This window comes from Aquarana catesbeiana, linkage group LG01 (genome assembly GCF_042186555.1).
Source record: "Aquarana catesbeiana isolate 2022-GZ linkage group LG01, ASM4218655v1, whole genome shotgun sequence".
Taxonomy (NCBI): domain Eukaryota; kingdom Metazoa; phylum Chordata; class Amphibia; order Anura; family Ranidae; genus Aquarana; species Aquarana catesbeiana.
In genome coordinates this window covers 722,002,505-722,136,678 of record NC_133324.1, presented here as the reverse complement: position 1 = coordinate 722,136,678, position 134,174 = coordinate 722,002,505, and the positions used below count along the sequence as shown (strand labels likewise).

Sequence of the window (134,174 nt, the reverse complement as noted above, 5' to 3'; positions counted from 1 at the left end):
GTCAGACAGTGAGTGCAACTCACATTCAGTTCACTCACTGACAGTGACACCGTCTCACTCAGTTCTCGTTCTTGAAGTCAAGTGCGTGGCGCGGCGTGGGCGTATAGGCCTAGGCTAGGCCGCCTGAGCACTGTCTGTGTCAGGCCAGACTCAGCAGCAGTCAGCAGTCCGGAGGTCAGGTCGTCAGTGTCACCTTGTTTGGCCCTGTTCTGGCCTGCAGACTGCAGCAGTGTTCGCGTTGCACGCTGGCTCAGCCTGGCTGGCGGGCGGCTGCCTTCGTTCTGAGTCCGGGCCGGGGGGTGGTGAGCGGCTGAGCGCGGCGGCTGGTCACGTGATGTCTCTGATGTTAGCGCGCGCTTTGTCTCCCGCCGGCCGCCGCTTTATGAAGGTAGGGACCGGCCGTGTGTGACGCGTCATCACGGTGCGTGCCGCTGCTGCCTATCATGACATCACACGCCCCGACTCCCGGCCACCGCTCATGCGCAGTGCGGCGCCGCACTTTCGGCCGCCGCTCATGCGCAGTGTGGCGCCGCACTTTCATGGGGGACTCGGGGCTAATAATGATAAAATAGATGGCCGAGACTCGGGGCTTTTCGGGGTCACATTCGGGGCTTCAGCCACGGCTAGCCACCCCCTCCCAACGCCCCTGGTTTCAGGACATATGAAAATTGGTACTTAGTGAGGGGAGACCAATCTAAATGAATGAGAAATTGGCTCGACCCAACTGGATGCGCTGCCAAGAAACAATTTATCAGTGCCATTGGGCACACTGAGACGTCTCCACATGCCGGTAGAATTACCCATTCCCCACGTCCCAATTGGTCGGTTTTAGATCGCTTCAAAAAAAGGCATACCCGACCTTGTTCGACTAGCACATGCTCCGACAGCATTCCAAAAGAACTCCTTTTGGACGCTGGAAGCAGGTCGGAAACCCGAAAGGCTGCAAAATAAGACAACACAAAAGCCACCTAAATAGTAAAGCCTCATAACTGGTAAAGCAAACCAAAGGCATGGCCTCGCAAAGATGCTTAAGAATATCCAAACAAATAGGCCGTCTACCATCCGGGGCAAAAGTTTTCCTCCTTTACCCTTTCAATGCCCGTTTCACTGTAAAAAAAAACTAGAGCAGGGCGGGAAACCTCTCATTCAGAAGAAAACGGATATCCCAGCTAAGGTCTTTGCCAGAAGCCGATAAAAAGGTTGCCTCTCCATCAAAAAGGCCAAAAAAGCCAGAACAGCCTGCTCCTTGGGAGCATCCCAAGCAAATCCAGTATTTTAAGCAAAATGTATCCACTTCCTCCAAGCGGCAGAGTAATCCGCCCATGTATGAGGAGCGACTAAGTGTCTAATAGCTTCAACAACTGGTGTTAAATCAGATCCCAAAGGTAAGCTGCGTCCCCTCCGCGTCTGCCCCAGGGAGCAATTGGTGAAAACGCTGCATCTGGAAATGGGAAAAAGAATTGGCTATGGTATTTAAAACCCCGGGCATGTACTTAGCCTTAATCCAGATATTTTAAACTTAAAAAAACAGATGACACAAAATCTTAACCACAAATAAAGAGCTGGAAGAAAGGGAATTGACAGCAAAGAGGACCCCTTTATTGTCGGTTTCCACCAGAATCCAGCCCTCCCCCCCCACACTGCTCTCTGCTCTCTCAACAAAGGCACGGACCAAGTCCTCCATTGGCATATAGTGTGGTACCTTGGAAGTGAGGGTAGCTCTCTTCTGGAGTCCTGGAGCTTTTTCTACTGTAGTCCTGGCCTATGCAAGAGGAAGGAGAGACCCTTTGCAGCCCTTTTATCACATCCCAAGGGACATCCAGAAACTTCCAGGAATTCCCATTGGACCCACCTTGATACTTAATTTACATATTTAAAGTGACAGTATGCCCACCATCATCTACATTACAAATCATATAGCTGACATGAATATTGCCACGAAACAGGGCTGGGTGGCCGCCGTCCCAAGAAAGTGGGCTCAGATGATGCACCCCCTTTGTACATTCCAGAGGGACTTTCCTTCCCTCCCTTTCTGTATGCAAATATCAAGGGCATATGAGGTACATTTTGAACTATGTATTCAACTATTGATGTTTACAGTTGGTCATAAAACCAATAACATCACATAACAGTTCATATTTTTATCTCTTGGATTTTGTGAAAGTAATTATAAGTGTAAAATTAAAGTAAAGCCCCACTGAACCTTTCTTCTGGGTATTTGTAGTTGCATACTGTGGAAAAGTTGTATTACAATAGAAAGTAACCTATTTTTGAGAAGGCGTTAATATGAATTGCTTCCAATAATTCTCAGTCTCTAATGTTCTGTGAAATGTCAAGGTGTTACACAAATGAATTAAATTACTAAATGCATGCAAAGCTCAGTGTTTTTGTATCTCCAACTTGCTTTCACCCATGGTTTTCATCAATCAGATTGTCAGAGGAATATTCCTTCCTACCACTCCAGCCGTGTCCTTGCGTGCATGCGCGGCGGAACAGCGTTACGGTGCACACGCATTTGCGGTCCGGCGCTACAGCGCACGCACATGCGCACACCCAACGTGACCCTTTGGCCGGCCTATAAAAGGCTCTCAAATGATCAGACAAATTGCTGGTTCGTCTCAGCTTCCTGTTTAAAACTTGATCCTGTCTCCTGTACCTGTGCCTGATTACCCGGTGTGACCCGGATTGCTACCTGACTCCTCTGCTCTTCTCCTGGACCTGACCTTGGCTTGTTTAAACGGATTTCCTCCTATCTCCTGTGTTTGACCCTCTGCCTGTTACTCGGATTGTCTCCTGTCTCCTTGCCTTGACCGCCTGCCTGTACCTGGACTTGCCCGTGTCTTCCAGACACCATTCTACAGCCTGCAGCTTAATTACTGATCCTGGTGTTTGACCCTCAGCCTGGTTCTGGACTTTCTGTTACTTGTCCCAGCTAGTACTCCTTCTTACCAGTCTCTGCACAGCGACTCTTCTCTACAAGGACCTTCATGCAAGTCTCCTACGGTCCATTGGGTAGCCTGTGCCTCTTTGTGCCATTCGCTCCCTGTACCACCTCCAGGGGGCAGACTGCGCTTAGTTGCAAGGGTGAACTGCTCTCGGCATCGGTAAGTACTTCCCTGACAGTACGAACCAGCCATTGTCAGAAGCCAACTCCCATCCATCCATCCTACTCGGCTCCTCCAGTCTCCACCACTCCTGAGGTCAAGCCTATGCAATTAGGACTGGTTCGTGCTCCTCTTACCCCGGAGGAAAGACTACATAGGCGTCAGGCCAACCTGTGCCTTTACTGCGGGGGTTCAGGACACTTCCTCCGTTCCTGCCCTGTGAGACCTAGTAAGTCCTACCCTCAATGTACCATAAACTATCAAGTCTCCGGTTTTTCACAGACTTATGTTACCCTTTTTGTCACCTTATAGCTACCGGAAAAGGAAACTCGCCTGCCGGCCATAGTTGATTCCGGAGCATGTAGTTGCTTCTTGGATGCTTCACTAGCTGCAACTTTACGTATCCCTCTGTTGACTAAAAATCAAAGCCTCCAGGCACACCTAGCCGATGGGTCTCTTCCCTGCTCTGAACTTATTACCCAGGAAACCACACCCATCCTTACCACCACGGACTCCGGTCATCAGGAGTTCCTATGCTTCGACATTATCTCTTCCCCTATGTTTCCTATCATCTTGGGGCTTCCCTGGCTGCAAGCTCATGAACCTCAAATTAATTGGAATAAAAAAGAAGTCTCCTTCTCGTCCCAATACTGTTCCCAACACTGCCTCCTTCCAACTCCAGCCTCTTGCTCAACCATAGCACCAGTATCTGACAATCTCCAACATGTACCTTGCGTCTACCTGGAATTTAAGGATGTTTTCGACAAACAACAGGCTCACCGCCTACAACCTCATCGCTCTTATGACTGCCCTATAGACCTTTTGCCCAGCTCTGAAATCCCTTTTGGCCGCATCTTTCCCTTGTCCGAGATGGAACTAAAGGTCCTCAAGTCATACATTGATGAAAATCTTGAGAAAGGTTTTATCCGTCCCTCCTCATCACCGGCTGGAGCCGGTATCTTCTTCGTAGAGAAAAAGGATGGCTCTCTCAGACCCTGCATTGATTATAGAGAACTAAATAAAATCACCATTAAAAACCAGTACCCGCTTCCTCTCATCCCGGAACTATTTCAACGTTTCCGATCCGCCCGAATCTTTTCCAAGTTAGACCTTCGCTGTGCCTACAATCTTATCCGAATTCGAGCGGGCAATGAATGGAAAATCGCCTTCAGATCCAGGTTTGGGCATTATGAGTACCTGGTAATGCCGTTTGGGCTCTGCAACGCCCCGGCCACTTTTCAACACCTAGTAAACGACATTTTCCGTGAATACCTTGATAACTTTCTAGTCGTTTACCTGGACAACATCCTCATTTTTTCTGCCACCGTGGAACTTCAATCAGGTACACGTCAAACAGGTCCTTTCAATCCTCAGGAGACACAAATTATATCTCAAAGTAGAAAAATGTGAATTTGAAAAGACAACTGTGCAGTTCTTGGGGTTCATTATCTCCACCAAAGGGGTCGCAATGGACCCACAGAAGGTCAAGGCAATTCAGGAGTGGCCAGCTCCTGTGGATAAAAGAGGGGTACAACGATTTTTAGGATTCTCAAATTTCTACTGGAGGTTTATCGCTGGCTTCTCAGCTATTGTAGCCCCAATCACCCAACTCACACGCCAACATAATCAATTTCAGTGGTCCTCAGAAGCCCAGGAAGCTTTCTTGAAATTAAAGGCACTATTCTCATCTGCACCAGTCTTACGACATCCAGATCCAGCCCTACCATTCATACTAGAAGTTGATGCTTCAGAAACAGCTACTGGGGCCATCCTCTCTCAAAGACAGGGTCCCAAGGCCCTCCTGCACCCCGTAGCTTTCGCATCCCGGAAATTAAGTTCACCTGAGAAGAATTATGACGTAGGCGATAGGGAGTTATTGACCATCAAGTTTGCCCTGGAGGAGTGGAGATACCTACTTGAAGGGGCATCTAACCCTGTCATGATCTTTACCGATCATAAAAATCTGGAATATCTTAGGACAGCAAAATGTCTAAAACCCAGGCAAGCCCGATGGGCCCTCTTCTTTTCCAGATTTAATTTTCATATTTCTTATAGACCTGGTTCTAAAAATGGAAAAGCAGATGCACTCTCCCGGATGTTCCACGAAACCTCTCAGGTAACTGAACCCAGTACCATCTTGTCTCCACAAAATTTCCTTCTGGTCACCCAAGCTGACCTAATAACCACCATTAAATCAGCATCCAGTCAATGTTCTGATCCTGACATGTCCTCCTTGGAGAAACACAATGACTTACTCTGGTCCCACGGAAAAATTTTTGTCCCGCTGGAATTAAGACTCCTAACTTTAAAGACCTTCCACGACCACAAGATGGCAGGCCACTTTGGGACACAAAAGACTATGGAATTGATTTCCGGTTCCTTTTGGTGGCCGGGCTGGAGACAAGACTGTAATAATTACGTTTCCTCCTGTATCCCATGCCAACGCAGTAAGGGTCCAAATACAAAATCTTGGGGTCTACTAAAACCTTTGTCCATTCCTGAACGACCATGGGCAGAAATCTCCATGGATTTTATCATGGACCTACCTCCCTCGGGGGGGTTCACTACCATCCTTGTTATCATTGATCGGCTTTCTAAGATGGCACATTTACTGCCCATGGTGGGTACTCCCTCTGCTTCTGCTACAGCTAACGTGTTCTTCAAGGAAATCATCAGACTTCATGGTGTACCTGTGAGCATCACCTCAGATAGAGGTGTCCAATTCACCTCCAAGTTTTGGAGAGAGCTATGTAAGTCCCTGGAAATAAAGATCTGTCTATCCTCTGCTTACCATCCCCAGAGCAATGGCCAGACGGAGAGAACGAACCAAACCCTGGAACAATATCTCTGCTGTTTCTGTTCTGATTCCCAAGATGATTGGTCCACTCTCCTGCCGTACTCTGAGTTTGCGTATAATAACTCCATTCATACCGCCACCACCCAAACACCTTTTTGGTCTAACTTTGGTTTCCATCCCTCTTTCCTTCCAGTTTCCATCCCGGAGTAGTCTGTCCCTGCTGTACAGGATCGGGTAGCTTCCATCCAGCTGAATTTTTGGAAGGTTCAAGAAGCTATGCAAAAAGCCCAGGAGGATTACCAAAAGCACTATAACAAGGGAAGGAAGGAGAATCCAGCCTTTAAGGTAGGCGAAGAAGTATAGTTATCAGCCATCAATCTCAGATTGCCAATTCCCTCACGGAAATTAGGGCCAAAGTTCATAGGTCCCTTCAAAATCAAGAGGGTAATCAATCCTCTGTAGACAGTTGCCACCACGAACCGTGGCTGAAGGCCATCCCATACGGACAATTTTTGCGCCTTAGACGCAATTGTTCAGATATAGCCACCTTCGATCAGCAGGCATCTATTTTAACAGGAAGATTCCTAGAGAAGGGATATGACCGTTCTTCCCTCTTACAGGCCGTGAAATCGGCAAGGGACAGGGATAGAGCCACTTTATTAACTGAAGTTCCCAGACCTAGGAATGAGGTTTTGGAGACTATACCGTTCATTACTACGTATTCAGTACAACATCGAGCTATCAAACAATTAATACAAAAACATTGGCATGTTCTTGGTAGTGATTTGACCCTTAAAGCCTTCTTACCACCAAGACCCAGAGTGATCTTTAAAGGAGCAGCCTCCTTGGGAAATAAGATAGCACCTACAGTCCAGGACCCTCCACGGGAAAATAGATCTTTCCTGCAAAATCTAACAGGGTTCTATAGATGTGGGAGATGTCAGGTGTGCTCCCTAAATGCCAACAGATCAAGACGTATCACGTCATTCATATCCACCAGTACTGGAGACTCACACGACATTGAACCATTCATTACTTGTAGTTCTGAAGGGGTAGTTTACCTCCTACAATGTCCGTGTGGTCTCCAGTATATAGGGAGGACTAAAAGGGCCCTACGGGTTCGTTTAAACGAACACATAGGAAACATTAGAAGAGGGTACGATAAACATCCTGTTTCCAGACACTACGATCAATGCCACGATAGGGACCCTTCCAAGACATTATTTGTGGGCATAGACAAATATAAACCCCATTGGCGGGGTAGCTCACTGATCAGGGAGATTTCAAAGTCAGAGATGTCTTGGATATATAAGGTCAAAAGTTATGTACCACATGGTATGAACGTAGATACTGATATTAATGCCTTCATTAATAATGCCTGACTTATGGGATGTCCTTTTATATGCCTTTTTTTCTATTTAATGTCTAGAATATTTTTTGTGGAGTTTTTTTGATTTGGATCCCCTCTCCGGACCACCGGATATGCCCTGTGACTAGGGTTTAGATCAAGACTGCAGTACCTGTAGAGTTTATAATTATTTAAAAAAAAAAATTTTTAACTTTATTTTTTAATTTAAATTCTTTTTCCATGTACCCACATAGGTATTTTATATCCACTTTTAAGTTACATGAGGATTTCAGGATGGCCACTAGGGGTCGCTTCATCAGGGACTCACATTTCTATGTCCCCTTATGACCATTTTTAGGTTGTGCCTATATGTGTCACCACTCAGGCCCCATAAATTTTAATTTTAAATTTTATATTTATTTTTAGTTTTTAAGTTGGGGAGTCGTTCTAATTGGACATATACTAATGTTGCTATACAAAATATTTTATGATTTATTCACGCCTTTTTAGGCTTATCTACTTGTATCCATCTATTCACGCTCACCCATATAGCCATCATAGCAATCTGACTATCTCATATATGAGAAGTCTGGGACTGAGGGTGTGTATCTTTATTATGGCCATTAGAGGTCGCTGTTTGTAAGTGGCTCATGTCCCCTCACAACACAATTTTAGTTCAGCTGGTGCGTGTCACCATTCACGCCCAGACTGCTATAATACATGTCATTCATATTTAGTAAACTCATTCACACAGATTTGCTATATCTTATATTTAATTTATAATAACATGTTCCCCCAGTTCCATCAACATTTAAGTGCCAACACCAAGGATCGCTGTGGGGGTTCTCTTTGGGAGAGTGACCTGACTGGCAGGGATCTGGTGATGCTGTTTGGGACGTTTTTTTGCATACAGGGTTGTTTTGGTTTTTGGCTTGTGCCATTCCCCGTTTTTTGCACATTGTGTCTCTTGTTGCTCAGCTCCCACTTGCGCTGTGTGTGGGGCTGCCCCTTTGCATGTTGTGTGTGGAGGCTAGCGTCGGGCTCTCGCGCGTGCGCGCGGGGATCTGACGTTCTTTCCCTTGAGCGGGCAGTACCTCTCCTCCGACGTGACATTGAATGGGTCCGCACATGCGCGGTAGCGCTGAGTTCAGGGACGCTTTAGGCTCCCTAGGAAGTTTAGTTTTCTTCCGCACATGCGCACTAGCAATTCATGCGCTCGAGGCTAATGCGGAAGTCTGGTGTGGGGGATTCCAAGGTGAGGCTTATTACTTATTATTTAAGGGAGGTGTTGCGATGAGCAGCTCGTGCCCCTGGAAGACGCAATTCTTTTGCGAAACGCAGCGTAGGGCTGAGCGGCATCATCGCGCCACCTCCCACTGTCGCTGTATTCTCAACAGGACGAGCTATCTGTGGTCATCCGGCCGGTGCCACAGTTCGTTTTTCCGATTGATGATGTTGATTGTTTTACCTACATGTGAGTGTTTTTGTTTTTTTCTACAATAAATTACCAATTGATTTTACACTATGGGAGCTCTCCCTTTTTTCTCTTCTATGATGACACCACTATGCTGAGGGTTGAGCCCCCTTCTTGTGGATCCATCCATTCCCACTCCAGCACCTGACGCCCTTTTCCAGCTTCCACTCCCATCTCTGCTCCATCTCCGTCCCTGGGAAGTCCGGATTACTAGGATCACATAAGCCCTTTTAGACCCTCTGTAACGGGGGGTCATGGGGTTCTGGTAAGCGGCCAGGCTCTTACTTTTGGTGGTGGTTCTACACATTTGAGGTTCCATGCGGTTGCAAGACCTGCGATTACCAACTCACCCTGTCTTGAGTTCTTTTTATGGACTATTTTTGATTCTTTCACATGGGTTTCTTTCCAGTGTATTTTGTTTGGACTTTATTTTTTTAAATTGTTTGCACTGATTGCGATATATTATTGCACTGATGATTTATGTTTTAATGATCATTTTTGTGATCTGTTTGCACTGATTGTGATGTATCACTACACAGATGGTTTATATATTCACTGATATTGTATTTAGTGCTCTTTGTGTGATGAATTTGGCCACACATACATCCATATAGCGCGAGTCATTCAATTTTCTCTTTTGTTCATTTATGTGTTTGTGTCACATTTAGACATCGTTGCTTTTTTATTATAATTTTAGACACTTTGAAGCGCAATTTTTCTATATATTTTTTCAATCAATCCTATGGCCTTTGAACTAGCCCTACCTAACTCTTACAAAGTGCATCCAGTTTTTCATGCATCTCTCTTGAAACCTGTTGTTCCCAGCTCTTTTCCTGACAGGGAAGAACCACCTCCTCCACCAGTCATGCTAGACGGAGAAAGTGAATTTGAGGTGGAGAAAATACTAAGTTGCAGGAAAAAAGGTAGACAGCTCCAGTACCTAATTAAATGGAAGGGGTACCCCCCTGAAGATAATTCCTGGGAACCATCCGGAAATCTACATGCCCCACGTTTGATCCAGGCCTTTCGTCACAGCTTCCTGTTTAAAACTTGATCCTGTCTCCTGTACCTGTGCCCGATTACCCGTTGTGACCCGGATTGCTTGGCTTGTTTAAACGGATTTCCTCCTATCTCCTGTGTTTGACCCTCTGCCTGTTACTCGGATTGTCTCCTATCTCCTTGCCTTGACCGCCTGCCTGTACCTGGACTTGCCCGTGTCTTCCAGACACCATCCTACAGCCTGCAGCTTAATTACTGATCCTGGTGTTTGACCCTCAACCTGGTTCTGGACTTTCTGTTATTTGTCCCAGCTAGTACTCCTTCTTACCAGTCTCTGCACAGCGACTCTTCTCTACAAGGACCTTCACGCAAATCTCCTTTGGTCCTTTGGGTAGCCTGTGCCTCTTTGTGCCATTCACTCCCTGTACCACCTCCAGGGGGCGGACTGCGCTTAGTTGCAAGGGTGAACCGCTCTCGGCATCTCGGCCTCGGTAAGTACTTCCCTGACACAGATGCATACAGTTTTTTTTTCAATGAAATATGTAGCATTAAATGACCAAACATCTCTACTTGGAAGATGGTTTTCTATAGTAGTTCCCATTTCTAAGAGCAATCCTTTAATTGTATTGCTTTTTCATACTTTGAATATAGTTCCACAGAATTGTATTTAAATGTGCAACAATTGAAAGCTGACCCTCGAGAACATCTTTTGTCAAAGTAACAAGAATTTATTTTTATTTTGGCAATCAAATTCATGGTAACACTTCAGAGATGCGTATTGCTGGTCCCAATGTAGCAAACACAGATGGTAGGCAAGCTGATATTATGATGTAAGTCAAACAATCGGAAAAAAAACACACAAATCCATTAATCAGAGGATTGTGCAGGAATAATCAAACTGTCAAAATATCTTTTACACAAGTTTGGTTACTTCTTTTGCACAAAAAAATTTGTAAAAGTGCAAAACTGCCAGTAAAATAAGCTCTCAGAGGACTACCGCAGACATTGTTAAAGCTTACGGGTTGGAAGAGATTTCAGCCCACAGAGATGCAGATAGTTTAAACGTTAAATGCAAGAAATTTAGTAGTCAATAAAAAGAAGCATCCCACAAGATTCAGTGTCAGGGCACCCTGTACTATCCTGAAACAGGTAGCAAAGAACCCTGATGTGACAGCTAATAATCTGCAGGTATGTTTTCTACTGCTTAACATCTGTGTTCATAAATGCACCAGAGTGCCCTGAGCTAGTGAAGCATGTTAAGCTGCTTTAGTAGTAGCTTTACACTGACAATTGTGAGTTAAAAGCTAAGTTTACCTTTCTGAACATGTTACACCTGTAACCTATATTTAGTGTGTAACATGTAACATGTTCAGTATGCATGCCCTCCGCCCACACGGCCGCATAATTCATTCACAGTTTCCTGTAAGAGAATAGACTACAAGTACCTTCAGCCATTGCATCTGACGGCTTGTAGTTCTCAATGAACTCTGAAGGTGCTGGTGAGCGCTCTTGTAGTGCATTGATCTTCCTGCTCTCAAGTAACTGCCTGCCCGTATAGGAGGTATGGGCATTCAGCTATTCTGGGAGTCTGCAGGAGCCTGGCATTGCACCCATTATCCATTGATTGTGGTACAATGCTCTGCAGGGTGGTTAGAAGAAGAATAATAAATACACATTTTTTTACCTGCATTCATTTTTTTTTTCAAAATGTGAACTTATTCTTTTAAGTAGAGGCTTGCCTGTCACCAGGAAGTCCAGACTTTCCAGAGAAATGCATAGAGGTCGGGTCACTGCTTGTTGTCTTGGATAGCAAATGACATCACATCCGGATGAGGTGGAATGCATGCTGGGGTCTGGAAGGTTACGGCATTGCTGTTGAACTATTCAGCCAATTCTGAGCACATTTATTGTGTATATGAGCTGGTCAAGCCGGTGCAGGTCTGAGCACTCTTGAATGTAAACGCAATTGACTGGGGATGGTTTTGAGTAATTGTTTTAATAAAAGGTATTGCATGATCATTCTGTCATTTATCTTTTGGTGATTGATGATAACCATTTGATGGGAGAATATACATATTGGAGGAGTATGTGGTTGTTGCAGAAAGAGGATTGACTACTACATCTGGTCCCACTGGTTTAAATACTAAGGCCGTATTGGTCCCTGTGACCATAGTGCTCTGGTGAGTGCATCTGCATTATCACAAGTGGTGAAGCACTGGTTTATTTTTTAAGACTATTTATACACAAGCACGGTGGATGGGAATAAGTGTTTATTTGGAGAAACACTGGACTTTATTGAAGAACTTTGTATTTTTTTCTACTTTCATTTCTGCATATTTAAAAAAAAAAAACAATTTGCACATTTTTTCACTGTTTCATGTAATATTTGCATTATTTAATATTTGCATTTTTTGCGCATTTGGCAACACTATATGCAATTTTGTCATGGGATTTTCTTGTATCCTAGTAAGGAATTCATTCAAGTGTTTAGTGTATAGAGCACACATACAGAATTCACTATACACATTTATTAGTTGAAGGGAATAGCGCCTTACTTTATTATTGATATTTTATTTTAGTGTATTTTACACTTAAAGGGGCAGCTGTTTCGCAATACACAAGTACGTTTTTATGGTTGGTGCGCTTATATGTTAACATTTCTTTGCTATACTATGTCATGAGCAGCCTCCTGAGTGGGAGAGTGATGATGATGACCATAAGAATTCCACCATAATTCTGGATTGGTTACTGTTTAGCCACTTTGTTTGGAATACAGCTGTCTTTGAACAATGCTGCCAAAGGGGACTGGAGCTCCTAACTACCCTGGGATTACATTCACTCCCACTTGGGAATAAGTGCACCAACATCAGCAGGGCTATACGGTATTTAGTATCCTATTGACCAGTGGTAGACAGGGTCTATGATTTAGTAGTTAGAATACACTTTTGTTGATACTGTCACTACTTCTGTGGTTACCGCTGAAATAGCCTCAGTCCTTTACTACAGACTGATGTTTTCTGTCTAGAGGGGAAAAAAAGACAAGAGTATGGGTCAAATGTAAACCTGTATTGGTACTACTGTTACTCCTTGCTTAACTAACCCTTCCTTTCCAAGACTGTCATTTGTTAATAAAGTCCATTTAAAAGGTAATACAGGTGTGTCAGTTTCCTCGTGTCCAGGTAAGTCAAGTCATTACAGGTGCAGGGCAGGACTGTATTCTGGCTACTCTAAGAGGACAATGGCTGCCTCATATCTTCAATTTACATCAACCCTTGCAATAAAAAATGAGAAGGTGTTGCTCTGGGTGTGACAAAGCAAATGCTGATAGGTGCTAAGCATTTTGTTCAGTGACAACAATGAAACAAATCTATAAATCATTCCCATCTATAGGTACACATGGACATCACATCCCAACAATAACAAATTATCCCACAAATTTCCACAGAATAGGATTTTTAAGGTGTCATCTCACCCTGTAAAAATACTTCATACAACTGCATGTATAAAAAGTATACAATTTTTATTATTTACATATTTTTATTATTTACAATCCCATAAAACTATCTAATAAAAGAATCACAATAATATTGTGTAGGTTGTACAATATAATATCAAATGTCTTCTGACCACCTGTTATCATTTGACCCTCAGGGTGATGGTAAACCTATGGAATTATTATACCACATATCTGTGGTAGTGCTAATGATTGTATTTTCCCAGTATTATGTTGTATGTTTAGTTTTAGGGCATGTTCTGGAACAGTTTTATTAGACTTGTAAATTAAAAAAAAATAATAATACTTTTATATATGCAGTTGTATGAAGTGTGAGATGACACCCTAAAAATCCAATTCTGTGGAAATTTGTAGGATAATGCTAAAAAAAGCAAAAAAAAAAAAAAAACTGCATGCCAACAAAGTCTTTCTTGGAGGTTGTGCAATACAGTAATATAGCAATTCTTGGACAATTGTATTATACTGCTGCCTTCAATAGGTTTAGAAACTGACAAACAAAAAATGTTAAGCTACCCCCACCTGGAAGATCCTACAGCTATACTAGCAGAAGACTGGGACTCTCTGCCCCACCAGCAGGACCCCTGCATTGAAAAATATCAGGAGATACAGGTATGTCAATGTTAAGAGTTTGACCAAAGAGATGCATTCCCTTAAACAGCAAGCAAATATACTCTTATAACATATCCTCTATGCTCAAGGCATGTAGCCAAAGTGCCTTACGCATACCAACAGGAATTACTGCCATGGGAGACACCAACTTAGACGCTTATATGAGGTGAGCACAGTTAAAATGTAAGGCATCATGTAACTGATAAAGGATTGTAAAACTGGAGGGTCATGATGTGTGTCAGAGAATTACCTTAAAGAAAAGATGGGATCGATTGAAACATGGTTTCACAAAATAAAAGTTCCAACCAGAAGAGGGTGAAAAATTGTTTCAGTTAATGCAAACTGAGATGTAAGACAGGATACCTTTTCGAACATCTATAAAGTCCCTAAAGGTTAAGACATTGGGGTCGATTTATTAAAACTAGAGAGTGCAAATTCTGGTGCCGTTGTGCATGGTAGCCAATCAGCTTTTAACTTCAGCTTGTTTAATTTTATACAAGAGAGAACAAGGAAGCGGGACTTTAAATGAAGTACGCGGAGGGTCAAGTGTTGTGTGGCGTTATAATTAACATATCTATAATATATGTAAAGGAGAAGGACATTTGTCTCATAATTCATATTCAATAGGAAATTAATATACTACACATAATAATTAAATACCCGCATGGAGTAAGATATTGAATGAAGAACTTTATTTCCTACAGCAGTACATAATTCATGAATAATCCCCAAAATGGATGGCACATGATACATATAGAAAAGCCCAAAATTGAACAGCACATGATTGAAATATAGTCGAATACATAATGCAGGAACAGAATCCACAATGACGTAGTAGTATGCAGTATACGATTTGAACACGACATCTGTTAGCTCAACGCGTTTCGTGACTTGATGTCACTCATCAGGAGAAAGCGTGTACATGTGCAAGATATCTCTCTAATGATATATTATGCATTTCTAGTTGGTCTAATATAGTCACAAGTGTGAAAAATATAAAAAGAAATAGGGGGTAATATGATATGATACTTATGGGGTATCCATGTGCAATTGATACATGGATACCCTGTAAGTATCATAACCTGTTCACTAAAGTGCAGAGCTGTGCACTGAAGTGAAGTACTAGACAGCCCATATAAGGGCCATTAGTGAAGGAAGTCCCTCTGAAAGGGAAAAAATATTTCAAGTGGAGGCTATGACAGCAACGGAAGTTCTCAGTCTTCACATAGGAAGTTCTCCATAAGAGGTTACAGGGAAGGTCTTGCTGCTTCACAAGCATTAGAGACCCTTCATCTGGTTTAGCAGATAGATCCTTTAGAGGCATACCAAAGTGAACTGTGCCTATTAGATTTGAAACAGCAGTGAAGATATAAGATCCAATAGCATACAGTCTCCACTGGAGTAGACTGTAAAGGCTCTAAATCAGATTCATAAATAATGATAGGGAACTCAGGCACTCTTATAGGTGAAGGGACAGAAGGTTAAGAGCCATGTTCTGCCGTGAAGGTACCTAGGAGGTCCACTGAATGCCTGCGAGCAAACAGTTCCAATAATCACACACAGACTGACAGAAAGTCCGAAGTAAAAATAAGAAGTCTGCTAGATCTAGCAAATTATAAAAGTGAGGTTATAGAAGCAAGAAAAGAGGACACAGCTATAGAATTAGGGGTCCCAGAATTTAAAGTGCTGGCATCAGTTCTCCGTGAGAAGTACATCATGAAACAGTAGTGGAAGATGTAGTGAGTTCACCCATTGCAGTGGGACTGTCCTTAGTGCGTCTTTTAAAAGAAGTGTTGTAAACTAGAAAGAGGAATCAGCACCACAGAAATACAGTGGGGCAAAAAAGTATTTAGTCAGCCACCAATTGTGCAAGTTCTCCCACTTAAAAAGATGAAAGAGGCCTGTAATTGTCATCATAGGTATACCTCAACTATGAGAGACGAAATGTGGAAACAAATCCAGACAATCACATTGTCTGATTTGGAAAGAATGTATTTGCAAATTATGGTGGAAAAAAAGTATTTTGTCAATATCAAAAGTTCTTGTCAATACTTTGTTATATATCCTTTGTTGGCAATGACAGAGGTCAAAGGTTTTCTGTAAGTCTTCACAAGTTTGTCACACACTGTTGCTGGTATGTTGGCCCATTCCTCCATGCAGATCTCCTCTAGAGCAGTGATGTTTTGGGGCTGTCGCTGGGCAACACGGACTTTCAACTCCCTCCAAAGGTTTTCTATGGGGTTGAGATCTGGAGACTGGTTAGGCCACTCCAAGACCTTGAAATGCTTCTTACGAAGCCACTCCTTCGTTGCCCGGGCGGTGTGTTTGGGATCATTGTCATGCTGAAAGACCAAGCCACGTTTCATCTTCAATGCCCTTGCTGATGGGAGGAGGTTTGCACTCAAAATCTCATGATACACGGCCCCATTCATTCTTTCATGTACACGGATCAGTCGTCCTGTTCCCTTTGCAGAGAAACAGCCCCAAAGCATGATGTTGCCACCCCCATGCTTCACAGTAGGTATGGTGTTCTTTGGTTGCAACTCAACATTCTCTCTCCTCCAAACACGATGAGTTGTGTTTCTACCAAACAGTTTTACTTTGGTTTCATCTGACCATATGACATTCTCCCAATCCTCTTCTGGATCATCCAAGTGCTCTCTAGTAAACCTCAGACGGGCCCGGACATGTACTGGCTTAAGCAGGGGGACACGTCTGGCACTGCAGGATCTGAGTCCCTGGCGGCGTAGTGTGTTACTGATGGTAGCCTTTGTTACGTTGGTCCCAGCTCTCTTCAGGTCATTCACTAAGTCCCCCGTGTAGTTCTGGGATTTTTGCTCACTGTTCTTGTAATCATTTTGACCCCATGGGGTGAGATCTTGCGTGGAGCCCCAGATCGAGGGAGATTATCAGTGGTCTTGTATGTCTTTTTTTTTTTTTTTTCTAATTATTGCTCCCACAGTTGATTTCTTCACACCAAGCTGCTTGCCTATTGCAGATTCAGTCTTCCTAGCCTGGTGCAGGTCTACAATTTTGTTTCTGGTGTCCTTCGACAGCTCTTTGGTCTTCACCATAGTGGAGTTTGGAGTGTGACTGTTTGAGGTTGTGGACAGGTGTCTTTTATACTGATAACAAGTTCAAACAGGTGCCATTAATACAGGTAATGAGTGGAGGACAGAGAAGCCTCTTAAAGAAGAAGATACAGGTCTGTGAGAGTCAGAAATCTTGCTTGTTTGTAGGTGACCAAATACTTATTTTTCACCATAATTTGCAAATACATTCTTTCAAAAATCAGACAATGTGATTGTCTAGACTTGTTTCCACATTTTGTCTCTCATAGTTGAGGTATACCTATGATGACAATTACAGGCCTCTCTCATCTTTTTTAAGTGGTCGAACTTGCACAATTGGTGGCTGACTAAATACTTTTTTGCCCCACTGTACCTGGACAATTGTGGATCCCAATTAAAAATGCTGCTGCTCAATCCTAGTAAAATACTAGTAGGTAGTGAGAATAAGTAAATTTGCAGTGCACATCTATGGAATAGCCAAAAGTGTATGGACAATTCCCACCAAATATGTATTTTTTCTGAAAAAGATAAACTTTATATGGTTCTAAAATACCCAGCCCCTCACTATAACACTCTACTCTGCCTATTATATGTGTGAAATCAGCCTAAATTGTGTAATTATTCATATGTAAAAACAAGTGCAAGTGTACATTCTCTATGTAATTATATGAATAAAGTGCTAGTGCTTATTTAATGAATTTGTGTCTGTATTAGCACAACATTCAATGTGTTAAAAGCAAAACTCTCTTAACTGTAAACAATAATGCATGTAATGATGATTAACTTCTGCAAAAATTTGTTGATGCGATTATAATAAACCAAAATTGTGTGAAAAATAAGGGTGGTGAAACCTCCTGACAATAAACACATGTGTACCTTATCTTAAGCTGTGCAAACATATATGTGTGCCATGATTATATGTGAAAAAATGTGATTAATTAATTAAAAAAAAACATTTTGTTGACAAAAAACAAAAATTGCATGCATGTGAAAAAAGTTCCAAACACTAAACTGAAGTACGGAATCCAACACTTCATAGACTCAGATGACTAATGTGCTCCTTGCATCAGAAAAGTTCTAAAGTGACTCGCCAACTGCTGTGGCTGGTAAAGTTATAAACCAGCAATTACACAGGATTAAATATTTAAATATTTGAACTGTTCTAATCTTCATGGACTCCAGCTTCTCAACCTGTTAATATCTCCTCCAAACCCTGTGGATGGTCTGATCCCAAGCCTGCAGTAGTGTGATGCTGTGTCTCTCTCCACTCTGCTGATTTCAATCTCTCCACCTGTCAGTTTTTCTCCCACATTGGACAATCGGCAATTAAGGGGAAGATATAGTGTAAGAATCTTGAGTCACAACAAAAAAAAACTACAGTAAAAAAATATATATCGAGAGTTTCCTACAACAGAACCTAGAAAAAAAGCATCAATCCTCCCAGGTCATGAACAACAAACCAATGACAGTTGTAGGTGGGGTTATATGGGGCTAGCTTAATGTTTTTTGTTTACAAGTGTCCAGACCAGTGGTGGCTGGTGCTGTATATTTTGGGGGGGCATCAAACAAGACATCCCGCCCCCCGGCCCCACACTTATCCATTCTAGGTCACGGGCAGCTTCGACTCCTTCTTGCGACTCCTTCTCCTCTGCATTTTGGGCTTCACCGTGGCTTCCTCCTCGGTGGCTTCCCTTCTCCTTCGCTCGGTGCGGCGGCCAATATGATCGCTTCTCCTCTCAGCTAATCGTGTCTCAGGACCCGCTTCCTGATTGGCCGGGAGGAGGATCGGGAAGACAATAGCGAATATTAATTTGCTATTGTCACACAACTGGGTGGGCTCAGGGCGCAGGGCTCTGCGTCCTGAGCCCACCCTTTTTTTAAGCCAATTAGAGCCTCTGGCTCTAATCATGTGCTTCTAAAAAAAAAACATAATTGGAATCCATGCGTCCGGCGCCCTGCATGTAGATTAGGGGCCAGGCGCATGGATTAGGGGGGCGGCGCCCCTAATAGATGGGCCGCCACTGATCCAGACCTCCTAGCGGCAGCTGTATACCCCAATTGTCCAAGAGATATTATATTCCTGTGTTCATAAATACATGATAAAGATATAAAAGTATCTGTGTTTATTTTATACAGTGTGTATTTGAAAAATAAATAAATACAAATATCATACATTTTTAGGTATTAAAATGCAGTGACTGTGTATGTAATTTTACATCATTGTATCAGAGCATGTTTGTTATGTCAGAACACCTTCCTATGTTAGAACATGTCATCTATCACTATTGAGTAGTTTTGAGTAGGTAGGGATTGTAAAATTTTGGGTTGCGAGCGTTCATTATCAAAGTCAGTCATACTCATTTGTGCCTGATATATGGATTGCATTTCCTGCTGACAATTGCCAGGATAAACTGCACTGCTAAATTGGTCTACTTCTATATCATGTGCTCCCAATTTCCTTGGTCAAGTCTTCATGACTGCTATTTTTTTGGACCTTAACAAGAGAATGGAAGTCAGCATAAGGGCAGGAGGGCTAGTGCACAATCTGCATGAAATAAGCAAACTGATAAAGGAATCCAAAGAAACACTTTGCCAGATCACTAGTGAATTGGTTTGCCTGCCTGAACAAATAAGTCATCTACAGGGAAGGATTGATCACTGCAAATCAGCTAAATTCACTAAAAACCACATCTGGTTAAGCTGGTTCTCTCATCACAAAGTCAGGAGTCTAGGACAGCCACCTTAAAGTGTTTGTTAGTCAGGTAACAGTTACAGAAAAAAAAATAACAGTCGGGGGTCCTAAGCTTTGCCCATTTCATCCAAAACAAAAATGTCTTACCTGGCATTCCACTTTTAACAATTGTGTTTTGGCATAGCTTCCATACACTTGGCAGGGGTGACAGGGTTGGCACTCCTGTTATTTCTACAAAGTATGGAACTTTGGAGTATGGTGGGAGTTTCCTCTAAGAGATTTACTTAATAGGACCTTTTCCTTTTATAGATCATGACTCGAGAGTGACTTTCAGTTTTTCCCAGGACTCTTTATGATCATTTACTCTTCTCAGACATACTTTACATGTAGTTTTCCACAATTATCCCACTTTTAATATCATATTTGTAGTATTATCATATTCATTTTTATATGTTATTATCACCTGTTGTCATTATGGGAATGAGACCAAGTCAGTACTGATGGGGACTTAATGGTTTGATTGGTTATCTATTTGTGAATTAATAGGGTGGGGGTGTTTACTGGTCCTTTTCACACTGTTGTAAGTATTTAAAAAATGTAATGGCTTCTTTGTTTCTTTTCCTCGGTCTGTGTTTGTATCACTCAAAAAGTCTTATCCCCAAAATGTTTTTAAGCAATAAAATATATGTATTAGTTTTTATAATATGCCCATCAAAATCTTAAAACAGTTCATTCTCAGACTTTCAGGACATAAGAATAGCTTGTTTCATCAGATTCGACAACAGATGGTACAACCTTCTATACCCTATCTGGAATGTAAGTTCTCATAGAGTTAGCATTTTTTGAGTAAGTGTTTCAAAGCCCTTTATAAACTCTTCCAAATCCTTTTCTTCATACTCTTCACAAGATTTGCAGCTATCTTTCTGTAAGACAATAATAATATTTCTTAAGTTAGAAATGTATGGAGTTAAAAGTGAAAATGAGACACAACTGGCTCTTTAATATAACTGAAACAAAAGGTAACCAGTGTAAATTATCAAGATTGTTTTAGAGAGTTAAATCACATTTTTTAAACATCTTTAGGATGATCCAACAGGGGTCAATTTTCAGAGGTGCAGCAGTGACAAGCACATGTGCAAAATTAGCCGAGTACTGGAGTTGTAGCTTACACAGGACTATGGATTCTCAACATGATGAATGACCCAGCATTCTAATATGGAGTGAGTCACATACTGTACCTCATACCTGGAGTTATCAAGTGTTTCCTTTTGCCTCCTGGTACTGAACAGGGCATTGGGAAAGCAAAGGAAATGCAAATTGTGGATGTGGGGAGATTAAAGCAAATCTGTGACATTGCCCTGAATGGAAAAAACAAAGGGTTCAAGAAAGCTAAACTCCAACCTATCAAATATAAATAATCACACGACTCCATAGTATTTTGCCTTTTCTGATAATATTTATACCCAAGGTGGAACTGTAGCCCACCAGTAACCCTTAAAGCCTGTCCAATTTAAAAATTTTAAAATGTGTTTTGCCAAAAAATATACAAACCGCAAATAAATCCTCATTGAGCTCCATACTCCCAGCAAGCAGCAGTGACTTCTTTCCCCTTTGAATAGAGTGAGCACCTTCTTTAGTTTAGGTAGATTTCTCTTTCAATCTTTGACCAGCTTATGCCCATACATGTGCACACAGCACGAGGGAAATGCAAATGGGAACAGATCAATGCAGCATCTCAAAGATGCCAAATAGTTGGGGTGCATGTCAGCCAGAAGGAACAACAAAATATAGTTTATAGTTAAAAGATTTGAACAGGAAGGCCACTGAGCAGTAAAATATCAGTATGCAAGTGGTTCATTTATGCAAAGATGTTCTTAAAACTTAATTTCCGCTTTAATGAGACATGCCAGTTTACTAATTTGGGGCAAAGTGATAATGTCTGCATAAAGGTTTCCCTCTCCGACCCAGTGATACTCACCTCTCCAGCAATCCCCCCCCAGATCATTCTTCCATTGTAGCTGCCACCATAAAACCCAGTGTCTGTTAAGCTAAACATAAACTATGTGACCAGCTGAAATCCGCTATGTGGGTGACCCCATTGGCCTTCTACTGCCTGACATTCTTCTATTAAAAAAATCAAAGGAGCTGTACAGAAATTTTTTTGTTTAACCACTTCAATACAAGGCACTTTCACCCCCTTCCTTCCCAGACCAATTTTCAGCTTTCAGCGTTGTCACACTTTGAATGACAATTACACGGTCATGTAACACTGTACATAAATGAAATTTTTATCACTTTTTTTCACACAAATAGAGCTTTTTTTGGTGGTATTTAATCACCGCTGTTTTTTTTTTTTAATGCTACAAATAAAAAGAGACCGAAAATCTTCCAAAAAAATGCATTTTTCTTAGTTTCTGTTATAAAATTTTGCAAATAAGTAATTTCTCTTGATAAATTTTGGCCAAAAATGATGCTGCTATATTTCCTTGGTAAATTGGGGGACAGACAGATTTTTTATTGGGACACTGAAATGTGTATAGGGACAGGGGTACTTGGTGTACTTTGTGGGGTGATCTGTAACAGCTCTCTGTGTAAAATCATCCCCACACAGAGAGCTGTCAGAGATCTGCAGATTCCCCCTCTCCCCCCCCCCCACCACTGAGCTCTCACTGAGCTCGGCGGGAAGACCTGTCACAGAGACACGTGTCTCTGTGTACATTCTGAAGGCTGTGATTGGATACAGCCATCAAGTGATCGGGAGGGCCAATCACAGCGTCCATATCCCGATCTCTGCCCACCTGGATCCTGTGATCAGAACGATCCGCAGCGCGCCTCGTGGCCGCGCTGCGAACACTCGTTCTGAGGGATGTTCCTGAACGTCCACTCAGAACGAGAAAGGACCACCCGGCCTGGGAAGTAGTTAATATCAGCAGAATCCAGCCTGTGGCAGCAGTCGGAATAAAATAGGCACAGCGGGAGATTTGACCATCCATGTTCTATAGATTGGATAAAGGAATTTTTTTTGTTCAACCCACCAGATAAACAAAATAAAATCTAACATTGTCCATGCAGCTCAATTAGCCCAGATCACACTTTATTATGCAGCTACCGAGAAGCCATCGTGGGTGGGCCTAGAGGCAGTGGATCTATACCCTCTGTCAGTTACTAATTTGCTTTAGCTGACTCGTTCTGACCGTGGGCTTATAGTTAACCCGATTACACATCATTCCCTTGTAGTGTGGGATAAACTGCACAGTTCCTTCAAATGAATGTCTCCTCAAATTCCCTTACTCTCCTTTTTTAACCGCCCAGCCATCTATCCAGTAGGGATGGGCAAACGGTTCGGCCCAAGCATAAGTTTGGGCCGAACTTTCGCTTTTCGGACGTTCGACGAACAGACGAAAAAACGGGCCGTTCAACCGTTTGTTCGCCCCCCCGAACCAACCACAATGCATTGCGGTGCTGAACAGTGCATTGCAAGCCCTGATTGGCAGAAGCAGTGAAAGCTTCAGCCAATCAGGGCACAGAGCACTGTCAGAGTCATGATTGGACAATGTCATCATGGCTTTATCCAATCATGGCTCATTCTCGCCCCACAGTATGAAAATATTCTTTCAATGGCAGGCATTTTCAGTGTGATTTTGGCATGGAGAGAGATAGAACAGGGCTGTGTTCAGTGCTATTAGTTAGTTAGTGTGCTATACTGTGCTATTTTGCTTCAATTGTCAGTGTAGAATATCAATTTAGTGTCAGTCTAGGGATAGTGTGAGTGTAGTGAGGAGGGCCATGATTCAGTGTGCAGCTAGAGTAGAGACAACTCAGATAGTTTCAGTGTAGTGTAGTGAGTAATCTTACATTAGTGTAGCTAGAGTAGGGACAGGGCAGATAGCGTCAGTGTAGTGACGGTCTATTTGATTATGGTACTGCCAGTTTAACGCCATTTACTTCTGTGTGCGTTACTGCCAGTTTTACACCATATAGTTTTGTGTGCGTTACTGCTAGTTTAACGCCATATTATTTTGTGTGTTAGTGCCAGTTAGGGATGAGCCGAACACCCCCCCGGTTCGGTTCACACCAGAACCTGCGAACGGACCAAAACTTTGCACGAACATTAGAACCCCATTGAAGTCTATGGGACTCAAACATTCAAAATCAAAAGTGCTAATTTTAAAGGCTAATTTGCATGGTATTGTCCTAAAAAGGGTTTGGGGACCCGGGTGCATGTATCAATGCAAAAAAAGTTTTAAAAACGTCCTTTTTTTCGGGAGCAGTGATTTTAATGATGCTTGAAAAAAAAGTGAAATATTCCTTTAAATATCGAACCCGTGGGGTGTCTATAGTATGCCTGTAAAGTGGCGCGTGTTTCCCGTGCTTAGAACAGTCCCTGTAAAAAATGACATTTTTAAAGGAATAACAGTCATTTAATGTAATGTCGGGTCCCGGTAATATGGATGAAAATCAGTGAGAAAAACGGCATGGGTACCCCCCCACCCCAGTCCATTACCAGGCCCTTTGGGTCTTGTATGGATATTAAGGGGAACACCGCACCCAAATTTAAAAAAAGGAAAGGCGTGGGGCCCCAGGCCCTCTGAACAGCAGTATACAGGCGGTGCAAACAAGACATGGACTGTAGGTTTGTTAAGTAGAATCTGTTTGTAATTTTGAACTGGTCCAGCCAAAAAATCTATTTTAAGTTTTTTGGAAAACATAGGGAAGGGTTATCACCCCTGTTACATTTGTATTGCTGTCTGTGCTCTTCTTCGGAAGATTTCACCTCACTTTCTGTCTCAATGACAAATGTTTTTTGAAAATTTCGTGTTTTTAGTGAAACAAGGATTGGTGATAAAGCATCAGTGGAAAGGAGCAATGTTTTTCCCATATTAACTCTTACAGGAGAGAATTTCCCTTCCTAGGGGTAGATTTCATCTCACTTCCTGTTGTCTCCTTCCGTTTGCAAGTAGGAGTCGTTTGTAAGTTGGATGTTTGAAAGTAGGGGCCTGACCTATATACTCTGCAGAAATTGGGGCCTTAGGTGTTGCCACAACACTGTAAGCCCTCACAGGGCCCTGCTGTGAAATATAAGATCAAGAATTGTAATTACATGCACCTGTTGAACAGGGTCAGAAAAATTGGGCCTTTGGTGATGGTGGTGGTGGTGCTGGTGCCACAACACTGTAAGTCCTCACAGTTACACTTGGAGGGCACTGGAATGGGCCCTGCTGTGAAATATTGGATCAAGAATTGTAATTACATGCCCCTGTTGAACAGGGTCAGAAAAATTGGGCCTTTGGTGATGGCGGTGGTGGTGCTGGTGCCACAACTGTAAGTCCTCACAGTTACTCTTGGTGGGCGCAGAAATGGGCCCTGCTGTGAAATATTAGATCAAGAATTGTAATTACATATCCCTGTTGAACAGGGGCAGAAAAATTGGGCCTTAGGCACTGGTGCCACAACACTGCAACCCCTCACAAATATTCTAGTTGGAGCGAAGGAAAAAGTCCTGCTGCAAAGTATTGCATCAAAAATTGTAATTACACGCCCCTGTTAAACAGGGGCTGAAAAATTGGGCCTTAGGCACTGGTGCTGGTGCCACAACACTGCAACTCCTCAAAGATACTCTAGTTGGAGCGCAGGAACGCGCCCTGCTGCAAAGAATTGCATCAAAAATTGTAATTACACACCCCTGTTAAACAGGGGCTGAAAAATTGGGCCTTAGGCACTGGTGCCACAACACTGCAACCCCTCACAGATACTCTAGTTGGAGCGCACAAATGAGCCCTGCTGCAAAGTATTGCATCAAAAATTGTAATCACACGCCCCTGTTAAACAGGGGCTGAAAAATTGGGCCTTAGGCACTGGTTACATCAGCATCAGGTGCTTGGTATCTGGTGGTGATCCAAGACTGATTCATTTTTATGAAGGTCAATCAATCGACCGAGTCGGTGGACAGGCGCACCCTGTGATCGGTTACAAAGCCTCCAGCAGCACTGAATGTGCGTTCCAAAAGAACACTGGATGTAGGACAGGCCAGTAGCTCAATTGCATACTGTGCAAGCTCTAGCCAGTGATCATCCACAAGACCCAATAACCCAGAGGATTTTCGGTGGGAAAGGTGTCCAAGTCAGATCTTGCCCCTAGGTATTCCTGCACCATGTAGAACAGACGCTAGCGTAGTTGCTGGAACCGATCATACCTTAGGGCTGCGGACTAAAAAATTGTCTGAACGCATCGGTCAGACAGCCACCTTCTCCCCCGCTCCTTCTTTGACTGACCGAAGCCTCAGCAACACGTTGTCCAGGAATAGGAGTTTGTAACCTCCCAGTCTCTGGGAACGCGTTGCACAGACCTTTCTGCAAGGCCTTCCAAAGATTTTTCATCCTCTGCTCCCTCTGCGACGGCAAGATAAGGTCCGCAACCTTACCCTTGTAACATGGATCAAGGAGGGATGCCAGCCAGTGACAATCCCTCTCCTTTATACCACGAATACGAGGATCCTTCCGCAGGCTTTGCAGGATCAGGGAGGTCATGCAGCGTAGGTTTGCTGAGGCATTCGGTCTGGAGTCCTCTGGGTCACTAAGGACGACATGATCCGCAGCCACCTCCTCCCAGCCACGTACAAGTCCATGGGTTTCTTCGGACTGTAAACGATCCTTTAAAGATTGCTGCTGATGCTGAGTGCCAGGCTCCACCTCCATGCTGACACAATCCTCCTCCTCCTTCTCCTCCTTGTCCTCTTCCTGTGTGATCGGCGGGCACGCAGGAACACTGTCTGGATAAAGGGGGCCTTGAGAGCTAAGGAAGTCCTCCTCTTCCTGCCTCTGTTCTGCCTCAAGTGCCCTGTCCATTATTCCACGCAGCGTGTGCTCCAACAGGTGGACAAGGGGGACAGTGTCACTGATGCATGCACTGTCACTGCTCACCATCCTCGTGGCCTCCTCAAATGGTGACAGGACAGTGCATGCATCCCTGATCATGGCCCACTGGCATGGGGAAAAAAAAAACAAGCTCCCCTGACCCTGTCCTGGTGCCATAGTCGCATAGGTACTCATTGATGGCCCTCTGCTGTGTGTGCACTGCAGCATGGCCAACGTTGAGTGCAGCCTGGTGGGCATGTCACAGATTAGGCGGTTCTTGGGCAGGTTAAATTCCTTTTGGAGGTCAGCCAGCACTGGCATTATACGACCGGCAGAAATGCACACAGACTTTCCTGGCCTGCCCTTAGGACATCCTGTAAGCCCGAGTACCTGCCCAAGAACCGCTGCACCACCAAGTTATGGACGTGAGCCAAACAGGGCACATGGGTCAGTTGTCACTGTCGGAGGGTGGAGAGGAGGTTGGTGCCATTGTGACAAACCACCATTCCTGGCTTAAGCTGGCGTGGCGTCAACCACCTCTGAACCTGCCCCTGCAGAGCTGAAAGAATCTCTGCCCCAGTGTGGCTCCTGTCCCCCAAGTACACCAGCTCAAGCACCGCATGGCATCTTTTGGCCTGCGTACTTGCGTAGCCCCTTGAACGCCTATGGAGCACCGCTGGTTCTGAGGACAAAGCACAGGAAGAGGCCATGGAGGAAGAAGAAGAGGAGGGGGTGGAGGAGAGAGGTGTGTCAGAATCACCAGTAGTAGCATTTTGGAGGCGTGATGGCGGAACAACCTCCAACACTACTGTCCTGTATCCTTCCTAGCTGCCAGCAGAGTCACCCAATGCGCCGTGAAACTTAAGTAAAATCCCTGTCCATGCCTGCTGGACCATGAGTCAGCAGTAATATGCACCTTACCGCCCTGTCCAGCGAGGCCAAGACATTGCCTTCTACATGCCGGTAGAGAGCCGGAATCGCCTTCCATGAGAAAAACTGGCGTTTGGGAACCTGCCACTGAGGAATCGCACATTCCACAAACTCATGGAAGGGGGCAGAGTCTACCAACTGAAAAGGTAGCAGTTGAAGTGCTAGCAATTTTGCCAACCTAGCATTCAACTGCTGGGCATGTGGATGGCTGGGAGCGAACTTCTTTCTGAGGTGCAGTAGCTGGGGCAGGGAAATTTGCCTGGTACAATCTGACGTCGGTGTACAGTTAGCAGATTGCCCGCAAGTACTTGGCTGTGACACACCTAAGTCTACACCTTCATTCCTCTCAGTGCAGTTCTCAGAGAGGACTGAAGGTATAGTGGGGTTGGAGATCCCAGCTAATGAGGAGCAAGGAGAGGTCCTCTTTGTTCTTTGGTGTGGGTCTTTTAGGTACGCTTGCCAACGAACTGCATGGCAGTTCAACATATGTCTGGTCAAGCATGTGGTGCCCAAGCGGGAGATGTTTTGGCCACGTGAGATACGCTTGAGACATATGTTGCAAATAGCAGCGGTGCAATCTGATGCACTTGTCTCAAAAAAGGCCCACACCAAAGAACTTTTGGAATAATGCCTAGAGACAGCAGCGCCCTGCACATGCGGAGCTCTGCGGTGTGATGCAGTCAGTGTGCTGCCCTTAAGCTAGCCCCTGGAGGGCATCCTGCCTCGTTGGTGATGTGCCTCCTCCTCTCTCCTATCAGGCACCCACGTGGAGTCAGTGACCTCATCATCCCCTCCCTCCTCATCACTGGAGCAAACCTGGCAGTATGCTGCAGCAGGGGGAACATGACTGCCAGATTGCTGTTCTTCTTGGGCACCCCCTCTGTCTGGGCTCGCGTTACTGCCTTCCTCTGGCCGAGTACCATCATCGGAGCCTTCAAAACGCTGGGCATCCTCCTGGAGCATGTACCCAACACTGTGGTCAAACAGTTCGGGGGACTCCTCAGGAGGACATGGTGGGGCTAGGAAGGAATCACTGATACCATTGAGCCTGGGTGAGAGAGGATGAGGAGGATGAGGACAGCTTGGTCATCCACTTGACCAAGTCTTCCGCATGTTGCGGCTCAACACGGCCACCTGCCAAAAAAAAGGCAAAGCATGTCCCACGGCCACGTGCTGATGAGGATGCACCTTGTCCACGACCAGTACTGTTGCCTCTAGACACAGAGCCTGCTTGCCCTCTTTTATTGGCTTGTGACTGTCTGCCTCTCCTTGTTGGCCTTCCAGACATACTGATGTCCTGCAGTGAGATGTAGCTGCACAAAACTGGGATGTATATATATACCGATTATACTGCAGCTAGCAGAATCAACTGCCTGCCTGTAGTATTATTAGTATGAGAACACCTGCACTTGTCTTCAGGTAGCTATACTGTAGGTGCAACTGTGAAGGGTACACAGTATACTAACTGGAAATACTTCAAGAGCCTGCCTGTGCTATTAATAGGATCAGAAGAAGCACACAAGCACCTGGCATCCGGTAGCTATACTCTAGGTGCAACTGTGCAGGGTTACACAGTACACTAACTGAAAATACTTCAAGAGCCTGCCTGTGCTATTAATAGAATCAGAAGTAGCACACAAGCACCTGGCTTCAGGTAGCTATACTGTAGGTGCAACTGTGCAAGGTTACACAGTACACTAACTGTAAATACTTCAAGAGCCTGCCTGTGCTATTAATAGGATCAGAAGAAGCACACAAGCACCTGGCTTCAGGTAGCTATACTGTAGGTGCAACTGTGCAGGGTTACACAGTACACTAACTGGAAATACTGCAAGAGCCTGCCTGTGCTATTAATAGGATCAGAAGAAGCACACAAGCACCTGGCTTCAGGTAGCTATACTGTAGGTGCAACTGTGCAGGGTACACAGTACACTGGCTGGAAATACTTCAAGAGCCTGCCTGTGTTATTAATAGGATCAGAAGAAGCACACAAGCACCTGGCTTCAGGTAGCTATACTGTAGGTGCAACTGTGCAGGGTACACAGTAGACTAACTGTAAATACTTCAAGAGCCTGCCTGTACTATTAACAGGATCAGAAGAAGCACACAAGCACTTGCCTTCAGGTAGTTATACTGTAGGTGCAACTGTGCAGGGTTACATAGTACACTAACTGTAAATACTTCAAGAGCCTGCCTGTGCTATTAATAGGATCAGAAGAAGCACGCGAGCACCTGGCATCCAGTAGCTATACTCTAGGTGCAACTGTGCAGGGTTACACAGTACACTAACTGTAAATACTTCAAAAGCCTGCCTATACTATTAATAGGATCAGAAGAAGCACACAAGCACCTGGCTTCAGGTAGCTATACTGTAGGTGCAACTGTGCAGGGTACACGGTACACTAACTGGAAATACTGCAAGAGCCTGCCTGTGCTATTAATAGGATCAGAAGAAGCACACAAGCACCTGGCTTCAGGTAGCTATACTGTAGGTGCAACTGTGCAGGATTACACAGTAAACTAACTGTAAATACTTCAAGAGCCTGCCTGTGCTATTAATAGGATCAGAAGAAGCACACAAGCACCTGGCTTCAGGTAGCTATACTGTAGGTGCAACTGTGCAGGGTTACACAGTACACTAACTGGAAATACTTCAAGAGCCTGCCTGTGTTATTAATAGGATCAGAAGAAGCACACAAGCACCTGGCTTCAGGTAGCTATACTGTAGGTGCAACTGTGCAGGGTGCACAGTACACTAACTGGAAATACTTCAAGAGCCTGCCTGTGCTATTAATAGGATCAGAAGAAGCACACAAGCACCTGGCTTCAGGTAGCTATACTGTAGGTGCAACTGTGTAGGCTACACAGTACACTAACTGGAAATACTTCAAGAGCCTGCCTGTGCTATTAATAGGATCAGAAGAAGCACACAAGCACTTGGCTTAAGGTAGCTATACTGTAGGTGCAACTGTGCAGGGTTACACAGTACACTAACTGGAAATATTGTAAAAACACCTGCCTGCCTGTCAGTATATTAGGAAGAGGAAGAGGAACGGATCTAGCTAAACTGAATACAGTGTATATATATATATATATATATATATATATATATATATTTATTTATACACACACACACACATACACACAACACCTGGGATGTATATATACACACAATACACTGTAAGTGCAGCTAACTGACTCGACCTGCCTACTCTATCTAACTTAAATCAAATGACACTGTCTCTCTGTCTATCTAACTCTCTTTGCCGCAACACACTACACCACTCGAATTTGGCGCGAACGGCCCATAACGTTCGTAATCCGCCGAACGACCGAACACACGATGTTCGAATCGAACATGCGTTCGACTCGAACACGAAGTTCATCCCTACTGCCAGTTTAACGTCATATAGTTTTGTGTGTTACTGCCAGTTTAACGCCATATAGTTCTGTGCATCACTGTACGTTTGGCACATTATATTGCAGTATATTATAGTGTATCCATGGAGTGTGTCTGTGTAGTGTGAGTACTCAAATTAAAGTGCACCAAACACCTCTTTACATTGATTAAAGATCATTTACGTACAGATTTTAACTTCTTCTTTACATTTGCTTATAAGCACCGCCCCTCCCTACCAATAATGTGTGGGAGGACAACAAGGAGAGGCAGACTTTCCCTTGGCACTGTAAGGGGGCCAGCACAAATGTGTCCACAGGCAAAGGTGGATCTGGTGGTCAGTCCTCAGGCAGGGCATCATTTCCACTGTTTAGTAAGTTTACCCGTGCTATCCAGCCACAGCATGGTGGACTGGTTTACTAAACCTTCCTCATCCTCCTCATCCTCCTCATCCTCCTCATCCTCTGTCACGCAAGCAGAGACAAGTGTGCAGTCCCCTGCAGTTGCAAGAGTGGATAAACCTGCCTCCTTGTCCACATCTATTCCTGCCATAGCCCCCAACATCAGCCATTGAGGAGTCAGCTGAGTTATTTGACCACAGTGTCAGCCACTTGTTCCTTGATGATGCCCAGCCATTACTGGATTCAGATGTTGGTTCTGCGGTTGAGGATGACAGGAACATGAGCCTAGAGAGAAGGAGGAACACTGGTAGACAAATTGGCATGCATGATCCCCAAGCCACAGCATTACAGTGGTAATGATGAAGATGGAGGAGATGGAAATGATGATGATGAGGTCACTGATGCGACTTGGGTGCCAGATAGATAGACCTTATGATGGATACAGGCCTTAAGACGTTTGCATCCGTGCAAGAACAAGCCCAAAACCCGTCTAGGAAATACTTTTGCTATTTCCAGATCGCTCACTTCTTTACGATATACACACGGCCACATTCTTCTCTTACCAGCCTATCCCTCTTCAAAAGACATATGCAATTCTGATCCGTATGTCCCGGGCATTATATCCCATCTATACACCCATCTTACGTCCCCACCAGCTAATTTTCCATTATACACGGCACAATGGTCTAGGGACCTTGAGATAGACTTGGAGGCGGAGGATTGGGATGATATCTGGGCGACCACTAAATCTTCCTCTCATAACATTTTAGCACTTGAAACAAATTATAATGTACTCATGCGTTGGTATATGATCCCGGTGAGGATTTCTACATTTTTTGCCTGGCTACCCTCTTGTGTGTTTCTGTGCTTGTGGGCAAAAGGGCATGCACACTCATACTTGGTGGACTTGTCCCATTGTGCAGAAATTCTGGACTGAGGATGGCCTTCACCTTGGTCAATATTTCTCTGGATCCTGACCCATCTCTCGCTTTGCTGAATCATAACACACTGGATTGTACTAGAGCTCAGTTCCGTCTTCTACTACAAGTTATAAAAGCAGCCAAGCAAACCATAGCGCAAGCTAGGAAGACCTCCACACTTTGTGCCCTTGAAACAAAAAACAGGGTCTGCCAAGCAATGAAATACAGTAAAATTGGAGCAACCTCATTTTTTTACATCTCCTCTCTATCATTTATCCTGAACCACTGGAATATGATTTTTTGATCATGAATATCTCATGTCTTTAACTCTTAGATTGCTTGTAACCATTCCAATGTTGGTTCTACTGAAGCCTATTCCATTATGTTTTGGAGGCTTCATGCCTTTTCTCCACCTTACATGATGTTTATTTATCATCATTTTGAACTGACACCTTCTTGATAACCTAATCTAATAACCTAATCTTTATGTATGCTTTGGGTTCTTATATTTGTGCATACTCTGTGATCGGTTCAACAACAATATCTAAAAAAATCTAACAGTATATTGCCAGCCATAGTGTCAGAGCCTAAACAATGACAGAGGGTGACCCCTTCTGTCATGTAATAGTGTTCAGGCCTAGTGATTGGCTGCTGCTTGGCCCGAATACATGCTTTAAACAAGTATCAGTGGTGTACATTAAAGTAGAACTAAAGGCAAAACTTTTTTTTCATTTTGGATGGAGTAGGGGAGGATTATATCCGTTTTTTTATTGGGTTTTTTTTGCCCATGCCTATGGAGACTACCCTTTATTTCTTGTCCCAAGCAGAAAATGAGGAAATCCATCCAAAATGAGGGAATATCTTGTCACCAGAACTAGTATTCCCATTGCAAAAAGTCCCCTCTATTTCGGTTTTGGTGGCAACCCACGTTTTGGGATATTATTTTACTTTTACTTTTGGTGATAACAGTAAATAGGACAAATAGAGAAGGTGAATCTCCCTAAAGGGAACACAAAGAGCAATAAAAACATGTAATGGAAAAGAAAGTAAACTGAAATACTATACCACTGCTAAAAGATTCATATACACTTTAACTACTTCCGGACCGCCCACCGCACATAAACTGCAGCAAGGCGGCAAGGCGGCCCGGCTGCGTGAAACAACGTGCCTGTACTTTATTTGCGCTCCCTGGTCTGGGGCGTGTGCCACTGGCAACCCACTTCCGCTGTGATTGGACACAGGAGGAGCCAATCCGCGGGGCCGGCGGCCATGATGGCCACCCACAATCGTATTCGGGAATGACAGATTCGCTGATCACCACCATTACTAGGAAAAAATGTAAAAAAATTCAAAAGTTCCTAAATCTACCCCATAGTTTGTAGACGCAATAACTTTTGCGCAAACCAATTAATGTACGCCAATTGGGATTTTTTTACCAAAAATATGTAGCAGAAAACAAACTGGCTGAAATTGATGAAGAAATTTGATTTTTTACATATTTTTAATGGATATGTTTTATAGCAGAAAGTAAAAAATATTGTTTTTTTTCTAAATTGTTGCTCTTTTTTTGTTTATAGCACAAAAAATAAAAACTGAAGAGGTGATCATATACCACCAAAAGAAAGCTCTATTTGTGGGGAAAAAAAACAGCACAGCAATTTTATTTGGGTACAACGGGTACAACGTCGTACAACCGTGCAATTGTCAGTTGAATTAACGCAGTGCCGTATCGCAAAAAATGGGCTGGTCATTAAGAGGATAAATCCTTTCGGGGCTGCAGGTTGCAGTTTGCATACCCCAGGTGCATTTTGTGTTTTTCAATACACATTTTTGATCCATTGAAGTCTACGGAACCAAAAACCAGGAAAAAGTCCCTGGCCCTTTCCACAAAATGCACAGACGTGAACTAGATCCAAAGGAAACCATGTTACATAGTTACATAGTTGGTGAGGTTGCAAAAAGACACAAGTCCAACCTATGTGTGTGCTTTATGTTAATATTACATTGTATATCCCTGCATGTTGTGGTCATTCAGGTGCCTATCTAATAGTTTTTTGAAATTATCTATGCTCCCCGCTAAACCCACTGCTTGTTACTGCTCTAACAGTAAAGAACCCTCTACTCAGTTTAAGGTTAAACTGCTTCTCTTCTAATTTTAATAAATGGCCACGTGTCTTTTTAAATTCCCTTGCGTGGAAATGTTTAATCCCTATTGTAGGGTCACCAGTATGGTATTTGTACATTGAAATCATATCCCCTATCAAGCGTCTCCTCTCCAGAGAGAATAAGTTCAGTGCTTGCAGTCTTTCCAGATAGCTGAGATCCTTCAGTCCCTTTATTAGCTTTGTTGCCCTTCTCTGGACCCTCTCCAGCTTCAGCACATCCCTCTTGAGGACTGGTGCCCAGAACTGGACAGGATACTCCAGGTGTGGCCGGACCAGAGTCTTGAAGAGTGGCAGAATTATTTTATCTCTGGAGTGAATCTCCTTTTTAATGCATGCCAATATTCTATTGGCTTTGCTTGCAACAGCTTGGCATTGCATGCCATTGCTGAGCCTGTCACTCACTAAGACCCCCAGGTCCTTTTCCATCCCAGGTTTCCCCAGAGGAACATTGCAGTCTTGATTACTGAATTCCCCATTTCCCTCGTGAAGACTAAGGAGAAGAATAAATTCAAAACCTTCCCCATCTCTCCATCTTTTGTAACCAGATTCCCTTCATCATTACTTGTGGGGCGAATATGCTAAATGGACTGTAGTGCAGTGGCAGCCGGTGAAACATTTTTTGGGGGGCAGCAAACAGTATGACAACCCCCCCCAGTCGGTCGGTAGCACTTACCCAATCACTGGCAGCTTTCCTTGCTCGAGCGGCGGCAGCCTCCCGTTCTGCTCTCCACGGGTCATCATGGAGGCGGTGGCTTTCGTTTCCTCCCTTCTCCTCGATGGCCAATCAGGAGTCTCCTCTTTTTGGCCAATCGGAAAACAGGTCTCACACCCGGACTGGCCGGATTGAGGATCAGTGTTTCAAAAGCGAATACTCATTCGCTGTTGTAACACACCTGGGTGGGATCGGAGCGCATTCTCTGCGACCTGAACCCGACCCCAGCCTCTGGCTCTAATCAGGTGCTTAAAAAAAAAAACTGACCACTGTAATTCATGTGCCCTGAAAGTGGCTGAACGCATGAATGGGGGTGGCCGCGGTGACCGTGGAAAGATTCACGCTATGCATGAATCTATCCATTGCATATAGGGGGTGGCGTGGAGAGAGGGGGCGGTGCCTGGGCACCCCTAATGGACGGATCCCCACTGCTGTAGTGTGTTTCTGCAAAACTGAAAAGGCACTAGAAAAATGCATAGGTGTAAACCAGGCCTTATTCCAATATAGGTCAGTGGGACAATCGCCCCTTCATCTCGGTCTTTCTGGTGTGAGTACAAGCACATGTCTTGTCAGCAGATTCAATTTACATTTTTGTTACATTACACTGCAAGCCAAGGAGACTGTGGAGATCCACTGGGGTGTGGAAGCCGCTTGCATCAACATATTACATACATTTTATTTATTTATTTTTTGCCTAGCTATTTATTGCTGCAATTTTTTACCCACATTCAAAGTGCATCAGTTGAAAACAAAGGTTGTCTTTGGCTCCAGCAGACCTTGTAATATGCAGTACATAAACAGTCTTTGCAATACATACCTCCAAAAAAGTAATATTCCCATTGGTTTCAATATGATCGATTTTTTGAGTTATCTCTTCGGCTGCATCCTCATCTCCTATTAGAGTAATTTCTTCTACAACTGTTTTAAGTTCCTGAACATAGCAATGCAGAATTGATTTTCTACATGTATCCTGTAAACGGTACAATATAAACCTTCAGTGTTAAAAAACAGATTCCTACACCAATAAATAGCACTAACACTAACACTGTGATAAAACACTAAAGCCATAAATACCATACTGTATTATTTACTTTTCAGTTTGATCAGTACTACAAATGTGTTTAACAATGTAAATAAATGAATACAAATAGCCTACTTCAAGTGCTCTATACATGAACCAAAAGTGTATTTTAAAGGAGTGTCTTGGTGAAAAAAATCCTTAAAATTAAACAATTACTGTTTAAGTCATAGTCTCTGGTTGGCTTTGAATTATAGGCTTGCAAGGGCTCATTCACACCATCAAAATGCAGCATGCAAAGGTTAGTGCACTGCAGTGCCTTTCAATTTCAAATAGCACCCTAAGCACCATCAAAACACACCTGTGCTGCAACACACAATGGTACACTACAATACATAATGTGTACTACTGCAGATTGCTGCAAAAATACAGCATTCCCTATCTTTTTGTGTGTTGAGTTACAGCCCATTGCATTCTGCAGCACATTTCAGTGCACGAAAATGCATGCACTGCAGCCCACTGGGATCAGGCCCTTAGGAATGACTATACAGAAAATAATGTTTGAGTAATGTCAATAACTGATTGATTAATTAGGCGGTATGTGGGGTTACTGAATGAGTGCCAAAAGTGCTTGATGTTGTTTACGGAGTTTATTTTATTAGGTTGAAATAAATCTGCAACTGATGATGATCCTTTTAATATGAGTGCCCACTTCTAAACAGTTTCCAAATCAGGAAGAAAAGGCATGGACCGCAATTTGTACTAAAAACAGGTAAGGATACCAAATTTGCTAAATGAAATCCAGGGACACCTACATTTAACCATGTCCACAAAACCACACCCTCATGTTTAGCCACGCCATCAACATCCCAACAATCCCTGAAACAATTGCTCAATGACTTTTGGGACTTAAGCCATACAATCTTTTGGGACACAAGCCATACAATCAAAAGTATAAGGCTGCTTTCACACTGGGGCGGCGGTTCTGTTAGCGGTAAATTGCCGCTAGTTTTAGTGGCGCTTTTCGGACACTAGCGGGGTGCTTTTAACCCCCGCTAGCAGCCGAATGGGTTACTAGCGCCCGTGTTGTGGCATTTACAAAATGCTTTTCAGGCGTTTCCGAAGCGCTTTTTAGGCACTTCAGAAGCGCTGCCAATTCATTCCAATGGGCAGGGGCGGTGTAGGAGCGTTGTATACAGCGCTCCTACATCTCCCCAAAGCTGGTGTTTGCAGGACTTTTTTTCCCATCCCGCAACCACACCGCCCCAGTGTGTAAGCACTCAGGCTTTCACACTGGGGGGATATGAGAGGCAGTTTTCAGGCGCTTTACAGGTGCTATAACAGTAGACAGGGCTTAATGGGCTACTGTTAATAAAGCCTAAACCTATGCTACTGTGGGTGAAGAGAGCATAAAGTATACGTGGTCTGGCTTAAAAAATGGATAGAGTGCAGGGATCAGAAGTAAGTAACACAGAGCATGCACAGGTCAGAAGAAAGTATTGCACAGAGTTCAGGAGTAAGTAATGCACAGAGTGCAGGGGTCAGGATTAAGTAATGCACAGAGTGCAGGGGTCAGGAATAAGTAATGTGCAGAGGTCAGGAATAAGTCATTTGCAATGTGCAGGGGTCAGGAATAAGCAATGCCCAGGATTCAGGGGTCAGAAATAAGTAACACACAGAATGCAGGTGTAAGATTTAAGTACCACAGAGACTTAGGAGTCAGTCAGGAGTAAGTAACACATATGGACTGCAGGGTAAAAAACGCAACTGCCATAGACTGTATTTAAAATAGATTATACTATTGGCTTAATGGTTGCACCCGGTTTCCTCCATGTCTTCCATGCACTGATCCATTGACTTCAATTGCTTTAATTGTAAATTATTAGAATATTATTGTTACTAAATGCTAATTATCAGTAGGTTCCAATCTTGCCCAGGAAACACTTATGCCGCGTACACACGGTCGGACTTTTCGGCTACAAAAGTCCGACAGCCCATCCGACAGACTTTCGATGGACTTTTGGCGGACTTTTGGCGGACTTGCGGCAGACTTTCTAACGAACGGACTTGCCTACATACGATCACACAAAAGTCCGACAGATTCGTACGTGATGACGTACTCCGGACTAAAATAAGGAAGTTGATAGCCAGTAGCCAATAGCTGCCCTAGCGTGGGTTTTTTCCGTCGGACTAGCATACAGACGAGCGGATTTCTGGGTCAGGCATAGTTACGACGTAAAGATTTGAAGCATGTTTCAAATCTAAAGTCCGTCAGATTTGCGGCTGGAAAAGTCCGCTGAAAGTCCGGGGAAGCCCACACATGATCGGCTTGTCAGCCGGCTTTAGTCCGTCTGCGTCCGTCAGACTTTTGTAGACGAAAAGTCCGACCGTGTGTACGCGGCATTACTGTATATAATTTACATAGACCTGTCAGATAAATTCACATGAAGCCGTAGGGCACATTTACATTACCAGATCACTTCAGTACTGTAAATAGAAGAGTACTTCTTTGTGTCATGTATATAAATCTACAGAAAAAAATTATATATTTGTACCTCCAAATTATATTACGATAACACGGTCTCTAGCAAACAGAAGATTTGTAAGTGCTTAAAGTGGATGTAAAATCTTACATATACCTAATAAAGTAAACGGCCTCAGGTGATACACAGAGAGGAACCAAATCCTCCTACATAATTTATACCTGTCAATCTCCAGACTTCTCTACATCCGTTCAAAGTGCACAAATTATACAGCTTGTCTGAGCTGTCAGGAAAAACGGGGCAAGAGCTGAAGTTACACTCTACAGAGCTCAGTGAGGATAGCTCTGATAGCTGATTGGAGGGAAGGGTGATGCTGATGGCAGAGGAACAAGACAGCAGACAGAAATGACACTTAGGGGTTGATTTACTAAAACTGGAGAGTGCAATATCTGGTGCAGCTCTGCATAGAAACCAATCAGCTATTAGGTTGTTTTGTCAAAGCTTCATTAAACAAGTTGAAGTTAGAAGCTGATTGGCTACCATGCACAGCTGCACCAGATTTTTCACTCTCCAGTTGTAGTAAATCAACTACTTAGTGTTCTTAAAGCGTTTGTAAAGGTGTTTTTTTTTTTTTTTTAAAAATAACAAACATGTTATACTTACCTTCACTGTGCAGCTCGTTCTGCACAGAGTGGCCCCGAACCTCGTCTTCTGGGGTCCCTCGGCGGCTGTTTCAGCTCCTCCCCGCAAGCATTCACCACCTTAATGCGAGCTCCCTCGCACGGTGGTGAGTGCTTGCGGGCGCGCTCCCGTGATACAGCCGGCGGCTATAGCCGCTCGCTGTATCACTCGGCCCCGCCCCCCGGCGCGCCGCGTCATCGGATGTGATTGACAGCAGCGCGAGCCAATGGCTGCGCTGCTTTCAATCCATCCACTGCAGCCAATCAGCGGCCAGGGTGAGCGGAGGAACAGATGTCGGGAACGCGAAGCTGACTTTCGAGGCGTCAGGTAAGTAAAACGGGGGGCCTGGGGGTGGCGGTTCTGTCAGAAGTTTTTTCACCTTAATGCATAGAATGCATTAAGGTGAAAAAATTTTTACCTTTACAACCCCTTTAACTGAGAGAAGTACACACTAAAGAGGGATATGCTTTGTTCATATTTCATGTCTAAACACTGTGCATTTTCTTCCCATATGTAAACAGGCCAATCTTTCTAATGTGTGCTGTGTTTCTTTCACAAAATAAGATTGGTTGTGTATCTTAAGACAACAATCTCCTTTCTGATGTGCATAGTTGAAATACATACTGTATGAAGAAGTAAGGAACAGAAAGAAATCTTGAAGCATTCTAGATCATCTCGGGCTTGCCTTCTCCCTGATTTCTTACCACATTCCTATTAGGATTATGCAGAAGACAAGGAGAGACAAGTAAGTTTCAGCACTACAAAGAAGTCTCAGAGCTTTGCCTATCAGAACGGCCCAGGATTTTGGTAAAGCAAGAGAAGTTCTAAAAGTTGCTGGAGGTATGAGCAGCTCTGGCTACCTACACTTCAGAATGCAATGTGACATTTTGTTTCTAACCAGTAGTGGAGTGCTGCCCAACAACAGAGGTACCCCTGCAAAAAACACCAGTGCCTTTGATGCCCAAAGAAAATGGTCAAATCAGTGACATAACAGAAGAGAGAGACAGAGGGTAATTTACTAAAGTGTGGAAAAAAAGTGAACAGAGGTGAACGAAAGCTGTGTTCACTTTACATAAATACTATCTGCAAGTATAACACTGTACAAGACTGGATGTGTAAATGTAAACTCAACCTCATTTCAACGCATGTCATACCTTATTTAATCAAGCCCACTGAGAGAGAAATATAGAATACCAAGGGTAAAAATAAAACACAGCCAGAAGTATTCAACATTCCATTAAAAAAAGGCATATCTAGCTGGTACATGAGAAAACTATTTTGGATAATCAACAGAAAACATGCAGAATTAGGCCTCGTGCACACTGGGCATTAAATTAAATGCCACATTTAGAGGCATATTGCTTTTTTTTCCCACCTCAGAGGCACATTCACAAATGCACAAATAGGGGTTTACAGGCGTTTAGAAACAGGGATGTTTAGAGCCCGATAAAAAACACTGCCAGTGCATTCAGGAGCAGCAGCGTTTTGACACAAAAGACACCTGGCGTGCCTAAAAGACGTGTAGATGTGTCTAAAAACGCTTAAGAGCTAGGTGCTCATTCATTTCAATGGCAAGAATAAATTAATATTTTGGCCAATGAAATCAATAAACACCCAAGCATTTGACATGCTGGAACACTGCTTTTCTCCTGTCAGGAGAAAGGTGTTTAGAAGTGCTGAGCAAAATGCCTAGTGTGCACGAGGCCTGAGGGTAAAAGCTGCGGTAGACATTAGTTTACTTACAGCACGGGATGCACTAGCAGTGTAAAGCTTTAATCCTTTATGCTGCAGTTGGAATAAAAATATACAAAATGCAAAATATAAATAATTTGAAAAAGTAAAAAACAAAAACACACAATGCAATAATACTGTGCATAATAAACAATATGCCTGAGAAATAAATTTCTAAACTAGTTAATAACAAACTACTTTGTATTTTTAGGAATATATATATATATATATATATATATATATGATAGAGAGAGAGAGAGAGAGAGAGTCTTAAAAATACAAAGATAGATAGATTACTTAACATACAACCCCAATTCCAAAAATGTTGAGACGCTGTGTAAAATCTACATGAAACAGAATGCAATGATTTGCAAATCTCATAAACCCATAATTTATTCACAATAAAATATAAAAAAACATATTAAATGTTTACACTATGCAAATGTACCATTTTAAGAAAAAAAATAAGGTCATTTTGAAATTGATTACAGCAACAGGTCTCAAAAAAGTTGGGATAGGGCCACGTTTACCATGGCGCAGCATCCCCTCTCCATTTCTGTACCATTAGTGGTAACCCCAAGCCACACTCGGGATTGCATTGCAGAATCCTGGTGCAGTATACTTACCTTGTCATCAGGATCCTGCGATACCCCCCCTGCTGTGTCTGCGGGCTGTGTCCTCTGCCCGATACTCTGTGTGCCAGGCCCCGTTCCCTGCGAGTGTCACGACGCATGGGGCGGAGCCCAGCAGCAAATTCAAAAAGTACACAAAACATAACACATGCAGTACACTGTAATCTTACAGATTACATTACTGTATCAAATCATTTCATATCCCTTTTGTCCTTAGTGCTTTTTCCAATGCCCTGCCTGCACTTTTATGTTATAGAAACTGTTCTTTCTGCCTGGAAACTTGAGATTGTCCATGGCAACCAAAAAGTGTCCCTTTACGTCAAAAGTGGTTTTAGACCAGCTAGAAAACAGCGATAGTACAGGTGATACTCAAAAAATTAGAAAATCGTGCAAAAGTTCATTTATTTCACTAATGCAACTTAAAAGGTAAACTAATATATGAGATAGACTCATTACATGCAAAACAAGATAGTTCAAGCTGTGATTTGTCATAATTGTGATGATTATGGCTTACAGCTCATGAAAACCCTAAATCTACAATCTCAGAAAATTAGAATATTACATGCAATCAATAAAACAAGGATTGTACATAGAACAATATTGGACCTCTGAAAAGTATAAGCATGCATATGTACTCAGTACTTGGTTTGGGTCCCTTTTGCAGCAATTACTGCCTCAATGCGGCGTAGGGGAGGGGCCAGGACGGAGCACGAAGCCTTTCACTCCACTGAGATGTGATGCACAGCTTATCCCTCCTGACAGGCAAACTTTGAGGCAAACTTTGGAGACTGTTATCAGATTGATGCACTCACGCACCTTGCAAATTTTTTCTTTTCCTTTATTCCTAACTGTGGAGTTGCTGCTGAAAACTGTGTATCTGGATTCCATCACTGAGCTGTGGGATGGCTCATAAGCGGGTTTAGACTCAGTCTCACAGCTGAGTCGCACGCTCTGAGGTGAGCGGCTGTCCCCGGGGGGGGGTCACTGGATGGCACTTGAGCATGGAATTCTGAGCACTAAGCACTAAGATTAATGCATGCACGTTGGATTTTTTATGAACTGTTTTTTATGGACTTTATGTGCATTTCATGAATTAGACTTTAATAACCACGTATCACATCTTGCATTTGATATTCACACTCATTGTGTGGCACTTGGCACTTTTGCACTTATCGCTGTGATATATTTATATATTTTTTACACGGTAAATTTCAGATTATATATATAATTTTTCATTCATTATATATACAGTTAGTAGTTTAGTCATCACTACTCTCATTCTAATGGTATACATCTAGTATATTATTTACACATTGCACCTTAAAATCACTTGTTTTTTTAATAAATATCTTTTGTGCCTTGCTGTGGCTGGATAAGCCGCTTATGCGGTATTTTCAGTATACCTCATATGCATTAATAATCTCCAGATTGATATTTTCACCTTAATGCAGCGTATCTTTTGTATACATTGTATTGCACGGCATATGAAACGTGTTCTGCACTGGCAGCTAGGTGATTTCCACATTTGAGGCAATAAACCACGGGGGCGTGGTCGACCACGCCCCCTAAAACGTCACAGTCCCAGCATGCCCAGGCACTGTGACATCATATGGGGGCGGGGTCTCCGCCTATATAAGTCACAACGGAGCCCTCAGAGACCAGTCCAGCCAGAGAGAGCACCGTGTCAACATCTGGGGAAGAGAAGCCCAGAAGCCCAGAAGCCCGGACCTCCGCTGGCAATAGAGCTACCTGAAGACAGCGGAGGGGCCGGCCGAAGAACCAACCAGACGCCGGGAGAAGAGGAACCGGAGGGACCCCCGAAGCCGGAGCAAGATCCCCCCCCGGAGCTGTTTAATAAAATATTTTAAAAACCTGTGTTGTGTTTTATTATTTACACTTTTTCCCTAGGTGAATGGGTAGGGGTACCATGTACCCCATACTCATTCACATAGGGTGGGGGGGGCCGGGATCTGGGGGCCCTCTTATTATAGGGGGCTCCCGGATTCCGATAAGCCCCCCGCCCGCAGACCCCGACAACCAACGGCCAGGGTTGTCGGGAAGAGGCCCTTGTCCTCATCAACATGGGGACAAGGTGCTTTGTGGTGGGGGGGCACCGCAAGGCGCCCCCTCCCCCAAAGCACCCCCCATGTTGAGGGCATGTGGCCTGGTATGGTTCAGGAGGGGAGGGGGGCGCTCGCTCGTCCCCACCCCTTTCCTGACCGGCCGGGCTGCGTGCTCGGATCGGGGTCTGGTATGGATTTTGGGGGGACCCCACGCCGGTTTTTCGGCGTAGGGGGTTCCCCTTAAAGTTCCATACCAGACCTAAGGGCCTGGGATGCCTTCGACGGGGCTCGCAAGGTTTCAATCTCGCCAAAAAAAGCGGCGAGATTGAATTCCTTTTCTAGTCCCGTCGTACCCGAGTCACGTTCAAAATGAACGGACTTGTCCGTGTGTGGGAAAGTCCGTTCATTCTGAAAGTCCGGCGGAAGTCCATCGGGAAGACCGGATTCCGGAAAGTCCGGCCGTGTGTAGGCAAGTCTGGCCGTTCAGAAAGTCCGGCGGTAGTCCGCCGGAAGTCTGGCGGCAAGCACGTCGGACCTAGCTTTCCAGAAAGTCCGACCGTGTGTACGCCCCATAAGAATTACAGGCCTGCAATATAAAACGCCAAATTTCTATGCAAAACAATGTACCGCATTGAGACGCAAAAATCTGACATAATAATAGTTTTAGAGTTTCTGGACTCCTGACAGACCCTTGCATCTTTCATCCAGTGCTACACTGGATGAAAGTCATGGGGAAAGCAAAAGTCATGGGGAATGCAAAATAATTGTCAAAGGATCTGCAGGAAAAGGTAGTTGAACTGTATAAAACAGGAAAGAGATATAAAAAGATATCCAAGGAATTGAGAATGCCAATCAGCAGTGTTCAAACTCTAATCAAGAAGTCGAAAATGAGGGGTTCTGTTGAAACCAAACCACGGTCAGGTAGATCAACTAAAATTTCAGCCACAACTGCCAGGAAAATTGTTCTGGATGCAAAGAAAACCCCACAAATAACTTCAGGTGAAATATAGGATTCTCTGAAAACATGTTGTGTGGCTTTTTCAAGATGCACAATAAGGAGTTGCCAGAAGAAAGCCATTACTACGCAAATGCCACAAAGTATCCCGCTTACAGTACTCCAAACAGCACAGAGACAAGCTTCAAACCTTCTGGCACGAAGTCTTTTGAAGTTATGAGACAAAAATTGAGCTTTTTGGCCACAACCATAAATGCTTCATTTGGAGAGGAGTCAACAAGGCCTATGATGAAAGGTACACCATTCCTACTGTGAAACACGGAGGTGGATTGCTGATGCTTTGGGAATGTGTGAGCTACAAAGGCACAGGGAATTTGCTCAAAATTGATGGCAAGATGAATGCAGTATGTTATCAAAAAATACTGGAGGAACATTTGCATTCATCAGCCAGGAAGCTGCGCATGGGACTTGCTTGGACATTCCAGCATGACAATGATCCAAAACACAAGGCCAAGTCGACCTGTCATTGGCTACAGCAGAATAAAGTTAAGGTTCTGGAGTGGCCATCTCAGTCTCCTGACCTCAATATCATTGTGCCACTCTGGGGAGATCTCAAACTTGCAGTTAATGCAAGACAGCCAAAGAATTTACAGGAACTGGAGGAAAGGGAAGCTTTACCAACTGAAAAGATAAAGCGCCTCATTCACAAATACCACAAAAGACTTCAAGCTGTCATTGATGTTAAAGGAGGCAATACATGGTATTAAGAACTGGGGTATGTAAACTTTTAATCAGGGTAATTTGGGTAGTTTCTGTTGCGATTATGATTTAAAAAGAGTAAACACAGTTGATTGATAATAAATGGCTTTTATCCAAACACTAACCATGAGTGGAAGAAATGTTTTTGTGTTATCATTCATATTCTCTGAAAAATGGCCAAAAAATCATAAATTCTGCCAAGGTATGTAAACTTATGAGCACAACTGTATCTTTCAGCACTGATGGTATCTTTCCAGATGTGCAAGCTCAAAATTCCATATGCACTAATACACCCCCATACCACCAGAGATACTGATCTAATCACTGATAACAAGCAGGAAAGTCCCTCTCTTTTTAGACGTGGCGCCCATGGTTGCCAAAAAGAAAATCAAATTTTGATCCGTCTTACCACAGAACAGTTTTCCAGGTGGTAATAGACTATTTTAATTGAGCTGTGGCCCAGAGAAGCCAGCAGCATTTCTGGATCATATTGCATCTGAACTGGATCAGTTCAAATATGGCTTATTTGCATGATAGAGCTTTAACTTACATTTTTTGGGTGGCACAGTGAATTTTATTCACAGGCAGCAATTTTTGGAAGTATTCCTGAGCCCATGCAGTGATGTCCATCACAGAATTATGTTTTTAATGCTGTGCTGGCTGAAGGCCTGAAGATGATAGGCATCTAATATTGCGTTTTAGCCTTGTCCCTTACGCACAGAGATTTCTTCAGATTTTCAGAATCTTTTGATGCTATTATGTACTGTATATGATGATATATTTAAAGTCTTTGCAATTTTACATTGAGATACTTTATTCTGACCTGTTGCCAATGAACCTAATGTGTTACAAAATATTTTTCCAGCTCTTCCTTGTTAGTACCACTTACTTTGCCAGCTTTTTGTTGCCCATTCCCAACTTTTTTAAGGCATGTTTCTGCCATGAATTTCAAAACAACCTTATTTTTTTCTTAAAAACATACATTTTCTCAATTTAAACATTTAATATATTTTCTGTTTTCTATTGTGAAAAAAATATGCATCTTGAGATTTGAAAATAATTACATTCTGTTTTTCATGTAGTTTTTAAACCACATCCCAACTATTTTGGAATTGAGGTTGTACTGTGCTATTTGGGGTTCCAGATCACTAGCAAGTTATGTCTTTTGTAAAAGAAAACAGTCTTTATTTCTCCAAGAAGGGCAAAAAAAACCTGCTTATTTTCAGCAGAAACAAACAAAACAGTCTATACACTCTTGTAACACGCAAATCTTTCACTCACCGCCAGCTTGCTGACTGCCCTATAGCAGTTTTACTGCTACAGGGCGGCAGCTGTGCACTGGATCACAAACATATACGTGATTTGGCATTTCCACCTGCAGGGGGTGCGCACGCTGCTTTTGCTGTGAATATTTACAGCAGAAGCCGATCTGCTGGTGCGGGACACTCGATGTCCGCCGCCACCCGCTGATCGTTGAGCAGAGACTTAGAATGGAGCTCTGCCTATGTAAACAAGGCAGAGTTCCACTCTGACAGGGGGAGAGGGATGGATTCTGCGTTCTTGCAAAGCAGGGTTTAAAATAAATCACTTCCCTTAGTAAAAGCAGCACACATAGTAAAACACAAACACTGGCTAGGCCCACATTTAACCCTTTGATCACCCTAGATGTTTAACCCCAGCCAGTGTCATTAGTACAGTGGCAGTGCATCTTTTTAGCACTGATCACTATATTAGTGGTTCCCGCAAAGTGTCAAAAGGGTCAGTTAGTGTCCGATTGACTGCCGCATTATCGCAGTCTCGCTATAAGTTGCTGATCGACGTCATTACTAGTATAAGTAAATAAATAAATAAAAATTCCAGTATATATCCTATAGTTTGTAGACGCTATAATGTTCATGCAAACCAATCAATATATGTTTATTGGAATTATTTTTACTAAAAACATATAGCAGCCTAAATTTATGAAGAAGTTAGATTTTTTCCATTTTTTTTTTTTGGATATGTTTTATAACAGAAAGTAAAAAATATTGGTTTCTTTGTTTCAAAATTGTCAGTGTTTTTTTTTGTTTATAGCGCAAAAAATTCAAAACGCAGTGGTGATCAAATACCACCAAAAGAAAGCTCTATTTGTGGGGGGAAAAATATTACATAAATTTTATTTGGGTACAGCATTGCATGACCACACAATTGTCAGTGCCTTATGGAAAAAAGTGGCTTGGTCATTAAGGGGGGTAAATCTTCGGGAGGTCAAGTGGTTAACCACTTCAGTCCCAGAAGGTTTTACCCCCTTAATGACCACAGCATTTTTTGCGATACGGCACTGCGTCGCTTTAACTGACAATTGCGCGGTCGTGCGACGCTGTACCCAAACAAAATTGACATCCTTTTTTTCCCTCAAATAGAGCTTTCTTTTAGTGGTATTTGATCACCTCTGAGGTTTTTATTTTTTGCGCTATAAACAAAAAAAGCGTCAATTTTGGAAAAAAATTTTTTTTTTTTAATTTCTGCTATAATACATATCCAAAAAAAATATATAAAAAAAACAAAAAAACAAAACAATAGGCCTATATTGATTGGTTTGCGCAAAAGTTATCGCGTCTACAAACTATGGGATCAATTTAGGGACTGGTAATGGAGGCGATCTGCGATTTTTAGCGGGATTGCGACTGTGCGGTGGACAAATCTGACCCCAAATTACACTTTTTGGGGACCAGTGACATTATTACATTGATCAGTGCAGGGAAGGGGTTAACACTAGGGGGCGATCAAGGGGTTAAGTGTGTTCTCTCAGCGTGTTCTAACTGTAGGGGGGATGGGCTTACTGAAACAGGACAGAGATCACTACTCCCGATCACTGGGAGCAGTAGATCCCTGTCATATCACTAGGCAGAACAGGGAAATGCTTATTTACATAGGCAGTTCCCCATTCTGCCTCTCCTCGCCACGATTGTGGGCCGCTGCCAGACATCGAGTCCGCGGGACCCACGGGTGCTCACTCGCTATCCTGCTTTTACAGACTGACGTACAGGTACATCAGTTTGCGCAGGAGAGCCATTCTGCCGATGTATATCAGTGTGAGCCGGTCTGCAAGTGGTTAAACTTGTCCCACCACTGGGTGTTGAAGTTCCTGCCTGCTCCAGAGGTCCAGAAAGGGTCACAGATGTCCAGTAGCGTGTCAGCAGTCAAACAGCCCTCTCACACACTGACCTGCTCCACACAACACCTCATTGACCTGCTGGCTGCTTCCTGACTCTTCCAGGCCTGTCTTTCAGGTGGGTTTAATCTTAAGTACTCCAAAACTGCTCTTTATCATTTTCCTTAAAGGGACCACAACCCAAATAACAGTGACACATATTTACCATTCAGGGCCCATTCCTGGCGTCCTGTACAATCCGCAAATTTACATTGGTTCATAAGAAATATTGCCAAGGATGACACATGTGTTATTTTATGTATGTGTCATATACCTCTGCAATTTTGTATTATTTAGGAAAAATGCAGAATTTCAGATGGCTTGAAGACTGTAACCAAAAGAAACCTACACATGTATATAGCCACTTTCAGTGCCAAAGTGCTCACTGGTAGCACAGATGCAGAGAGGTAAGCTGCGGAGTTAGCTTTGGGAGCCAAAATGTAGATCACCCTGGTGGTATAAATAGTTAGATGGGTTTGCTAAAATGTGTTTCTCATTGGAGGCATTGATACTGAGGACCAGTAGCGGCTGTTGCTCAATATTTTGACGGGGGGGCAGCAAACAAACCTGTCCCCCTCACCCGCACTACTGCAACCACCTGCTCCCCCTTCCCCGCCGCCATGGGAGACGAATGGGAAGGTGGCAATCAGTGGCCTTACATTAGGCTGCCCCTTACTCTAGCTTGTCGTTGGAAGTGCCGGACTGTTGCTCCAACTCCAGGCCGAACAGGAAGTGGGTCCTGAAACCCAATTGCCGGTGAGGCCTAAGACTGCCTGATCAATTGGGTCTCAGGACTCGCTTCCTGATTGGCTGGGAGGTGAAGCAAGAAGACATTAGCGAATGTCACACAACTGGGTGGGCTCAGGGTGCAGTACTCTGTTCCCCGAGCCCACCCTTTTTTAAGCCAATTAGAGCCTCAGACCCTAATCATGTGCTTAAAAAAAAAAACATTGAAATCATTGTGTCATCACCCTACATGTAGATTAGGGTTCAGGCACATGGATTTGGGGGGCGGCGCCCCTGTTCCCCTAATGTAGTGGCCACTACTGCCTGTACCTCTTCCAAAAACGAACTAAAGAAATCTGCATAGATGTGAACAGGACCCATAGAAAACAATGTTAACTTGATTATCATATGTACACTAAAAAGATTGTACAGGTGTGAAGCTTGGCTAAGCAGCATGCAGTTATGTTCTGAGCACAGACTACTGATGTTCCTTGCCTGCAGGGGGCGGGTCCATGACAGCCTAGCCACAGAGGAAGGGGGTTGAAATAAAAGACCAAGGCCATCTTGTGGAGGAAAAGAAGTACTGCAGGTGACATGTCCAGACTAGATGTGAGTATTGCAGCACAGTGGGGACTGAGTCGTGTGTACTAGACTACTCAGATCTTATTGATGGCAAGGATACTGGAATGTGAGACACTGGATACTAGAATATTAGCTGTGTTTGCTGGAGTCCAAATCTTACTAGTGACATGAATAATGGTTGGTGAACTGTATGTACTGGAATGCATAACTCACTTATGGCATGGATACTGGAAAATGAGCTGTATGTATCGTTGTGCAGATCTCACTGGTGATTTGATGAAGAATAATAAACGGACAACATTTTTAACCCTTTCACACTTTACTAAAAACAAGTTCTACGCTTGCTTTCTGTATTCCAGTTGAAGGTTCCATTCTTCCATTTTTCATTTTCTGGTGACTGCACAGAAAGTAAGGAAAAATTTCCCAGTGTGACACCAGCAATAAAATCTAACCAGAACATTAAGCCTTACCTATTCAATCTGTTGTGGAAAGAAAGTCCTGGCTATAGCTAGATTTAAAGGTGCATACAAGAATTTTGATGCCTGCTTTTTAGGACCAATTTACACTGTTGTGTTGTAAAGAGAAAAGAAAAAGAACTTTGTGACTTTAAATGATGCAGGAACCAAAGGGGTAACTGCCTCCATCCCTATCATTGATTAAAATTGAGAGCAAATGGTAGGACTTTATATGAAGCACACAGCAGCACAAAAAGAAGTCAAGTGACTGGGAAACACTGTTTATTCATGTTGTATAATATAACATACAACTTAATGGGTATATAACCTCCAAAAGCATTTGATCATCTACAACATAAGTTACATAGTAGTCCGCAATCATTGAAACAGTTGTAGAACAGACAATGGATATGTATTATAAACATAGGCAAGTTAAAGACAATACTAAATATAAATATATACTTATTTTTTCTATATTTCCTGTTGTGTTGTAATGCACATGAGCTAAAATGCATGTGGTTCCCCATAATTAAGATAGTGTCCGAGCCCACCTCAATTCTGCAGCAAGTTCTGAAAAATACAACCTGTCCTTTTCTGTGTTTTGACATGTTGAGAGGCCTATAGGTGTCAATGACAGTGCCCTAAAATGCATATAACATGCATTTTGATGCATTGGCAACACACACTCACAAGGCTTGGTCAGTCTATTAAGCCTATCCACTGCAAATTCAAAAATGCATTTATTTGACCCACAACAATGCACCTGCCTAACCCTACAAGAAAATGCACTTCTAAGCACATGAAAATATCTAAATGAAGGTTTAGATTTAAATAATTGGTACAACATTTGGAAGAGACAGGTTTGCTTTCAGTATATTATTTATTTTAACGTTATCCATTCTTGGTATAAAGCCAAAGCTGCTCCCCCCTACCCCCAGGCCACAGGCATAGTAATGATTACTGGGCCTTTTTTACATGTTCCCATGCTGTTTTATGGGGAGAGGTTGTTTAAAATGATGTCTGGTTACCTCTCCTTGCTGGAAAAACGTGCAGTAACAGCCCAAATAATTCCATGGAATGTCAAGCTGGCTAGCCAGGAAGGCACATACATTTTTACTAAAATGTATTTCTCTGTAAAGAAAGCTTCACTCACCTACACCTCATTTTTTTTTTTTTATCAGTCATGACCTACAGCAGGGAGATATCTGAGTGTTCTCACTTTGTGCCCTTTGCTATAGAGTCTCACTGCTTCCATAATGTAAAAGAAATAGAAAAAAAATAATGATTGTAATAATGATCATCATCATAGAAGGTATGTGGACTTTGTAAACCAGCTATGCATATCTCACTGCTGGAATTCCTCCACATAAAAAATGATGGATGATTCAAATTTCAGCTTCTAACAGAAATGGAAAGATAACGTGTGAGTGGCAACAATATTACCCATCAATACTGTATTAAAATTAAACAGATAATTGCAAATTATAGTATGTAGACTAGAACATATTACAAACATGTATTACTTACATAGTTCCAGTATTTACTTTTCTGAAGAATCTAAAAAATTACAAAAAAAAGACATCAGCATGACCATGTGCCTGTAGGTCACAAAAACTAAAAAAACTACAATTATCTATAAAGATTTCCCTCACACAAAAATCTTCAACTAACTATTACTATTTCCCTCACACATTATGTATTACAAATATGAATATTTATTCATTACTACATGATTAAAGCAGCATATAAAAGAGAATTCCCATAATTCTATTAGAAGTACAAGGTAAGGTCACTGTTTTTTTGGAAGTTTATGCTTTACACTGATCTTACATGGCACCACCAATGCCAAATCATCATTAAAGTTCCCAATGATGATATTTTGGATAGTTCAGGCAAAGATACTCCAATCTGTGGGCGTTGTGTAGCAGAGGATAAAAAAAATACAGAGATATTCCTGCACTACCAAAGGAAAGAGAAAGGGAAGAAACACCGAAATGGTCAATCCATAACCAAGGTAAGTAAAATAAACAAAATTAGTAGATGGTGCTGCACTCTAAGTGATAATTTAAATAATGTGCAAACAATATATATATATATATATATATATATATATATATATATATATATATATATATATATATATATATATATATATACATACATACATACATATATATACATACATACATACATATATATATATGTAAACGGTGATTTGTGCAAATACAGCGTAGCTGTTGATAGGAAGTCGTTAGTGGGATCCACTGTAGGACCTTGGATCTGTATTTGCTTCATATACACGCTGTTAACTTACAGCAGTAAGGTAAGGGGCCATTTCACATTGAGGTGTTATTGCACTGAAGAAAAGTCACCGTTTACATTGCTGTATTTGCACTCAAGATCCTGATACTTGTCACTTGAACACCCTGCTGGGCGACCCAGCCTGGCCTAACCAGCACCCCCCAGGAAACCCTCACACCACCATCTTAGGCTCAGCCGCCTATGGACCCCATTGTTACACTAATGCCTATGGGCTGTTTCCAGGTGACATTCCCTTTTAGAATAGAGGAAAAAGCAGTCCACAGTAGAATGTGTCTTTCAAGAGTTTACTAGATTTATAGTGTACAATACAGATCAGGCATCTGGGTGGATCCCGACACTATTGTCCCGGTACATCCAGAGACTGGAGCAGCTTGTAATTGCACTCCTGTGACCCATATGAGAAGTATGACCAAACAAGCTTTGGCCATACCTCTCTCTCAATGTTGCAGAACTGATATAAACACTAGGAAGGTAGAGCCTGACTAGTCAAGGCTATGGGAAGAGCCAGGCTACTGCCAGGAGAGATATAACCTACAGTCATATTTGGATGTTTCAAAGACAAGGAGAGAGGCGCCTCTGGGTGTAGACATTTTAAAACTTTAATAGTACAACATAATTGGTAACACAGCTTGAGAGGGCAGCTTACCGTAACACTCGCACGCGCATGCTCATGAAACGAGTTGCACAGCCAATGACGTCACCCTTCCTCGCTATCCCTCTGACTGTGCTTCACACCCCGTTGTAAGTTCCCCACCGCAGCCGGCTTTTCAACACCAGCGGTGGCTACAGTGCACACAGCGCTCCCGTATGATGGACTAAGGAAGAGGATCGTCACGACGGACATACCCTTTGTTGGGACCATAACCTGATGTGCCTTTTATTCACTTCCTAAATGTGAGTTACCAATTATGTTGTGCTATTAAACTTTTAAAACGTCTATACCCAGAGGCGCCTCTCTCCTTGTCTTTGCAGTGTGCTGGAACCCGGTTTCTGTTCCCATATGATGGCAGCCCTGAGTGCTTTGGACTTTTACCTCCCCATCCATATCTAATCTATTCATGGCACATATAGACTGTGTTTTATGACTGTGTTCTCTGCACTGTCAGATAATAGATTTTGTGGGATATATATGGTTTAAGCTTTGCGCCTTTACTTGTATCTCTTTGTATATTTGGATGCTTCCCCTGCTGGAGGAAACCTGTAGAACTGTTTGGGAGATAAGACAAAGGGCATCCTCGGGAATGTCAAGACTTTATCCCAGTAGACCAGGGCACAGGTCTTTCACAGTGGACACTCTCTCTCTAAAGACTGTTTAGTAAAACAAAAAAAAGTTGTGCGCCAGTGTGTACACTGCATTATTCCTGACTAATGGGAACTTCCCCTAGATGTTACCTGTGCACTTTGGAGATGTGGAGCTAAACCCAGAAGACCCCAAGTTAAGTATTCCCAAGGGCATTGGGTACAACCCACTTCCAGCCTCTATAGCATGGGTCGCCAAACTTTCTAAACAAAGAGCCATTTTATTGTCCTTCAGATTTCAGGGGGGGTCGGACTGTGGCCAGCGGGAATGGAAGTTTTTTTTGGCATCAGTGGGAGTGAATGTCTCCAAATTTGGGCTGCAGTTTGGAGTCCACTGTTCTATAGGATTAAATATGTATACTTGCTGCCTGGCTATATAGCAAGTCCATAGCAAAGTACAGAGTAGAGAGGAGGAGCCCCATAAACACAGAAGGAATGTTCCAGAGTTTAGCATCCCCAAAACAGGGGGATACGAGTAGTCCCAAACTGCAAAGTTCAGTCACACCAACAACTTCCCCTCAAGGGGGAGGCACCATGGTAAAAGCCTCCCTAAAGCAACTGCATTCTAAGCCTTTATGGCCCAACTTCAGGGAACACAGGTGACTACCACTACTACAGCTCCTAGCTCCTCGCCAAGCTAGATATCTCTCATCTATTTCCCATAGTGTCACACTACTAGGGAAGGGCTGCAACTTAAAGCGGAGTTTCAGTCTTTTTTGTGTTCATTAAAAGTCAGCAGCTACCAAAAGTGTAGCTGCTGATTTTTAATAAACACACACTCACCTGTCCCACGATCCAGCAATGTGGCTGCCCAAACCCTTGATTCTCTCCCCCTCCTCTCCCCAATGTCGGCATTATAACTGTGGGCACCCGACTGTGACAGCGTGCAGCCTCACAGCTGGGTGCACACTGCGCATGTGCGAGTTGCGCTGCACCTCCCTAATGGTTGGGCATTCCTCTGGGACCTGTGACATGTCCCAGAAGATTGCAGGGAGGGAAGGGGAGAGGAGAACTTCCGGTTGGATCGCCTAGGCTGTCCGACCGAATGTGGGAGTGGGTACCTGTCAAAACAAGATACTCGTCCCCCCCCAAAAAAATGACATGGCAAATGTGGCATAGATGGGGGGGAAGAATGCTTAAAGCGGAACTTCCCTTTTTGTGTGGAGCTCCGCTTTAAAGTTACAGCTAACATGCTACTTGTAGGGACACCTAGTGACCAGACAGGGGAACTACAACAGGCCAAGATGTGCCCTACCCTACATGGATAGCAGGAGAGAGCAGCCTTGGCAGATTAATCAGAGGAAAACCTGTACTAGACCAGGTTTGTTGCTGTTGTTGCTCGGCTGTGACTGTTGCTATAGTGATTTAGGCTGGTGCCTCGAATGTATGCTTTCTGACTTTCCTCTTGTACATTCATAGACATGTCTGATAAGATACTTTAGTATTCACATTTTTGTAATCAAATCAGATAATAATTTGCAACTATATGGGGAAAATATGGCAGCAATAATATTGGAACAGATCTTGTATTGCAAGGCCCAAAGGCGGATACAGTGGAGTGGAATCAAAATGTAGCCTCTCTAGTGTGTGCTACTAGAAGTGAGTCTAGAAAAACCCTTTTTTGCTCAGGGATAAACCATTAAAGTCATTGAATCTGGGTCAGGGTTATTAGAGGCCAGAGTTGGATGACTCATCCTGGCAGCTCTCTGGTGCCTCCCCCTGGTATCTGGAAAGTTGGGGAACATTCTGGAACTAATTAACAAATAATAAATACTGTATGTGGATAACATCTAATTAAACAAGAAATTATACTTGCCTCATAGACATGTTTCAGATCAGCACCAATTGCCATCCATCGCATCCGGATTCCGTTACACCACCCAGGAATAGCATAGCTAAAGAAATAAACAGGAGACTTTAAAGATTGAACAGTAAACATTTATGGCCTCCTCTGAAGATAATTCCCATAATCCGGTTTTAATGCGTTTTTTCTTTATGTTTTATATTCAGGTCTGAATTTGTATCAAAACTTGGTATTGTTACAGCCATTGCCACATTTACACAGACATGGTTTCAGGTTTTTTCAACTGTAGTGAGCCTTATGACTCCTCTAAACATCCCCTGTACCACCGTATCCCTAAGGCTGCTTTCACACTGGGGCGGGCATTGACGGTAAAACGCCGCTAGTTTTAGTGGTGCTTTACCGTCATTTTAGCGGCACTATTCAGCCGATAGCGGAGAGCTTTTAGCCCCCGCTAGTGGCCTAAGGGTTAAATGCCCCAGGCGCTTCGGTAGCGGTGCACATTCATTTCAATGGGCAGGAGCGGTGGAGGAGCCCCACAGATGCTGCTTGCAGGACTTTTCTTAATGTCCTGCCAGCGCAGCGCCCCAGTGTGAAAGCACTCTGGCTTTCACACTGGACTACAGGGGAGGCATTTTTCAGGCGCATTACAGGCGTTATTTTTAGCCCAAAAGCACCTGAAAAATGTCTCAGTGTGAAAGGGGTCTAAAATGAAAAAAATGTTATCATTGGAAGATAGTCCCCTCAGCCAAGGCATTACTAAGGCCGCTTTCACACTGTGGTGCTTCTAAACTGCCAGTAAAACAGCATTTTTGAAGAGCATTTTACGTGCTTTTGTAGAGCTTTTCGGGCGCTTTTGAAGAGCTTTCCATTCATTTCAATGGAGAGGGGCGTTTATTCACTGCCCTGCGAGTGCACTGCCGCAGTGTGAAAGCATTCATTGATTTTAATGGATATAGGTTTTCATGAGATTTTCATATGCATTTTTTAGCGTGAAATTTCCTGTTGTGTCTCTGGGGAAAAAAAGTGCAAGGAACAGCCACAAAAACTCTATCCAAACCTACATGGCTCAGGTAAGACGTAGGGCCCTTTTGGACTTTTGTGTTGTGGTAATGTGCGCAATACTGCAAAATGCAGTAAAGTTCATAACATGCATTGCAGTGCCCTTTATTTTGAAAGGCACCCCAATGCACAAGGGCAACACACAAGACCATTATTTTCAATAGACTGACTAAATGCAACATACGTTAATGTGCAACATAATGATTGTTAACCCACCCAAATGTAAATGAACCCTTATAATTACATTTTTTTAGACTTGTGAAATGCAACATTCAATGACTTGTGACCAATAGCACCCAGAACCCATTTCTTTCACACTATTTTTATTGAATATAGTGAAACTCACTAAAAGTGGCGAGGTCAGTGGTGAAAAGTGGATTGAGAATGATAACATACATATCACAGATAAAACGGTCCTTTATAATGTTATTAACTACCAACATAGGCAAAGGTTAACCAGGTTGGGAAATGTCGGTACCTTATCGGTATATAGATAAGTAATGAACCTTAAAATTCCTAATGTTCAAAAGCCTAGAAGTACGTTAATCAAGTAATATTGCAAAAACCATCACATAGCAAAGATTATGCAATACCTGCGATTGACCTATAGAAGTACATAAAAAGGGAGCCAGGGGTCCTCTCGAGGACCTTCCAAAAATGTGACCAGAGAACGATTGATAGACTCCGCTTACTGGCGCCTGGTGGTAAATGACCAAAAGTAAGAAATAAAGAAGAAAGACTAAAGAAAGAAAAGAATTAAAGGGAGAATAAGAGTCAAAGACCAAAGACAAAAGGGAGTCACAAAGAAGAAAGTGAGCCCTGCCCCAGAGAATCCAAGGCCAGCATCGGTGGGCACGTCAGATTTTACAAAAATTTGTCCCTAGTGTCCGCAAGTATCGCCGTAAGCTTCTAGTTTGTCAACGTACCATGCACCCGTCGCTTCACCTCCTCAAACGAGAGGAGAGGTGTTTTCCACGCCTTCGCAATGATTTGTTTAGTAGCCATAAAGATGTGTGTTGCCAAGACTTGCTCTTGTTTCATTAACTCCAAAACACACTTATGAAGTAGGGCTTCCCACGGGTCCTTACGTATATTAGAATGAAAGAGTATATTGACCAAAGTGTACACTTGAATCCATAACCTTTTAAATTTGGGGCATGCCCAGCATACGTGCTTCATGTCGCCGTGCATAGAACAGCCCCTAAAAGACAACGCTGGGTACGTAGGAAGATATTTTGCAATTCTCCCTGGGGTGTAATACCATCTAGACATGACTTTAAATAAATTCTCTAGGGCTATAACATTGTGGGAGGAGCAGAAAGGGGCCTCCCACATTTTGGGCCAGTCCTCAGGGGATTGAAGGGCACCAAAAATCTGACTCCCATTGTGCACAGTAAGAGGGGGCTGAAGTGTTAGAGGCACCCAGAGAAGAGGAGTAAAGTATTGAGACTAAGCCCTGAGTAGTTGGATGAGTACGGCACCTGGTTTTGAATGCAGTTGATGGTCAGGAAATATCATAATTTCTAATCAGGAAGTCCAGGAAAAGATGAATTTGGATATAGCGGTATGGTCAGGAGCCTCATAAGTCTCCTGAAGTTGCTGGAAGGTGTACACATGAGGAGAGAGCGGACCGTTGTCAAGCCTTTGGAGCGCCACCACTGAAAGTTTTGGAGGTCATCCAGCCCTGGAGGAAACCATGAGCAGTTGAAGATTTCCAGAAAGGGTAGGTGAGGTTAAAGTAGCCCTGCAGAATATTTAACCGAGTCCCATATTATGAGGGAATGAGACAAAATAGGGTTTAAAGGCTTAGGACGAAATTGGGCAGGCAGCCATTAAAGTGATGATAATGGGACGGGGTCCACATCCACTAGATCAATATATGTCCAAGAGGAGCTGACCCTCAATAATTGTATCAAGGGTGCAATGAAATCTGCGTAGCTTTATAGTAGTGCATAAAGTTTGTGACTCCCAAACTACTTGCACGCTTCTGTTTGTACAACACTGCCTGATTTTATCTCAACCTTGTTGATTCCCAGGTAAATTTAAGGATGTGAAGTTGCAAATAACATAGGACATGTGAGTGGATTAGAACAGGTAGGATTCGAAAGGCGTACAGAAGTTTTGGGAGCAGGGTCATCTTGACCGCGTGGATGCGGCCCATTGAAGAAATCATAGACTTATTCCACGATTCCAATAAACAGGTGAGTGATCTAATAAGGGAGGGGTAATTGGCCATATACAGTATCTCACAGAAGTGAGTACACCCCACACATTTTTGTAAATATTTTATTATATCTTTTCATGTGACAACACTGAAGAAATTACACTTTGCTACAATGAAAAGTAGTGAGTATATAGCTTGTATAACAGTGTGGAGAAAGAAAATTTACAGGGGAAGGATTCCCACTGAGAAGAGACACAGGCGGACCATGCTGCTTAATAAGGGATACATTTTATTAGAAAAATATGTTTAATACAAAAAGGGGCCAAGACCAGTTACCCACCACCAACACCAAGATCATGTTAAAAATAGACAACGTTGTCTATTTAAAAGCAGCTGCATCACGCTTCAACCATGCATGCACACACCTATAACAAGGCTATTGTTAATTGGAGTAGATATTTATGGATCAGACTATTGATCTCAGTGACATGCACCATACGTAACAAAGTCCGTCCTGTCACTAGGTTTAATTAGAAACCATTTAACCACTTGCTTACTGGGCACTTAAACCCCCCTCCTGTCCAGACCAATTTTCAACTTTCAGCGCTGATGCATTTTGAATGACAATTGCGCGGTCATACAACACTGTATCCAAATGAATTTTTTATCAGTTTTTTCCCACAAATAAAGCTTTCTTTTGGTATTTGATCACCTCTGCGGTTTTTATTTTTTGTTAAAAAAATTTAAAAAAAAAAACAAATTTAAAATTTTTTTTTTTTTTTATATATTTTGTTATAAAATTTTGCAAACAGGCAATTTTTCTCCTTCATTTATGTACGCTGATGAGGCGGCACTGATGGGCACCGATAGGTGGCAGTGATGGGCACTGATGGGTGGCAATAATGGGCACTGATCGGTTACACTGATAGGCAGCACTACTAGGTGGCACTGATTGGCACCACTGGTGGGCATTGATAGGTGGCATTTGTGGGCATTGATAGGTGGCACTCATGGGCATTCATAGGTGGCACTGGTGGGCACTGTGGGCACTGGCAGGTGGCACTGGCAGGGGGTACTGGTGGGCACAGATGAGGCATAATTGCCTCTTCCTCTTCGGGACAGATGTCCCTTGCAGATAAGCCGGTGATCGGCTTACTTTTCTCCTCACGCTGTCAGCGATTATCAAGCTTTTGTTTATGCTGTCAACGATTACCGAGCTTTTGTTTACGTCATGTGATCAGCTGTCATTGGCTGACAGCTGATCATGTGGTAAGGGGCCGGGACCGATTGGTGATCACCCAAGTCTCAGTGACTCGGTGATCACAGCGCGCGCCTGCGTGTGCACAGGGGAGGCCGTCATATGAAAATTCAGGTCCGCGCTGTGGCCATCATTAAGCTATAGCGCAGACGGCAAGTGGTTAAACAAAAAGACCCCTGTTAAAGGGTGGTTGATTGAGTTAGGTTGCTAGTCCCACAGAGACAGCTTTAATTAGGATTGTAGCAAAACATAGCTGCCAGTGTGGAGAGATGATTATAATCCACAGTTAGTGTCCAGTCCAGAGGCACAGATATACAGTTTCCCAGAGTGAAATGGCATGTATTCACAAGGTCTAACTGTTGGAAAAACAATAGCTCAATGACGCTGTTATGAAGCTGGCTAATACTGGCTGAGAGGTAACAAACAGCAGGAGGCAAAGTAAAAGGAGGCAATTAAAAGGACTTATGGTCCGCTCACCCGACCATTCATGGAGCGATATAATCACAGTCCTGTACTATCTTTCTCCGGTCCGGGGGGCTGTATGTGCCATCCTGTATGTTCCGTTTGTTGAGCGGGGTCCGTGGGGCTCCAATGAGCAGTTTGCTATCAGCAACTGTGTAAGGGTCGGGTCCTCTGGGCCACCGTCCACTTGTCTCAGCCGAGATAGTCACCGCTGGCTTCAGGCAATCATCTGCGTATGCACAAGCATGATGAGATACGTCATGCACGACGCATAGAGAGTCTCTGTTGTGATGCCAAATCCGACATGTTTCACCAGGACAGGCCTCGCAATGGTTGACCAAAGAAGTTGAGTGCACATGGTCAGAGTCATATCCAGAGGTTGTCTTTAGGAAAATAGACATATGAGTGCTGCCAGTATTGCTGCAGAGGTTGAAGAGGTGGGGGGTCAGCCTGTCAGTACTCAGATCATACGCTGCACACTGCATCAAAATGGTCTGCATGGCTGTCGTCCCAGAAGGAAGCCTCTTCTAAAGATGATGCACAAGAAAGCCCACAAATAGTTTGCTGAAGACAAACAGACTAAGGACACAGATTACTGAAACCATGTCTTGTGGTCTGATGAGACCAAGATAAATTTATTTGGTTCAGATGGTGTCAAGCGTGTGTGGTGGCAACCAGGTGAGGAGTACAAAGACAAGTGTGTCTTGCCTACAGTCAAGCATGGTGATGGGAGTGTCATGGTCTGGGGCTGCATGGGTGCTGCTGGCAATGGGGAGCTACAGGTCATTGAGGGAACCACGAATGCCAACATGTACTGTGACATACTGAAGTAGATGTGTAAAAAAATACTGCGCTAACACAAAACAAATAAATAAAAATTAGCAGCAACCATCAAGTGTTATACGACACCAATCAGAATAGTAAAAATGAATATAGTCGCGCTAGTGAAAATAAAGTGGAAACTGTAAACATTAAATATTATTGACATAAATATCTCAATATTAGATACAAGGTTGTGCACCTTTACATCAAAAAGAGCGTGCCAACGTAAATTAGAAAAAAGTCCATAACCAAACAAGCATGGAAGTGAAATAGTGAAATATTACATGAAAAAAGTCCACTTGCATCAGTTTTAGCAAATCTCATAATCTTTGCTGGAAGGGTGATAACGCAGGAGAGGAATTGGGAGAAAGGAACAAAGTGTTGTCATCTTATAACAAGAAAATATCAAACAAGGACCATCATAACAAGGTTACCAGGGAGTACATCACTTTGCAGTGATCGATGCTGAGGATCCCCCTGGACGTTGAGACATTTGGTGCCTGCCTGTGAGATCCCGGGCTGGGGTACAGCCATCTGCTTAGCGTGGTCCCCTGTAACAAGGGACCATCGCTCCCTGGTAAGCGGCAGTGTTTGTCATAGGTGGAGGTCTCATCAACGCACTTGGCACCTTATGAATATTTGCATCACTCATCACTTTGAAATTCGTTTTCATCTTTTGGACTTTTTTCATTTAATATTTCACTATTTCACTTCCATGCTTGTTTGGTTATGGACTTTTTTCTAATTTACGTTGGCACGCTCTTTTTGATGTAAAGGTGCACAACCTTGTATCTAATATTGAGATATTTATGTCAATAATATTTAATGTTTACAGTTTCCACTTTATTTTCACTAGCGCGACTATATTAATTTTTACCATACCGAAGTAGAGCATGATCCCCTCCCTTCGGAGACTGGGCCGCAGGGCAGTATTCCAAAATGATAACGACCCCAAACACACCTCCAAGACAACCACTGCCTTGCTATAGAAGCTGAGGGTAAAGGTGAAGGACTGGCCAAGCATGTCTCCAGACTTAAACACTATTGAGCATCTGTGGGGCATCCTCAAACGGAAGGCGGAGGAGCGCAAGGTCTCTAACATCCACCAGCTCTGTGATGTCGACATGGAGGAGTGGAAGAGATATATAGGTAAATAACTCCCGCACTGTCAAAAAAAATTGAGAACTGGGGTACACTGCAGCAAGCACCTGGTAAACTTGACAGAAAAAAAAGGTGAATAGGTAAATAATGCGGTTGCGCTGTGTGAACGTTAATACAAAGAGTAGTGCAGTGAAACTGTCTAATTAATAAAGTGCCAAGTGGGGGATACCATAAAAAATGAATAAATAAATGAGTAAACAAAAGTAATTATAAATGGTGACTAATTGTAAAACATATGGCATAAATCATACAAATGTTGAACAAATGAAACAAAGTCCAATGTGCACAGCTGGATAAGCAATGAAGGGTGCAATCCAAATAAAATAAGTAAAAAATACGATTTAAGCGATGTGATCCTGAAAAATATACTGCGACAGTCTAAGCGGTTTTCCACATAGAAAGTAAATCCCTCCACCGTGAAACAGCAAACAAACGGTGTCTAACCAATCTTCTGTGATGACACCTGTGTATGTGCAAACCCCTCACCTTACTGCCGTAAGGTATACAGCATGTTTTAGTCAATCACAGGTGGCAGTCTTCAGATGTTCCCTCTTGATTTAATACATGAATCCTTCTCTAGTAGTCTCGATATGCGGAGTTCAAGCATAAAAGAAAAAAATGCCCATAGCATAATCCCTTTAAAAAAGGAGGTTTAGTGTGACAAACAAAAATAGATAGAGCAGGGCATGACGCCCAAAAGGGTCTTAGATGTAGAAATTTTATACCAGAATAACTTGTGGAAAGATAACTTAGAATCACCACCTCCATATCAATAAGTTCCCCCACGATGGAGCTTATATGCCTCCAAGAAGGGCAAACAGCCAAATTATGTTATTGTTCAAATTATGCATTTTGATGGTGTCACAATGATTGCAATTTTTTGGGAAAGAACTGCCAGCCATTTGTGCTTTTTTTGTCCCCTGACTAAATATAATGCATAGCCCAAGATATTTGTGTGAATTGACAATAAAATAAAATTTTTTTGGTGTCGCAATAATTATAAATAAACAAATATCATGCAAACAAGTCCCAAGTGAATCAGCCTCTTTACCTCTTCCTTTGTACCACTCAATGTGTTTTGTCACCTGGACACATGACTTCCTCATGCATGATATATGTTTATTTTATGATTATTGCTACCCGATTTTTCTTTTTAACTTTGGTTGTTAATGTAATAATAACAACATTTTTAGGAATGATATTGTGGACACCAAGACCACATTCACCCTAGTGCGATGCCTCCTGCATCTGCCATCGTGCTGCAATGTGTAACAATGGAAAGGACATTATTCTCTATGGTGCCTGTTTAGATCAATGCAACAGGGTGCAGTGCAATTTTTGAAAAAGGTGCAGGTGCTTCTTTTGGTACAGCAAAGTGCATTTGTGGCACCATAGACTTCAAAGGGAGCGCATGAAAAGTGCATGTACATGTGTTTTTTTTTATGCATTTTGTCAACCGGTCATAAATATGTGTGGGAAAAAGACATGCTCCAAAAACACCCTGAAAAATGCAGATTATGCAGCAGCACTAGCGTGAACCTAGGCATGTGTATGCAAAATACAGTAAACAGTGTTAGGGCAGACACCTTTGTTTGAGGATATGTTCACTAAAATAAGGGTCTTTGTCAATGCACAAAGCTTGCTTTTGATATCAATTTTAGATGCCAGAATTAATTTCAGATGCAATTTACTTGCATTTGACCTACTCCAGCTAGTTTTGCATTCCTATGTATGGAGAGAGAAGCATTTTTAAACAAACAATAGCCTTACAACACTGCCAAACACAGTAGTCTGCATCAATTTGATATGATTTGATGTGGTTGGTTGGTTCAGTATTAGAATAAAATATATGAATCAATGTTTTTATGGATGTTCATTATGTTATTATTGCCAGTAAACTTAAAAAGTGTAAGTCTGGGAAAAAAATAGTCCATCTCTGCAACACGTGCCAATTTCTGCAATGTTTTATCTTTTTAAGAATGCTGCAAGTACATAAAAATCCCATTGACCCTGGCAGAAATGCTTCTAAAGCTGATGCATTTATCCCAGCAAACTATTTGTTTAGTCTCAGCTTCTTTAGACCAATCATTACTAAATTCTCAAGGGCTTCCAGCCATCTGATCACCTGCACACTCAAGACTCACTTTTCATCCTTCTAGTAATGCCTACGGTATTTGGCTACCAGGGCCAATTAGCAGTTACATAAGTAGCGTGTCACCGTGAGTTCTCCTTTTATCTTATATACGTTTCTACATACACCAGTAGAACATACATTGTAGTTTGAAAATTTTGATTTGGATCATGTTTTCAATTTTCTAATGGTTAGTGGGGCCAAATCACCGGTCATTTTCAACCACAGTAATGAGAAAATTTTAAAGCGCTGCATGGAAAACTTTTCTTTTTTTTTTATCTGAATGACCAAAATTCTAACTATGAATATGATTTCCTTTTGGGAAAAATCATACATATTGTAATGTGCAGGTGCTAGACACAAACGAAACCTGTTTAATACATCTGGAATTCCATTCAGGTAGGTCTGGATGAAATCTGAAGGGATTTGAATGAAATTAGTTGACTCAATGTTGGAAAAATCAAAAAGGCTCTGATAAAATATATTTAGAATTCTGAACAAAAGTTAGAGCAAAATTCTACCGTTATTGATTTGATTTGGATTTCTCTTCTGTTCATTCACTTTCCATTTTGATCATTGGTAAAAAAAATTCAAACCTACCGACCAAAATGGATACATTCCGACTGACAGCTGTCACCACAATGCGTGGTTGAGATCTGTCCCTCGGAGTCAAATGTTGAGGCTGCAACGCAATTGTATTAACGTTTCTGACTTTTGTCATCAAGCCCAGATTCTTAAACAGATTTGTTGAGAAAGGTGATAGTGCAGTCACAAATGATGTGGAAATAAAGAAAGCCTTTAATTTAGACAGAAATTCCATGCTGTTGGATAAACCCCATCAAGATGGATGATATTAATCACTTCAACCCGGAAGGATTTACCCCCTTCCTGACCAGAGCATTTTTTGCGATTTGGCACAGTGTCGATTTAGCTGACAATTGCGCGCTCGTGCGACATTGTACCCAAACAAAATTGATGTCCTTTTTTCTCACAAATAGAGCTTTCTTTTGGTGGTATTTGATCACCTCTGTGGTTTTTATTTTTTGCGCTATAAACAAAAACTATGAACTCAAATCTTATTGGCCATTTGGCATGAATGTTGATTGGGACATTAATGATTTTATAAATACCGCTTAATTTTAATATTTTTAACTGTTATAATGTATCAGTATTTCCCAGAGAATTATATATTTAAATATATTATATGTGTTTAATTTGAATTATACTTATTAGTTTAAACTATTGAATAGATCAGATTATAATCCGGTCTGTTTTCCATGTATCTGTCTCTGTGAGTGATGTTCAGAGCGAGGCTTGGAATGCATTCCATTAATTCAGTTTAGTTCTGGCTGATTATCTGCCATTGGGACGGCTCCTAGTGGAGCCACGCAGATGTTTCAGCTGTGGATCATATGGAGGCTTGATCCGCAGGGTTCCTAATGCCGTTTAACCTTAGAAGGAGGTGTGCACCCGGAAGTGGTATGGAGGTGGTTGTGCAATTGATTGACATCTGGAGCTTTGCACTAGCCAAGCCTCGCTGTGGTCTAGTACTTATCACCATTAGTGGCCACATTGAGGCTTGGAACACATGCTGGATACTATGATGAGTATGGCTGCACAATAACATCTGGTGCTTGGCATTATCCAAGCCTCTCTGTGGTTTAGTATCTACTTTCATTGGTGGCCACATTGAGGCTTGGAGCACATGCCGGACACCATGTTGAGTATGGCCACATGTCAAAATGTTGCATACAGGTTTGTTTTATTATTATTGATTATTGAATGTGTATTATTGCGCAGTGCATGGACACAGACTCATACCCCAGTTGAAGTCCTTGTGGACAAAACGCGTCAGTTTGATGAGTTCTTTCCATGTCATTGCGCTTTCCTGAATTTTATGCTTTTGTGGTCACAGAGGAGAGATTTTTTACTAAATGCAAATACAGTCTAAATCAAATAAATCCGTAACCATACGGTTTTTCACTATGTGGAGGCTTTTTGTTGTTTTGTATGGATGCTGCAACCCATAAATCTACCAAACAGCTTTGTGGTGGAAAGAGGTCTTAACCATTTTTGGACATCACCATCTTGAGTCACATTTCCCACCTGCCTGGTCGGGGTTGCCTTAAGTGGCTCAGCTGAGGAGGAGGAATCGCACCACTTGATATCCAGAGCTGTGATATCGCATGCCTGATTTATGCTCCCTTCTGGTAAGCATATTTTAGCTTCTCCCCTGGGTGGTGGATATATGCACTGTGGTGACTCCTTTAGTCCTACACTCCTGGATTCCTTTCCATCAACATACATTAACCGCTTGCCGACCAGCTCATGCCGATATACGTCAGCAGAAGGGCACATACAGGCATATTTACGGTTCGCGGGCGCGCAAGCTCCGTGAGTGGCGTCTCACGGAGAGGAAGAATGGAGTGCTGATGTAAACAAGCATTTCCCCGTTCTGCCTAGTGACACTGACACTGATCACGGCTCCCTGTAATCGGGAGCGGTGATCAGTGTCATGTCACACATAGCCCAGCCCCCCCACAGTTAGAATCACTCCCTAGGACACACTTAACCCCTTCACTGCCCCCTAGTGGTTAACCCCTTCACTGCCAGTCACATTTACACAGTAATTAATGCATTTTTATCTCACTGATCGCTGTATAAATGTGAATGGTCCCAAAATAGCGCCAAAAGTCCAACCATAATGTTGCAGTCACGATAAAAGTCGCTGATCGCCGCCATTACTAGTAAAAAAAAAAAAAAATTAATAAAAATGCCATAAAACTATCCCCTATTTTGTAGACGCTATAACTTTTGCACAAACCAATCAATAAATGCTTATTGCGATTTTTTTAACCAAAAATATGTAGAAGAATACATATTGGCCTAAACTAAGGGAAAAAAATGTTTTTTATATATTGTTTGGGGATATTTATTATAGCAAAAAGTAAAAATGAACGCGTTTTTTTCAAAATTGTCGCAATTTTTTTGTTTATAGCGCAAAAAATAAAAACCGCAGAGGTGATCAAATACCACCAAAATAAAGCTCTATTTGTGGAGAAAAAAAAGAACGTCAATTTTGTTTGGGAGCCACGTCGCACGCCCGCGCATTTGTCAGTTAAAACGAAGCAGTGCCTAATCGCAAAAATTGCTCTGGTCTTTTGCCAGCCAAATGGTCCGGGACTTAAGTGGTTAAAAAAAAAACATCTTAAACACTGAGAGACTGTACAATTAATGTTGATACAATTTGCACAGTGCACTTTATTGAGTTCATTATTTAGATGATGATATTAGAGTTCAATCACATAGGGTAATCACTACTCACTTTGCATATCATGATATGTTGATATGTAAATATTTTTAGCGCTGCACCATTTCCACTATATTTACACATGCAATTTTTGTTAAGATTGTAGTACTGGCTGCTATTGTTTATTTATATGTATAGCGCAGTATTTTTAGTAATTTCTGGCCCATTGATAAAAATAAACTATTAACGCTTCGAATTCCCAAATCATTAATAAGTTACGGCATTTTTTTACACCTAAAACCTTTTTACAGTACATGTAAAGTATTGTAATTGTATGTAAAGTGTTCTCTGATTGAGCAAGGCGGATGTCATCACACCACCTCTCCACCTCTTCCAATCAGAAAACGCTTTGCATTCATTCAGTGGATGCAAAGCATTCTCTGAATGATGACCGTGTTTAGTGGCCACCTCCTGTGTCCACAATTCAGAAGGACAGCTGCTTGATTTCCAGCTTTCACGGGGGCATCGGGCAGGTATGGTATATACATAGTTACAGTGGTCCAAGTTGGTATATCCATATCCAGAATTCATCTTTAAAATGGCGCTAAAGGCAGAAGGTAAAAAACCTTCTATGTTCAGCTCTCCCCAAGCCCCACCTAAATACTTACCTGAGCTCAATCTCCATCCAGCGCTGGAGTGGAGGGGCCAAGCTGCGCTGGGTGTGTCAAAAGGCAAACTGAGCCCAGCTCAGAATAGAGCCCACACAAGCAATTTGCTATGGGGGGACTTGTAAGGAGGGAGGAGCCAGGAGTTCTGGCAGGGGACCCCAGAAGAAGAGGATCAGGGCTGCTCTTTGCAAAACTATTGCACAGAGCAGGTAAGTATTACATGTTTGTTATTTACTTTGCAATCAATCAGTTTAAGTCCACAAACAACACAAAGTAAACATTATACAGTGCCTTAAAAAAGTATTCATACCCCTTTAAATTTTCCACATTTTGTCATGTTACAACCAAAACTTAAATGTATTTTATTGGAATTTTATGTGATAGACCAACACAAAGTGGCACATAATTGTGAAGTGGAAGGAAAATGATAACTGGTTTTCAAAATGTTTTACAAATAAATATCTGAAAAGTATGGCATGCATTTGTATTCAGCCCTGATTACTGATATCCCTAACTAAAATATAGTGGAACAAATGGCCTTCAGTAGTCACCTAATTAGTAATTAGAGGCACCTGTGTGTAATTTAATCTCAGTATAAATATAGCTGTTCTGTGAAGTCCTCAGAGGTTTGTTATAGAACCTTAGTGAAGGAACAGCATCGTGAAGGCCAAGGAACACACCAGACAGGTCAGAGATAAAGTTGTAGAGAAGTTTAAAGCAGGGTTATAAAAAAATATCTATCCAAAGCTTTGAACATCTCACAGAGCACTGTTGAATCCATCATCCAAAAATGGAAAGTATGGCACAACTGTAAACCTACCAAGACATGGCCGTCCACCTAAACTGAAAGGCTGGGCAAGGAGAGCATTAATCAGAGAAGCAGCCAAGAGGCCCATGGTAACACTGGAGGAGCTGCAGAGATCCACAGCTCAGGTGGGAGAATTTGTCCACAGGAAAACTATTAGTTGTGCACTCCACAAATCTGGCCTTTATAGAAGAGTGGCAAGAAGAAAGCCATTGTTGAAAGAAAGCCATAAGAAGTCCCGTTTGCAGTTTGCGAGAACCCATGTGGGTGACACAGAAAACATGTGGAGGAAGGTGGTTTGCTCAGATGAGACCAAAATTTTACTTTTTGGCCTAAAAGCAAAACACTATTTGTGGCAGAAAACTAACACTACACATCACCCTGAACACACCATCCCCACCATGAAACATAGTAGTGGCAGCATCATGCTATGGGGATGCTTTTCTTCAGCAGGGACAGGGAAGCTGGTCAGAGTTGATGGGAAGGTGGATGGAGCCAAATACAGGACAATCTTAAAAGTAAACCTGTTAGAGTCTGCAAAAGACTTGAGACTGAGCAGAGGTTCACCTTCCAGCAGGACAACGACCCTAAGGGTACTTTCACACTGGGGTGGTGCCAGCATTAGCAGTAAAGCGCTGCTAGTTTTAGCGGTGCTTTACCAGTGTTATAGTGGTGCTTTTCAGCCGATAGTGGGGAGCCTTTAACCTCCACTAGTGGCCGAAGAAAGGGTTACAAGCACCCGTGTTGCGGCGCTGCTCATTCATTTCAATGGGCAGGGCGTTTAGGGAGTGGTGTATAAAAAAAAGTCCTGCAAGCTGCATCTTTGGGGCGGTGCGGGAGCGGTGTATACACTGCACCCGCACCACCCCAAAGATGCTGTTTACAGGACTTTTTCTCCCATCCTGCAAGCGCACCGCCCCAGTGTGAAAGCACTCAGGCTTTCACGCTGGGATGGCTTGAGAGGTGCTTTACAGGCCTTTACAAGCGCTATTTTTAGCGCTAAAACACTTGAAAAGTGCCCTAGTGTGAAAGTCTAAAAATACAGCCAGAGCTACAATGGAATGGTTTACATCAAAACATAAATGAATAACAAAAATTCCGCGCTTAGGAATATAGACAAAAAAGGGACTGCTGCCCCCCTTATAAGTGAAAATCACCGAAGTGAGATCCAGAAGGTTAAAATTATTCTAAGCAGGGGAATTGGCGCTGTCCGACTATATGTGTATGGGTGATAGTTCTTCCAAAATAACAAAATAACAAAGTGTAAATTTAACAAATGTGTCAGAGATATCAAGAGAATATTAATGTGCATATAAAATATTAATGTGCATATAAAAAATCTGTATAGTGGATGTGAATGAATCACCTATGAAGTATAATGAAAAAAATTGCAAAGTGCTCTAAAAACGCATGTAAAAAAATCCCATATGCAGTAAAAATTGATGTCTATATCTTAAAAGTGATCCCTATATATAAAAATAACTAGGGAACGGAAACCAATAAACAATGGTGAAAACAATTATGGTGATCCGCATGAGCAATTACTAAAACACATAAAAAGTGAAGACCTGAAGAATGGTAAAAAATGTGTATGAGAACCCCTGCCTATGTGCATTAGTAATCACAATAAAGGCAATCAATGCAAAACAATTCATATGTATATGAAAACAAAAAAACAAAAAGTGAATTAACAAAAAATTAATAAAAATTAAGTAAATTAATAAAAGAATTAAAAAAAAAAAATATATATATAAAATAATAGAAAAAAAGTCCACAAAGAGTCCTAAAAATGTGTCCCACTGGTGAAGGAAAAACGTAGTCACAGCCTTCAACTGTTGGTGTCCCGTCCTTCAATACACCCCCACTCGTGTGTACACTTACCGGACTGCCTAATCCCTGCAGGGGTAAAAGGCATATGCAGACAGTCCTGTGATGGCGGAACCGGGAAGTGATCCTCCGTCCAGGGGTGCTATATCCTGCTCCGGCGTGATGTTATCCCCAGTAACAGGTATCCACATGAAGTGAAAAGAAGGCGCCTCAGATGACGTCTTGATGACGAAACGCGTAAGACGTGGCCCCGTGATACGCACACGTCAGCACCTCTCTCTTCCAGATTGTGTTGGTTCCGGTTTCAGCTGTCGGGCAGTGGAACGCACGCCTTACCACGCTGCCCTTCGGCTGTGAGCCGGTCATCTGTACATTGTTTACAGTTCCAGTTTATGGATTGTACTTTTACCAGTTTTTACCATATGGATTTTCTAAATAAAAAGTTTCTACTTTTTATGGATTCACACTATGAAGTGTTCCTTCTTTTCACTTCATGTGGATACCTGTTACTGGGGATAACATCACGCCGGAGCAGGATATAGTGTACACACGAGTGGGGGTGTATTGAAGGACGGGACACCAACAGTTGAAGGCTGTGACTACCTTTTTCCTTCACCAGTGGGACACATTTTTAGGACTCTTTGTGGACTTTTTCTATCATTTTATATTTTTTTTAATTTTTTTTTTAATTAATTTATTAATTTACTTAATTTTTATTATTTTTTTGTTAATTCACTTTTTGTTTTTTTGTTTTCATATACATATGAATTGTTTTGCATTGATTGCCTTTATTGTGATTGCTAATGCACATAGGCAGGGGTTCTCATACACATTTTTTACCATTCTTCAGGTCTTCACTTTTTATGTGTTTTAGTAATTGCTCATGCGGATCACCATAATTGTTTTCACCATTGTTTATTGGTTTCCGTTCCCTAGTTATTTTTATATATAGGGATCACTTTTAAGATATAGACATCAATTTTTACTGCATATGGGATTTTTTTACATGCGTTTTTTTACATGCGTTTTTAGAGCACTTTGCAATTTTTTTCATTATACTTCATAGGTGATTCATTCACATCCACTATACAGATTTTTTATATGCACATTAATATTTTATATGCACATTAATATTCTCTTGATATCTCTGACACATTTGTTAAATTTACACTTTGTTATTTTGTTATTTTGGAAGAACTATCACCCATACACATATAGTCGGACAGCGCCAATTCCCCTGCTTAGAATAATTTTTACATCAAAACATAGTTATGTGTTAGAATGGCCCAGTCATAGTCCAGACCTAAATCCAATTGAGAATCTGTAGCAAAATTAGAAAATTGCTGTTCACAGAAGCTCTCCATGCAATCTGACAGAGCTTGAGCTATTTTGCACAGAATAATGGGCAAAAATGTCACTCTCTAGATGTGCAAAGCTGGTAGAGACATCCTCCAAAAGACTTGCAGCTGTAATTGCAGCGAAAGGTGGTTCTACAAAGTACTGACTCGGGGGGGGGGGGCTGAATACAAATGCATGCCACACTTTTCACATATTTTTGTAAAAAATTTTGAAAACCATTTATCATTTTCCTTCCACTTCACAATTATGTGCCACTTTGTGTTGGTCTATCACATAAAATCCCAATAAAATACATTTATGTTTTTGGTTGTAACATGACAAAATGTGGAAAATTTTAAGGGAGAGGAATACTTTTTCAAGCTACTGTACAACTTTAAAGGCTTACCTTCATCACAGAGAAAGACAACTTAGGTTCACAATAAGGTTAGATGGAAAGTTAGCATGATATATGTGTATAAAATAATAGCTTTAGGGTTAAACATTGAGAACGAATAACTAAAATAAGTCTAAACTAATTATTAATGGTGACACTTACCTGAAAATTAAAATGATGCTGATTATAGGCACAGTCCAGTGATACATTTATTGACACAAAGCTAGGGTAAGATTAGGCCATGATCTATGGTATTCATCTTGAAGAAGGAGACAGAAGAGGTCTTGCAAAGTTTCATCCAGTAAGGAAGTGTTTATTCGTGCCAACAAGCTGAGTAAAAAAAGATAATAGCATGACAGTAAATATGATGATCACACAGAAGTGGATTATTTTAACAATGAATTCGAAAGTGCTCACATGTCATTGGCCTTTGATACATATTTAGAAATAAATGCCTTTGTGTAAACTCTACACAACTCTTTATTATTGTTCAAGCAATCCATGTTATGCAATGGCTTTCTTTGGAAGGAAAACTAAATGTACTTTGGCAGAGCAATATTAAAGACTGTTATCTATATTTACTGGCACGTTGTAGAGTACTACAGGGATAGGGAGGGTAGGAGTTGAGATATTTACAATAGCAAATGCTCTAGGAATGAAGGAATCAGACCTTTCATTCATCTGGCCGTCCTCCATTCATAGAGCGCTTTTCTTTGTGGGAACCAATATATGGCTTCTATGAATGGAACACGGTGACGGTAGGGAGGGCATTGTTGTCACTTGATGAGTGCCTGTCACAGCTGCAGATGCTCATAATAACCCCACAGCACCAGAAGATTACAGCAGCGAGGGTATCCTGGGGCAGAGGACTTTAGAGTTCAACCTAACACAGCAACCACCAGCGCACGTTCATTCATGGTTAGTACCAAGCTTGGAGCTGTTTTTTTTTTTTTTTTAAATCAAGGAAATTTCACAAAATTTCAGCTTTGATTAAAAATAGTATATGGACATAACAAAGAAAATGTGATTTTTAAATCTTCTTTGGACCATCTTAATCCTGGGTTTGGTTTTTAGTGTATGCAAGGAGACTGATGATATAGGAATAAGGCTAATTTCACACGTTTGCAACATCCATGTCCTTTTGGTTATTGCTGGTTAAGCTTTCTGGACCCATATTAGATCTGTGGGCAGTTGGATGGACTTGCGCCCGTTTTTACCAGACTACCACCTACTGTATCAGTCTCAGTTTAAAAATGGCAAAGGATGCAGGCATTTTCCTATTTTTTTTATCCGGACCTGGATGAACTGGGAGGTAATTGTATGTAAACAGGCTTACATCTCTTTTCATCTACCTGCATGTAGATGCTTCCTCTGTTCAGGTCTACCTTTGTGAAAATGGCCTCAGTTTTTTGGTGGAATGCTTGCATTATTCTTTTTAGTAAACCCACTCTAAAGATTTCAATAGTGATTGCAACAATGTAGAGAATGTTCACTTATTAAATGTTCAGTTAAAGGGTTAGTTCACCTTTACCAAAAAACTGCATATATAGGTAATCTGTAGGTATAAACAAATTTTGCAGCTTTGAACAAAGTTAAATAATGATTCAAACCACCAGTCGATTCAAACCCCCTCACATGTGCTCTCTCGTATGTCACAGAAGCTCTGGGAGCTCTGTGAGAACTAACACCAGAGCATGTCTTAGCAATGTCCTAGCAACAAGGCAGGGTGGGATTATGCCAGCTCTGGGAGTTTTTCAGCCAGACTTCATTAGATATACAAATGGCCTGCACCCATAGCAAGGGCATTATTTAACTTAAGAATAAATGGCCGAACCTATAGCAAGGGCATTATTTAAAGTGAAAGTAAACCCTCTTATCGTTTTCAGCAAAGGAAGCTGCCATCTTAGCCTCTGTTTAATTTGCAACTGCCATGATGCTGCACATGTGACCCATTATGTCACCAGCCATTGGATGGTTTGACAGTTTGGTTGAGAGCACAACCAATGTGAAAGCTAGCATTTCAGGTAAGCTGGAAATGTTAACTGTTTTTTGGAGCTATCAAATCAATGGGTTTACTTCCACTTTAACCTTAGTCAAAGCTGCACCAGTTTTTATCTACATGTAGGCAGGTGCAGTCTACTTTCTCCACTGCAGGTGGTGCTATCTGCAGCGGCAATGCAGATGGAGAGGAAGTCATGAGAAGCTTCCTGGGTCACTGGGGAATTGATCTGATTGGATATTGCTACCCCGTGTGACTCTGGTGACCATCTTGGGTCAGGAAGGCACACTTTTTGGCGACTTGGTAGAGTAGGGACAGGTATCCCACCTATGAGGGACAGTAGTAGCGCTAGGGCAAGTTTCCTGATGAGGAGGGAAAGCATAGGTCACATCTCTTTTGGACACCTTCCCGACTGGGCACGAGACGGCCAGGCTGCATTCTGACCCCTCTCAACAGAAGCTGTCAGTCCAGCTGGAATCTGCTCATTCACATTGTTGGAAACTGTGAGTGCACCCAGCTGGGCAGCTTTCCTACTTGGTTTGTTGTAAACCGTTGCTACATTGCCTAAATGCAAGTTTTACGTTGCACCCAACTGTGTGAATTATTGCTGCCATACACATTGCACCCCATCTACACACAGGTTCCCCTTACCTGCATAGGCAGATTTTTTGTAAAAGGTGAACTAACCCTTTAAAGGATATGTGAACCAAAAAACTAAATATATTGCAGCTTAACATCTCTGCATTAGTGTATCGGCTGCATTTGTTTTCTTAAATATTTACAGTATTTTAATTAGCAGTCTCCGCTTCCAGCTATTGTATTCATCAGGAATTGGCTAGAACTCAATCTGTCAATGAAGGCTTTACAAAATAAACAAATGATCACATTTCTCACTGGCCATTTTTATCTGCTTATTTGCTCAGCGGCTCACCAAGAACTCTTTTTCACAAAAGGTGCACTGAGGCCCCATTCACACTAGCGCGTTTTTTGATGCATTTTGCATTTTGCAGAAATGCACGGGAATTTTTTAACATGGGTTCCTATGGAACATGTTCACATCAATGCTTTTTTGTATCTCTGCTTTTGGAAAGGGTCGGGGACTTTTTTTCATGCAAAAAGCAGCGTTTTGCATGTAATGGTTTTCAATGGACAAGCATCAAAAACGCAAGTGCACCGTTTTTGCAGCGTTTTTGATGCGTTTTTGGTGCGTTTTTGCCGTTTTTTTTTTTTTTTTGTAATTTTTTTTTAAGACTGTAAAAAAAAAAATGAAAAAAAAAAACAAAACGCAAAACGCGGCAAAAACGCAGCTCAAAAACGTGCCAAGCATGAAAAAAAAACCTCCAAAAACGCTCAAAAGCAACATGCATAGGTGTGAATCGAGCCTAAATGAACTGAATGTTGGACAAAATATAGATAAACAAATATTACAAAACGTGTTTAAATTGTATACTACAGTTTACAGATTACTACAAATGCAACAATAAATCCAATACCCTTTATTAGTTTTCAAATTTGTAAGTATTTTAAAAATGATCACACAAGTCCAATCAATAAATTAGGATCAGGTAATATTGTACAAAACCTTTGTCCGCTAATTATAACACTGAGAGGGCTACTGGACTTGAGATGGGTGTGGTTTTTTTGGGGGGGGGTTTTCGTTGTTTGTGGGGTTATTTTATGTAATGTGTAGGTTTGCTGTATCTGGACAATATGAATGTGAAATGTGTTTGATGTATCAATGTAAGAAAATTTTTTGTAATAAAGATTACTGGATTTAAAAAAAAAAATTATAACACTGAGAAGTTACTGTATTTTTACAGTACAGCTGTATAAAGGAGTGTCCTAAGATAACAATCTTGTTGCTATGGTTTTTGTATGCAGCGTGTGTTTAGTTTACACATGTTTTTAATCATAGTCTGCATGTTTATCTATTGCACTCAGGAGACACTGATGACTTAGGAAGAAATAGCAGAAAATAGCCTGAAGAGTCACTACAAACCAAAGGCAAAAAAAAAAAAAAAAAAAAAAGCATTTTGTTTTTAAAGTGGTACCGAACCCACTGTTTTCAAAAAAAAATTCTCAGCTTCCACAGCAGTCCCACAGGCATGGCACATGGTACATGGTACAAGGTATATGATACATGGTACATAGATACTCACATTGCACCAAGCTGAACATATGTAACTATATCATAAAATCCAAACTTTTAGTTCAGCCTTTAAATGGCTTATGCGGCTCAAATTTCAGCAGAAACTGAACAAAATTCAAGCAAATAGTGTCCTTGTCAGCACCTCCTGGCTCGATCAAAGTTGACTGTTCAATTTACTTTTGACCAAGAAAACAAGTGGAAAGATGTCAGTTGAACAGTGTCTGCATCCAATCAGATGTAGTCACTGTTCAGGTATTCTGACAGATGCGGGTGCCGCTGTTCACAATCTTTTAGGTTTGTTTCATTCAGCCCGCAGGCTGTAAGCATATTGCCATATATGTATGCAGGCTGTAATTGTATTGGTATATATATATAAAATAACACAGTGCCTTATCGCAAAAAATGGCCTGGTCATGAAGGGGGTAAATCTTCCGGAAATCAAGTGGTTAAAGCAAAAACAAAAATAAATATTACTACAACTTAACAGTCATTAGATGTGGCTGCATTATTTTATTTTTTTTATACTTTTTTTTCCATTTTTGCACTAGGTAATCCTATCATTACACACTTCCTGCCAAACAGGGTGACAAACATACTGAGTAGCATTGTCCACCTAGAACAGGGAGTATGCTAGGACTACATAGGACGGTGTATGACTACATTACACCTCCCTCTCTTCCCCATAACAGGGGAGGTGTTTTATAATCCACAGAAATAGCAGCGAGCGATGCTAACTGATAAAAGTGTAGAAGCAGGGAGCACAAGTTCAGCTCACAAGATTTCTGACTGGATGAACAGCTAATTGTTTTGCACTTGTTGAACAAATATAATAAAACACTTTGAATGGTATATTTAACAGACCAAAAGGGAGCAAATAAGAGAAATTTATTGTTAGAGTTTACATACATTTTAAGTGTGTTACTAAACCCAGGACCCTGCATTCACTATATATGGTCTCCCACAGTACACAGAACATGCAATTATTTTAGTAACTATAAACTGATAAATACAATTTCTCATCAGCAGTTAGAGCAGTCTTGTGACTTCTATCAGTATCTGGTTAAAGCTTGTAGGAGGAGTTTTCATTCTCCACTGACTCTCCTATGAGGCTGCATGACCTCTGACCCTCTGTCTGGATAGTGCCGATTGGTCCTGTGCTGATAACATGCACCATCCCAGAAAAGAAAGGCTCTGTACTATCAGTAGATAGATTGGGGACAGTGGAAGAAAAGGAGGATCAGAGAAGACAGGATCAAGGAGCCTTTTTGCACAATGGGGAGGATTGGACACAATGGGGAGGACACAGTGAGTATAACAAGCATGCTTCACTGCATTTACAGACTGATTTAACTGTTGTGGATTTAGTAACACTTTAACATTGAAGGCATTCCTGACACAGTTGCCATTGTGATTGTGTCAATTCTCAAGTGGACTGAAACAATTGGTGTCAAAGCTTATCAAATGTGTAGTGCCGTGGCAACTTCAGGTCTAAACAGAGGCTAAGGGTCAGTATACACATTACAATCTGGCCACACAATATTTGTACAATCCCCATTCTGAATCTAAAGTACTCAATGTCTTTATTCAAGTTAAAAAATGATCAGATTTAAAAAAAAAAAAATAACAAACATGTCATACTTACCTTTTCTCTTGTTCAAAAAAAATGTATTTGAAAGATCATCATAAAATGACAGTAACAGTATATTAGACAAGAATTTCAAAATGAATATTGATATCACTGAAAGTACAAGATATAACAGTACTATGAATATATGACATGCCTGAGCGAAAAGAAAAAGGAAAAGAAAAGAGGATCTATCATGTCTGACATGTTTGATTCAATAAATCTGAACAATCCTTTGTTACACAAACAATTAATAAGTACAAATAACAAGTATAGTCTTATTGTAGAATCAATAGTATAAATGTGTATTCTTTTATGTCTAAATAGTCATAATAGTGACAATAAAAAAATTAAATGTATTCATCTGCAATAGTTAAAAAAAAAAAAAAGGGGGGAACAAGAAAAAAAACCATTCCGTTTATATGTAAAATTATATTGAGGTTATGGAGAAAACCTTTAAAGAAAAAGGAAAAAGGAAAAGAGGAAGAAGGAAAAAGAGTGTGAGGGGAGAAGTATATATCCGGAGGCAAAATTATTTATAATAGACAATAATATAAACAAATGAAAGAAAAAATTATTACCAGGACGAGAGTACTCTCTTGTCAAAGGTATTAGAGAGAGAATGCACAATCCATGATCGCCATATAGTATTGAATTCTTTCAGTTTGTTCATATCCAAATCATCTATATTAGCATGTATTATTACTGTTTCACTGCTGTCGAGAGTTGAAGGAAAAGTTTGAGTTGTTTATGTGTCATTGAGTCTGGCTTTAAATTTAAAAGAGCCATTGTCGCATCTATGGAAATAGAACATTTCCGAGGCTAAGGAAAATACTTGTTTCCAAAATTTATATACAGTTGGGCAATGCCACCAAATATGTATGTATGTGCAACGATCAGGACAGCCACGAAAACATAGGTCTGAGTAGTCAGGTGCAAATTTAGTGAGTGTAGCAGGGACCAAGTACCATCACGCCATTACCTCGTATGAGGTTTCAAGTGCTACGATGTTTGATAAGTAGATTTAGGGTTAGACCATTTGGTAGACCATTCCGTAATATCAATAGTACGATCAAGGTCCTGTTCCCATTTAGCAACATAGGATGGCAAATTGGTATCAGAATGAGTGAGATATTTATAGAGAGAGTTAATAGTACAATTTGGACTGAAATGATGGGAATGAAAATGGTAGCGAAACAGTTTGAAATGCGGAAGTTCATAAATTTCACACAATTCTGGGAAGGGATGGATCAATGATGTTGAGATCATATCATGTAGACATGAAATACCAGCTTTAGACCAGGCTTTAAAAGATCTGGGAGATATCCATGCTGGATAAAAGGCTGGATTTTTATGAAAGGAAAGGACTGGGTTGTAAGTGGATTGTAGACCATGTGAAATTTTATGCCTATCCCAAATAGATAGGGAATGTTTTGTTATTGGATTTCGTACATTTTTATGGTCACTTGGTCGCAGCCATAGGATATTGTTTATGGAAAGAGGGTCACAATCCACCGCTTCAATTGTTACCCATAAAGGAATATCTACAGTAGAAGGATACTTGGATAATTGTGCCAAATAATTGTGCCAATTGAGCAGCTCTGTAGTATAATGAAAAGTTAGGAAAACCCAGGCCTCCCATTATCTGAGGTAGGTACAAAGTGTTTCTAGGTAATCTTGGTTTGATTTTCCCCCAAGTAAATTGAGTCACTTTTTGTTGTATAACTCTTAAAAAGTAGGTAGGTATATGTATTGGAAGGACTCTAAATAGATATAAGATTTTAGGTAGAATAGTCATTGTTATTATATTGATTTTCCCAAACCAGGAGGATGGTATGGATGACCAAGTAGATAACAAATTTGTAGTTAGTTTTAATAAAGCTGGATAATTAGCAGCAAATAAGTCTGAAACGTTGGCAGTGAGCTGGATACCTAGATATGGAAGAGTGCAGCCCATTTAAAGGGTAACGAATCTTGTACAGTGATTCTCTCGGTCTCAGCCAATGCGATGTTCAATGCAGTAGATTTTTGAACATTGACCTCCAAGCCTAATATAAATATTTATTTAAAATAACCATGAGATTAGGGGCGGATAATTATGTTGAACACAGGAATAAGAGAATGTCATCTGCAAATAAACAACTTGTGATGACAACCACCTAACTCATCGTCCGTCAGGGTCTTTAATCTCTCTTACTAGTGTAAATAGGGTACTACGATGAAACGCAATAAGTACACCGCGTTGTTTCGTCAAGGCCGAGGCCGTATAAACTTGAGAATAGGTTTTAATAAAGAATTTAGGGGTGGATTGCGTGGTAAAGTGGGTTTCTTGCAGGCATAATATGTGCACTCTTCTAGAAGCAAAGGATCAAAAAGCTTTAGTGCGCTTTTGTGGAACATTCAATCCCTGTACATTTAGGGACAGAATGTTCATAGGAGCTATAGAGTGAGATAGTGATGACGTGTATTATAAATTGATCAAAAACTATATTCGAAAGAAAATTGCCTCCGGGGGAGGAGGGGATAAAGAGGAATAAAAAAGAAATGGAAAAAGATCCAAAAGAAAGGTTTAAAGTTAAATGCCAAAGTATTAGATAAAATAAGTATAGGCTTATGACGTTACCGTTGAAGGGAGAAAAAAATCTTCCAACAAGGGAACCTTAGCTACTGTCAGTTGTCCACCAAAATAATGAACAACCGAGGGTAGCAGAAGAGGAGCGCAGGGAACATCCCTGAAGGGTACGGAAAGCAGGGGCAGATCCAGAGCCTTTTTTGGGGGTAAATTTCATGGGGAAATGGTTGGTGTTAGCGCTTCAATCATCACGGCACCATGGTTGTTATGGTGTCAGGATGATTGAAGCGCATTATTACTATTATTACATTGTTATAAAAAAAGAAATAGTTCAACTCACCATAATGCAGAATCAGTGGGAGCCCCGAGCGTGTCACTTGCCACTGTCACCTGCCACACGTTGCGGATTGCCACTTGCCATGTCGCCTGTCACTAGATGCAGATTGTCACTTGCCACGTCCCATGCCACACGTTGCAGATTGTCACTTGCCACACGTTGCAGATTGTCACTTGCCATGTCCCATGCCACATGTTGCAGATTGTCACTTGCCACGTCCCATGCCACACATTGCGGATTGTTACTTGCCACGTCCCATGCCACACGTTGCGGATTGTTACTTGCCACGTCCCATGCCACACGTTGCGGATTGTTACTTGCCACGTCCCATGCCACACGTTGCAGATTGTTACTTGCCACGTCCCATGCCACACGTTGCGGATTGTTACTTGCCACGTCCCATGCCACACGTTGCGGATTGTTACTTGCCATGTCCCATGCCACACGCTGCGGATTGTTACTTGCCTGCTATAATCATCTCTTGCTGTGTCCCAGTCAAGCAGCAGAGAGATGATATAATCTCTCTGCTGCCGCGGCTGCCTGCACACTGCACACACAGTGACGGCGGAACTGCAGGGATGCAGGGCGGGCGCTGGGCGGTGAGAGATGATGTTATCTCTCTGCTCCTCCGCCCCCCTGATTGGCCAGCAGCCGCTCACGCTGCCTGTCACCGAGCCGCACAGCTGTCTCTCCCCAGTCCCCACCGGAGCCGCCCGAGACCTGCTGTCTCTCCCCACCGCTGTCTTTCAGCCGCGGAGCTGCCCGCCGGCTCTCTTACCCACAGAGACGCCTAGCAGTGCCAGCACATTTACTGACCCACATTCTCGGAGGGGGCAATTGTCCCGCTGCCCCCCCCCCTGGATCCGCCCCTGATGGAAAGCCAACCATTAAGTTTGTATCTTAATGAATAAAACGAGTACAGAAGATGTCCAAGTGAAAAGTAAGGACTTGAATTTAGTGGGAAAAAAAGCCATATTAGCACTTGTTTAAAAAAATAATAAACCATAGCAATCAGTGAACATAACCAGTCACTTGGTAAATAAACCATAAGAAAAGGTGTAAATAACATTCAGTCCATAGAATCATCAGGTGTTGGGTCTGGGGAACGAAAGAGACCTCTTTTGTGCGAGCCATGATGTTCATTTCTGCCGGTTGGGTTTGATGACGTACCTAAAGAACACAATGCTGATCTTCTGTGAGAGCCCTCTGGGTTTTGTGTGGAATTCAAGAGGTGAAAATCTTGAAGAGTGGTTTGCAGATCATTTGCATTACGACAGATATATTTTGAGCCTTGGTAGGTGACACGTACCGAGAAGGGAATTAAGTAATAGAGAGAGAGAGTAATTAAGAGATAAGTAATTAAGTGACGTTGCAATATTTGAAGTTGGGGTTTCAGAGTCCGTCTTTTGTTGATAGTTGCGATAAGTCTGCAAATAGTTGATAAGTATTTCCCTGAAAGACTAGGGATTCCTTATGTCTTGCAGCGGCTAGTAGTTGTTCTTTCGTGCGTTAAAAATGGAATTTGGCAATGATATCGCAAGGAGGACCGTCAGGTTTCTTGGGCGTTAGGGCTCTATGAACCCTGTCCATTTCAAGTCGCTCCACCAGTATTGACGGTTGCAATTCCTGAAAAAGTGCTATCAGTGTGGCTTGTAAGTCAATGACAGTTTCAGGTATTTCTCTAATTACCAGGACGATTTTCATAATCTTCCAATCGGGTTTGTAAAATGGTATTTTCTTCTTTAAGGTTATCAATCTCCGTCGAGTAATTCAAGGTACAGTTTTCCACGTCATCAACTCTAATTTCAAGTGCAGACATGCGTTGGCCCAGATCCCTGATCTCTTTAGTGAGACTAGTGGTAATATAGTCTGAGGTGTATTTTAATGATTTTTTAAACATTTTGTCAATTTGTTTTAATGTGGTTGGAGGGGCCATTTCATCCTGAGAGGTATCAACATTTTCCAATTCAAAATCATTAATGCTTGAAAGGACTGGAGATTGTATATTTGCCTTTAAGGCTCTATTAGCCATGTGTGACGTTTCTGAGGGGGCCGGCGTCAGCGCCATTTTGACTGTCTGAGGCGGCGCTGATTTGCTGTTTTTCGGCTTCATGGAGGGCCGTTTGTTCCCGAGAAAATAGCCCTAATATGCCCGCTGATATCTGGCACAGACCTGGGAGGAATACTTGTGGGTAAACACCATGTAGGCGTCCTCATTCGGCCGTTCAGTCCTTCAGGTAGCGGAGCTTTAGGCAAGGGCGACCATACTGCACAGCTCCGCTTATGCGCTCCTCCATACTTACCTTTTCTATGCAATGGTTTTGCACAGAGCAGTCCTGATCCTCCTCATCGAGGGTCCCCCGCCAGCGCTCCTGGTTCCTCCCCCTGCCGAGTGCACCCATAGCAAGCCATCCATAGATGAGGAAGTTGCAATAGTCGAGGTGAGAGATAACAAGGGTGTGAATTAGAAGCTTTGTGGTGTCACTTCAGGGATAGCATGTTTTAACTCCTTCCTATCCAGGCCATTTTTTATTTTTCAATGTTGTGTTAGATTGACTGACAGTTACTTTATCATGCAAAACTGTACCCAAATGAACTTTTATTGTATGTTTTGAGACAGATAAAGCAATTTTTAGTGGTATTTATTAACCTCTGTTTTTTTTCTTTGAGTTTAAGGAAGTGATGTGACATCCATATTAATTTGGTTCAGTTAGTAAATTAGTGATGCGCAAAGGGAAATAACAGGTGAGCTGAGCAGCAGAGAGATAGATTTGGGTGTCATCAGCATATAGATGATATTGGAAGTCACGGTAGGTTATCAAATGACCCAGGGAGGAGGTATAGATAGAGAATAAAAGGGGTCCGTGGACAGAGCCTTGGGGGACCCCTCTGTAAAGAGAAAGAGGAGAGAAGAAAACAGAGTTCACACACTTGAAGACCAAGCCTTTTTTCTGAGATTTGTTGCTTACAAGTTAAAATCAGTATTTTTTGCTAGAAAATTACTTAGAACCCCTACACATTATATATGTATATTTTAGCAGAGACCCTAAAGAATAAAATGGCAGTTGTTGCAATATTTTATGTCACACTGTATTTGCGTAGCGGTCTTTCAAATGCAAATTTTTGGGAAAAAATACACTTTAATGAATTAAAAAAAAAAAAAAAAAATCAGTAAAGTTAGCCCAATTTTTTTGTATAATGAGAAAGATGATGTTATGCCGAGTAAATAGATACCTAAAATGTCATGCTTTAAAATTGCGCACACTCGTGGAATGGCGACAAACTATGGTACTTAAAAATCTCCATAGGCGACACTTTAAAAATTTTTAATGGTTGCCTGTTTAGAGTTGCAGAAGAGATCTTGCACTAGAATTATTGCTCTCACTCTAATGATCGTGGCGATACCTTGCATGTGTGGTTTAAACAGTGTTTACATTTGCGGGTGCAACTTACGTATGCGTTCGCTTCTGCGCACGAGCACAGAGGGATGGGGCGCTTTCATTGTTTTTTTTTTTCTTATTTTTTTTTTATACTGTCCCTTAAAATTAAAAAAAAAAAATGTTATCACTTTTATAGCTGTCACAAGGAATGGCAGTGACAGGTACTCTTTATGGAGGGATCTGGGGTCTAACAGACCCCAAACCCCTCCTCTGCACTTGAAAGTATTCAAAATGCCTTTTTTGAATACTTTGGATTTTTGGAAACTGGCGCTATTGCCTCTCGAATAAACCAGAAGTGATGTCATGACATCGCTTCCTAGTTACCACATTTGGAATCGGCTTTGATTGGGTCTCTGACCCAGCCGGCGCTGCTCGGGTGAGCCCGGGCGTGCGGCGGAAGGCAGTAAGAGGGGGGTGAACCCTCCTGCTGCTTGTAATATCAACCAAGCGGTTGTTATTACAAGAGAGATAGGTGAATTGTTAGGTAAATTTACTTACTGGCTCACTGTATTCAATTGACTCGTATGTGTTTTGGTCTGTTCTGTTTTTTCACTGGCTGCAGGTTTGATTGCTTCCCCTGTCTGTCTGGAGCCCTGGCCAATCCCTGGGAAGATGTGCCCAGATGGTGGCTGGGAAGGAGCATAAATACTCTGAGACTAAAAGCAGCAGGGTTCTTTTCCCAGAGAAGGAAATCCTGGCCTGGAGGGCTGCTGTCCTCCCAGTCAGGCTTGCCATGTTTCTTCTGTTCATTGAGGCCCCAGCTAGGGTAGCAGTGGGGCCTATTCTGCTGAGAGCTGCTGGAGCTGACTGAGGGACCTCTGTCTGGGGTTCTGGTCTGGTATCACTGGCAAAGGTATCTGGAAGATATTGAAAGCAGGCATCCAACTATACAAGACATTAGTTAGTAAATATTGGAGAGAGGACCCTTGAGACTGTGTGCTGTTGCTATCCCTTGTAGTACTAGAGTCACCATTGCTCAAAAAGGGGACATTGTGCCTGGTGTTCTGAAATAGCTCAGTCCACTAACTGTGCAAGGACTTTGCACACAATATTAGGAGGAAGAGTAGTGTCCTCAAGTTGCTGCTAGAGTTACTGGAGTATCCCACAGTTACCATACTCCTTTCCAAGTTCAAGTTCAAGTTATGCAAAAAATCATCAGAAAAGCATACCTCTAGCCTGTTCATTGAGCAAAAAAAGTGACTGTGACTGTGTGCCTGGCTGCGGGTGCAACTATGGTAAAAGACCTAGGGATAGAGACCTTAAACTGCGGGCTCCTGCAGGAATGAGTGATACATTATATATTTGAGAAAAGTTGGCATAAGCCAAAACTCTTGAAGGTGCCTCTCTAAGAACCATTAGTGTATTTCACTCATGAATACAGGCAAAGGTAATGGATATGGAGGGAGAAGGTCTCATCTTGGCTGTCAAGGGGTCCATTTATGAGCCAAACAAAAGTTTGTTAAACATTTCAACCATTTTTTCCCAAAATTTGTTAGATAGACTCACACTTACATTCCAATGGGAGGGCCATTTCTTGAGGAAGGAAGCCAGGGGCCAATTCCTGTGTCATCTATGGTGTGCTGACGCACCCAGCCTGTAAACATCATCCCACATGCCCCCCCCCCATTGTAATGTGAGTGTGATTTTTCAGCACAGCCCAGACATAGTAATATTTGGCACTGCTTACTGTAACTCGTTTACATTCAATTGTTCTGTGGTCTTTTAGTTTGGAATAAATGACATTAACTGTTTATCCCCCGGAGAATTATTTGTTTGCATTCAAGACTAATTATTGGTGGAAACTGCTATGTGACTATTTGCGTTGCAAGCCCTGAGCGCTGTCCTGACCTTTTAACTGTTTACATCACTACTCCCAGTGCACTTGTGACAGCAGCCTTGGACTAGTTTTTAATGATTTTAAGCACCTATGAGACTCTGGCTATAGCACTTGCAATACTTGTGTGTTTTTGTCAATGCAAACAATGTAGAGCTCTGTCCTGTCAGCAGGTAAGTGTCAAAAAGTGTCAGATTGGTCGCTATATTATCGCAGTCCTGCTATAAGTCGCTGATCGCCACCATTACTAGTATAAAAAAAATAAATAAAAATTCCAGTATATACAGTATCTCACAAGTGAGTACACCCCTCACATTTTTGTAAATATTTTATTATATATGTGACAACACTGAAGAAATGACACTTTGCTACAATGTAAAGTAGTGAGTGTACAGCTTGTATAACAGTGTACATTTGCTGTCCCCTCAAAATAACTCAACACACAACCATTAATGTCTAAACCGCTGGCAACAAACGTGAGTACACCACTAAGTGAAAATGTCCAAATTGGGCCCAAAGTGTTAATATTTTGTGTCGCCACGATTATTTTAGAGCACTACCTTAACCCTCTTGGGCATGGAGTTCACCAGAGCTTCACAGGTTGCCACTGGAGTTCTCTTCCACTCCTCCATAATGACATCACGGAGCTGGTGGATGTTAGAGACCTTGCGTTCTTCCACTTTCCGTTTGAGGATGCCCCACAGATGCTCAATAGGGTTTAGGTCTGGAGACATGCTTGGCCAGTCCATCACCTTTACCCTCAGCTTCTTTAGCAAAGCAGTAGTCATCATGGAGGTGTGTTTGGGGTCCTTATCATGTTGGAATACTGCCCTGCAGCCCAGTCTCTGAAGGGAGGGGATCATGCTCTGCTTCAGTATGTCACAGACTCACAGTACATGTTGGCATTTATGGTTCCCTCAATGAACTGTATCTCCCCAGTGCCGGCAGCACTCATGCAGCCCCAGACCATGACACTCCCACCACCATGTTTGACTGTAGGCAAGACACACTTGTCTTTGTACTCCTCACCTGGTTGCCGCCACACACGCTTGACACCATCTGAACCAAAAAAGTTTATCTTGGTCTCATCAGACCACAGGACATGGTTCCAGTAATCCATGTCCTTCGTCTGCTTGTCTTCAGCAAACTGTTTGCGGGCTCTCTTGTGCATCATCTTTAGAAGAGGCTTCCTTCTGGGACAACAGCAATGCAGACCAATTTGATGCAGTGTGCGGCGTATGGTCTGAGCACTGACAGGCTGACCCCTCACCCCTTCAACCTCTGCAGCAATGCTGGCAGCACTCATACATCTATTTCCCATAGACAACCTCTGGATATGACGCTGAGCACATGCACTCAACTCCTTTGGTTGACCATGTCGAGGCCTATTCTGAGTGGAACCTGTCCTGTTAAACCACTGTATGGTCTTGGCCACCATGCTGCAGCTCAGTTTCAGGGTCTTGGCAATCTTCTTATAGCCTAGGCCATCTTTATGTAGAGCAACAATTATTTTTTTCAGATCCTCAGAGAGTTCTTTGCCATGAGGTGTCATGTTGAACTTCCAGTGACCAGTATGAGAGAGTGAGAGCGATAATACCAAATTTAACACACCTGAGATCTTGTAACACTAATGAGTCACATGACACCGGGGAGGGAAAATGGCTAATTGGGCCCAATTTGGACATTTTCACATAGAGGTGCACTCACTTTTGTTGCCAGCGGTTTAGACATTAATGGCTGTATGTTGAGTTATTTTGAGGGGACAGAAAATTTACACTGTTATACAAGCTGTACACTCACTACTTTACATTGTAGCAAAGTGTCATTTCTTCAGTGTTATCACATGAAAAGATATAATAAAATATTTACAAAAATTTGAGGGGTGTACTCACTTGTGTGAGATACTGTATATATTTATATTTTTCTAGAATTAGTTCACTTAGTAATTTCATAGTGCAAGGTTCTTCTATTTTTCATATATTAATTATACTTTACCTTTAACAGAAGGTCCCTCTTTCCCTGTTGGATATTTACAGTGTACCAATGTTCTTCAGCAGAACCCACATTTTCTTCATTCAACATACTTCCCAACCTTCTGAGATGGGAATGAGGGACACCTATTAGCAAAAGTATATAGACATAGGACACACCCCCTGCCATGCCCTCCTTGAAGGAGAATTGTACAAACAAAATGATTAAACTCACAAGTGCTTTTTTTTTACCTATACTATTCCTTCGTATTGGCTTTTGACATTTACAAGTGCAGCAATTTAGAAATTGGATGAAAGGTTTAGCACTGGGAAACTCTTTTTAAAAAATAAATAGTGCATTTTATATACAACTATACAGTATAGATCAGACCAAAATGAGGGAAAAATATCGGAGGAAAAAGGGACAGAGGTACTTTGTTCTGAATGAGGGGCAGTTCCTTGATATCAGGGACAGTTTGGAGCTATGATTCAAATTCACTGTCACTACTCAGAAAGCAGGAAGAAGACAATTCTCCCAATGTCGAATTGCTTTGCATTTATGTGTCTGGGATTGTATAGCCTACCCTGTCAATGAAAGATCAGGTTTCACTAGAAAACAAAGCTTATGTGAATGTCACACAAACAGTAGATACAGATGCAGTAAATATCAATATTAACCACTTCAGTTCCAGAAAGTGTTACCCCCTTCATGACCATTTGGCACTGCACTACTTTAACTGGTAATTGCGTGGTCATGCAATGCTGTGCACAAACAAAATGAATATAATTTTTCCCCATAAAATGGAGGTTTCTTTTGGTGGTATTTGATTCACCTCTGTTTTTTTTCATTGTTTGCGCTATAAATGAAAAAAGAGCATACATTTTGAAAAAGAAACAATTTGTTTACTTTCTGTTCTAAAACATATCCAATAAAAAAAAAAATTAAAAATAAATTTAGGCCAAAATATATTCTGCTACATGTCTTTGTTAAAAAAAAATTCCAATAAGTGTATATTGATTAGTTTGCGTGGAAGTTATAACACCTACAAACTATGAGATATATACAGAATTGTTATTGATTTTTTTTTTTATATACTAGTAATGGCGGTGATCAGCGCCATAGAGCAGGATGGCGGACTATCTGACACTGACACTTTGTGGGAACTGGCTAACTGACACTGTACTAATGACACTGTACTGTGTGGTGCTTTTACTAAGGGATGTTCCGGTTTTTATTCCCTGCTTTGCGGGGAAACACAAACCGGCACATCGCTGATGTCAGAAGAGAGCTTTGTGTTGTTTACATACACAAAGCTCTCTCCTGTCACTCGAAGATCGGCGGGTCCCTGCCATAAATCATTGGATGGGAACAGGTGATCGACATGTGCTGGAGCAAGTGACAGCACAGCTGGGCATGCACGCCTTCCTACCCGGAAATGCAAAACGCTCGACCTCGATCTCTATAAAAAGCCGATGAAAAGCCGATAAGAAATTAAAAAAACAGCAGAGATTAAATACTGCCAAAAGAAAGCTCTATTTGTGTAAAGAAAATTATATAAATTTCACATGGTTACAGTGTAGCATGACCGCGCAATTGTCATTCAAAGTGGGACAGCGCTGAAAAAGCTGAAAAAGGGGGTGAAAGTGCCCTGTATTGAGGTGGTTAAAGTGGATCTAACCTCTCCAATCCTTTTCCGCCAAGGGAGCTGCTATCTTGGCCTCTGTTTGATTTTCAACTGCCATGATGCTAGATCATGATGATGTGATAATTTATGACACCAGCCGTTAGGTGGTCTGGCAGTTTGGCTGAGAAAACAACCAATGGGGTTGGTTTACTAAAACTGTAGAGCGCAAAATATGGTAGCCAATCAGCTTCTAACTTCAGCTTGTTAAATAAAGCTTTCACAAAAAAAAAGAAAGAAACGCTACTTTCTATGCAGAGCTGCACCAGATTTTGCACTCTCCAGTTTTAGTATATCAACCCCAATGAGACAGTTACTGTACATTCCTGGCATGTACCAGGAATGTAACTGTTTTTTGTAACCATGTGATAATTCCAGCCTCCCATTTAGACATACTCCCACTACTTCAGTCCTCATCTAGGACTGGGACATCATAGGGGTGATCGTGGAAAGATAATTCTACAGTGCCCTGAACTTTTCCTATTTGGAGTGCTGAGCGTGACATTAAGTTGACCCCTCCTTCCATCCCACAAACAGCAGGCTTCTAAACAGTCTCCTCCAGTCAACATGGTAGGGGGTCAGCTATGACCGACCAGGAAGTCACTGCTGGTTCCAGAAACCAAGATATCAATGCGGGAATGAAACTATGACGACTTCAGGTTATAGGAGGCCAGCACTGGACTTCTTGGACTGGTAGGTATGTGTTTTTTAAAAGTCAGAAGCTACAGTATTTATAGCTGCTGACTTTTACTTTTGAAGTACCATGGTAAAGATCCTCTTTCAATAGGCCTACAGTATGTTTGACAAGGTATAATTTGTAATGAACAGAACCATGCTACATGTAAATATTGCAATGACTTGAAATGTAAGCTGCCCTGGCCCTTGATCAGATGTGCTTGCTAGTGGTAGTAATATGTTACCATTTAATAACTAAAGAATAATAATGAAATTCTAATATTTATAACTTAACCTTTATCCTTAGGTAATCATTTCAGACTCATATCGTATCATCTAGTCTGTACTGAACAAGAGTACAGACACTTCCCAGAATGAACTATACATAAATAGCTTGTTTTGCAAGAGTCTACTAAGCAGGCTTAGCCAGTCAGTCCACCCTATAGGCACCTGTACAGATCTGATGTTTCTTGTCTTCAACATCCAGGTATTCTTTATTCAGGGATTGTAGTATTTAGCCAGTTTTAAACAGCTTTTTTGAAAGCCTTTAAAGTACTCTTCAGCTCTAGTCTTGGTGTGCTGGATACAGATCTTCAATGAAGTACTAGCTGTAGCATAATAAAATAGTTTCATTTCAAAATAAAGGCAGTTGTATACAACCTTTCCCTTCCTTATCAAAACCTCTGCAAACACAGAGAGATCTCATTGTTGTGACCTGCACAAGACCAAGCAATGTTTACAGTCTGCTTCTACTGGAGATACAATACATGTGTTAATGCCAGCCAGAGTATCCAATTATAAGTCAGAAATAAACCAACAGACACTTTTATTGGCATGCCAATGTATTTTGCATTGCATATGCCCATTCATTTTAATGAGTCCTGAGTGCATGTCCATGAGTCAAAAAATGTGTGTCTGCCTCATTTTTTCCAGTGCATCACAAGACAATGTATATGTTTATTTTGCCAATGTATGCATGATGGTTTGTCATAGAAAATAAATGACAACATACCACACGTGTTTTGCACATTAATGTGCATGATAAGGTATATTAATATGCATTTAACAGCATGAATGCAGCCAAAACTATGCCTATGCTTAGAATTCACCTTTAAATTTCGTACCTGGGGGGTGTCTATAGTATGCCTGTAAAGTGGCGCATGTTTCCCGTGTTTACAACAGTTCGAGAGCAAAATTACATTTCTAAAGGAAAAAAAGTAATTTAAAAGTACTCGCGGCTATAATGAATTGTCAGTCATTGATAAAAACGGCATGGGATTCCCCCACAGGGGAACCCCGAGCCAAGATTAAAAAAAAATGCGGGGGGGTCCCCCCCAATTCCATACCAGGCCCTTCAGGTCTGGTATGAATATTAAGGGGAACCCCGCGCCAAAATTAAAAAAAAAAAAAATGGCGTGGGGGTCCCCCTCAAAATCCATACCAGAAATAAATGACAACATACCACACGTGTTTTGCACATTAATGTGCATGATAAGGTATATTAATATGCATTTAACAGCATGAATGCAGCCTAAACTATGCCTATGCTTTGAAGGTCAGAACATTAAGATCTCCTTACATTCACATCAGACTAGAGCAGATTTGCATAGCTTCACATAGATCTGTATTCACCATTCCCACACTAGAGCTGAAGAGTGCTTTAAAGGCAACCTGTTCAGAGGAAGGTAGAGGCTGCCATTACAGACCCCATCTTCTTCAATATTTCTTGAGTCACTCACCTAGAATTCACCTAGAACAAGTATGGCTTTATTGTAACTCCACAGGCTGTATACATTTTTAACGATCAACATTGCTTCCTGGCGTCAAGTATTTTCAGAAGGAGTTAAGTATTGGTGCTCCCCAAATTTGTCTCAGCACAGATTCCTTAAAAAAAAAAAAAAAAGATGTCCTTTATCTTGTAGGTTTAATAACACCTAGTGCCACTCAACCCACAAGACTGAGAAAAGTGTGGCGGGTGTCATGGAAGCCTTAACATGGGTCCGTGCACTTACAGTTTATTGAGGCAGAGATGTGATCACATCAGGAAAATGTTCCAGTTGGTCAAGTGACCATCCAAAATACATAAAAAAATGTAAAGAAAATGTATGACGTATAGCTAGCAAGGGCCTCAAAGGGAAAGAGGTCCTCAATGTTAGGCTTTAACGAGCATTCACAGTTACCTGGCTATCTATGGTTTCAATACTTTGAATCACTGTCCTGAAATAAGTATGTGGCAGGTTAAAGGGTTAGTTCACCTTTTCATAACTAACACCCTACAACTTCCCCAGTACCCACCTCTCCCCTGGTCCCCACTGCATTTACTTCTGTGGGTGATACAGTTTCACCATCCACACAGCCCGTTGCAGCGGTCATGGGGTTTGAAAACTGTACTGTTGCTCCAGGTAAGGGGTATAAAATATACTGAAGCCCCTGGTTCAGCATGAAATCTAGGCAACTAGAATTTTTTTAAAAAAAGGTCCATGGTGGCCACCATTATATTTCATCTGTACAGGAAGCCATTATTGATGTGAAGAAAACTGTTCAAAGTCTGTTAAATGCTTTGCCCTCAGTTGTTCTTTTTCTTGATCTGATGACCTCTATAAAAAATGGGTACTGTATAGCTACCAAAAGTGTAATGCCCCGTACACACGGTCGGATTTTCCAATGGAAAATGTTCGATGGGAGCCTTTTGTCGGAAATTCCGACCGTGTGTAGGCTCCATCGGACAGTTTCCATCGGAATTTCCGTCGCACAAAATTTGAGATCTGGTTCTCAAATTTTCCGACAACAAAATCCGTTTGCGTAAATTCCGATCGTGTGTACACAATTCCGACGCACAAAGTGCCACGCATGCTTAGAATCAAGCAAAAGAGCCGCACTGGCTATTGAACTTCATTTTTCTCGGCTCGTCGTACGTGTTGTACATCACCGTGTTCTTGACGTTCGGAATTTCCGACCAACTTTGGTGTGACCGTGTGTATGCAAGACAAGTTTGAGTCAACATCCATCGGAAAAAAAAAACATGGATTTTCTTGTCGGAATGTCCGATCGTGTGTACAAGGCATTATACTACACTAATCATTTAAACCAGCCTTAAACTTATTGCACAGGAAGTGGTAAAAAGAGTAAGATTGAGTTTAATCAATTTGCGTGTATTTATGCTTTGTGGACCATGTCATTGGAGGCATGGTAGGGGTGTACCTTTGCCTTTAAATTCACCAAGCTAACACACCTGATTAATTTTCAATAAAGTGGTAGCTACATTATTTGCGGAGGAGTCCAATGAGATTTGAAAATTACAGCTGTGTGCCTCAAATAAAGATGCTCTGTGAATTACCTTAAAAGATTCCCCTTTATCAGAAAATTGGAAGGGATGATATTGCCACTAGGGATGGGCCGAACACCCCCCGGTTTGGTTCGTATCAGAACATGCGAACAGGCAAAAAATTAGTTCGAACATTCGAACACCGTTAAAGTCTATGGGACACGAACATGAAAAATCAAAAGTGCTAATTTAAAGGCTTATATGCATGGTATTGTCTTAAAAAGTGTTTGGGGACCCGGGTCCTGACCCAGGGGACATGTATCAATGCAAAAAAAAGTTTTAAAAATGTCCGTTTTTTCGGGAGCAGTGATTTTAATAAAGCCTATAGTGAAACAACAAAAGTGTAATATTCCTTTAAATTTCGTACCTGGGGGGTGTCTGTAGTATGCCTGTAAAGTGGCGCATGTTTCCCATGTTTACAACAGTTCGAGAGCAAAATGACATTTCTAAAGGAAAAAAAGTCATTTAAAAGTACTCGCGGCTATAATGAATGATCAGTCAGTGATAAAAACGGCATGGGATTCCCCCACAGGGGAACCCCGAGCCAAGATTAAAAAGAAAAAAAAAAATGCGTGGGGGTCCCCCCAAATTCCATACCAGGCCCTTCAGGTCTGGTATGGATTTTAAGGGGAACCCCGCGCCAAAAGTAAAAAAAAAAATGGCATGGGGTCCCCCCAAAAATCCATACCAGACCCTTATGCGAGCAGGCAACTTGTCAGGCCGCAGGAAAAGAGGGGAGGACGAGAAAGCACCCCCCCTCCTAAACCATACCAGGCCACATGCCCTCAACATTGGGAGGGTGCTTTGGGGGTGCTACCGGGTGGCCCCGCCCTCAGTTATATAAGAACTGTCAGAAGAACAGAAACGTCACACAGCGGGAACCTCCCATGGATGCGGATCGTCCGAAGAACGAAGCGGGAAGAAGAAGCCGGAGGAAGATGTGGACGAGAAGAACGAAGGAAGAAGCAGAGGATCGGAGGAAGAAGTAGAGGAAGAAGCGGGGGAAGAACAAGATGGAGGAAGAAGTGGGGAAAGAAGAAGACATTAATAAAGGAATTGTCAAAAACCGTCTCGTCTTTTTTAACATTTTTGACACTTTTTTTGTGGAATGGTAGGGCTACATTTGTACCCCATTACCATTTCATACAGGGGGGGGGCAGGATCTGGGGGTCCCCTTGTTAAAGGGGGCTTCCAGATTCCAATAAGCCCCCTACCCGCAGACCCCCACAACCACCGGGCAAGGGTTGTGGGGATGAGGCCCTTGTCCCCATCAACATGGGGACATCCTCCCCATGTTGAGGGCATGTGGCCTGGTACGGTTCAAGGGGGGTGCTCTCTCGTCCCCCCTCTTTTCCTGCGGCCTGCCAGGTTGCGTGCTCGGATAAGGGTTTGGTATGGATTTTTAGGGGGACACCCACGCCATTTTTTTTTACATTTTGGCGCGGGGCTCCCCTCAAAATCCATACCAGACCTGAAGGGTCTGGATTTTGAAGGGCACCCCCACGCCATTTTTTTTTAAATTTTGGCGCAGGGTTCCCCTTAATATCCATACCAGACCTGAAGGGCCTGGTATGGAATTTGGGGGGACACCCGCACATTTTTTTTTTCCCCAATTTTGGTTCGGGGTTCCCCTTAATATTCATACCAGACCCAAAGGGCCTGGTAATGCACTGTGGGAGAACCCCATGCCGTTTTTTTCAATGACTTTTATATGTATTGCAGAGACCTGACAATTCATTATAGCCGCGAGTACTTTTAAATTACTTTTTTTTCCTTTAGAAATGTCATTTTGCTCTTGGACTGTTGTAAACACGGGAAACATGCGCCATTTTACAGGCATACTATAGACACCCCCCAGGTATGAAATGTAAAGGAATATTTCACTTTTATTGTTTCACTTTAAGCATTATTAAAATCACTGCACCTGAAAAAACGTCCATTTTTAAAACTTTTTTTGCATTGATACATGTCCCCTGGGGCAGGACCCGGGTCCCCAAACACTTTTTATGACAATAACTTGCATATTAACCTTTAAAATTAGCACTTTTGATTTCTCCCATAGACTTTTAAAGGGTGTTCCGCGGCTTTCGAATTTGCCGCGAACACCCCAAATTGTTCGCTATTCGGCGAACGGGCGAACAGCCAATGTTCAAGTTGAACTCATGTTCGACCCGAACAGACAGCCCATCCCTAATTGTCACTAGGCCCTTAGTTTGCAAGCCATGATTATTTTCATGTAACGTGGTTAACAGTATATCTAGATCCAAGCAAAAATGAATATACCAGCCTACCAGACCTTGGATGTAGTGACTGCAATGGTTTTCTTTTTTCAGACTAAGTACATTTATTGCAAGCACAGACACATACCTGTTGATTCAATGTACTTTTATTATGTATTGCAGTTAAATCTCAAACAATGTTATCAGCTTTCTAGCTATCTATAGCTGGTTATACATGAATGGAAAATTGGCCAGTTCAGCAGGGACTGACCATATTTTGATCCATGTATGGGCAGGCTGGTTGTACACAAGCTGATTTATCGAACAACTTGTGTACAACCAGCATGTTGGGTTTTTCCAGAACGATTAGTGCTATAGCTAGATATACTGATCAATACTCATCATTGTATTATGATGGCAGGGAAGTCTCCCTGCTGTCAGAATACATAACGACAACCGGAGTGATTCTCCCATCTACCTTGAATGTGTGGAATCAAGGCATTTTCTTTTGTTCAAACTGCTGGTTAAACATAAACAATGTATAATATGAAAGACAAAAACAGAACATTCCATAGCTCAACTCACCAACCAGTCTGCCAACTTACCCAATTAACCTGTCCAACAGTCTGTTGGGGTTTAGTTAGCATGAATTTGCCAAAGCATGCATAAGCTGCAAGGCCTCTTCACAGCACCCTGTGTATGCTTGCAGTCCTAACGATTTATAAGCGTCTCCACGATGGAAGCACATGCATTAAATGAATAGAGGAGGGGCAGGTGGGCCTGGAGGCAGCCCAATCCCCCTTAAAGGAAGAGGAGCACACTGGACACCCAGCAAGAGCACAATGGCAGCAAAGGTGTACAGTGTGTCCCCAGACCATATTTACACCAGTAAAAAACAAATGGCCCCTGCCCCCACCTATAACTGGCCTTCACAGCAAGGAGCACATGGAAGAGCAATCACATGAAAGACAAAAACAGAACATTCCATAGCTCAGTGGTTCTCAACTCCTGTCCTCAGGACCCACCAACAGGCCAGATTTTAAGTATTACCTTGGGGAGATGCAGACTAGAATACTGCAATCACTGAGCAGCAAATTATATCACCTGTGATGTATTTCAGTTATCTTGCAAACCTGGCCTGTTAGTGGGTCCTGAGGACAGGAGTTGAGAACCAGTGCCATAGCTCAACTCACCAACCAGTCGGCCAACAGACCAAATTAACTTGTCCAACAGTCTGCATTAAAAACAGGGGTTTTCATGTGCGCAAACCAATCAATATTGGGATTTTTTACCAAAAATATGTAGCAGAATACATATAGGCCTAAATTGATGAAGAAATATAATTTTTTAATTTTTTTATTTGATGTGTTTTATAGCAGAAAGTAAAAAAATAATGTTTTTTTTTTTTTCAAAAAATTGTCGGTTTTTGTTTGTTTAAAGCGCAAAAAATGAAAACCGTAGCAGTGATCAAATACCACCAAAAGAAAGCTCTATTTGTGGAGAAAAGGGGTCATGAATTTGTTTGGGTACAGCATTGCACGACCGCGTAACTGTCAGTTAAAGCAACACAGTGCTGTATCGCAAAAAATGCCCTGGTCAGGAAGGGGTAAAACCTTCCGGAGCTGAAGTTCTTAAGGGAAAATGTGAAGCAAGAATAAAATGACCAGTTTCCAACCTGCATGTACCTTTTTGCCTTTAGTAAAACAACCCCAATGCTTTTGTCACTGAGAAATTTTGCCCGCTCATTGCCAGTCATCTTGTTAGCAGGACATTGATTTCAGTGTGACAGGGTGACTGCCTTAGCCTCGGTTCACACTGGGACGACTTGTCAGGCGACCTAGGTCGCCTGACAAGTAGCGTCCCGTTCAGTACAATGGAACCGTTCTAATCGGAGCGACGCAAGTCACTCCGACTTAGAAAAAGGTCCCTGTACAACTTTGGGGCGACTTGCATAGACTTCTATACAGAAGTCGTTTTGCAAGTCGCCCCGGCAGTCGTGTGCAGGTCGCCTCGGTGAGGCGACCTGCAAGTCGTGCCGCCTCTGGTGTGAACCGAGGCTTACTTACGTAATAAATACGTCTAATTGCTGGGATAGCCCTAGCCTTAAGATGGCCGTACACTAGTAGATTTTTGAATATACGTTCATATGAATATTTGTATGACCATCAGTACGTTTGATGACTTTACAAATGTCATTCAAAAGTATTTTAAAGAACATTTTCTTTTAACATTAGATTTTGGAGTGAATTTTCCCAACAAAAACCCCATTTAGTGTTAGAAGTTCAATAGTTTGAGAAAAAATGTCCTTCTTGCTTCTTTGAATTTTCTCTTCACTGTTTAAAAGTTTTTGAACAAAATTCTACTAGTGTGTCACCAGCTCAACTGTTCACGACAAAACAAAAGTGAAAAAAAAAAAAAAACACAACCAGTTGGTAAATTCTTTAAGGTTAGACCACCTTTTTTACCATGTTACAGGTTACACTTATATTTAGGGTGTAGAATGTAACAAAGTGAAGAAGCCAACCCCAAACGGCCTTCCCTTCCTCTTACAGAATCCGGGGGCTCTTTGCCCTGGTGGTTGCTGTAATAGACATCTGTGAATGAATAGAATCATTCTGTGAATGGATTCCCATCTGTCACTATTTAATTAATACAACACCGCACTGACATTCCATTGATGCTCCATAATGAAAAGATGGTATGGACACGGAGCTGGAGGGGGCCTGTGCATTGCACCGACGATACGCTGACTGTAGGTGCCGCATTTTGTAGGCTCATGTGCATAAAAAAAAAAAAAAAGAATAATGTACATTTCTTTCTGCAACTGTGGGTGCATTTATTATTATATTTTCATTTTGTTTGTTTGCAAAAGGTAGACTAAAGCCCCGTACACACGATATGAATATTGGAAGTAAAATTTCGTCCGACGAACGATCTGCCGATTTTCCTATCGTCAGTATGGTGCTTTTCGACAACCGATTCCATTTTTTTTGTACGACAAAAGCTGGATGTGCAGACTATAAAATTTTAATCGTACGTGAACACAACATCTGATTTTTTCGTAATTAGTAAGGTTTTTGTCCGAAAAAAATTTTAAGAGCTTGCTCAGGAACGGAAGAACATATACAAAACAATTCAAAACATTACGTCAGTTCTGAAGTTGAATTCGGTCGTATGAGAATTTTCGTATGGTGAGTAACCTCTTCACTTTCAACATGAGACTAGCATGCAACAAAAAACGGATGAAAGTTTCACGAATTCACACACCCACGGCGACTAACTAACTGCGACGTGCATTCCGTGACCGGGGTATATGAGGAACTAAGGGAATAAGGGGGAACTTATACTGAGCATGTAAGACTGGTTGTGGTACTTTCACAGCCTGCACTACCTTTGGCCACCACTAGAGGGAGACTCCACTCCAATCCAGCTAGCTGACCACACACAGGCAGATACAAATCTTACATACAATCTGGTGCACTCTAAGGGTTGGGGAGCATTCTAGCAATTACTACACACTTCTAATGCTCCTCCAGCTATCCTGCAAGCTTGAACCCTGGTGTTAATCACTCTTCCCACTGTCCCCACACCCACACACCAGACACACAATAAATGATAGCCTACCACCACCCAACAGTTTGTCCGCGGACTGGTCTGCTGAGCCACCACACACACAGATCTGCGTCTGGCAGATCTGTTAGCTTATAATCTGCATGCAATCTGCCAACACACAGTGCAATTGCATACCGATTGGCACGTAACTTAGACCGAGTACTTAGGCACTAAAACACAACAACCTCTCCAGAGATATAAGTCCTAGCTTAGTACACAGAAGTCACTTATTAATTTTATCATTTATTATCCCAAAAGTGGGCAGTGCATATAAGATATACAAAGAAAAAGGATTTACCAAAAAAGATACAAAAAATGCAGAAAGGCACACAAATTGGCAATTTGCTATGGAAATAAAAAGGGATAAAAACAGAAATAAACTTTACCAAAGTCTATCCATTAGTAGAAGCATACTGGAACATGTGGGAACTCCCCAGTTTCGAACTGGCTTCGTGGAAGAACAATGTCCATATCTCAGGCTACCCAATTTTTTTTTTGTAAAATATGGATGTGGGCTGGACTCTAGCCCTTGGCCAATCAACCCCGGGGGGTGTTCCTGTCTCAGCCCACAGAACGTTTGTGTTCTGAAATGACCAGAGTCAAATTGGCCCACAACGGTGCTAAGTGCTGGGTCATGGATAGGATTTCCGATACCAACGCATCAGTCTGATCGCAACAGTACCAATCACTGCCTGCCTGCTGCAATCAGGCGCCATATAACGGTTTTGTGTGGTTTTCTAGGATTTCACACCTGCTAAACATACAGAGTTGCATGTACACGTAACCCATCACGTGTACGATCAAAAGGAATTATTTTCATCTCTCTGCCGTTATTTTAGCTTTTATGAGAGATAAAATAGGTTCCTTAGATCTCTTGATATTAATCAAAGCTTACAGACTGTCCGGAGCCTTGGGAATGCCCCCTGCGGATCAATGTAGTCAAAATGACTAGCAGTTTTCTTTGAGGCCTCAGGATGGTGGCAATCTGTTTACTCTAATGGGAACTTTTATTGGCATCTAGGTGTCACTTCGATCCTAGAAAAAACTGGCTCTGGCCTTTTCAAATGCTAATGAAAGAACATATGTGCATGACTGACATTGAATACTATATTGTTAATAACCCAGAATTAAACTACATCTACAATTACACTACTTCTACAGATCACACCACATCTTGTTAAGGCAAAACTATCCTACACTTACATTTTCGTCACAGAACGGTCATCTGAAAATCTGATCGTGTGTACGAGGCTTTAGTCTTTAAAGACTTGTGGCACAATCCTTTGAACTAATCACTCTGTATCATATACAAATGCACATGTATAAATTATACATCCACACAGTCTAGCCCTTACTGTAGCAATAACGTTTTAAAAACTTTATGATGACAATAATTGGATTTACACTAATAAGACTCATTTTGTAAAGTGGATGCCAGGGTCATGTTCTGCAGCAGCTGACCACATTCTCCTCTTCTTACCAGAACTGTCTATTTCCAGTGCAGGTTCGCCCTGGTTAATATAAAGCCATTCATATCTGTTAACGCTGCTAAATAACGCCCAGTCCTGTTTAAGGCCCCATACTACACACTATTCGATTTTCTGCAGATTTTTGTCTTTAAACTTACTAAAACCATGTAGTGCAAGGGCCTGCCTGATTGCAAACAAATTGAAAAACTCTTAAGCCGCATACACACGGTCGGATTTTCCGACGGGAAATGTTGGATGTGAGCTTGTTGTCAGAAAGTCCGACCGTGTGTATACTCCATCGAACATTTGGTGTCGGAATTTCTGCACACACATGTTTGAGAGCAGGTTCTCAAATTTTCCGACAACAAAACTTGTGGTCGGAAAGTCCGATCGTGTGTACACAAGTCCGTCGCACAAAAGTTCATGCATGCTCCGAAGCAAGCAGAAGGAGCCGCACTGGCAATTGAACTTCCTTTTTCTCGGCTCTTCGTACGTCTTGTACGTCACCGCGTTCTCACGTTCGGAATTTTTGGCCAACATTTGTGTGACCATGTGTATGCAAGACAAGTTTGAGCCAACATCCTTCGGAAAAAAATCCACGGTTTTGTTGTCGGAAAATCCGATCGTGTGTACGGGGCATTAAGGTTTGACCTCATATTATAAAAAAAATCTGCAGAAAATCTAATAGTGTGTATGGGGCTTTAGTGTTTTGCAACGTGCCGCTCACTAGTTACTGTATGAATCACATAAACACAAACCAAACCAAAACAATTCATTCAAAGGTAAAAACCAATCAGCTTAAAGCATCATTGAGTGACAAAAAAAGAAACGTAATCCCTCGAAGAAGTCTAAGTTATGGACAACTATAGAAATCTTCTCTCTTGTGCACATTACTGGACAAACAAGACATTCAGTTGCTTGCTGCAGTGAGCACGCTGCCACAGTACATATAGTACACGCTGCCATAGTACATACAGTACACGCTGCCAGACAGCACAGGCGATAGTGTAAAAGCTTTCCAGTAACTTACATCTCTGCACGTTCCATCTGGGCTGTAACATCGAGATCAGGAGTTTTGTTCAAGATCAGGAACTGTAACCCACCATCAGGATATCAAGGAAAGGTTATACTAAAGGCCATTGTCTTCGCTTCCTGCTTCTGTCAGTTGAGCTTGTCTGCAAATATGGAAAATTACTGGATATGCATATGTACGATCACATTAAAATAAAACAGTACTTGCAGCAGTCCCGTCTCCCTGTTCACTGTCAAGGGAAGCTGATTCCTCGCCCCGCCTTTTACATAGTTCTTTGTGGCTTGCCCTCATGTAACGCAGGGCTGCATATCAGCATGCTAAAGCTGTTGCATTTCCTTATTGCTGATATGTCCTATTAGTGAGAGTTCAAAATAAAAAGCTAGAAATTGTGCTGTGTGGTAAGCATATCATCAGCTGTCTTCTTCATAGGATAATTGCATTATCCAGTGTAATGATGACTGTCAGTTCATATACAAACTGTCAGATTTTCATAACTACAAAGAGTTCAGCATATTCCATACAGCAACAAGACCCAGTTACTGCTACTTAATGGCCTCGATACATTGCTTCTTTATGTTGGTGACATTAAAGGGGCTGTAAACCCTTGTGTTTTTGCACCTTAATGCATCCTATGCATTAGGGTGAAAAAACACCTGGCAGTGACCGGCCCCCCAGCCCCCCCATTTTACTTACCTGAGCCTAGGGTTGCCACTTTTTTAGCAGCCAACATTTTAGCAGCCTGGGACACCTTTGGGTGCCCCAAGGAGAGTAGTCATCTGGTGCGTGCTGCAGCGAACAGTGTTTGTGGCAAAATTGCTATTGCTGACATCATCACCCTGTCCCCCAGTGATGCCAAACCTACCCCCAAACAGACACCCGCAGCACCCGGATGGCAACAGATTTGTGTGTGACTATCTTGGTTACTTGGGGAGTCACAGCCCAGTCTAATGTGTCTGGGTTTCAGCCTGCCTGAAACCCGAACACATGATTCAAAACCTGAACTGTCCAGGTGAATCCCGAACAGGTGGCAACCCTACCTGAGCCCCGTATTTCTGTCGGCGGAGACGCGCTCTCCCTCTCTCCACGGGGTCCCGGCTCTTGATTGGATAGATTGATAGCAGAGCAGCCATTGGCTCCCGCAGCTGTCAAATCCAATGACGCGGGCGCCGGGGGGTGGGACCGAGTCCGGCGTTCGTAACCCCCCCGGGAGAGCGCTATCTGATGTGAGGAGGAGCCAGCAGGGGGGGACCCCAGAAGATGAGGTTCGGGGCCACTCTGTGCAAAACGAGCTGCACAATGGAGGTAAGTATGACATGTTTGTTATATAAAAAAAAACAAAAAACAGCCTTTATGTAGCGATGCAGTTGCCACTAGTAACAAACATCCACCAATTCACCCCACTGCCAGACTCCCATATATCAATTGCAGAGACAATGAACAGTCTTTTGCTGGTTTTGATTTTGTTTATTGGGGGGTACAACTTGGTTGGAGGAAAGGGGTATATGGGATGCCCATAGAATAGTTCACTTTGCCATCATATTTGTAGATTTTTACAGGTTAGCACATAATTACAGCCTGAAGAAATGATGTACATGTTCAACTGCTATGACTTTTCTCCTGCATCACCATGCAGACTATTGCTCCTCCTCTGATTAACTCCTGCAGACTATTGCTTCCAAGACTTCCTCACCCTTAACCGTGTAAGGATGAGGACATCACTCTTGACCATGTAAGGGTGATATTCCCAGAAATCCTCTCCTCCTGCACAAACTTATCCTGTAGTTTTCAATGTAATGTAAATGCCACATCTTCTTCTGTAAGCAAGAAGGACCCACTCTGAATAGTTCCTTAAGCTGGCTCTGGTTGCTCGCTGCTACTAGGCCAGAGGCCTGCAGCACCTCTCCCCGGAGGCCTTGTAGTTTAAAAGCACATGTTGGATGATGGACTACTGTTCCCAGCCAGCCCAGCTTGCAAATCCTGTGCCCTCGCGCCACATCGATTTGACACCTCCCCAGAGTCCTTACTCTGATCTAGGACTCCTTATCATTGACCGTGTAATGATGAGGACTTTGCTAATGACCGTTGTGGGGAATTAGCTCATGGGGATCACCTTTTTCTGAATGACAGTCAGCAAACGGGCACTTTCTTCAAAATCTGGCGGATGCCAGGTTTATTTGCAGGAGGTTTGCAAAATAAAAACAAACAGTAAATTAAATCCTTGCCATCCGGCGCTAACTAAACAAATAGTCTCCTCTCTGTACAGTACGGGGCTGGACCCCATCACCCACAAAAATGCAGAAAAGAAAACCTTTTTAGTCCAACACCCAGGGCTCCTCTCACTCAGGTTCCTTCCTGAGTCTCAAAACCAGAGTGCTCTGTTGTGTTCTCTTTCTGGTCATTTAAAGTCCAGCTGAGTGTGGGCTCAAGTGGACCAGAACATCCGGACCGGAACCTAGCCTGTCACAGAGGCTGGAAAAACCCGGACCGGATTCCGGTTCAATCCCTTACAACAGAACGAATGCGAGGTGAAATATAGCGATTATCCACTATATCACCTCGCATACCATCACATATCCTCCCCCTCTGCTCAAGCCCCTGCAGCTGAGCAATTGACCCAAGCCCTTTTTGACATAAAGGGCTGTAGAGCCAGGAACCATCTTGTCACGTGGACATTTTTCTCCCTGTTGTCACACATCCACTTTAGGGGAGCATGGTGGTGACCAGCTTAAATGACCTACCCAACAAGTAATACTTCAGGGACTCCAGGGCCCATTTAATAGCGAGACACTCCTTCTCGACAATAGCATAGTTTTTTCATGCTTATTTGTTTTTCGTCTCAGGTATACAATCGGGTGCTCCTCACCATCCCTGTTCTGGGATAGAACAGCACCTAGGCCCACCTCAGAAGCGTCCGTCTGTACCACAAACCCCTTTGTGAAGTCCGGGGTCACCAGTACTGGTAGTACACAAAGGGCCTGTTTTAATTTCTGAAAAGCGTCCTCGGCTTCAGGATTCCATTTGACCATGACCGACCCTCTTCCCTTCATCAGGTCGGTCAGAGGGACGGCAATGGTGGCAAAGTCGGGTATAAACCATCAGTAATACACCGTAATGCCTAGGAAGGCCCAAACTTGTTTCTTGTTTACTGGTTGGGCCACTTTTGAATTGCCTCAATCTTATTGGTCTGAGGCTTGACAAGTCCCCGGCCAATAACGTACCCAAGGTACTTGGCTTCCTCCAGGCTTATGGCACATTTTTTTGGGTTGGCCGTGAGACCTGCTTCCCTAAGGGAATCTACCACTGCTTATACGCGGGGCAGGTGTGATTCCCAATCTGGGCTGTGGACGACTACATCATCCAAATAAGCAGCCGCATACGGGCGATGTGGTCTCAAAGTCTTGTCCATCATTCACTGGAACATTGCAGGGGCCCAAAAGACCAAAAGGCATCCACTTCTATTGAAACAAGCCCCCAGGAGTGGAAAAGGCAGTCTTCTCCTTGGCCGATTCAGTTAGCGGTATTTGCCAATAGCCTTTCGTCAGGTCTAGGGTTGTTATGTATCGAGCCTGTCCCATCCTGTCCACGAGCTCATCGACCCGGGGTATCGGGTATGCATCGAAATTGGAGACACTGTTGAGTTTCCTAAAGTAATTACAAAACCTGATAATGCCATCAGGTTTTGGAACCAGCACTATGGGGCTCGACCACTCACTGTAGGACTCTTCTATCACGTCCAGCTCTAACATATTTTTGATTTCTTCCGTGACTGCCTCTCGCCTGGCCTCTGGGATTCTATATGGCTTTACATTTACCGGAACCCCTGGTTCCGTCACTATGTCATGTTGGATTACCTTGATCAGTCCGGGTAAAGGGGAGAAAAAGTCTCTATTTTTTTGCACAAACGCCCTAACGTCACTGCAGTGTTTATCCTCATGACACAACACAGGAAGCACCTCCATGGTTAACAGAGGACAGAATTAAAATTAGACTTGAGAAACTTAACATTAATAAATCACCGGGACCAGATGGCTTGCATCCGAGGGTACTTAGGGAACTCAGTCAAGTGATTGCCAGACCGTTGTTCCTAATTTTGACAGTCTACTGACTGGAATGGTACCAGCTGATTGGAAAAAAGCCAATATAGCACCAATATTTAAAAAGGGCCCAAAATACATCCCTGGGAATTACAGACCAGTTAGCCTAACATCAATAGTATGTAAACTCTTGGAGGGGATGATAAGTGACTAGATACAAGATACAAGGGGGAATAGCCTGTGGATGCCTGCGGAAGCTCACGTTTGGCAAATATGAGACATGGTAGCAAAAAATGACAATTTCTCCCATCTTTGTCGACCACCTTTTTAGCATACTTTTCAAAGTTTTATTAAATCTTTCGACTAGACCATCCATTTGGGGGTGGTAGACAGAGGTACGGAGATGGGATATTTTGTATAATCTACACAGTTCCTTGGTAACCTTGGACATAAATGGGGTACCCTGATCGGTTAAGATCTCTTTAGGGATCCTCACTCTACTAAACACCTGGACCAACTCCTTGGCGATAGCCTTGGCGGAGGTGTTGCGCAAGGGTATAGCCTCGGGATAGCGCGTTGCATAGTCCAGGATCACCAGAATATGCTGGTGACCCCGGGCAGATTTCACAACCGGCCCCACCAGGTCCATGTCAATCCTCTCAAAGGGGACCTCGTTTATTGGCAGAGGGACAGGGGGCTGCGAAAATGGGGAGATGGCGCTGACATTTGGCACTTGGGGCACGATTCACAGTACTCCTTGACATCTGCATACACCCCAGGCCAGAAAAATCTCTGGGCGATTCTTTCCCTGGTTTTTCCAATACCGAGATGTCCCCAATTACATTACCATGGGCCAGGTCTAGCACCACCCTGCGGAAGAGTTTGGGAACCAGTAGCTGTTCTATCCCGTCCTCTCCACGTTTTACCACTTGATACAGTAAATTGTTTTTAATGGCCATGTAGGGGAAATACACCCCCAGTTGGGATCTACAGTTTCCCTATCCAACAGCTTAACTTTCTCCCTGGCTCTCATGAGGGTGGCATCTCGCAGTTGCTCAACACAAAAACCCTCTCTTCTGACCTCTAAGTCGGGTACCACATTCTGGCTACTCTCATTGTCAAGGTCAGCGGTGTTCTCCTGTTCATTACCCTCAGGCTGGGAGCTAGCTTCCAGGTCCTCCGGCTCCCCAGTCATGACAGGGAAAAGAAGGGGATTTCCAGCTTCCTCGATCCCACCAACAGCACCCCCCTCCTTTTGGCAAAAAGGGTCCGGTGAGAGTTCTTGTGCTTCCCCAGCAGGGGGAGCTCCATCTACCAACCTCCCTTTGCTCTCCCATAACTTCCAAAAATGGGGAAAACTCTCCCCACTAAAGCTTCATGAAGCAGTGAAGGCACCACCCCCACTGAATGGGTTACAGTGCCCCAGGGGGTATCAACCTCAACCACCGCTGTCTGGTAGTCCCGAGTGTCCCCATGGATGCAAATTACCCCAGTAGTACTGGGGTGTAGATTTGTGGGGTTCACACAATCATCCTGATTAGGGGCACCACACTACCAGAGTCTAGCAAGGCTGTGAGTGGCTTTCCATCCACTGAAATAGCACACATCTGGTTTTCAATGCGACTCTGACATGATGCAGTACATGCAACCTGTGCAAACAGAGACATGCGTCTTTTCATATAAGCATTATCGCATTGCATAGGTTCATCATCTATAGGACAGTTTGCAGCAATATGCCCTAATGCATGGCAACAAAAACACTGTATGTGCTCTACCCCCAGTTCTCTTAATGGTCCCAAAGACCTTCCTGGATTCTTTGGCCAATCTCCAGGTCTAGGACCCACATTCTCATCAGCTGTAACAGTCTTATCAAACTTCCCCATGCTCTTGAACCCCGGAATAGTCTTACCAGAATGGTCAGGCGATCTTGTACCCCTAGACACACCGAAGTGGGGTGTAGACGGGTTCACCAAGTCCTCAGTAGCAATGTACCTCTCTACTAGGTCCACCAACTGGGTTGCAGTTTTGGGATCCCCTTGTCCGACCCACTTCTATAGAGTAGCAGGGAGTGCACGCAGGTACCGGTCCATTACCACAGGCTCCATGATCTGAGGGCCTGTCAAGGTCTTCGGCTGCAACCACTTCCTGGTGAGGTGGATCAGATCTAACATTTGAGAATGGGCTGGCTGGTTTCTGGAGTATTTCCATTGATGCAGGCGCTGGGCCCGGACGGCCATAGTGACACCCAAGCGTGCGAGTATCTCTGTCTTCAGCGTCTCAAAGTCCTGGGCCTTGTCTGGTTCCAGATCAATATAGGCCTTTTGAGGTTCTCCTGACAGAAATGGTGCCAACAGACATGCCCACTGTTCTTTTGGCCATCCTTTGCGGACAGCAATGCTCTCAAAAATCGCAAGGTACGCTTCAACATCATCGTCAGGTTTAATTTTCTGTAGGTGGTAGGAGGCACATACCATCTTTGGTTCCACTGGCACAGGCTGGGCTGCCTGTTGTGCTGCAGCGGCCTCCGCGACTTGGTGGTTGGTTTCCCGCTGGGCTGCATTGGCCTGTAGCAGGGCCTTTATTATTTCCTCCATCTTCAGAAATTGCCTGCTGAATCTACCACGTGTGGGAAATTAGCTTGTGGGGATCACCTTTTTCTGAATGACAGTCAGGAAACGGGCACTTTCTTCAAAATCTGGCGGATGCCAGATTTATTTGCAGGAGGTTTGCAAAATAAAATCAAACAGTAAATTAAATCCTTGCCGTTCGGCACTAACTAAACAAATAGTCTCCTCTCTATACAGCACGGGGCTGGTCCCCGTCACCCATAAAACATGCGGAAAAGCAAACCTTTTTAGTCCAACACCCAGGGCTCCTCCAGGGCCGGACTGGGAATAAAAACCAGCCCTGGAAATAATTTCATACCAGCCCCATAGCATTTTTAAACCAGCCCAACCGCATAACGTCATTATTTTCTTGTTCACAAAAGGGAAAACCATGCATTTTAAAGCACATTTGAAGAGTGTATTATATATAGATAAGAGAGACATGGCATTTACAAACAGCACCAATTTTTTACTGGCAAAAATCATGGCATTTACTGGCACATTTTTTACTGACACTACAAAAAAAAGGTGCCTAAAATGGCAGATTAATATAACCCAGCACAGAGTTCCCCCATATATCAGGAGGATCCCCTTTACAGTGCACGGGAACTCTGACATAAAGGGGAACATTGCAGATCATGATCTAAGCGGGAACTCTGATATAAAAGGGGGGCACTGGTGACCAGAGACTCCACTTATATCAGAGTCGACTGCATTCCCCTTTACATCAGAGTTCTCACTTACATCAGGGTCTGCAGCATTGCCCTTTACATCAGAATTCCCCCTTGCACTGTAGAATCCTGCAGACTATGATGTAAAGGTGGACTCTGGGAATGTGGGGAGGACTCTGGTGACCAGAGACCACCTTCCGCAGAAAGAAAACACTAAGGTAAGGGGGTTTACTGATATAAGGGGGAAACCTTTATATCAGTGCCCCCTTACAATATTGTATTGACCCCCCCCCCACCATTCTCAGCCTGGCCTGGTGGCGCTGTCACTGACCTCCTCTCAGGTGCACCATGCAGGGCTCAGTCAGTCGGCTCCAGCTTGGAGGCTCTGGTTTTATCCCATAGTTTCCTCTCCACAGTCCATACATGTCTGACTTCTCCCATGACCCCCATCCCTGTGGCACTCCCACTCTTGACTCCTCTACAGACTGCAGACCTGATATAAGACAAGAGATGGTCAGAGGCTGTGGATGGTACAGAGGAGGTCAGAGGCTGTGGAGGGAAGGACAGGGGAGGTCAGAGGCTGTGGATGGTACAGGGGAGGTCAGAGGCTGCGGAGGGGATGACAGGGGAGGTCAGAGGCTGTGGAGGGGATGACAGGGGAGGTCAGAGGCTGCGGAGGGGATGACAGGGGAGGTCAGAGGCTGCGGAGGGGATGACGGGAGGTCAGAGGCTGCGGAGGGGATGACGGGAGGTCAGAGGCTGCGGGGGGGACAACAAGAGGTCAGAGGCTGCGGGGGGTGGACAGGAGGTCAGAGGCTCCAGGGGGGCGGACAGGAGGTCAGAGGCTCCAGGGGAGGACAGGGGGTCAGAGGCTGCGGGGGGGGGGACAGGAGGTCAGAGGTTGCGGGGGGACAGGAGGTCAGAGGCTGTGGGGGGGGCAGACAGGAGGTCAAAGGCTGCAGGGGGGCAACAGGAGGTCAGAGGCTGCGGGGGGGATTTTGGAGGCTGCAGAGGGGGGGGACAGGAGGTCACAGGCTGCGGGGCGGACAGGAAGTCACAGGCTGTGGGGCGGACAGGAGATTAGAGGCTGCAGGGGGGGAACAAGAGGTCAGAGGCTGTGGGGGGAGACATAGGAAGAGGCACACGCCACCAGACAAGACCTCACTGAGCGCTTTACTTTTAAAAATGGCGCCACCCAGCGCCATTGCGTCACTGCGCATATGCCCGCCTTTCCTAAAATTGCCGAGCGTTTACGGGCTTTCCCGAGCACAGCTAGCTTCGAAACAGCTGGTGCCTGCGCAGTTGCATGTCGGCCGGCCCCGTAGCCATATTTTTTTCAGGCGCCGCTGCCCTCACAGCGGCACCAGAGGCAGCCAGGCAGCCGGCCCACCGGGAGATTTCCCAGTATCCCGGTAGGCCAGTCCGCCCTGGGCTCCTCTCACTCAGGTTCCTTCCTGAGTCTCAAAACCAGAGAGCTCTGTTGTGCTCTCTTCCTGGTCATTTAAAGCTGAGTGTGGGCTCAAGTGGACCAGAACATCCGGACCGGCCTTTTGGCTAAGATCAAGTGTAGTATCTGTTCTTATCAGTTGCCAGAGGAGGCGATGTTGGCCCGACCAATAGTGGGAAGGGCGCATGCAAATCCGATGGTGTAATTGGACCTGGACAGACGGTTGAGGGAAAGTCATCACCTGTTGCCCATGGGGGCTTCAGTGGGCCTACCCAACCAGTCTAGAAAGGACCTCCTGGTGAGGATGGGTGCTGCACATGGGTCTGGCCGGAGGGTCGGGTCCCCGGCCTTCTGGCCTGGATTGTGGTAGCCCTAGCTACGGACAGTTTTTTGGGAGAGAACGCCTACTACCCCTTTGAGGGGGGGGGGAGTGGCTAGTATCTCCCGAATGTAATTAGGTAGGAGTGATGGGAGCGACGGTGGAGCCTGATGGTAAAGGGCTCTCACCAAGCTTCTGGATCTCCATGCCTTTCTGCCTGTGGTGGGGGCTGCTGTGGTCTGGGCTGTGGGCTGGGGTTGAACTTGAAAGCCTATGGAGTAGTGCCCCTGGAGTGGCAGGCCAGGGGTGCCATAGAATCACTGTGTGTGGCAGACACTTTGATTTTGGGCACCAAGGTCACTACACCATATACACGCTTTTTAAGCACCTGCCTCTTGGGCCGGGCCTTTTGGCTAGGACCAGAGGAATTTTTTTTATTCCTGGCCGGAGGGCCTGGTCATTGTTTTACACAATGGCCACTTCTTCACTCTCCTCTCCACTATCCCTTCCCCCACTTTTTTATTTATTTGAAACCTATGTTTGTTTTGTCACGTCTTGTTTTTGCACGTTTTGCACGATGAGTAAGGATGCGGGTCCTCGGGCCAGCCCTGAAAGTCTTGGGAAGGGGTGGACATGGCCTTTTGGCTTAGTTCGCCCTTTCTCATGGGGTCTCCCTTCGGGGGAGCCCCACCTAGTACTTGGGTGGGTCCTGTCTCGGCAGGCCCTCCAGAGAACGGGGTCTGTCTGGTTTCGGCCAGATAGACCATTGTAAGTACCTTTGTCCCTGCAGGAGCATAACGCCCCGGGGGATCAGGGAATTGGCACGTCTGTGTACCCGTGGCACTTTTTTGTGAGCACTCTTTATGTGTGTGCACATTTTTTATGCACCGGGTGAAGTTTTTGGGGTGTGTTTGCACGCCATAGGCTTTCAAAAAAAAAAAAAAAAAAAAAAAAAAAAAAAAAAAAAAAAAAAGAACATCCGGACCGGAACCTAGCCTGCCACAGAGGCTGGAAAAGCCCGGGCCGGATTCTGGTTAAATCCCTTACAACAGAGCGAATGCGAGGTGAAATATAGCGATTATCCACTATATCACCTTGCATACCATCACACCGTGTAAAAGCAAATTTCCCTCACAGACTTCCTGGCACATCCAGCCCTCCACTGTGGTACATTCACTGACCTTACTCTGCCCTGAGTCCTTGATGGAGAACTTGACCGAACCATACGTTCCGATAGCTTCACCTGCCCCTCTGCTCCAGGAGTTCCTTTTCAATCACCGTGTAATGATAAGGACATCACCAATGACCGTGTAAAGGCGAAGTTCCCTCACAGTTTTCCCTGGTCCTCTCCCTGCGATCAGCGCGCACCCCCCAGCTGGGGGTGCCCTCCTGCTGCTGTCTATTATTCCATTCTCTACTTTATTTAGCCGACAACTCCCCCCAGTAGCATGTTACCTCAGTTTATATAGGAGGCCCGCCCCCTGCCAATTCCAGTTGGGGATTGGTCAGGGCTCCCACATAAGCTACCTGACACTTCAGTTCCAGGCCCTGCCCCTCTTCCAGAACATTCTCCCTGGAAGCAGGGGAGGCGCCTCAGAACCAGAGCACAGGTTGCCACACCCACTGCTACTCTAACCACTCCCAGCCCCCCAGATCAACACAGACAGGCCTAGCTTGCAGCATAGGCCTGCCTAAATGTACCTGTGCTGGCAGTCTATTTAACAAAAAATCCTATTACTAGCACCTACCTGATGGTAGAGGATGCTACATTTACAATCACTTTAAAGTGTCCTGTCTGTTTATCTGAGCATAGTGCGCTGGTAATATCCTGGACTAGAGTAAGCAACATGGCTTACTCATCCTTTTTATTGTTAATTTGTCTACAGCCCCAGTGCCCAACCTGCGGCCTAAGGGCACATGCAGCCCATTGGCCTTTTTTATTTAGCCCTCTTGTCTCCTGCAGACACTAATCTACAGTACCTTGAAAAAGTATTCATAACCCTTTGAAATTTTCCACATTTTGTCATATTACATCCAAAAACGTAAATGCATTTTATTGGGATTTTATTGCGATAGACCAATACAAAGTGGCACATAATTGTGAAGTGAAAAAAAAAAAGATAAATGTTTTTCAAATTTTTTTACAAATAAATATGTGAAAAGTGTGGCATGCATTTGTATTCAGCCCCCCTGAGTCAATACTTTGTAGAACCACCTTTCGCTGCAATTACAGCTGCAAGTCTTTTTGGGTATGTCTCTACTAGGGATGAGCCCGATGTTCAAGTCGAACGTAAGTTCGAGTTGAATATCGGGTGTTTGCCTGTTCACCGAACAGCGAACATTATGCAATGTGTGTGGCAAATTCTAAAGCCGCGGAACACCGTTAAAGTCTATGGGACATTAACATGAAAAACCAAAAGTGCTCATTCTAAAGGCTCATATGCAATGTATTGCCATACAAAGTGTTTGGGGACCCGGGTCCTGCCCCACGGGACATGTATCAATGCAAAAAAAAGTTTTAGAAACGGCTGTTTTTTCGGAAACAGTCATTTTAATAATGCTTAAAGTGAAACAATAAAAATGAAATATTCCTTTAAATATCATGCCTGGGGGATGTCTATAGTATGCCTGTAAAGTGGCACAGTTTTCCAGTGTTTAGAACAGTACCACAGCAAAATTACATTTCTAAAGGAAAACCAGTCATTTAAAACTGATCGCGGCTGTAATGAATTGTCGGGTCTTGGCAATATAGATAAAACTCATTGAGAAAAACGGCATGCGTTTACCCCCCAGTTCATTACCAGGCTCTTTGGGTCTTATGAATATTAAGGGGAACCCCAAACCAAATTTGTTTTTAAAAATTGTGTGGGGATCCCCCCAAAATCCATACCAGGCCCTTCAGGTCTGGTATGGATATTCAGGGGAACCCTGCACCAAATTTAAAAAAAAAAGAATGGTCCCCCCAAAATCCATACCAGACCTGATTTTAAGGGGAACCCTGCACCAAAATTTAAAAAAGAATAGCATAGGTCCCCCCCCAAAATCCATACCAGACCCTTATCCGAGCACGCAACCTGGCAGGCCACAGGAAAAGAGGGGGGGACGAGAGAGAAGCCCCCCCTCCTGAACCGTACCAGGCCACATGCCCTCAACATGGGGAGGATGCTTTGGAGTCACCTCCAAAGCACCTTGTCCCCATGTTGATGGGGACAAGGGCCTCATCCCCACAACCCTTGCCTGGTGGTTGTGAGGTTCTGCAGGTGGGGGCTTACCGGAATCTGGAAGCCCCCTTTAACAAGGGGACACCCAGATCCCGGCCTCCCCACTATGTGAATTGGTAACGGTACATTGTACCCCTACCATTTCACAAAAAAAAGTGTCAAAAATCGTAAAAATAATAACAATAATAATAATAGTAATAAAAAAGAAACTAAAAAACTAGCCGAGATAAAAAAAAGCCGCAACAGCTCCGCCTCCATGGGAGGCTCTTGCCGAGTGACGCTTCTTCTCGGTGACAGCTGCTGTTTTAGCTGAGGGCGGGGTCACTCGGTGACGTAAACGGCGACCCCGATTTCCTCTGACGTCACATGGCGTCAGAGGGGGGCAGGGTCACCCGTTTACCACCCGTTTGCACATCTAGAGAGTGAAAATTGCTCATTCTTCTTTGCAAAATAGCTCAAGCTCTGTCAGATTGGGAAAATCCAATTGCCTCTTGGGGGATCAGGAAGGAAATTTTTTCGCCTACTATAGCAAATTGGATCATGCTTTGCTGGGGTTTTTCACCTTCCTCTGGATCAACTGTGGGTATAGGATTGTGTATATGATTGTTTTTGGGTTGAACTAGATGGACTTGTTTCTTTTTTCAACCTGACTAACTATGTAACTATTTAAGATTGGATGAAGAGCGTCTGTGAACAGCAATTTTCAAGTCTTGCCACTCTATTGGATTTAGGTCTGGACATTGACTGGGCCATTTTAACACATGAATATACTTTGATCTAAACCAGGGATCTCCAAACTATCCAGCTGTTGCGGAACTACACGTCCTATGAGGCATTGTAAAACTCTGACATTCACAGACATGACTACGCATGATGGGAATTGTAGTTCCTAAACAACTGGAGGGCCCATAGTTTGGAGACCCCTGAATTCTAATTCATTCCATTGTAGCTCTGGCTGTATGTTTAGGGTCGTTGTCCCTAAACATACCTTTGCTGGAAGATTTTCTACTAAAATTGCTCTGTATTTGGCTCTAACCATCTTCCCATTAACTTTGACCAGCTTCCCTTTTCCTGCTGAAGAAAAGCATCACCACAACATGATGCTGCCATCACCATGTTTCACGGTGGGGATGGTGTGTTCAGAGTGATGTACAGTGTTTTTTTTCTGCCACACTAAGCATTTTGCTTCTAGGCCACAAAGTTCAATTTTGGTCTCATCTGACCAGAGCACCTTCTTTCACATGTTTGCTGTGTCCCCCACATGGCTTCTCGCAGTCTGCAAAAGGGACTTCTTATGGCTTTCTTTCAACAATGGCTTTCTTCTTTCATAAAGACCAGATTTGTGGAGCGCACGACTAATAGTTGTCCTGTGGACAGAGTCTCCCACCTGAGCTGTGAATCTCTGCAGCTCCTCCAGAGTTACCATGGGTCTCTTGGCTGTTTCTCTGATTAATGCTCTCCTTGCCTGGCCTGTCAGTTTAGGTGGACAGCCATGTCTTGGTAGGTTTGCAGTTGTGCCATACTCTTTCCATTTTTGGATGATGGATTGAACAGTGCTGCTTGAGATGTTCAAAGCTTGGGATATTTTTTTTATAATCTAACCCTGCTTTAAACTTCTCCACAACTTTATCCCCGACCTATCTGATGTGTTCCTTGGCCTCCATGATGCTGTTTGTTTACGAAGGTTCGCTGGCAAACCTCTGAGGGCCTCACAGAACAGCTGTATTTATACTGAGATTAAATTACAAACAGGTGGACTCTATTTACTAATTAGGTGACTTTTGAAGGCTATTAGTTATGTGCCACTTTGTGTTGGTCTATCACATAAAGTCCTAATAAAACAAATTTACGTTTTTGCATGTAACATGGCAAAATGTGGAAATCTTCAAGGTATATGATACTTTTTCAAGGCACTGTATGTTTCCCTATTGCCCTGTCATAGCAGCGATTTTTTGTATTCTAAAGTAATTGTCTCCAGTCAATCACTGTCTACTGAAGCATATCCTCATTCACCAACAACACCTTCACAGTCTCTGACAATCTCCTGCAGCATGTCTGCAGTCTCTGGCCAACTCTTGTATCATGTCTTCAGTGTCTGATCATCTCTTGTATCATGTCAGCAGTCTCTGACCATCTCTTGCACCGTGTCTGTGTAGCCATGTGCTGAGCTACAGCAATATGGAGAAGTAGATATTGAATTTTATTCTTCTCTTCCTCTACTGAGATGCTGATGTTATGCTGCACCATTCTCCTCCGTCCAGCAGGGAGAGAGCTAGTCAGGCAAGCCCTGACTTCTATGCAGAGCTCTGCGAATCCTGGGAGTTGTAGTTTGAGGCGGCAGCCATATAATGAGATGATTAGACTCCTTACACTAGAGATTCCATTAGGCACGGTGCAGTACAGGGAGTAGAGAGATCATTTTTTTATTAAACTGTCCAGGAAAGTTCATCCTCTTAGGATTGAGGAAGAGAGAGGACCTCTGTCTGGATATTCGCCTGCCAGCGGGAGACCATGCCAGTGGAGATCCAAGCCTGAGACTCAGAGTGAGGACACCTGGGGGCAGCGCAGCACTGTCCACACCACAGCACCTGCACCACTGCCATAAGGAGACTGGAGCGTATACTCACCCTCTGCTTCACATTGCTTACCCCTGGGGACTTTCAGAGATCAAGGGGGCCCCCTTCTACAGTGAGAGGTAACCGCAGCATCCCAGAGACTGGTGAGAAAGCTATTAGCCCATTGCTGATACTGTTGGCAGGGACTGAGTCACTGAGAGCAGGACATCAAGTGTACCCAATGCATACCGCACCTATACTGCACTCTATACTGCACCTATACCAGCCCTATACCATATTATACTGAACCTTTACCGCATCAGAACCACATCTACCTTGCACCTTTGTCGAGAGTATACTGTACCCATATTGCATGCAGATTTACTGGGACTGTAAGTGCACCAAAGCTCTTTAAAGGGCCTTAACTATAGCCAGCAAAAGAACATCTCAAAGGACTGCCCCTCCCAGAATAATTATTCTGCAAAACCCCTTTGTTTCTCTTCCCCCTCTACTACTAACCTCCTTTTCTTTTGGACGGTTCATACTCAGTCAATCTAGGACTAGCATCGCCGCCATAAATGCGCTCTGGCAGTATAGTTCCATCACATGGTCGATTAAACTTTACTACTGCCTACTGTGGCACTTGAGGTGGTTTTGCTACTGTTTATGTTGATCTGGGTGCCAAATGTCATCTTATGCCTAGTCTTTACTGTTAATCACTTTGTATGCTAAATTGTGTTATTACCATTGTTAATCCATTTTGTGCCTACCTAGTTACCAACCATATTGGGTGACAATATATTAAGTTTCTCTTTATTACCTGGTTTTGTGCCTGTTTTCTTTAATATAGCACTACTATTGGGTACTAAGTATTACTTTTAGTGATTTTCTGTGATATTGTATGTTTGTATCCTCAACCTGGTGTCAGAGGAGCTGAGGTTCTTGAGAAGGTCAAGGCAAAGAACAGAGGACCCATCCTACCCAGCAGCTCCTATGGGGGAAGCACTACATGTACAAGTGTATTTGTGATTTTGTAAGTCAGCCTGGGGAGCTTTCTTATTCTGTCTCTTCAATCATGGTCTTCAGCCCTGCCCCTCAGCAGTAAAATCAAACACAGCTAGCTCACCAATTCCAGTAACACAGCGAACCTTGATCTGGTTACTTGATTATCAGCAATCCTTCTGGCTTTGCATTCAGGGCAAATCCCCCTCTTGGCGACTCCGGTCCACTATCTCAGGCCTCAGGTGCAGCTGGCAGGTCCACATAATAGACAGCAATGTGCACCCCCCCCCCCCAGTTCCTCATAGCAAAAGGAAGTCCTTCACTCTACCACCTGGGAAAACTGCTCATTCTGTCCTCCAATGAAGAATCTCACCCTGGGGATTTTAGTTCATAACTCTGTTCACTTTCATAGTAAGATCCTTCCACCAAATTACTTCTCCCACATTTCAATGCAGCCTGCACCAAAGGCTCTCCAGTTCCTTTGGCTTTTTAGCTCCCTCTCTTGAGCAGCGTTAATTAATCCGGCAAGACAATCCAGTGAGAGTACACAGAGCAGCTGCAACACAGTGTCCTTAATTGCTTCTTCTGCAAAGCCAAGCGCTGGTTACATATCTGAAACTAAGAAAAAAGTTTTGAGTATAGATACACCTTAAACAGGGATTAGAACCTGGTCTGGTGTTTGAAACCATATATGGTTTGGGGATATCCTGATATGCCCCTAGCTCTCCTTCACATATTACAATAAACTAGCTCCTGTTTTGAGTTTACTAAAATGACTGGTGGCCATCCTTTTTAAACCCTGAAAAGAAAACCATGCATGGAGATTGAATTTTACTGAGAGCGTATTTCCATGTATGATTGCTTGAGACAATCACATTGCATACCTCCCAAATTTCTGAGAAAAGAAAGAGGGGCACCTTCTAGCAAAAGAAGCACCCCTACCAAGCCCTGAATTATGTAGACCATTAGGAATGTATATGCTAAAAATAATTGGTTATACCCAGAATTGTTTTTTTTTTTCACCATTACTTTTTTTTATTTGGTTTTTCACAATAGCAAACAAGATACTGTAATTAAGAGATAGAGTGAAATCTTACTACTACTAATAATAATACTAATTATAATAATAATAATACTTTTAGTAGTTGAATAGTAATTTTCATAGATATTTGTACATCAGACCAAAAAGAGGGATAACTGAAAAGGGAAGAGGGACTGAGGAATTTGGTTCCAAAAGAGGAACAGTCTCACAAAATGAGAAACAGTTTTTATTCATATTTATTTACTGAAGATCACTAACAATAACAATATACTTCCCTTTTCAAATGTGAGCTACTAAAGTAGTTACATAGTTAATCTGGTTGAAAAAAAAAAGACACAAGTCCATCCAGTTCAGCCCACAGAAAAAAAAAACACACACAAATCAAAACCTCCATTTACCCTCAGTTGATCCAGAGGAAGGCAAAAATAACCCAAATAAAGCATGATCCAATTTGCTCCAGTGGGGGGAAAAATCCCTCCCTGATCCCTCAAGAGGCAGTCAGATATTCTCTGGATCAATTTTACCTATAAATATTAGTATCCAGTTATATTTTGTGCATAAGTAAGAACTGAAACCTAAGTGGTTCTTATGGACAAACATGGTAGTTTTCTGCCTTTTGTCAATTCTTAAACCTCATTGTTTGTAGTAGATGTTGATGAATTTAAATCAACACTTTATGTATCCCACTCCTAAACAGGACTACTTGTTAAGATTGGGTCATATAAGGCCCTTTTAGTTTTGTTCTTGTATTAAGCAACTTTACACAGTAGGAACTGCATTGCAATTCTGCCATAGAATTTCCTTTGGGAAGGATATCGATCAGAGAATATGCAGGTGTCCAATTAGTTCAGTTTTTAAGTCTTTAATATATTATTGCTGGCCATTAGCACAGTGGTTTCACAGTAGGGATTTTTACGAAAGAAACAAAGCTAAAAACTCCAGTTGTTTCAAGGAAAAGAAACATACAGGCAATTAAGTGCTGCAATGCAGATATTCACAACACAGGGAAGTGAATGTATTATTCTTTATAGGAATATATGTTCAGGTGGTATAATAAATATATATAATTTGTTTCAATATGAGACTTCCTTGAGATAGCTAAGTTACAATTCATAATAACATGTGTGGGTCCTTATTCCCCCAGGTCATGTCATTCACTAGTTAATGCCTTATTAAATGTTTTATTGATATTATTTAAATGTTTGTTAATATAAAAATAAGAGTCTCGTAGTCAAATAGCACAGAGTTTACAGAAAATCCTTTTTTGGGATATTAAAGGCAACCAAAACCATCATTTTACAATTTATAAAGTCTTATTAAAATATTCTCAAGCATATATAGAAATAATGGTAACACCAGGTACCAAAAGAGGATATTCTGTAGATTATGTGCTACGTGTTAGTAATTTCATATATTTAATGTTTATTGTTTACATGGCAGATACTTCCTGGTTTGATTGCTTGGTAACCCAGTACTTGAAACCCATTATTTTAGAGATACCAGAAGTCAGCCCAGACCAATTTTGGCCATTCTGGGCAATTATTGGGCATTTTACTTGTGGTAATAGTCATATTATGATAGATGATGCAGCTGTAGAGACACAGGTAGGAAGAAATAGCTCTGCACTCCTGTCATGCAGTGTCTGAAAGGTATAGCCAGATGAGAGAAGGCTGTAAGAGAAAAAAACGAGAAGAGAAGAACTGAGTTCTTGGAGCTGTTTGTTGGCAGGTGGTAGTGCCGTATACTTTTTAGTACTGTCTAACAATTTGCGTTAAAAACAGGGATTTTAGTTGTACTCATCAAGGCCCCTCTGTAAAGTGCAGTCCTAACTCTTATATTTGGGTCTCTCCATATACCGGTATACCTTTTTTGCATAGTTACATTGGTCAGTGGTGTAGGAAGGAGAGAAGAAAGAAGGAAACTCAACAGAGGGGTTTAACCAAGGCTTGTAACACTCTGTGACCATAGAAGCTTGAGGGAATGCAAGAAGCTTGAGGTAAAAGGCTGAAGAGGAGACTCAACAGAGGGATATAACAAGGCATGTAACAGTCTATAATCATGGAAGTTTGACGGAAAAGCCTGGAGAGAATGAGAATCAACCGAGGGGTATAACCAAGGCTTGTAACAGTCTGTGACCACAGAAGCATGAGGGAATCCAAGAAGCTTGAGGGAAAAACCTGGAGAGAAGGTGAATCAACAGAGAGGTATAACCAAGGCTTGTAACACTCTGTGACCATAGAAGCTTGAGGGAATCCAATAAGCCTGAGGGATGACTTGGAAAGAAGGGGACATAACAGAGTGGTATAACCAAGCCTTGTAACAGTCTGTGACCACAGAAGATTGAGGGAATCCAAAAAGCTTGAGGGAAAAGCCTGGAGTGAAGGAGACTCAACAGAAAGCTATAACCAAGGATTTTAACTGTCTGCAACAATCGAAGTTTGATGGAATCCAAGAAGCTTGTGGGAAAAGCCCTGAGAGAAGAAAAACTTATACTCCTGTCTGATGAGGTAATATTTTACTGTCGCTTGAAGTGAAACACCACTTATTTTATCTATGAGATAATAACATTACACTGGGTCTTTGAGCCTCCTGCAAAAGCTGTTAATATGGAGAGTTAAAACAAGGCTTGTAACAGCCTATGACCATAAAAGCTTGTGGGGTATGTTAGTGACACACATTAATGTGATAGAGATGAGAGGAGAGCTCAGAAGAAAAATAAAAATCACCACAGGATATCACTGTGGGAGGAAAGCTTGGAGAGAAGGATAATACAATAATTTTTATAAGTGTAATAAAAATAGAAATGTGATATCATAGTCCAATGATACTCTATTTAAAATCCCACTCCACAGTGTGCAAAGAAAAAAGAAACCAATGCTTATATTAACAATGGCCTTCCACTCCTTATTACCTAGTGTTTCACCACGAGTGACAATCCAATGCACTCACAACTCAATGACACCTTAAAAAAAGGTCATAAGTGCTTAATCCTGAGGTTCACAGCCACATTCCAGCTGGTGGATAGTATGATAGTACTCTTTCTTCATAAGTGTCTCTCCACCAGTAGTACTACTAGTCCCTCTCATAAAGTAGCCATAGACAGTAAAAGGACAGAAAATAATCTCATGGTGCAGTATGTACAGTTTTTAAAATTGCACAGACAAATAACTCTACACTAAATACACTCACAGTTGTTGGTGCCCAGTCTCTCGGCACAATACAACCAGCCTGTATACCACTCTGCCGTTCCGCTCACTGGAACCAGTTCCAGCAGTTCCAGTAAGTGGAACAGCGGAGCGGTATACAGGCTGGTTGTATTGGTTGTAAGAGACTAGGCACCAATAAATGTGAGTATTTATTTTAGAACTATTTATTTTATTTTTACCCGAACATAAACAGTGTTGCAATATCCTTGACCCTGACAGGGTTTTATCTCTATCCAGTTGTTTCAGAATCTGTTACATCAGTTCAGCAGCCGTCTTACTGTACATAGGAAAAAAATCCCAAAAAGGATTTATTGCAGTTGTTGAATCCTGAATATGGACGTATATGATCACATCACATATTTATCAGTATATAAAACATTAGGATTGCTATTTTTTCTTTGATGCAATTTCCAAAAAAGATGAATGTATTTATTTTGAATTTGTGGATATACTGTAGGTATGAAGTTAATCTCACTTCAAAAAAAAAAATGTCAGCATGTTTAACTCTTACAAAGTTCCTTCAAAACCAGGTTGTAATTTGACAGCATTTCTACCAACTCCAAAAAATGTCCTTTGTTTACTGCTGACATATCCATTCCGTGATCATGGAATGGAAGGTTTTGTTTAGCCAGAAAACATCATAATGTCCGAAAAGACGATACAATACAACGTATGTCTATTTTTTTTTCCCATTTGCCATTTCCACTTGATGGGTTTAACTGCTTCCGGACCATCCGCCGCAGTTATACTGCGGCAGGTTGGCTCCCCTGAGCGAGCCATCGTAGCTGTACGTCGGCTCTTTAAGCCGCCTCAGGCGGCACGCGTGCTCGCCGCTGAAGCGTGTCCCCAGAGCCGATGCGATTGCACATTACAGAACAAGAACAGGGGATGTGTGTGTGTAAACACACAAATCCCGGTTCTTTCAGGGGAGTAGAGACAGATCGTGTGTTCATACTAAGATGCGATTGCTCGTTACAGAACAAGAAGAGGGGATGTGTGTGTGTAAACACACAAATCCCGGTTCTTTCAGGGGAGTAGAGACAGATCGTGTGTTCATACTAAGTATGAACACCGATCTCTCTCTTCCCCTAGTCAGTCCCATCCCCCCTACAGTTAGAACACACCTAGGGAACACAGTTAACCCCTTTCCTGCCAGTGTCATTTACACAGTAATCAGTGCATTTTTATAGCACTAATCATTGTATAAATGTCACTGGTCCCAAAAATGTGTCAAAAGTATCCAATTTGTCCGCCGCAATATTGCAGTCCCGATAAAAATTGCCTATCACCGCCATTACTAGTAAAAAAAAAAAAATAATAATAATAATGCCATAAATCTATCCACTATTTTGTAGACGCTATAACTTTTGCGCAAACCAATCAATATACGTTTATTGCAATTTTTTTTTAACAAAAATATGTAGAAGAATACATATCAGCCTAAACTGAGGGAATTTTTTTTTTTTTTTTAATTTGGGATATTTATTAAAGCAAAAAGTAAAAGATAGTGTTTTTTTTCAAAATTGTCGCTCTTCTTTTGTTTATAGTGCAAAAAATAAAAACCGCAGAGATGATCAATTATCACCAAAAGAAAGCTTTATTTGTGGGAAAAAAAGGACGTCAATTTTGTTTGGGTACAGCATCGCACGACCGCGCGATTGTGACACAGTGCCGTATCGCAAAAAATGGCCTGGTCACTGAGCAGCCAAATCTTCTAGGGCTGAAGTGGTTAATCATTAGTTCTTTGGTGGTTAAGTATTCTTGCCAAGGTATTAAATTTTCCTAAGCAGAAGAGATGTTTTTCTAATATTTAATGCTCAGCAACTTTAGGATATAATTTCCACCATGTGTTAAAGCCACTTATATTGGAACTTCCAGTCCTTGTGTGATTGAAAACAGTCTACAGTAAAAACAATACAACACTTTTTTTTTAACTTTAAATAAACCATCCACCTTCTCAAAACTTTTTCTCTGTTTGGTAAAGGTTTTTAAAACCACAAACTTTTCATGTGTGTCGACTGCTTCCTTTGCTCCTTTCTACTGTTCTTTGATCTGCAGAGAAAGGTCCATCTTTATTTTGAGGAGGTTCACTTCCCATATTAACCAAGTTAATTCTCAAGTCATCTGGAACCAGCACTGACCAAACAGCATCATCTGAGTAAATCAAATTTTTCACATTCTCTCCTTCAGAGGCTTGTTCCTTAATAGTGTCTCTTTTTCTTTCTGCAGATGACTCTTGCTAGTGTGTTTTTCTTCTTGTTTCAGTTTACTCCTTACATTTCCTTTCTCTTCCTCATAACTGCTTGTAGAAGATAATGTATTGTCAGTGTGCAGCCACATATCATCTGAATCTTGAGTTGTTTCCAATAGCCCCACTTTGGATGCACCATTTTGTATTTCTTACAAATTTTCAATGACTGCACAGGATGTTGAAGGCATTACATTTTTCAGAAATTGCTTCAACTGCATTCTGTGTAGTATCTTCTTCTTTCTTTGTTAAGCTCCACTTGGTCGATGTCCTTTCATGTTGACACAAGTATGCCACTTTAGATGGTTAAAATTCATAAGAATGAACTTGTCGCTGGTTTCAAAAGAATACTGCAAAGAACTGCAAGTTCCTACACAGTATGGACTACAATGTTCATGCAGTGCAAATAACGCATTCATTGCTTTGGCTCTACCAAATATGTACCAGGTACCAGGGCTGTATAGGAGCTGCTCAGCTTCCTCTTTGTAGCTGCAGTGAAACCTTAGGAACTGTCATTGCCAGAAACACGTCCACAGAAACAGCAAGTACTGTAGTGTAATAACACTGCCAGAAACTGTGCACAGACATACAATTGGTACCATATTGACACCACCATGAACATGTCCACAGATATAAAATCAGTAACATACTGATACCAGTCATATAAAAAACATTGCTATACTGATATCACCAGAAATGTTATCACAGATTTAAAATTAGTACTAAACCCCCTGAAACATGTCCTCAGATATTCAGTATATTCAGTAATGCACTGACACCAGAAATCTGTCCACAGATTTACAATCAGTATTATATTGACACCACCATTAACAGCAAAGGTACTGTTCTGGACAGTGCAACAAAAGGAAATACTGAATAATCATCCACATTCCAAACCAGATTGGCACAAGGACTAGAAGAGCGAATACCCCACTGTGCCTACACATCTCTCTAGGGTAATCCTCAGCATAACACACATCATTAATGATGCCATCTTGGCTGCAGCTAAAATGTTGCAGTACTCATTCAGGACTTTAGGCCTCATGCATGCTGGGTGTTTATCCCTGGTGCATGAGGCTCCGGTGTTTCACTGGAGGGTACGGATGCACCATCCAGTCCTGCCCCACAGACTGATTGCATTCCAAGCATTTGCCTGTGTGCGCATACAGGCCAAAATGGAAGTACCGCTGAATGTACTGCACAGCCTCTTCTAGCCACAGCAGCTGTCAGATTCTCAGAGTTTCACAGGCTGCCAGCAGCCGGGCTGAAGCAGAAATATGTTTTTGCAAGATTTGTGCAGGCAGGATAGCACCATTGGGAGGATATAACTCTGCACTTAAAGAACATTTACTTTTGAACTTATTTAACACTGGTATGTCGACAAGTTTATTTTAGAGCGCAGTTTGTAATAGGAGAGTGCAGAAGTTTTACTGATTGTTAAAGATACACCACCCAGAGGGGTGGTCTATGGCAAAGGTCAGCAGAAGTATGTCAACGTGTGTTAGCCTCCCTGACATCATGAGAAGCCAGCACTCAACTAAGCCGGAAGATCCCCAAGCTTATCCAAATGCAACACCAGGACCTGTCACGTCGTCTCGCAGACCTCCCTCCCCCAGTCTCCAAGTAGCGATTCCTACCCATCAGTAGGTGCCGGAGACAGGACCTACATGCATTCTAACTATTCTAACCAGCTACTAAGCTTGTTGGATCTCCAGACAGTGGCCACGGACATAAGGAGTACTGAACAGCCATCCAGGCTAGCAAAACCAGACTTGGGGAGGTGGAGCAAGCAGCGAACAGCCATGCAGAAGCTAACCCACAGGTGCAACAGTCATATGATGCTCAACTAACCCACCTTCTGGAAATGCACAGCCACCTGGAAGACCTAGAGAATCGCGGTTGTAGACTCAACATACGAGTCAGGGGAATCCTGGAATCGATTGAATCGACGACCCTGCTCCATTTTCAACAATCTATTAGACCGACCCCAGACTCTCCAATCGAGAAGGAGAGGATACTAAGAGCTTTACAATCTCAGAGGTCAAATGAGATGTGATATGCTGCCTTGTACACCTTTCCCTGAAAGAGGAAAACCTCCGCAAGGCAAGGAAGAGGGGCCGTATTCTCTATAAAGATGCCGCCTAAACTTTTCCAGGATCTTTCTCACATTATGCTACAGAATAGGCATGCCTTATGCCCATTACTGGATGTGCTTTGGGCTAGAGACATACAATACAGGTGGAGATTCCCATTTTGCCTGTCTACTTCTTGGGGATAAACAGACCTCTTGTTAACACCAGAGGACTTTTGCCGCGTACACACGATTGGAAATTCGGCCAGCAAAAGACCGATGAGAGCTTTTGGTTGGAAAATGCGACCGTGTGTATGCTCCATCAGACTTTTGCTGGCGGAATTCCCGCCAGCAAAAGATTGAGAGCAGGTTCTCAATTTTTCGGTTGGAAAAAGTTGCTATCCGAAAATGCGATCGTCTGTACAAATTCCGACGTGCAAAATTCCCACGCATGCTCGGAAACAGTTTGACGCATGCTCGAGAGCATTGAACTTCATTTTCTCGGCTCATCGTAGTGTTATAGGTCACCGCGTTCTTGCTGGTTGAAAGTTCAGAGAACTTTTGTGTGACCGTGTGTATGCAAGGCAAGCTTGAGCGGATTTCCGATGGAAAATTTGCTCGTGTGTACACGGCATTAGAGTCATTTTGCAAATGCCTAGACCTTCCTCAGCTGGATCCCCCTTATTGGTATGCCTTCTTCTTCCCTACATAACCATGGCAGTCTATCTCCTTTAATGTTTCCCCAAAGGCCCAGAGACAACATTTCTGCCACTGTAGACCAGGCCCGATCTCTGCAGCCTCCCAACCATCTCACAGAGAATTAGACCATCGAAGTTTGGGAAGTATGACCAAAGTATGATTCATAGACGTTTATTAAAAAGTAGCAACATGTACATCAAGTCAAGGCGGCTTGGGGTAATAGACTTCCCCTTCTTCAGGGTTGTTGCCACGTACTATTTGATGGGAACAATTCCCATGAATGGTTATGTTGGTTTAAGGTTTCAGAAACCAGGATGGCAGGTGCTGGCTTTAGCTGCCTACTTTTTGAAGGCTTATATATTTTACGAGGTGTGGGAACACATGTCAGTAACAAGCTGCAACATAGCAATTTTATATATATATATATATATATATATATATATATATATATATATATACACACACACACACACACAAAAGCACCATGCTCACCAAACAGATGTGAAAAATTTTTTTGAAAAAAATCTAAAAAACAACAGTGTATATATATACACATACACTGTGGTTTTTTAGATTTTTTTCAAAAATTTTTTTCACATTTGTTTGGTGGTGAGCATGGTGTTTTTTGTGATATATAACCAATTTTAATTTGTTCTGCCACTGAGTGGGCTAGTCCCCCTCTATGCGGCTGCGTCGTCCTCCCCAGGGTGGATACACCTGACCAGGCCTCCACTGCTGTTCAATATTCTCCGAACCTGTGGTACCATCATTCATTCCCTGAGAGGGTAGCTGGCAGTTACCATGACCCCCTTTGAGCCTGACATAGGGTCCCCTTGGCCCTAATAAAAAAATCCCCCTGCCCTCCATTCATTAAAGTTTCCCCTGAAACAGGGATATCCCAAACAGTGCCCAAACCACCAATTGTTAAAGGGGTTGTAAAGGTTTCCGTTTTTTCACCTTAATGCATCCTATGTCCAGGGCCTTCCCCACACAATGCCCCCTATCCTACTCCAGGGTTTCTCAACACAAATCCCCTCTCTCCTAGTCTAGGGATTCTCCACACTACCCCCTCTCCTAGTCCAGGGATTCCCCACACAACCACCCCCCAGTCCACCATTTCCAGGGTTTGAAGGCAGGCTCTCCCTTGTAAGTTTAAGGTTCAGTGCTGACAGCCCTCTCCACTTCACTTCTGTCAAAGAGGGCGCCAGCAGCATGATCTGTGAAGGTGGGGCTTATGCAGGAAGAGAGTGATGTCACTGTGTGCACCAGCGCTGAATTACTTCACTCCTCCTTTCCGTTGCCCTGGTAGCATTCTGCTGTGCTTATGTGGGAAAGATCTATTTAGGAGGAGGGTGACGTCACTGCACACCAGAGCCAAATCACTCCATTTCTCCTGCCTGTTGCCCACAGAACAACTTTCCTGAGTGGACCTGCAGCTACTTTTGCTAAGCAACCGTATTTGTCTCTCTACTGCTCAGGATCCTGCTGGACTAGCCAGCCAAGCTGCCTCTGTGACTGTGTAATGTAATGCAGCTCAGCCTCAACATGAACTAGCAAAACTTACATTTGAGATTGCCGGGATGAGGCAGAATTGTTGTACCCAGAGTGGGCCACACCCCTCCATGCCCCCCTAGGCATGCCACTGACATTGGTCCAGCTTGGACCAATGTAAGTATGTATGGGCCATACCTGGCAGATCCCAGTGGAAGCTGAAAATAACTGTATTAGAAACTGTGAAACCTACCCACCTCCTCTAATCAGATAACATTTTGCAATCATTCCAAAAAATGCAGGGATTCTCTGAATTGCGCCCATGCGGAATGAGCAATCCTCTGTGTTCACTATGCAGCAGAGCAGCTAGTTACTGCACATACATATGCATTGATCCAAATCATGCCTGGAGTTCAGCTTTAACTCTATACATACAGTTCAAGCTGTTTTGTCATCCTGGTTTGAGCACATATGCCAAATTTTTTTCAAACCCTATTATTTATATAATTAGCATAAGGAATCCACCCTGCCCCCTCCAACATGCCCTTTACACCTCTTCCTAACAGCTTCACTAACATGTTCTTATTGCTTGCTTCTTCTTTTTCCTTTTTTCCCACCCCTACTCTTTTCACAATGCTGTTTTTTACTTGATATGTCAACAAATTCTTCCATCAGATCTGAAATATGCTTTAAGGACAAAATACAATCTACAGTGTATCTCCATCATATACAACAAGTGTTCTTGAATTAGAATAGGTCAGCCAAGCCCCTTCCCTTTTGGGTGCAGAAGACAAATATTCTGACTTTTGCTAGTGCTTACCTCAATTTTGCTACTGTTTGTAACTACAATATACTTTTTCATTTTTATATTACATGTCCAATGCTTTTAGTAAAGTTATTGCAAATCAATTTGTGGAGACAGCCCTACCATTTGTTGTAAGTCTTGCTGAACCACCAGATACATTTGACATTTCTCTATCTGTGCCGAAATTTTTGATGTGGCACATACCCCATCACTATTCAAGACCTTAATTGAATGTGAATGTCACCTACTCAACCCTTGTGGGCTAGTGTGCTTTTGATTGACAATATTTTCTGGCACACTAAATTTACTCTTGGCTGTCTGCATACACAGGCAGATGTCATTCACACTGTAGCGTACTGGAACTAGATTGAAATAAGTAACAGAAACAACTCCCCATGTGCTCTCATCCAAAGCCCATTATTTGCTGTATCTAAATATCACAGAGCTTGCTGTCTGAGATCTGTTTAGGCAACACGATATACTAGATATATGTAAAATGACATGACCTGTTATAGAATAGTACTTTAGAGATATACACTTTGTTGTTCCACTTTGGTTCTGTGAAAGAAATAAAATTGACATAATGTAACATAAAAATTGTCAAGATTTTGTTTCTTGTATTTGAATTTGTTCTTGTTTAATAATTTGTAGTGGTTTCTCATCTTTTGCTGTGTTTTGGAGGATGTTTCCAGTTCCAATACTGTCACAGGTTTCTCTTTGCAAGTCTTGTAAGAGACCAGAGTAATTGAACGTGGCCTTTTCGCTCCTCTCCTGTCAGAAGTCTGTTTTAATTACAAGATGTGCTTGGAGGATTTCAAAAGAACAGTAACTGAATTACTTCCCTCCTTTCATTGAGCTGAAATAGCCCTTATGTTGTAAATTATTGGCTCAATGCAGTTATGTTTAAAGAAATTAATTGCAATCTCCCTGTGAGATTTAAGATGATAGGTGAAGGTATTGGAGATATAAATCAGAAAGTGGCACTTTATTTTTATCTTCTGAAAGTGACCATTGGTTTTTATTTGCCTAATTTTCTCAACACGCTACTGACCTGCCATCTTGTGGCCACACTGTATAAACATAACGCTCAGCCAATAATAATAAAGATCACAGAAACATTGCCCCGTGGAAATAAAACATGCCTTCAAGTTAGTATTGTTTTTTGCAATTTGCAGAAAGATCTATACAAAACAAGCTTCTTCTAAAGTTAGTTGCTGGCTAGCAATAAGTCTTAAAGAAACCTGCCTGAAAAAAGACCCAACTTACCACCCCACTCTGTACTAAGCATCCACCAATGCCTATTCTCTTCTTCACTGGCAATTCCCTTCTGTTCAATTTCAATTCAGTTTGAAAATGTGCAAATTTTGGGTAATAAATGTGTGCATCTTGGAACTATTAATAATTAGACCCCTATATAAACAATCTTACTTGAGACCATTGCATTTAATATATGATAGCAAAATATGTAACTGTATTAACTATACTTTTAGAAGTCTTTGCTGTTTCTGGGCAAATGCCTACTGTGCACACTTGTAAATCTGGTCCTGCTAAGGACAATAAACCAGAGGCTGAGTGATTCAACACACCATTGTGTCCTTTGACTGCTAGGGAGTCCACATATATGTGTATGTATATGTAGAATTGATTTTAGCCAGATGTAGGATCTCCCCACTGGTGCTCTATAGATCTGCAAGGGCCCCACCAAGGACTGAACCAAAAAACATATTTTTCAGAGCTCTGCTTTAATCAAAAGGACTAACCCCCTGAAAAAAATATTTTGGCAGAGTTCCAAAATGTAGCATTTTCAGTGTCCTTTGTCAAGCTGCAATACTTTACCTGTTTGGTACAAGCTTCACAGATGGAGACCCCCCTATAGTATACACTGGAGCACCTGTGTGGCCCCCCTAATAAAAATGGTGTTCTGGTGTCCCATACTAGTGGTCCAGTGTCCAGATGTGAAAACAGCTGCTCAGTGTCCTCTCCTTACACAGAATCTAGTTTGCATTTCATTCTAGTAACAAAGCCATCTACACAACCAAATTAGTTTCATACAAGTAGGGCGTAAAAAATGTGGCCAAATGCATATGGCCAAAACAATGGTGTTTTATAGGCCGAAAGAAAAATGTTTGATACGAATAAATAATGTACCCATGAACATGAAAGTTGCCATTTTAAAATGTACAACACTTTTAAGAAAAGCACATGGAGCAGCACGAACGTAATAAAGACAAAAAGAATAGGAACAACGCACAACTACTTACTTTTTTGCAGCACTCTCCGGATCTTTCTGTACTGCTCATGTTCTCGTAATTTGAGGTCCGACCACAGTTTCCTGAGCTGATCTTTCGATCGACGTACCCCGAAATTCCGGTGCAGACTTTTGACCACTTTCGCCATGATCTTGGCCTTTCGGACATTGGGGTTGGGGTAAGGTCCATACTTCCCATCATAGTCGGCCCTCTTCAGGATGTCGACCATCTCCAACATCTCCCCAAAGGACATATTTGATGCCTTAAATCTTCTCCTTCTGGATCTGTACGTCTCCGGATCCAGGCTTTCCTCCTCCTCCTCCTCGTTGCTGTAATTAGCATGCACCTGCTGTGTCTCCGCCATGTGCTCTTCCCCCACTGCGCAGAACGAAAAGGGGTGGGGAATAGACTAGAAAGAACGTCGGGGCGGGCGGAGTTACACGCATGCGCAGTGTGTATAAAGCGGAACACACGTGCATATTACGTACAATCTGGGAGCGGAGGAAGGAGCATCGGAGGCGCCGATCGTGATAATGAAGGTAAGATCTAAACTTGGGCCTATACTGCTTCGAAATTGAAGCCTATATTGTAACAAGATTAGGAGAGTTTGGCCTGACCTTAGGGTTTGTCTTGTGTTGTGTCTTGCAGAGAAAATGGATGGCTTCAACGACCACAATTTCCTCCCCCTGTTCATAGACAAGTACAGGGAGCTGCCCTGTCTGTGGCAGGTGAGACACCCCCATTACAACAATAAACAAAAGAGGCAGGCAGTGCTGGAGAAACTGCTGGAGTTGGTGAAGCCCCACAGCAACCATCCCTTATTTAAAAACCAAAATTGGTGGCCTGAGGAGCACTTATCTTAGGGAGCGCAAGAAGGTCACGGATTCCCAGAGATCAGGAGCTGGAGCAGATGACGTTTATGTCCCCAGGCTGTGGTATTATGAGAGACTGCGATTTCTGTCAGACCACACTGAAGTCAGGGAATCCCTCTCCACTCTTCCTTCCACTCTTCCTTCCACCCCAGCTGAGGCTTCCGATGTCCAGCCTGGGCCTTCAAGCCAGGAAGAAGTGGAGGAGCCCAGCTGGAGTCAGGTATAGCATTGTTCTAGAGATTTCTGGTCAATAAATAAATTATGTTTACTAGATGTCATTATTGATCACTAATTGCTGATTGCAAAAAGTGTTTGACATATCAATAGACAGTAGTGGGCACCCAAAATTGAGACAAGAATGAAAAATGCAGGGCTCAGAATGATAGTCTGTTATATTTGTTAACATTCAATTTGCAACAGTCAGGAGGTGAAATTTGTGTGTGATTGATGAAAAAAATACTAAAACAATGTCCCTTTTTCATACACAGGAAGACCTCAGCCAGGAGGAGGTTGTGGAATGTGGCAGCCAGGAGGAGGCGGGGCTAAGTTGCAGCCAGGAGGAGGCGGGGCTAAGTGTCAGCCAGGAGAAGCCTGGGACAAGTCAAAGCCTGACCGAATCGCAGGTTCCTCCCCTCCGCCTTCCATACAAAAGAGCGAGGAAGGCGAC

At 42.7% G+C, this 134,174-nt stretch overlaps 1 protein-coding gene across 5 annotated transcripts; it reads right to left on the bottom strand.

Moving 5' to 3' along the window:
- Positions 1–14,515: 14,515 nt before the first annotated feature.
- On the bottom strand, positions 14,516–103,266 carry IL15 (interleukin 15). 5 transcript variants are annotated; one of them, XM_073604224.1, is made up of 9 exons: positions 102,967–103,266; positions 93,051–93,195; positions 73,192–73,359; positions 55,703–55,781; positions 51,793–51,822; positions 40,913–40,954; positions 39,794–39,880; positions 35,805–35,957; positions 14,516–20,531 (listed from the first exon to the last, which is right to left on the bottom strand). In XM_073604224.1, the coding sequence occupies exons 3-9, from the start codon at positions 73,236–73,238 to the stop codon at positions 20,433–20,435; spliced, it is 537 nt and encodes a 178-aa protein (XP_073460325.1). In that variant the 5' UTR covers positions 73,239–73,359; positions 93,051–93,195; positions 102,967–103,266; the 3' UTR covers positions 14,516–20,432. The 5 variants fall into 5 exon arrangements, with proteins under 5 accessions (XP_073460325.1, XP_073460308.1, XP_073460316.1 ...); XM_073604207.1 differs by lacking the exon at positions 93,051–93,195 and having other exon boundaries at positions 102,967–103,265; XM_073604215.1 differs by lacking the exons at positions 93,051–93,195; positions 102,967–103,266 and adding an exon at positions 100,854–100,959.
- Between the last annotated feature and the right edge of the window lie 30,908 nt (positions 103,267–134,174).

Coding starts and splice junctions, on each gene's coding strand:
- IL15 (XM_073604224.1), bottom strand. CDS start 73,238: ATGTATCACTGGACTGTGCCTATAATCAGCATCATTTTAATTTTCAG. Junction 40,955..51,792: donor AAAGTAAATACTGGAACTAT/GTAAGTAATACA, acceptor TTCCAACTGCAG/CATAAAGGATTAAAGCTTTA. Junction 39,881..40,912: donor CTGCTAGTGCATCCCGTGCT/GTAAGTAAACTA, acceptor TAATCCTAATAG/GAATGTGGTAAGAAATCAGG.